This window comes from Nematostella vectensis, chromosome 10 (genome assembly GCF_932526225.1).
Source record: "Nematostella vectensis chromosome 10, jaNemVect1.1, whole genome shotgun sequence".
Lineage (NCBI taxonomy): Eukaryota > Metazoa > Cnidaria > Anthozoa > Actiniaria > Edwardsiidae > Nematostella > Nematostella vectensis.
The window spans coordinates 16,452,537-16,577,938 of record NC_064043.1 but is presented as its reverse complement, the minus strand read 5'-3'; the positions used below and the strand labels follow the sequence as shown (position 1 = coordinate 16,577,938).

Below are 125,402 nucleotides of genomic sequence, written 5' to 3'. Positions count from 1 at the left end.
AAGTTTAACTGTAGGGTTTAAAGGAATTCCCTTGACATATTCACCTTAGAACATATTACGTCACACTCAGATTCATGTAGTACTCTCTCAAAACAAACAATAAAAAACACACACTTCGAATTATTCATTCTGGGAGGTTGTGCAACTGTAACTTATACTTATACCATCGCTTATATAAAGTATGTATACATGGTAAAGATTACTCTCAATGAATACTCTGATAAGTGGGCAACCACTCATGTACATTTATATATGTACATCTCAATTGCCCACATAGGGTTCTCATAAATTACAATAAATAATCTCTTTATCGCTAAATTTATGCAATTGAAAACAAGCCAGTGCATTTCAATATTTGAATCCATTTTCATGTACTTTAAGCAACTAACTCTCTTCTTTGTTACAGGTTTCATTTCCAAGCATACAGTCAGTGCTTCGATATTTTGTGTATGGCCATGTATAGGTGGGCATTATACTGTATGAAGAACATAACACACAATAGCCATACACATAAAGATATCCAAAATCAATTGTAAAGATCAATGTCCTGATTAGATTTTATAGAAAACTAGAAGGATAAGTATAACCAATGCAATAATACCATCAGCCATTCATATGATAATAGTACTATGAAAAACACTGTTCACTACTATACACGAGGAATATATCACTTTAACTGATGTCATTTTAAATACTATTTTTAAAAAGGCGCTTTTCTCTCCGAGCAGTGCCTCATTCCTAGAACCCCTCGGTCAGAAAGTGCACACGATTTGTTGGCACAGATGGTGAATTCGACAGTCGGCGGTAAATAGTGGAAAAAGGTATGAGTGAAATTCGTAAATCGGTGACATGAGACTCGGTTTAATTGAAAGCTAAGGTATTTTTTCAAAGTGTTCTGGCGCTGTATTGGCGGCTTGTCGATTTTTGCGAGTTTTATCGGGCATCGAAGTAGTTGTGTGATAGCCGTAAGCCGATGGAGTTCCCACCCTTTCCTATTTTTATACAGAGTAAGAAACACAATTTGTGGCGGGCTTTAAACTCGCTTTACTGACATTCTATCGGCAAAATTGAAATAAAGGAAGACTCAAACACAATATTACATCGTCTAAAGTTTTATTTTCACGATAAAGTATTTTTTCGCTAACATATAAATTCACCCATACATTTCTTTATAAACCACTGACAGTAGCCTTGAGCCTGTGGGTGAATCCCAATTTTAAGCAAACTGCCAGTTAAAGAGGCATGATGCTAGGGCAGGATGTATTAATTATTACAGCTAAGTAAATAAAAGATAGATAATAGTTACAAATGAAAACTTGTTATAAAAAACTGAACCAGGCTAATAAAATAAAACCACTTGACACCCTGATGCTTCAATATGGGTCCATGGACCTCCTCAAGGAGAGTCAGTGCCTTCCTACGAACCACCATGACAAAGTGTTAATTCAGAGAGTATTAAGCTAAAAAACATAGTAAAGAAGATTGATAAAACTGTTTAGCCAATATTTGTATTTTCTACCAAATAACTTTTATTACCCTTCAACTGAAAGGAAGTAAAAAAAAAACAAAACAAGAAAATCAAGTAGTGCAATGTGAAAGGGAGAAAGGGATTTTGAACAGTGTAGGCAAAGCCAAGTATGGAGCACATTCAATGGCAAAAACAATATGCTTATGTATAGAAATGCGTTGTTTGGTGATATCAGTCTCGTACCTAGACGCCGCGCGATGCATGATGGTCAGGATGCGGTTTCAGGGTCGGAAGTTGAGTAAGTACGCAGCTGCTTTGTCTCCTATTATCTTTGTTCTACAAATGAGTTCTTTTGTCTTTATTCTTTTCGTTCTTTGTGTCGAGGTGCGGATATTGTTCATTTGCCCAATCAAATTGCAGCTTGTAAGAGCTGCGCACTAAGAGCTGCGTACTGACCCCGGAAGTTTTCCGTCTTCGCTTCAGGGTTCCTGTGGATGTCCGTGCAACAGCAAATAACGACTGGGTACGAGTCTGTGCTGATATGGTTTTAAATGTTGAAGAAAATAAATCAAAGGCTCTGTGAGCAAACTCGTGAATGCAAATTTATCTTTCTAGTTATTTTCATGTGTGCATAAAAGATGTACAGTATACTGAACAAAGCAGGAATACATCCCAGATGCAGAGAGTACATAAAAATTTCCTTATACCTGTTTTCTTTTCGGTGTCATGACACACCAAGAACAGTATACTTAATTATTATCATTATAAAAAAAATTAATACTAGCTTACCGATCCGGTATGAGTGTTGTCGTTGTAATATTTGTCACTACGTCAGTGATGAGTAGGCCCGATTTTTCTAGCTGTGGTTTTACGGTCATTTTTCTATTATCAAGTTTATGTATCGTCCTTGTATCTATTTTAATTCTTTTCAATAATTTTATGTTAATCAAGCAATAGCTACTTAGAGGCATTATTTTGAAACATTCTCTCTTTCTTGGAAAAAAATGTTTGTCTGTTATTGTTCCATCAAATGTGCATGTGTGTACCAAATATATTTTCAGCAAGGTTCCCTACCCTTCCCAAGTATTATCAATGTCAGTCAAGAATCGTGCATTAGAAACTGGAGAAAACTGGAGACAGCCGTGTAGCTAGTTTTTTTTCCTCCTTTAGCGGAAGCCGTGCAAGTAGACACAGCGTAATAGCGGAGCCAGCGCGGCCGCAGGCCGCACGCGGAGCTCCATAGGTATAGAAATATGGTAAGCTATGCGACTTGGTTTTGTGGTCATCGCGCGGTTACCCTGTGGTGTCACAAATCAGCCAGTAATCCAGCCGCGAAACTCTCAGGCCCCACTCGGTCTTACGCTTTTATGAGTTTTAGTTCAAAACCCGTATGTTCACAGAAAAAAAGGCAGTATTTAATGAGAAAATATGCGGATTCTAATGGACTGAAGTCTTTTAGGAACCGTTTTGTCTGAAGTACGAGCCGATAGTAAAATCTACCCGAGTGTTCGTGAATCCCGCCCGTCGCAACAGCTAAAAAGAGGACTATAGAGGAGGACTATGGAGGATCTTCACTACCATTGTATATTCATTCACTTCTATATTAATGTAAGGAGATCCTGAGAAGAAAGGGCCTTGATGTCTGTTTTCAGCTATAAAAATCATTCGCTTGTTTCGACGAGTTCCTTGCAAGCAGAAATTCGACAACTTCACAGTTTACAACAAAAGCGAACAACACAACCACAACAGAAAGCGAAAAAAAAAACTGCCAAGGTGAGTTTTAGACGACAATTTGTATTGAGAATATGAAAGTTATTTTTCTTTTATTGTTGTGCTTTTATAATGCTCGTTTGTTCGTTTTTTTTTTCCCATAACCAATCGCTCAGACTAAAACACCGTACCAGCTTTAGTTTGACGTCAAGATGCCATATCAAAGTCATATATCCTTGTTTTGATGTAAATACGTAAATACTTACAAGATCTATAAATTCAGGCGTATATTCCTCACGGTAAGTAAGAACTTAACGACAGAAATACGTATTAGTCTAGTTACTGTATCAATGCCACTTAGCTTGTTGGATTGATATATTTATTTCTAGAGTTTGCTTTGAGAATTCGTGGTCTAATCAATCATGTTGAGCATAACACATCCTGTGATATTCTTCGTTCTCTCTTTACTTTATTGACTGCGTAGTCGCCCCATGACAGGTAATCCGGAATCCGGAATCCATGAAAAAATGAGATATGGGATCCGGAATCCATGAAAAAATGAGATATGGAATCCGGAATCCATGAAAAAATGAGATATGGAATCCGGAATCCATGAAAAAATGAGATATGGAATCCGAAATCCATGCTGCTGGAATCCGGAATCCACGAGAAAAAACCCACATGGAATCCGGAATCCACACACTAGGATCCGGAATCCAGAACCCTATTGGAGAACCTGTCATGGGGCGAGCGTAGAGATATTTGATAAAGGCTGACAAATTTTATCCTGTCATATATTGCTAAAGAAGACCTTTCTTGTCTTTATATTCTGTGTATTTAGTCTTTTCAAAGATACAGCAACATTTTTTCAACATTATCAGAACTACTTTAACTTTACAATTACAAAAGAATTTTCTCTTCGAAAAAAGAAATGCAACCCTTATTACCTATATTGTTTTTGCTTTTATGTTGTCTGCATCTTGCATACTTTCTAATGTGTTTATTTATTTTTATTCTGTAACCGTCGGAACTTGACATTTACCGTGCGGTTACGAAAAATGTAGAAACAAATGCAATACTGAAGGCAAAACTATCAGGTTCTGACACCAGCCAAAAAGTAGGCAAAATTAAATGGAATGAAACGAAAACGATCGAGCGAAAGGCAACGTGAGAACGTTTGCCATTCCGGCAGGCGTTCTGAACTGAAGTCTGTACAAAATAGTAAATATTTTTCATTGTAATGTCTTTATTGACTTCCAGTAACTTCCAAGGATGAACCAAGACAATTAAACAGCATCTGAGATTAGTATACAGCAAGGGTAGAGTTTATTATCTGTGGTTTGTCTCCTGTACAAACAGGTATGTGTATCTAATAAAGACGGCTGTCAAGAAAATCGCTTGTTATTTGAGCTCGACATGGGGTTGCGTTCGGCTTCATTTTAATTCGGGAATTTGATTCCCCCAATTTTTTATTTGCTGAATCGAAAGAAATAACACCAATGTTTGCTCAAAGTGCAAAATTTCTGCGAAAATCCATGTACCACCGGTTTTATAAGCCCCTAATTTAAGCTATTATTCAAGTCGACATTTTTTATTGACATGTTTAGACAGCAATGAAATATACTTTGTTTTGCCGGAAAAAGTAAAGAAACCACTCGATTTATACCTTAACCTTTTCTTTCTAAGGATCTGTATCGCTATTTTTAATTCCGCGTATATTTAAAGAATATTTTGCGATTTTTTACGAAAGGTGAAAAATGCCCCCAAATCGGCGATTTTATAGGCAAAATCGTAAATTCGGAATTTCTCGAAAAATATTTATTAAACTTTTTAACCATGATAAGAGAACCAGGGGCTAACTTTAAACCAATTTTGAGCGATTTTGAAATTTCTTATTTGGAACTCCTCAGTTGAATCTAAAGGACTGGTGCACTTAAAAAAAAAACATTTAAAGACACCTAGAACCCTATCAGTCAACACAAAAAGGTATCAAATGCTGGCTCCGCCTTTAGGCACTGCCTAAATCTATATATTAGTTATACTATCATATTTCTCTATGGAGCTCCGCAGGCCGCGCTGACTCCGCTAAAATAGACCATATATGAAGTACCTTTCCCGTACATCGCTTCTTACCGCTGACCGTTGCACGTGGTGAAAGAAACAAATATGGCGGACGTTGGCACAATTTGCTTATGAGGGTTTTTCTCCTTTCTTAGTAATAAAAATGGGCAAGCATAGAGACAGGAAAGGAAATAATAGGATAAGAAGTGGTAACGCGAAGAGAAGAAATTCACAAAGAAGACAACTGGGGTCAGAATTCATAACTGCTTCTCGTAGCTGTTCACAACAGTTCAGTCTGGAAAACGAAAAAGAAGATTACGAATTTTACCAGAACGTGGATCGAAGTCTTGAGTTTTTAACAAATCTTGATGACGATGCTAGCACGTAAGTATGAATGGCTGTTGTATTGTCTTTAAGGGATCTAGCAATTGCAAGTATAAACTTGGAATGTACTCTTATTGTACGCTTTCAAGTTTGGCTTTGAATTTCTAACTTTTTCAATGGCTTTATCTTACGCATTCTACGCTTGAATTTACACATAACAATTAAAACCTGCCTTTTTGTTTAAGTGGACAGAATATTATCCTACAAGATCTCATATTGATGTTTTTCGAAGGTACGAAGCTAGACTTGTCAAACGGTTACAGCTTTATTTTGGCAAATATTCACTATTTTGCTGCAATATGACTTCGAACTTTTTTTTTGAACTTTACTCCTATAGGTAGCTTTCGCTAATACTAGGAGACCGATTCCTCGGTAAGTAAGCACTGTCACTGGGGGTGGTCACTGCCAGAGGGTTTATTGCGTCCCCAGTGGTTCTTTTACGTCCCTTCGGTTCAGGTTAATGTAGTGCAGCTTGAAGAGACGGGACCTCCGGTTTAGTGTCCTTATCCGAGAAGACTGGAAACACGGCAGAATAACTTCACAACTTGCAATAAAAAGCCCTGGCGATAAGAAGGTTTACTGGGGAAAATCAAACTGACTTCACTTTCAAAACGACCACATGAAACAATTTTTTTTTTCTTAACCCTTTCACGTCCAAATTTTTTTGACTGACGCTCACAAAGTGATGCTAGGTCTTGAGTTGTTATTTTTTTTCCTAAGAGTTTCATGGGCTGACATAGTAAGAACAAATATTGCCTACACAATTATTGATTGGAATAAAGTACTGGTTTTTCAAATATTGTATTGCAACAATTTTCGTAAGCATTCGAAGGCAAACTTTTTTAAATGTAGCGCAATTTACCCCTGTGCTTGTAATTCGTTAGTTCAAGTTTATGCATTTTTCAGTTAAACTACACCAAATTAACATCAAAGATAAAGAGTAAATTCTTTAGGGAAGCATATCCAAGTAATATTCATAGCTATTGTTCAGGTTTAAAGCCGCACTATCGCAAGTTTACATCTGGAGATCTGACAGAAAAATCCACCAACAAAGGAATCTATTAGAATCCACCCCATAAAGCAGGCCATCTGTTCTTAATTATCAGCAGCATCCTCGAATAAACTTCCAATAGATGCATTGCTCTTACAATTTAAAATATTTTTCGCATTTTCCGTTAAAAGTCATAGGAGATTGTTATGTAGTCAAACAAAAGTGAACTGGTGACAATGTGGCTTTAATCAGCATTGTTGATACAAAATACATCATCAAAATGGCGGCAAAAAAAGCATGGCTTGCATGGTCATTTCATTTCTTAATTTTACCTGCTTTATTACATAGATTGAACAAAACTCAATTAACCATTACACTTCGTGATCGTCTAATTGACTCACAAATGGCCATAATCTGTGAAAAATCAAGTATAGTACAGTACAACAACACGAGAATTTGAGAACATCATTGAGGGGAACGTGTGGTTACTATTGAACAAAGTCACGCTGAGATGCGGCCGAAGTAGGATTGCAAGAAAGCATTATTTGCTGTTATTGGTTTTGCAATATCCAACTGGAGGACAAACAAGTCTGTTTCACTCAAATATTGCCAATTGTTGGCAATAGCCCGATGACTACTTAGAAGAATACTGAGATAAGCTCTGGATTTAATCACTGCTAGTCCCCGCATTGCTCGCTGTTAGTTGCTATCAAACCATTCAGGATCTTTCTTTTCATTTCCTTTTTGGCATTTAGAAGTGCCTCATATGAGTTTGTTCGATTGACAAGAAATTCAATCAATTTGGAAGGATGAATATAAAAAATCAATGTTCGAAGTCATTATTTGGATGATTCTTTTGTCCATTGAATGGTGTAGCTTCTTGTTCCTTAATGGGAGTACCAGTTCTGTACTAAAGCTGGTCTTTGGGTAGCAAAATACTGACATTTTCTGCTAGAAATTATGTAACAGCCATTGTTGTTTACCAATTGTGAATCTGTCTCTCCTAGGCCGTAAAACTCTTCTAAATCGCTATCATAATTACCCAAAATATCATAAATCAAGTCCATGATCTAGAGGTAAGGTCTGTGGTCATGGATGTATTGTAACAGAGATTTTGAAGATACCCTACAGAGGATATATTTGAGCTCTTCACTGGGGTAAAGCCCGTAATGTTCTATTTCAAATCTAGCTATACCACAAAACGAGCTAAGTATCAGCCCAAAACTCTACAATAGACAAACCTTAAGGCAGTACCAAAGGCAAACAAGGCAAATATGCGCTGAAATTACCCTAAATTACATTTATGACGCCGCTTTTGCATAAAATTGATCGAAACTTTTACAACAAAAAGATACATTATCCAACTTCATGACAAAATTGTCATTTTAGTCATATCTAAAAAAAAAATTCGAGGAATTCGGCTAATTAGTGCACTCTGTCGATATGCGAAAATGCTTTTTTTCATTCTAGAGCGAATGTGTTTCAATGTAACCCAATATAAATTCTGTATGTAATACCTAAGGATAAAATAAAACTTTTCATCAAAGTGCGCCAAAAAAAATGACAATGCGAGAGATTAGTTGCGAGAAATCAAAATTCAAGTTTCCCTCGAGATTATTCAGTGTTGAAATATAAACCGATGGCGCACTCTGATGAAACGTTTCTTAGAATGTGTCTAGTTTTTGATTGCCAATTTTCAGTTCAATCAAATAAATCCTGATAGAGCGTATCCTGATACAGCGTATTTTGTGAGTCTGTGTGTCTTTGTCCAGAGTTGAATCCAGGCAATTAAGCGCATTTCTTCGCCACGTTCCTCGGGAACTTACTCAAACGCTCGTGGTGTTTACATCTTGTCGAACCTGAGCCTGCTGTATTGGTAAAAGAAGAAAAACATTCAAAATAAACGATTTATAAGGCTAAAATGACCATATATGAAGCCCTATTTTTCCTGCGAAACCAATCACATGTCGTTCTGGAGACGCCGCATAGCAACTGTCACAGAGAACAATAGTCCAGCACTCGGGTCATGACCCAAAAAGCTTTATCACCTCGCAGATTTGTTCGAATGCAGTTTCTGCTAGAATAATGTTTATATTCAACAGCTTTAAAATTAATTTATACTCCCCAGACATAGTAAAGTTCTAAGAGAACATAGAAGGATCAAGAAGAGCGAACGCACTACAGTAGTGTAGTTGTTGTTTTGCGCGAGTGGCACAGCAGTAATATGTGAAATCGAAGAGCTTCTTATGACAAAACTTCAATCATTTCTTGGGAATCATGACTTTGGAAGGGGATTTGGTCAATATGTGTCAAACTACATGCATGGGTCCACTTTGATGGCCATTCTTTTCGAAGCTTGAGTATAAAGTATAAAGTGAGTATTGGTGCGAAACTTTCCTTCGCAAAGCAACTTTAATTTAAAATATCTTGAAAACGAAAAGCACCAATATGCTCAAATTTCGAAAAGCACCAAGAAAAATTATATAATCTTAGCTGTTGAAGCATCGGCAATGATAAATGTACCTTTGTAACATTATTGAGGAGGGTGCCTACAAAGTTACATATGCGTTTTCGATTCTTCGAAATAATAAAATTTTCACACAATTTTAATGTTTTTTTTCCACTCTTATCTCAATAATTTCTTTAATTTTTAAAATATCGGAAAATCCATATGTAGTTTTGTATATGGCAACTAGGTGAATATTTTTTGCTATAAAAATTGTGATTAGTCCACTCTTATAGATTTTAGAGTTGGAAACGCAAGTCGGTAGTAGAATTATCTATGCATGCACAATTGAGTATTGCTATAAAGCCTGGTTACAAACGTTAATGTTCTAAAAGAATTTTGTTATCAAAATATTTACTATTCTCTCGCTTTTTAACATTGAAACATGCATTGAAACAACTGTTTTCTTGCTCAAATCAGCATCATGCTCGCCTATTTTTGTTTTATAGTATTTGCTGTTTTATTAAGTTTTTCTCGCCAGTTGAATTGGTATATTTGGTCAATCCTTCAATTTTTCATGTCTAAATGTGGTTGGGATTATTCACTTGATTCAATCTCCTTTAACACGGCCAGGAAAATTTTCAAATCTCTGTAGAAAATTCAAATTTCAATCAAATTTATTTCCCTTTTCAGAATTTGAAAGTTTATCTATGCTTTCTTTTGGCTAGATTGATATAAGTGAAATGTTTTAAGAATTTTATTGCATTAATCATAAAAAAATTGAAGTATCTGAATCAAGTAAGTTCTTCCTTACCTATTTTTTTAAATTGTTAATGATATGTAACATAGGCGACTTTTACGAAAGTATATTTATTTATGTACTTTTATCCATTTTCTCATCTTACTTTTAGAACAGAATTTATAAGAATAATACTGAAATGCCTATGTGGCTGCTAGACAGATTTCTATGTTCTCTTACAGTATTTCCTGTCAATCAGTTATAACTGGTTAGCACATGTACTTCCTGCTTAAGCAAATGCAACGAGGTGTTGATGTTGGCTGTTAGCCCTGGGTATAGACGTAATTTGACTTTTCAGTTAAATTATATTTTTGTATAAACAAGCAGCAGTGATCAAGAATGTCTGTTTTTTTTTTGCGGGTTCATATATTGGTTTGTACACTTTCTCTAACCAATAATTATTTATCGAATGTTTATACTTGGCCTAAAGCCATATAAATGTTAATTGTATCAATGTCTTATTCCAGGAAGATTTAGTATTGTTACCACATGAAGGTCTAAATCTTTGCTTCTCTAGCAATCAAGTCGAATTATCAACAATTCAGTTATCACCCGTTGAAGTCGAATTATCAACTATCTAAGTCGAATTATCAATTGTTGAAGTCAAATTATCAATGGTCAAGTCAAATTTCAACAAGTTGATTTATCAACAATTACCATTACCATTATACCATTATTATTATCATATTATTATCATTTTTATTTTTATTATTCTACTAGTAACCTTAGTTACCATGTGAATTAATTGAAAACATCTTTTTTTCTTAAATGTATGAAGTAATTGTACCATAACTTTGAATTTTCTTCAAACATATTTGCCCAAGGAGGAGTTTCAAAAAATCCTGTAATCCTAATTACAGAACTTCATAAAAGTTAAAAAAGTTAAAATGTTCTTTCTTGATTATTTTTTAATTAATTTAGTTTAGCCATATCAGAAAACAAAATAAAAAACCCTGAATCTTGATGTTATGTTGTGCCTTTTGCTATGTAGATAGATTGAGCCAATGATACTTTTTTTAATTTAAAAGCATGTCTTGTGTGCCAAAAGTGGTTTTGTGAAGATTTCAGATATTTTAAATGTGGTTTTTTTTTATTTTAAAAAATTAACTTAAGATTGAGATAATAATTATAAAACAACCTTATATATCTTTTTTTGTTTTTTAAGATTACATGCTGCTTTTTTCGGGTTCTGTAACTGAATAATTTAACTTTGATTTAAGACAAACATTCAAAAAAGCTTTGTTATTTTTCCCAATTTTCCACTCCTCAATGTATGTATTTAGTGTAGATTGGGTAACCAAGCATAGTTCGGCTGGATTACAAGCAAAATTTAATTTGTCCGATTGGAATACATGTTTTTGATTGGGAAGCCTCCAAAAGACTGCAAAAAGTTAAAAATGAATCTAAGCAACATCCCTTTTATACGCAAGTGATATGCAGGAATATAAGTAGCAGTTTTTTTCTCTACTTAAATGAGATGCCAAAGAGACGAATGGACATTGTTCATCGTTGCTAAACATCAGCTTATAATGGGGTAGTAGGTATTGAAGAATAACTGAAGCACGTTTACATCAGCTTATAATGGGGTAGTAGGTATTGAAGAATAACTGAAGCACATTTATAATAGTGCGTCGTGTAATGAGCGATCTCACTTATACAGTAGCCATTCATTTAACCATTAAAATCAACAGTACAAAGTTTCTCTAAGTGATTCATCTGAGCAACTCTCAAGTTATGCTTGCTTTAGCAAGCTTTACAGAGGCAAGCTTTATAAGCAACCAATTTTTCTTGCGTTTTGATTTACCTCTTGTACGAAAAGCTGTCTCCACCGTTAGGTTCTTCTATATATTTTCTTCTGATTTATGTCTATTGTATATAGGAATGGAAAACTGGGCAAGAAAAGGAAACATACTCATAACATTGAGGCTGATTATGAGAAAGTCCCTCGAATGTCAACAAATGATAGTTCCCAAGAGATGGTGCCGTCTCTCTTGCCCTTCAAAGGCAAACATGGTTTGATTCAAAGAGCTCCATTTAATGGTAAGAAATGTGTTTTTTTACAGGAATTCATGTATATTGCTCTTTGCATAACAAAATTTGTAAAGAGCTGTCAATTGAGTATACTCCTTGCCTCTCTTTTGAAGCGCCACTGTGAGCGCGTTAGCAATTTGAAACTTTGCACAAAGCGTAAACAGAGCGTGTTATCAATTATAAACTTTGCACAGAACTGTCAATGTTAATGAGATTGCTCTAGATCTCTCACCAAAGACGACCCAATGTATGGCGAGTGCACACATTTAAAAATTGCATTTGTATTAACATGCAATAATCTAGTAGCACATAAAGAGTAAACAAATTTTTTGCACTTATTTGAGACTGATGCAAAATTAAGCATTAGCATTTTGACGACATAACCAGAGTCAGTTCAATATGTGGTGATATGGTCGACATGGGAAGAGCTGCTTCATTTTTTCTTATATCATGATGATTTTGTACCTTTATTTCCTTTGTTGTACTAGAAGGTAGTGTTGGCATTGGCTCTTTCAAACCTCCACCCTTCCCTCCTCTTCCCTCTGGCCGCCATCTTCAATTTTGATCCTAATTCTGTGGCGTAACCGGATGCTTCCAATTGATGCCTCTTCTATACTGCACCTACATGTTTAAGGGAAAAGCAGGGTGGTAGCAGGAGGTCGGGCACTGGGGGCAGGTGCCCCCAAATATGTTAAAAAATTATAAGGAAATGACCATTAGGGGCGTGGCCGTGCCCCTTAATATTTTCTTAATGTTTCTGTATTGTGCCCCCCCAATATTTGGAGGTCTGCACAACACTGAAAAGTTTCACACCCCTGTAACGGCCTTATACCTTACTAGTGTAAGAAGATGCTGCTACCTGTTCTGACCAATGATCAGTAAGTTCCCCCAGCAACCTCAGTACCTGCTCAATTAAAAAAAAAGATATTGTAAGACCAAATCCTAAGAGGAACTCACGTATCTCTCTTAATTTAGGTGAAAATAAACGTCAAGCTCTGCCAACAGACACTGATAGTGAAGAGAAAGCAGCTGATGCGGCACCCTCCCCTCCCCCACAGCTCAGTGTTGTTGATTTATTTGCAAGAAGACAACTGAAACTTATGGAGAAAAAGTCATTGATTGCTGAGCTGAGTAGCAAGATTATGGAGAACCCTGAAGAAAATGTAATAACATGCCATATGTCACCTCCGCATGCCATATTTACCTATATGATATAAGCTAGAGCAAAGCATATATATATCTTTACTGTATGGTATGATAAGTTAGAGCATAGAAACTGCCATACATTGACATTTCCTTTCGATATCTCTGTATATCACAGTATAACAAGTTAGAGTATAGCACATGGCTATATTGTCAGTTTCCAGTGTTAGCACGTCCAATCAGATTTTCTTTCTGTTATTTTTTCGTCTTCATTGCCTTATTGAATTGATTTCTGTAGAAAAATATTTGTTTTCAATTTTTTAAAGAGTTTTGCCCTAGAATGCTTGATAACCTATAAGACCTGTAAATCGTGTAATCTTGTTTGGCCAATCAGAAACATTTTGGCAACACAGGGATTACAGTAGTGTAGATGATAATTAAAATATTCATAATAACAACATTTATTATAGAAATTACAATGATGACCTGTGCTTGAATTAGATAGCAGAGTCCCATGTCCTCTTTATGCATTTCATGTTTGCATTACTTTTTTTGCAGATTGCAATGTTAAAGCAGTTGTGCTTACTATGTGAAGAAAAGGATGTTGATGTTAGAATCACCACCAGAAAATTCGCAATTATTTCCATGCTAGAAGTTATCAAAGACATTGCTCCAGGGTATAGTATCGCTCTTGAACATATGCACACAACGTTCACGAAATTCGCGAACAGATCCAAACAAACATTTTGGCGAACGGGAAGCACGGGTGGCCTAATGTGTTAATGCGTCGGCCTCTCACCGCTGTGGCCCAGGTTCGAATCCTGGCTCAAACTGGGGATTTTTTTCAGGTTCCTGCCTTGATTCGAATTTGTGTCACAAGGGAGTTGAAGTTATTCTCTTGTGTTTTCAGTCTTCTAGGATGAGGACACAAAACCGGAGGTCCTGTCTCTTTAAGCTGCACTACATTAATCTTAATCAAAGAGACGAAAAAGAACCACTGGGGACACAATAAACCTTCTGGCAGTGACCACCCCCAGTGACAGTGCTTACTAACAATACACTCAAGGGGGTACTTGATTTTTTATAAGCGTCGCTTCTAGAAACAAGAATCGGTCCCCTGCTGTTGTTAGTTGTGAACAAGAAATCAACCTTTCTCTGCTATATTTTTATCGTCATTGTTTCTCTGACTTGAACGGTCTTGACTTGATCACCTTCAAACTATGAGCTTGACGCGAACCAGGCTAAATATTGATGTTTTTTTACTATTACCTACTCCCCCGACTCTGAGGTGACGTTTTTAGAAACAACTACTGTATCTGAAATAATGATCAGTTATTGTTCGGTTACGCGTTACGAGGCCGATTTGTCAACCCTTTTGTCCGGGTTGATTTTTCATAGTCTTGGTATTTATAATAATATTACGATCAAAGTAAACTCCCTATCAGCGCTTCAAATTTGTTTAATTAATTGCAGAGTTAAAATATCTTGCAATTAATTAAACAAATTCGAATGTCTTTAGAATATTCTACGAAAGCCCCGAACATGAACTTTATTGACTAAACGTCATCTAAGAACCTATAATATGTGAAGCATCAGCTCGATCGTCTGTTGTAAAAAGCAAATCAGAGTATTTCCAAGACTTGCCCAAACCTTCGTCTAATATGAAGATAGGAAAGGGTAAGCACCACTATTTGAGGGTTAAATTTAGGCGACTAGTTTTTCTACTTGGCCCTCAGTCATAGACATATACAACCATGCTATTACTTGGTTCAGTCGAGATGGCAGAGCGAAATGTTTATTCTTTCTTGAGAAATCGACTTTTGAGTTTTGGTACTACATAATTGAGTTCGTGCATTGCTCGAAAGCCGTCTTTGTTGATAAATGCTAATGCCACGGCGTTGAATTCACTCCTTTGACAGAAGAAAAATTGAATAAGTCTCATCTATTACAGAAGGATAGGTTGTTATGTGTTACAATAGAGTATCTCAAACGTGCGAATTGCGTGAATTACAGCAAAAAGGCAGCTTGGCCTAGAAGCGCTTGGGCTATTTAAGAATTTCTTTTGAATTACCTTAAGCTTGTTATTTGCTGTGTTCCTGTGTGGGCCGTGCAAAGATGTGCTTACATGGCTGCCCACATGAGGCAAAAATGCTTGTGAAGTGTAAGCCATTATTTTTAACTCAATCAATTTGTTTCCATTTGCCTGCATCAGCCAGCACCTCAATCCAACACAGTGCTCATACAGGGCAAGCATTGCTTGGCCAGATTTTCCACAGCACTAGTGCTGTTTTCACATGGCATGCAATACAGTATTTCGTTTTCTCTAAAAAATGGTTGTTCACCTGAGCCCTTAAACGTCACTTGATTTTTTTGTTTACACTTAAGAATATCTCATGCTCATATAAATGTTTATTTTTGTTTATCAGTTATCCCCTGCGATCACTATCAGAGAAAGAAAAGGAGGTCAAGGTGAGAGAAACATATTTAGCTGTCTTCTCCTGTTTAATAATGTGCCATACAATAAAAGGTATGTTGTTTTAACGATGCAAGATGCAAGCATTGTTAGACAGAGCAAAAACAGGCAAGTTTTCCCAAATTAAGGTATGGTTAACTTGGTATGCTTGAATTTTTGCATAGAGGTTCCTTATGTTATGTAAACCAACATATCAAAAAGTATTTTTTTCTAATTGATTCGTCTTCGAGATTTGAGGCTTGAAGTGCAGTTTTCGAATGTTCAAAGTATGAATTCTCGTTGTTTTCAGGGAGAAGTCGGGCTCTGATCAGAAATTAAGCCAACTTTACTTGCTATCTAAATTTCTTTAAAATTTGGAATTGAGCTTTTGGTCAGAGGAACTCCTTGTATGTGGAATCTTAAGCTTATATATTGAGAATTGGAAAAATTCATGCCATTTTTTCCCTCTGTTGCATTGTTATGCATATTGCTCCTCATACAAAAAAATAAGTAAAATAATAGAGGCACCAGCAAACAGATTTTCAGTTAGCTGGAGCAACTGGATATGCCTTTGAATTAGAGAGTAAAGAAATATAAAAGAAGACGCTACTCTATGCAGATGACCTAGTAATCTCCTCAGATTCGCTAGACACTCCTGGAGAAGCTCGCGTTTGTGGAAGCAAGGATTAGGTCTTTGTGTTGACATGAGCAAAACTAATACCCCATTCACACCAAAACGTTTGTTTAGGATTTGAAGCCAAAGTATTTCAAAATTTTCAAACTGTGTTCTGCATGCGTGCTGACGTTGCAGTGGAATGCCACAAGTTTGAGGTTTTGAAGTTTTTGGAAAAAATTGTCTAGTTTTTGTGTGAACGCCATCCGAGTTAAACAAGGTTATTGTGAACTCGGTTTTAGTTAAACCATGTTTAGTTAAACTGGTTTAGTTAGTGTGAATGGGCTATAAGATCATGATGTCTGGCCCAGACTTGAACTATTTGAGAGACTCTGGAAATTTCCCATGGGCTGTATGCAGAAAGGGTGTGGGGAGTAATTCCATCTTCTCCAATGGGTGTTCTTGTTGGATTAAGTGCAACAATATTCCTGGCCAGTGGGTAGCTGATACACTGTTCTGCTGCAGCAGATGGAGGGGCACAGCACACCCAATTTTTGGTAGGCCATGTGATCTTGGAATGATGGATGAGTGGTAGTTTGTTACCTTGGTGATTCCATCTGTGCTGGGTGTGGCTGCGAGGCTGCCGTGAGGAATAATGATGACACCAGTCTAAGCATCATTCAGGGCAAACTTGGGGTTTTAAGCATCCACTGATTTTGACATGATGAGAAGCACAGGCACATGTTCTGTGTCCTCAATCAGGGGCTCAGGGATGAAGAAGGAAGGAAAGACCAAGCAAAACATAGTCCCCAATGTCACATTGACCTCGAAGTTTCAAACCTAACGGATGGCTTGGCAACAGACCACAAAGCCTTTGGTGGGTGAAATTGGCTTTTGCTTCCCGCCATTATGTACCAACCTAAATTTAGGTTGGGTTAATGGGTGTGTCTCATAAACATCCAATTGGAGGGCAAGAAAGATCAACGTAATGGTCACTATTTCGTTGCTCTCAGACTTCTTGCTTCGTGCAGCTCTTTCTTTCTCTATCAACATGAATTTTATTCAACAAGCTATCAAACTCGAATAAACATCAAAAGTCCAAAGACAACTAAATTTTCAATTTTTCCTGGTGACTGTACAGAAAAGAAATAGCGTCTGGAAAGATTTTGAAGCAAAAACGTTTTCAGGTTTCATTATTTCCATGCACACGCCAAAGAATAGCACACCCAGCCCTAATAGAGCGTTGTCTGTTTTTGAATTTTTTTTCAATCACAATGTACTTGAGAGCGTTTATTTATGTTGACTAGTGATGTGTTGAGCTTTCATTTCAGGTGTCTAAAGAAGTCCGCAAGCTAAGAGACTTTGAGGAGGGTGTCCTTACTTCATACCAGAGATATCTACAGATTCTTGAGGCCAGTGCTCAAGGTATGTTCTGTATTTGGTAGATTGTTTAATAATAATTACATACCAGCCTAATAGCTGGATTGTATAATTGCTATATTTCAATCTAAGAACTATTGACAAGAAAATTTTCTACAAGATAATAAAATTGTAAAAGGCCTATTTACTATTTTGTTTACTATCTGGTAATGGGACCTTTCAATTGTTCACATTTTGGTAATGGGACCTTTCGTTTGTTTGCTATTTGGTAATGGGACCTTTCCATTGTTCACTATTTGGTAATGGGACCTTTCCATCGTTCACTATTTGGTAATGAGAAATTTCCATTCTTTACATTTTGGTAATGGAACCTTTCCATTGTTCACTATTTGTTAATGGGACCTTTCCATTTTTTTACTTTTGGTAATGGGACCTTTCCGTTGTTCACTATTTGATAATGGACTTTCCATTTTTCACTATTTGGTAATGTTCCTTTTCCATTGTTCAGTATTTGGAAATGGGATCTTTCCATTGTTCACTATTTGGTAGTTGGACCTTTCCATTGTTTACTATTTGGTAATGGGCTCTTTCCATCGTTCACGATTTGCTAATGGGACCTTTCCATTGTTCACTATTTGGTGATGGGCTCTTTCCATTGTTCACGATTTGGTAATGGGACCTTTCCATTGTTTACTATTTGTTATTGAGACCTTCACATTTTTTCCTATTTGGTAAAGGCACCTTTCCATTGTTCATGATTTGGTAATTGGACCTTTCCATTGTTTACTATTTGGTAATGGGACCTTTCCATTGTTCACTATTTGGTAATTGGACCTTTCCATTGTTTACTATTTGGTAATGGGACCTTCCCATTGTTCACTATTTGATAATGGGACCTTTCCATTGTTTACTATTTGGTATTGGGTTGTTTCCATTGTTCATTATTTGGTTATGGGACCTTACCATTGTTCACTATTTGGTAGTGGGACCTTTCCATTGTTTACTATTTGTTAATGAGACCTTCATATTTTTTCCTATTTGGTAATGGGACCTTTCCATTGTTTACTATTTGTTAATGAGACCTTCATATTTTTTCCTATTAGGTAATGGGCTCTTTCCATCGTTCACTATTTGGTAATGGGCTCTTTCCATTGTTCACTATTTGGAAATGGGACCTTTCCATTGTTCACTATTTGGTAATGGCACCTTTCCATTGTTTACTATTTGGTAATGGGCTCTTTCCATCGTTCACGATTTGCTAATGGGACCTTTCCATTGTTTACTATTTGGTATTGGGTTGTTTCCATTGTTCATTATTTGGTTATGGGACCTTACCATTGTTCACTATTTGGTAGTGGGACCTTTCCATTGTTTACTATTTGTTAATGAGACCTTCATATTTTTTCCTATTTGGTAATGGGACCTTTCCATTGTTTACTATTTGTTAATGAGACCTTCATATTTTTTCCTATTAGGTAATGGGCTCTTTCCATCGTTCACTATTTGGTAATGGGCTCTTTCCATTGTTCACTATTTGGAAATGGGACCTTTCCATTGTTCACTATTTGGTAATGGGACCTTCACATTTTTTCCTATTTGGTAAAGGCACCTTTCCATTGTTTACTATTTGGTAATGGCACCTTTCCATTGTTTACTATTTGGTAATGGGCTCTTTCCATCGTTCACGATTTGCTAATGGGACCTTTCCATTGTTTACTATTTGGTATTGGGTTGTTTCCATTGTTCACGATTTGGTAATCGGACCTTTCCATTGTTCACTATTTGGTAATGGGACCTTTCCATTGTTTACTATTTGGTAATGGGACCTTTCCATTGTTTACTATTTGTTAATGAGACCTTCACATTTTTTCCTATTTGGTAAAGGCACCTTTCCATTGTTCATGATTTGGTAATTGGACCTTTCCATCGTTCACCATTTGGTAATGGGACCTTTCCATTGTTTATTATTTGGTAATGGGCTCTTTCCATCGTTCACGATTTGCTAATGGGACCTTTCCATTGTTTACTATTTGGTAATGGGCTGTTTCCATTGTTCACGAATTGGTAATCGGACCTTTCCATTGTTCACTATTTGGTAATGGGACCTTTCCATTGTTTACTATTTGTTAATGAGACCTTCACATTTTTTCCTATTTGGTAAAGGCACCTTTCCATTGTTCATGATTTGGTAATTGGACCTTTCCAGCGTTCACTATTTGGTAATGGGCTCTTTCCATTGTTTCCGATTTGGTAATTGGACCTTTCCATCGTTCACTATTTGGTAATGGGACCTTTCCATCGTTCACTATTTGGTAATGGGACCTTTCCATTGTTCACTATTTGGTAATGGGCTCTTTCCATTGTTTCCTATTTGGTAATGGGACCTTTCCATTGTTTACTATTTGTGAATGAGACCTTCACATTTTTCCCTATTTGTTAATGGGACCTTTCAGTTGTTCACAATTTGCTAATGGGACCTTTCCATTGTTTACTATTTGGTAATGGGACCTTTCCATTTTTCCCTATTTGTTAATGGGACATTTCCATTTTTCACTATTTGGTAATGGGACCTTTCCATTTTTCACTATTTGGTAATGGGACCTTTCCATTTTTCACTATTTGGTAATGGGACCTTTCCATTGTTTACTATTTGTGAATGATACCTTTACATTTTTCCCTATTTGTTAATGGAACCTTTCCATTGTTCACTATTTGGTAATGGGACCTTTCCATTTTTCACTATTTGGTAATGGGACCTTTCCATCGTTCACTATTTGGTAATGGGACCTTTCCATTGTTTACTATTTGGTAATGGGACCTTTCCATTGTTCACTCTTTGGTAATGCGACAATGCTCTTGTCTATACTTTATGGCTCTGATTCCTTTTATTGTAGGAAAGGGAGTCCAAAAGTTTATTCAAGTCAATGGATCTTCCCAAAAAGACCCTTTAGAGGTATGTCTTGTTTTGGTTTGTAATCAGATGTTGCTGTGCAGTTTAACATCATTTGACATGTTTGGCTGCATATTATTACAGCGTGCATTTAGTAATGATGTTTTTTAATAGCTTTGTATCCTCTATGACTATCCTATCTTATATAATTATCCGGAAAACACCAACATATTCTGCAGAAATGCTCCATCTTAACGAGCTCAAAATCTTTTCAACAAATGCTTTGTTTGTTAAACATAAGTAAATGGTGCTTGTTTTTTTTTTAGTCATAACATGACACAAATTTGTTTGATATATATTTTCAAAGCATTTAAATAATATTTTTCTAATTTGTTAAGCGCAATTCTCGAATGTCATCACCATAGATTCAGAGATTTTTAGATTCAGAGATTCTTAGATTCATAGCCTGTATATTTTATAATGATCTGTTTGCTCTAAGTTTTTCAAATAATCTTGATCAATATGTTATTGATACTGTGTTTTATAGTCTTCGATGTACTTTCTTTATATCTTGTCTTCTATAGGAGTTGATCAAGATGCCTTACCTTGTATCTTGTCTTTTATAGGAGTTAAACAAGATGCCTTACCTTGTATCTTGTCTTCTATAGGAGTTGATCAAGATGCCTTACCTTGTATCTTGTCTTCTATAGGAGTTGATCAAGATGCCTTACCTTGTATCTTGTTTTCTATAGGAGTTGATCAAGATGCCTTACCTTGTATCTTGTCTTCTATAGGATTTGATCAAGATGCTTTACCTTGCATCTTGTCTTCTATAGGAGTTGATCAATATGCCTTACCTTGTATCTTGTCTCCTATAGGAGTTGATAAAGATGCCTTACCTTGTATCTTGTCTTGTATAATAATTAATCTTGACATCTTGTATTGTACATTATAAATTGTTCAAGGAGTCTTACTCTATATCTGACACTAGTCTTTTTGAGTATTCAGCTTGAATTCAACTTTTCTCATTATTCTTTCATTTTTGCAGGGTCTACAATTAATTGCAGTACAATGCCAATGCGATTTACTGATCTCCCTTCAACACTTCAACTACCATAATAATCTGATTGCTGTGATGGTACCTCGCATGGATGATGACTCTCACAACGGACAGGTGATTCTTTCAGCATAAATTTATCTCCAATATCTTTATCATTTATGAACACCAACATCACTGCCACTTGGCTGAAGAACGCATAACATAATTTACAATAATTAGACAACGCTTACAAATGGGAACTCTACTTTTATCTGATTATATTCTATCTGTTATCTACACTTTGTTTTTATCAGATCTCTGCAATGTGCTGTGATGCATTTCACAAGCTATTCCAAGGAGATGTGTCAGGGAATGTCTCATTAGAGGTGAGTAGAGTGGTTGTCAAAATCCGGTTCAACAAAATTTTATTGTTTTAAGTTTCATAGTCAGACATTACAATGTTTAGTAATAAATAAACTAGATAGTATTTCAAAGGTTTTTGAAAACCACTCTATGATGTGTCTAGTACTGTATGTATATATGATGCAAAGGTCATGGTTATTTATCATGTGACTAGTATTATTATGATGTTAATGTCATGGTCATTTATCATGTGGTTAGTATTATTATGATGTAAAGGTCATGGTTAGTTATCATGTGACTAGTATTATTATGATGTTAATGTCATGGTCATTTATCATGTGGTTAGTATTATTATGATGTAAAGGTCATGGTTAGTTATCATGTGACTAGTATTATTATGATGTGAAGGTCATGGTTATTTATCATGTTTTTATTTACTATTTATACTATTTACTAGTCTGTTACAAATATTTTATGGTGGTGGTATATGCCACCTTGTTTAAAGCAATCACAATCATATTTGATAGCTATCAAACAATTAGGAACTCCATCACTTTTTTATCCATTTACAGGCAGTAAAGATGATTACAAAATATGTGAAGGTCAAGGGGCATAGAGTCAAACCAGCGGTAAATGCATAATAAGTGGTCTCTCATATTGTTTCCATGATTAGGAATGCAATGAACTGCACAGTTACCCCAAACAGTTGTCATAGTCAAGTGTTTGTGTAAACCCTATAGCTACTCCAAACAATTGTCATAGTGAAGGGTGGTGTCAACCCTACAGTTACCCCAAACAGTTGTCACAGTGAAGGGTGGTATCAGCCTTACAGTTACCCCAAACAGTTGTCATAGTGAAGAGTGGTATTAACCTTACAGTTGCCATAGTGAAGAGTGGTGTTAACCTTACGGTTGCCATAGCGAAGGGTGGTGTTAACCCTACAGTTACCCCAAACAGTTGTCATAGTGAAGTGTGGTGTTAACTCCACAGTTACCCCAAACAGTTGTCATAGTGAAAGGTGGTGTTAACCCCACAGTTAACCCAAACAGTTGTCATAGTGAAGTGTGGTGTTGACCCTACAGTTACCCCCAAACAGTTGTAGTGAATGAAGGTGTTGACCCAACAGTTACCGAAAACAGTTGTCATTGCAAAGGGTGGTGTTACCCCACAGTTACCCCAAACAGTTGTTGTAGCAAAAGAAGGTGTTACCACACACTTAAATACCCCAAACAGTTGTCATAGCGAAGGGTGGTGTTATCCTACAGTTACCCCAAATAAATGTTGTAGTTAAGGGTGGTGTTGACCCCACAGTTACCCCAAACAATTGTCAGTGAAGTGTGGTACTAATCCCACAGTTAACCCAAACAGTTGTGACAGGGAAGGGTGGTGTTACCCCACAGTTACTCCAAACAATTGTCATAGTGATGGAACATTTCTCTTATCATATGGAGTTTGTTTCAGGTTTTACAAGTTTTGCTATCTTTACGAATAAATGAGATGGATGTTTTGTCATTGCGTGATGACAACAACAACTTGAGACAAGCAAAAGTGAAAGGGCAGAACAAAAGAGAAAAGATGGCAAAAGGGACGCTATCAAAGAGAGACAGAAAGGTATTATTAAACCCAAACCTCACAATTACAGTTCCTTATCATTACGCACATTACACAGTTGTCTGTCAGTTTTGTGATGAGATCTATAACAGATCTACCATGTGCCGCCCCATACCTAAGAAAGTGTGGTATACAAGAAAAATATGGTAACAAATATTTGCAACCCATCGACTAGAGTTTTCGTGATGCGATGTCCGTCCATCCGTGTCATGTATGTGACAAGGGAGGTGCAAAACATGATTTGTGACTAGAAGCAAAAATATGATGACGTCATCAAAATAAAAATTTTTTTATCTTTCACAAGGAAGCATCGTATGGCAACCTGGTGTCATGTAGGTGTGGCATCATCGGTGCTGTCACATAAAGCAAAAAACGTGATTAAAAGCAAAAAAAATCATATCTCTTGACCAAACTTGGCAGGTGTCATGTTTGTGCCAAGAGGGGTGCAAAATATGGTCACATGATTTGTAACGTCAGTGATGACCTCACTAAAAGCAAAACTATTCCGATTTCATTAAGAATAAAAATATCCATATCTCATGATCGAAACATCATATGACAACCAATCTTGGTATGTGTCTTGAAGGTCTCAAGGGGGTGCACCGATATGGTCACGTGATTATGACATCATCAATTACATCACTAGGAAAAAAATATGCTGACGTCATCAAAATAAAAAGTATTTTTTTTCATTAAAAAAACATCGTATGACAACAAAACTTTTTTTATACACGGTTAAAATATCATTTAATACATAAATAAATAAAAAAAATAGTATATGTACTTATTAAATATCAAAGTGAGGAAGTAGCAAGTTTGACTGGAATTTTATCGAGGCTGGTTGCTGTTTTCCAATTAATTTTATCCAGAAGCTTTTTACTTTTGCGGCACTGCAAAACTATCCCGATGTCATATCTAAATTTATATCTCCGAAACGAAATATCATATGATAGCCAAACTTGGTATGTGTCATGTATGTGGCAAGGGGTGTGTAACAATATGGTCGTGTGATTTTTGACGTCATCAATGATGTCACTTATAGCAAAAATATGCTGACGTCAACAAAATGAAAAATATATATTTCATGAAAGAAACGTCGTACGACAACCAAACTCTAGTGACATCATCGATGACGTCACTAGAAGTAAAACTACCCGACGCCGAAACATCTTATGACAACTAAACTTGTAATAGATGTCAAGGGTGGGGGAAGGGGGTTTAAAAAGTTTTTAAACCGTCGTCAAAAATAGAAATATAACAATATTTAATAAAACTTTTGCAAACGGCATTTGCACATGTGATAACCATATTTATGTGTTATAGAGACAGAAAGAAATGAAGAAGTTGGAAAAGGAGTTACAAGAAACAGAAGCTGTTGAAAGTGGTGATAAAAGAGCAAGAACGGTAAATTTCCTGTAAATCATCTGTCTATCTGCTATCATCATCATTGTCCCAGTCATCAGCATGATTACCATCAAAATGATAACCACCTTCACACAGGCCTTATTGCTATCCTTCCCAGCATTCTGAGCTGCTCAAGTTTGTCTTTCTGACATATTTCCGTGTGCTGAAGAGCAACAGTCACGCACCCCTCCTCTCTCCTGCACTCGAGGGTCTGGCAAAATACGCTCATCTCATCAACATAGACTTCTTTGCGGATCTCATGACAGCTTTGAATAATATTGTGGTCCATAAGGTTAGTCTTTTTTAAGATAGATTAACATGTAACTACAACTCTAGTCTTAATGCGATTTGAAAGAAAGTTCAAGCTAGTCAAAGCATGTGAAGCCAAGCAGACTTTTAGCTTTATCTCGCACAAATACGAAAATTCAGATATAATACAGGGAGCACATAACAACATATCCTACTACCTGCCTGTTTCTGTTAGTAGTGAGTGGTAACTAGCAAGGGTGTTTGTGGTGGTAGTGGGTGGTAACTAGCAAGGGTGTGTGGGTGTTAGTAGTGAGTGGTAACTAGCAAGGGAGTGTGTGTTGGTAGTGAGTGGTAACTAGCAAGGATGTGTGGGTGATGGTAGTGAGTGGTAACTAGCAAGGGTGTGTGGGTGATGGTAGTGAGTGGTAACTAGCAAGGGTGTGTGGGTGTTAGTAGTGAGTGGTAACTAGCAAGGGAGTGTGTGTTGGTAGTGAGTGGTAACTAGCAAGGATGTGTGGGTGATGGTAGTGAGTGGTAACTAGCAAGGGTGTGTGGGTGATGGTAGTGAGTGGTAACTAGCAAGGGTGTGTGGGTGATGGTAGTGAGTGGTAACTAGCAAGGGTGTGTGTTTTGGTAGTGAGTGGTAACTAGCAAGGATGTGTGGGTGATGGTAGTGAGTGGTAACTAGCAAGGGTGTTTGTGGTGGTAGTGGGTGGTAACTAGCAAGGGTGTGTGGGTGTTAGTAGTGAGTGGTAACTAGCAAGGGTGTTTGTGGTGGTAGTGAGTGGTAACTAGCAAGGATGTGTGGGTGATGGTAGTGAGTGGTAACTAGCAAGGATGTGTGGGTGATGGTAGTGAGTGGTAACTAGCAAGGGTGTGTGGGTGATGGTAGTGAGTGGTAACTAGCAAGGATGTGTGGGTGATGGTAGTGAGTGGTAACTAGCAAGGGTGTGTGGGTGATGGTAGTGAGTGGTAACTAGCAAGGGTGTGTGGGTGATGGTAGTGAGTGGTAACTAGCAAGGGTGTTTGTGGTGGTAGTGGGTGGTAACTAGCAAGGATGTGTGGGTGATGGTAGTGAGTGGTAACTAGCAAGGATGTGTGGGTGATGGTAGTGAGTGGTAACTAGCAAGGGTGTGTGGGTGATGGTAGTGAGTGGTAACTAGCAAGGGTGTTTGTGGTGGTAGTGGGTGGTAACTAGCAAGGATGTGTGGGTGATGGTAGTGAGTGGTAACTAGCAAGGATGTGTGGGTGATGGTAGTGAGTGGTAACTAGCAAGGGTGTGTGGGTGATGGTAGTGAGTGGTAACTAGCAAGGGTGTTTGTGGTGGTAGTGGGTGGTAACTAGCAAGGATGTGTGGGTGATGGTAGTGAGTGGTAACTAGCAAGGGTGTGTGGGTGATGGTAGTGAGTGGTAACTAGCAAGGGTGTGTGGGTGTTAGTAGTGAGTGGTAACTAGCAAGGGAGTGTGTGTTGGTAGTGAGTGGTAACTAGCAAGGATGTGTGGGTGATGGTAGTGAGTGGTAACTAGCAAGGGTGTGTGGGTGATGGTAGTGAGTGGTAACTAGCAAGGGTGTGTGGGTGTTAGTAGTGGGTGGTAACTAGCAAGGATGTGTGGGTGGTGGTAGTGGGTGGTAACTAGCAAGGATGTGTGGGTGATGGTAGTGAGTGGTAACTAGCAAGGATGTGTGGGTGATGGTAGTGAGTGGTAACTAGCAAGGATGTGTGGGTGATGGTAGTGAGTGGTAACTAGCAAGGGTGTGTGTGTGTGTGTTGGTAGTGAGTGGTAACTATCAAGGGTGTGTGTGTGGTGGTAGTTATGGTAACTAGCAAGGGTGTGTGTTTTGGTAGTGAGTGGTAACTAGCAAGGGTGTTTGTGAGGTGGTAACTAGCAAGAGGGTGTATGTGATGGTAGTGAGTGGTAACTAGCAAGGGTGTGTGTCATGGTGATGAGGGGTTCATGCAAGGGTGTGTGTTTTGGTAGTGAGTGGTAACTAGCAAGAAAGTATGTGGTGGTAGTGAGTGGTAACTAGCAAGGATGTTTTTGTGGTGTTCTGTGGTCAAATGGACAATATAGGAAAGTGTGGTGACTATATGGGATCAAACGTCATGTGAGAAACTGCTTCAGGGATGTTTGATGCTTGATGGAGTGACAGAGTTTTAATATGTTTTGTAATTAGAGCTATAAATCTATAGAAATGACAATTATGTGTTTTTCATTTTTGTGTTTTTTTTTCCAGGACCTGCCACTGAGGGAGACACTTAATTGTGTATTGACAGCATTCAAGATCCTATCCGGCCAAGGTAAAACAATACTGCAACACAAGTGCCTCTTCGTTACCTCTGTTACAACTTTTGCTATGACTGTGCAAATTACAGACAATGATCATCAGTATGCATAAAATCGCCACGACCTATTTCGAGCGAGCATTTATAATTTGTGCTACTTAGCCGTTCTTTAAAATCTAATTTTATATCTCAGGTGTGACTTGAAAATCATTAAGATTTTATTACCGGATTCGTTGTTTTAGCAACCTCGCCGAAACCCAAATCCTTGTCTCAATGTATTTTTCTAGTTTTTAAAACTAGGAAAATTCATTTGCATTGGCTCACAAAGCCTTTGATTAGGTTTTGTAAAACATGCAGTCTACGCACTGAGAGTCCGTTCATTTAATGAGGTCTGGGCCACAAAGCGTAGCGAGCAACGGGTTTACAACGGTTTTAAGGATTTTTTTCATGAAATATCAATCGTTTGGAAAAAAAATATATGATATTTTTGCATTGTGTTCAACCTATATTTTGGTGTAAGAATCATGTGAAAAAGCGGCGCTTTTCACGCCACCAGCTATCAGACCAGTGCACTCGAAAATGGCGCCTAAAACGGAACCATGGACACGTCAAGTGGCAATGGCCAATGAGCTGCTATTTTTAGTTATACTCATTGATTTCCAGGTAAAATGTAAAGTTCATGTCATAAGTGTTACGCCTCAATGGCTGAGGAGGGGTTTCCTACTAAAAAAAGAGTTAAGGAAAATATAATTCTGTGCTTAGTCTCTGCGATCCTTCGCACAGAATTTTTTTATATTGTATATTCTACATGAACAACACACAAGGTGTGAGGAGTGACAAGTGTCCCAAACATGAATGGACACAATAAAGTATAAGACATATGTATTTGGAAAAAGTATTATTTATGAAGCGCTCCGTTAATCCATTCAAGATGAAATGCAATACTCAAAAAAAATGTTTTTTCAATAATTTGTCTATAGACTTATATTTGTCTCCTGATTACAAAAATGTGTTTCTTTTTAAAATCGAACGAATATTAAATATTTTATGGATTTTTCCTTATTTTTCTCGGCTTGACCCCGAAAAACACTACAAAATTTGAACCAAGTATCGCTACCTGCAGCGCGAAAAATAAACAGCGCAGAAACACAACAACACCACAGGAGGCAACCAGGATATATGCTCTCAATATTATTTTAATCTTAGCTTAATCCAGTTAAAAAAGAATATTTGACAGATTTTCTCAAATATAGCCTCGCATCCATCATTTTGCACGATCGTCAAACCGACAAATTGAGGCCTTAAAAGTCGCATCTGGTACATTGCTCTATCAAAAATGGTCATTTTTCCTGAAAAGACAGTCACTTACTTGCCTAGAATCTGAAATAAAATTTTGGGGATAATAAAATCCGGAGCGCTGAGAGCGCCAAGAAGATACAACACTTCACAGGTTATTGACCTTTCAAACTTAGGCTAACTGTGACACCAACATCTGAATTGGCAGGGAAATTTGGCTTTTGCCGACGCTCCCACCTCGAAACAACGCTGAAAACAAATTTGAGGACCATTAAATATGTGTGTTATCACTTGCATTCTTCGTTGTGCGAGATGATTTAGGCAAAACACGTATTTGAATGCGTATTTGAATAGATTATAACTAGCCTTGCGTAATGTTTGTGTCCAAACAATTCGTAACATAGATAAAAACAACAAATTAAGTGGTATCGAATTTTCCTCACCTCAGCTTGGGAAAGTACTTGATAGGCATCGTTTTTTTATCAATGCTTGTTCCTCTACAAACGAATAAAATCCCTTTTAACTCGCTTCGGCTTGCGATCTCGGAATGTTTTTCATGGTGCTTCCACGTGACCGGCAGTGCACACAGGAGTCCCAAAGTTTCTCAAACACAATGCAAAAAAAGAGAGAAAACAGAAAGAGCCCCTCATCAAAAAATCTGATTCCTTATTTTGGAATAGAATAAAATAAATAATGTCCAACCGTAAGGATTGCTTGAAATTGTAAGCCATCGAAGTTATCGAATGATGGATTTTATTTCAATGCGGAGCGGAAGTTACACATCTTGTTTGAAATTGAAAGTTGGTAATAAACAGAAGTTTTTCATACCAGTACCAGGTACGTTCTATGAGTGTTTATACACTGGTTTCTTCTTGCTGTCCGTTTTGCACAGTTTTAGTGAGAATATGGCTTTTTGCTCATACTCTCAGTTCGTAGGCGGGGAGTGTTGCGCTAGTCAAGACAACCCTGGTATAGTGCAGTGCCTGAAAATCACAAACTGCACACAAGACATCAAGAAGCATCTCCGTTCCTTAGGGGTGAGAGATTCACCAAAGCTGGTTCTGGCCGGTACAGGTAAAACATTTTTAACATTGACGCACTATGAATAACCACAAAATATCACAATAGTTTGAAAGCCCCAAAAATTAATGTATATGTCACAGAGGAAATCATTCTGTACAGTACACAATCAGATCTACATGGAAGAATCCAGCGCTCTATGGGGGGATCTGGATTTTGCGCTGTCCACGGGGTATCTGGCTCTAGCGCTTCCCACCGTGATATCTGGCTTTAGCTCTGTCGATAAGGAAATCTGGTTTTGGCGCTGTCCACGGGGGGATCTTGCTCTGGCACTGTCCACGTGGGGATCTTGCTCTGGCGCTCTCCACGTGGGGATTTGGCTCTGGTGCTGTCCACGTGGGGATCTGGCTTTTGCGCTGTCCATGGGGTATCTGGCTCTGGCTCTGTCCACCGTGATATCTGGCTCTGCCTTTGTCAATAAGGAAATCTGGTTCTGGCGCTATCCACGGGGGGTCTTGCTCTGGCGCTGTCCACGGGGGGGGGGAAGTCTTGCTCTGGCGCTGTCCATGGGGGTTTCTTGCTGTGCCGCTGCCCACGGCGCGATCTTGCTCTGGCGCTGTCCACGGGGGGATCTTGCTCTGGCGCTGTCCATGGGGGTTTCTTGCTGTGGCGCTGTGCCACGGGGGATCTGGCTCTGGCGCTGTCCACGGGGGGATCTGGCTCTTGCAATGTCCACGGGGGTATCTGGCTCTGGCGCTGTCCACCGTGGTATCTGGCTCTGGCTCTGTCAACAAGGAAATCTTGATCAGGCGCCGTCCACGGGGGGATCTTGCTCTGGGGCTGTCCATGGGGGGACCGGCTTTGGCGCTATCCACGGGGGTATATGGTTCGGGGGCTGTCCACGGGGGGTATGGTTCGGAGGTTTTCGCTCTGGCGCTGTCCACGGGGGGATCTGACTCTGGCGCTGTAAACAGGAAAATCTGGATCTGGCGCTGTCCACGGGATATCTGGATCTTGCGCTGTCGACGGATATCCCACTTTCCGCTTAGAGCGGCTCCGGTGACTGGCCAAAATACTAGGCAGCAGCAGTTTTTACGATTACTGCGCCATCTGATGCGCCATGTGCATTGCGGTGGCTTGGGCAGATAGGGAGCTTTGTGTATTTTCCTTCAGGGTCAAACAAACCTGGACAGCAAATCAAACTGTATGTTATAAAAAGTGGTTATTCATGAACGTCAATGTTAAAATTGTTTTACCTGCACTGGCCAGAAGCAGCTTTGCTTCGTAATTTAGCGATAAAACGGAGATGCTTCTTGATATCTTGAGTGCAGTTTGTGATATTCACGCACTGCACTATATCAGGGTTGTCTTGACTAGCGAAACACGCCCCGCCTACGAACTGAGAGTATGAGCAAAAAGCCATATTCATTAAAACTGTGCAAAACGGACAGCAAGAAGAAACCACTGTATAAAAACTCATAGAACGTACCTGGTACCTGGTACTGGTATAAAAAAAACTATCTGTTTATTGCCACATGTCAATTTCACACGAATAAAATCCATCATCCGATAACTTCAGTGGCTTACAATTTCAAACAATCCTTACAGTTGGACATTATTTATTTTATTCTATTCCAAAATAAGGAATCAGATTTTTTGATTGGTTGCTATTTCTCTTTTCTCTCTTATTTTTTGCATTGTGTTAGAGAAACTTTGGGATTCCTGTGTGCACTGCCGGTCACGTGGAAGCACCATGAAAAACATTCCGAGATCGCAAGCCGTTTTTATGCGTTTGTAGAGGAACAAGCATTGATAAAAAACGATGCCTATCAAGAACTTTCCCAAGCTGAGGTGAGGAAAATTTAAAACCACTCAGCTTGTTGTTTTGATCTATGTTACGAATTCTTTGGACACAAAGATTACGCAAGACTAGTTATAATCCATTCAAATAATTACTCAAATACGTGTTTTTTTTTAATCATCTCGCACAACGAAGAATGCAAGTAATAACACACATATTTATTGGTCCTCAAATTTGTTTTCAGCGTTGTATCGATGAGGGAGCTTCTGCAAAAGCCAAATTTCCCTGCGAATTCAGCAGTTGGTGTCATAGTTAGCCCAAGTTGAAAGGTCAAATACATGTGAAGTGTTGTATCTTCTTGGCGCTCTCAGCGCTCCCGATTTTATTATCCCCAAAATTTTATTTCAGATTCTAGGCAAGTAAGTGACTATCTTTTCAGGAAAAATGACCATTTTTGATAGAGCAATGTACCAGATGCGACTTTTAAGGCCTCAATTTGTCGGTTTAACGATCGTTCAAAATGATGGATGCGAGGCTATATTTGAGAAAATCTGTCAAATATTCTATTTTAACTGGATTAAGCCGAGATTAAAATAATATTGAGAGCATATATCCTGGTTGCCTCCTGTGATGGTGTTGTGTTTCTGCGCTGTTTATTTTTCGCGCTGCAGGTAGCGATACTTGGTTCAAATTTTGTAGTGTTTTTCGGGGTCAAGCCGAGAAAAATAAGGAAAAATCCATAAAATATTTAATATTTGTTCGATTTATAAAAGAAACACATTTTTGTAATCCGGAGACAAATATAAGTCTATAGACAAATTATTGAAAAATGCATTTCATCTTGAATGGATTAGCGGAGCGCTTCTTAAGACTCCGTGACCTAATTGATATTCACAAACCAAGTTTAAAGCACATGCTGAATAAACAATGCGCTGAGTTGAGTGGGCTCCCTGTGGAGGAACTAATTGAGCCAGACGAATTGTAAATAACATATGGAACAAAAGAATGAATTACATGTATGGTCGCATAAAGAGTAAGGCATACACCTATTTCACAAAAGGTTGTCAGTTCAAATGGCGGATGGCAAATGGTAAATGGCTTATGGTTACTAATTATTCGTAAAGGTGTTAAATAAAGTCCAGTAATGTCAGAGCCAAGCATTGATAACAAGGTTTATCCATATTCTTCGAGATGCATGTTTACTTTCGGTTGTAAAACTGCCATTTGCCATTTGCCATTTGCACTAACAACCTTTATTGAAATAGGTGTATGTATTTGGAAGGAGATTTATTGTAGACTTCGTGACCTAATTGGTAGCGGAGCCAGCGCGGCCATAGGCCGCGCGCGGAGCTCCATAGGTATAGAAATATGGTATTGCTATGCGACTTGGTTTTTGTGGTCATTTCGCGGGTGTGTCACAATTCAGTAAGTCATGAAACGTGTGTCACAATTCAGTAAGTCATGCAACTCTCAGGCCCACTCGGTCTTACGCTTTTACATGTTGTTTTTTAACTTGTCACTTCCAAAGTTCGCATGTTCACAGAAATAAGGCAGCTAGAAAATAGTATTTAATAAGAATATATGCGGATTCAAATGGGCTGTTTGTTGTCGAGGGTCAAACAAGTCTTTGAGGAAGCGTTTGTCGAAACTGAGAAGTTTAGAAGCCTACGTTCAAACCGATAATATATAGATTTAGGCACTGCCTAAAAGCGATGGATGCACTTTTTTTAGCAATACTTGTAGCAAATTTAAGGATATAGGGGATGCAAACTAGCTTTGGAGTAGTTTTTATATTTTATATCCATTTCCAAGTAAATCCTGGTGTCTTGGGTACATTACTAATTTCTGCCATGACCCCACCCCCTGGGGTTTGACTCTCCAAAAAAGTAGATGGGGTGTAGATAATAATCTTTTAGGGTATAAACTTCACCCAACTACTATCCCTCAGGGGGTGTTTAATGGTTATTCTGATACTGCTATCCTTTAGGGGTATCAAATTAAAATGAACTTTTGTATTCAATAACAACTGATATATTTACCTCCCTTCACTCCCCCAGGAAGACTACCCAGGATTATGATGGATGAATGAATTGAATTGAGCACGAGAATGCCAATAAATACTTTTATTAACAAATGTGTGCCTTTTAGAGAATGCTTGTTTTTATTATCATTGTACAAATGCACCATTATTTGACATGAAAAAGTCAAAGCTGAGATCCAGCAGTATGGTGTATACACGTAAGTAGGAAAAATGCATGATGTTAAAAAAGGTGTTATTCTGAATTATTAAGAAATCATGACTTTTAATTTAAAAGCATTTATTTAGGCTGGTGTCTTATCAAGTATAATTTGGTTGTGAAAAATTGTGCAAGCCATAATAGAAATAATATTGTATTGAAACAGGAAATTAAAATGGTTTATTCAAAATTATTCATTTCTAAAGTTAGGCTTGTGTCCTATCCTTTATAATCTGGCTATGAAAAATTGTGCACACCACAATATAAATATTGCAATGACATAAAAAAATAAAATGGTTCATTCAAAAAGTATTCATGTATAAAATTATGCTAGTGTCTTATCATTGATAATTTGGCAATGAAAAATCATGCACAACCTAATAAAATATTGTATTGTCATGAGAACCTATTGGTTATTTAGATCAAGAATAATAAAATATAACGGGTTAGGATATTTTTGAAATATATATTATACACCTATTTCAAACAAGGTATTGCATTGGATGATCAATGTGTGGTAACACTTATTGGTTCATTCAAAAGACACACAGAAAGAAACATGCCGGGTAGGCTTTGATCTATGCTTATTTGTTGGCTCATTTGATATCTTTGAAGCACTGCAGTTTGTGACATTGGTATTGCAACCTCATTTGAAATAGGTGTATTATATAAAATAATATATGTTAAAACATGTATTAATAAAGAGACAACAGTTTGTCTACCACGTAACTAATTAATTTCCATATTAAGAGGAGGCATCAAAAGCACTCCCCTAAATATGTGAATCAATATATGTGGAAGACAAACTGCTTGGATTTCAAAAATACAAACTTACTTTGTGTTAGAATATCTTTCTCCATGTTTATAATCAGCAATGAGTCAAATGTAAAACAGTTTAGAATCTAACCTACAGTGTGTCTACAATTAGTGTATGTAGCATCTACACATTCATCTGGTATCTGCAAATTATATAGTCTGCTATGGCAGAGTCTGCTAATAGGACTTTATGCTTGTACTCCTGGATTTCAAAATAGTACACCTGTCATGTACAGTATCTTTAATTGAAAATTGTTGTGCAAAATTTATATTTTAACTATAAAAGGGGTAACATCAAACTTTGAAACTTTTAGAAATATGACAGATCACCACCTACAATATGTATGTATGTATGTATACGAGATTTAACTAAAACACAACTATAATATTTAAGAAACATCTGAGGTAACAAAAACACAACTAACATAATTATGCATTATTTTATGCAACAAATATAATTATGCATTATATTTTGGGTGCCAAAACTAAACCCAACTATGATATTTATGCAATATTTGAGGTGACAAGAAATAAGACAACTATCATATTCTGAAATATTTAAGTTGACAAAAGCAAACACGTCTATAATATTTCTCTTTCGGATAGGCCTTTTGATTACTGAACACGAAGTTTTCACACAATTATAATGCATAACGAGAATTCAACTCAACAGAATTGGGCTTAAAAGTTTTTGCTTTTTATGCATTTTACACAACCAAGCTAAGTATGCCACATCTGGCATACTTAGCTTGATAAATAAACTAAATGACAAATAAACTAATTCTGCATTACTGATTCTAGTTTGCTTTATTTGAGGTATTTGCTCTTACTCTCAATAGAAAGATAGCCTTAGTCTAAGAAGAAGAAAGAAAACAAATAAGAATATGGATACAATTACAAAAGAATATCGATACAATATAGACAAAAGCGGTAGTAGTGGAGGGCTGCCTTTGTTGTTTTCCCCTGAGTCTAGATGCCCTCATCGCTCACGAGCCCTTTCTCTTTGCCTTTGAGCAAACCTTAAAAAGGCACTCAGTTCAAAACCGTTTGTTTTTTAACATAATACCTACTGGATGTAAACATAAAACTATAATAGTTGTGCACTTACCTCTTTTATCACCACGTGAAAGGTCGTCCATGGTCACAGTGGAAATAAAAAACTTCTCAATATTCAATTTTTTGTTTCGCTTTGCGGTTTTGCGGGTTTGCGTTGTTCATAAAAGAACTTTAAAGCATAAGTACGGAAGTTTGGGGGCGGTGGTAAAAATGTTATTTCCAGTTAGACTGGTTATAAACCGGTTATGTCCAGTTTGGTGATTGAGTTAACGTCATCGTGATTGACGTGTCACTTGACGATGACTCCTTTCTAGTTGGGCCGAGTGGGGCATGGGAGTTGCATGATTTACTGGATTGTGACACACAGGGTACCCGAGCGATGACCACAAAAACCAAGTCGCATAGTTATACCATATTTCTATACCTATGGAGCTCCGCGCGCGGCCTGCGGCCGCGCTGGCTCCGCTATTAAAATCTACCCGTGTGTGAATCCGCAACTAAAAGGAGGACTTATAGAGGCTCTACACTAATATACTCATAAAGATGTCACGAAGCAAAATCAAAGCAGAAAGGTAAAGTTATCATATTATTTAACAAGAGAATTTATCATCAGCAACAAGAAAACACAAACACGAAGGATATTTTGTATTCACAATAATCAGATAATTAAATAGAACATATATAAATTAAATGAGCAGTTTCTGTTTAATTTATTATATTTTTCTTGTTTTTCCCTTCAAAGTTAAGTTGAAAATTGTCACCAAAATAAGACGTTTCTGGCCGTAGCTTCATTGTAGTTGTCATTGATTCAAATCACCCACTTCCACCGTGGTTTGGATTGGCTAAGAAAGCAAATCCTTGAACGCTGATTGGTTGCTGGAAGTTTATTGGCTTGCATGTCGTGAATCGTGAAAGACTTCTCAAAAGTCTCCCTTCTAAAAATAAAGGCTTATTTTGCTTAGGAAAGGAGTAGTTTAACGGCTTAAAATGCTCAGTTGGTTTGGAGAAATGATGTATTGTTTGTAATAATCGATTGAGAACTATATCCGGCTATTTACCTTCTGTAGCAAGCGAATGTTTTCGCAATCAAAGTATACTTAAAGACATTTAAAAAGTACTCTCTAGTTTTGAAGAGCTCTAAAAAAAAATTCTATCTTTTCTCTATAAAAAATCTATATTGAGATTTACTTTGTCTGTTTTCGTTTGATACAAATTAATTTGTTTTTGTTTTCTGTGTCTTTTATACCAAGCTGTTTTATAAGATAAAAAGTGCTTGCCTAGGTACATGCTAAAGAAATGACATGGTATAGCTATGAAATGACTAGCTATTCCTTTTTTTTCAGGTGAATTTAGGTGAATAAAGCAAGGACTAAAGTGTAACCAGACTCATTATATAAGAAAATGGAAAATAGAACAAAGTTTGGCTGATGATTATGTCTTCTTGTATTAAAAATGCGTTCATTCATTACATGGGCCTAGCTACAAACTTAATTTAGCCTCACTGAATGTTATCAAGATACAAGACTTGTTTTCCCTAACCAGTGGTGCTCTAGGCATTCATCATTTTCCATTTTCTAAGAGTCATCCTTAATTGAAATAGGTGTATATGGCAAATTAGAAATATATTTTTGTATCAGTTGTCTATCATAAGTTGTCTACATAAGAGCTCAGATCCCTCTTTATGCAAATAGTATCCTGAGTACTGTCAATAAAAACTACTAATAGCGTCATTGTTCTGAGTATTCTCTAGGGGATTGGGAGGATATAATTTTATTAAAATAGGAAAAGGTCGAAAAGTAAAAGTTATAAGCCATGTATTTTTATGCATTTAAGATAGGGTTGGAAGGTCAAATACCTGATCAAAATCAAATTGTAGAATCCTGTTGTTATGTCCCTGTGTGTGTCCCTCGCTGAAGTTTGGTCTTCGTTGGTAGGTAAGTGGGGATGAGGTCATACACCCAGTTAAGAGTGGAAAAAAATTGCTGGCTCCGCTTTTAGGCAGTGCCTAAATCTATATATTATTCTCAAACGAAGTTCAAAGCACATATGCCAAATAAACAATGCGCTGAGTTGAGTGGGCTCCCTGTGGTTGTAGCTCGGTATTGCGGTCTTTTGGCTCCAAAATCTCCTGACTTCGAGGGGAATGATTATAGAGGCGTCATTTCTTTATTTAGCTTATGGAATAGTTACTTGAATACCTGTGGTAGCCCAGTCATAAAATGCAACCCCAAAAGCTTTGCGCCATTGTCGATACCTTCTGCATAATTTAAAACTGTGTCATGGCCGCCATCTTTGATTTTGAGATTTCAGCTCTCAGATCCATGTTATTTGTGCAGTTAAAGGCCAGATTCACGATTTTGTTACTGCTCATAATATATAGATTTAGGCACTGCCTAAAAGCGGAGCCATCATTGAACACCTTTTGTGTTGACTGATTGAGGTATTTTTGGGGTATCTAGGGGTCTAGGATCCTGCTCTTTACTGAGATTTATTCATCGGACCAACCATATGGATCTAGGCCTTATTCGATAATTTCAATTATGCAGTACATCAAAGTTAACAATTCCTGGTGTGAATATGGCTGTCAAAGTTGTCAAGAGTCTAATGGTAAATTCTTATGTTCCATCATAGAAGTTCCATTATGAGAATATATTTTAATTAAATACTCTAATTAACTAATTAACGATACTCCGACAAGCTTTGCCCTTGTGCAGAATGTCATGGATGTAACAGCATTTCAAAGTTTTCAAGTAATATATTTAGACTGTTTAGATGCCATACTGTAATTTTTATGTATCGATTTAGTGGGGATTGTCTCCTTCATTGGACTGAATATTCAGAAAAAAGTCTGCAAACTGAAATCCACAAATATATCTCCTTTCATGCATTACATATTGGTAAACCCACCCTTTACCATAAAGTTGCCGTGTTGTTGGTGGCCTACTCCAAAATGAATACAATGGAGAAAAAACATTGATTTTGGAAGCAACCCCCCCCCCCCAAAAAAAAAAAAATATCTGAGACATCACTGATATTGCTAAAATGCTAACTTCTAATTTCAAACCAAATCCTTTGATCTATGATCATTGATTTATGTTTGGGGCAGAGAGGAAACAGCAAAGAATATCAATTAACTAAAAAATAGCCGGTAGAGGAGAAATAAAGTAACTTAAATTAATTAAAATTTCCCCTTTCCCATTATCTTAACTCTTTCACCACCACAGGCCTCTAAAGAGATATATTTAGGACATGGTTTTCAATTCTCATGTCTTCCAGTCTTTAGCATTCATCTTGGCCCTCAGGTAGTCCCTGTTTCATAAAAGAGTGAAAACAATTATTTATTATTTCTTTCTAAACAATATTTTCATCAAGCCATTTATAATCTAACTAATTTTCCACAACTATTTAAAAAAAATAAACACATGAGATAAAAGATGCAGACAATAACAACAATACATATTGACAACAGGGGTTGAATTTTTTTTTTATCCTCGGTAAGGAAAACTTATCTTGTAAGTTGAAAAAGTTGCTGTATCTTCTAAGGATATGTATCTTTTTTCGCAATATGTGACAAATGCAACACGATATTGGTCAGCCTTTATAAAATATCTCAACACAATCAAGAATATAGATGGAACGAAGAATGTCAAAACAAAAGGTGTTATGCTCAGATAATTTGATTACTAAGTTAAGTACTTGCATTCTCAAAGCAAACAAAAAGGACAACAATAAGCCCAATAACTGTCATATCCTCAATAGGCAATACAAATCGTCGTCCGAAACTCACCTTGCATTGTTTTTTTTGTCGCTTTCTTGTGGTTGTGTTGGCCTTTCAATGTGAACTGTTACTTACTTAAATTTACTAGATAAAACCAGACATATTCTCACATAAATCTTGGCGTGAATGAATGTTAGTATATCTCCTCTAGTTGACTATATCCTTAAGTCACAAAATTTGAGGCAAAAATAATCGCATAATCGACAAGAACTTTTTCCCTTGCTCCGTGCTTGTTTTTAGTCGCCATTTCGGGACCGAGTGGGGCCTGGGAGTTGCGCGACTGGCTGGCTGGCTGGCGAGTGACACCACAGGGTACCCGCACGATGACCACAAAACCAAGTCGCATAGCTATACCATAATTCTATACCTATGGAACTCCGCGCAAGGCCTACGGCCACGCTGGCTCTGCTATTACCGTAGTCTCAATATCTACCAAGTAATTGTGCAAAATCATCTCAAGCTGGATTGATTTTGCTGTATTTACTCGTGTTTCGATTTGCGACCTGACGAAGAGACCCGAGACACTTGAGGCTTGAGATTAGAATTAATTAAGCTTATCTACTGCCTGCTTTAGACACATACAGTTTACTTCAAGACGTAATTAAATGTGCTCTGGACACTTATGAATGGACTCGGGGTATTTGCCTTTATTGTTTAATCTATTTTGATGTGGAAAAAGTTTGAAACTATTTATATGTATAAATCGTCTCCTATAAATCGCTATAAATTAATCCCAAAGAAGTGACTGCCTTACATCGCGACAATTGGCTACCAGCTACTCATAAGACACTTTTTGTTTTCTTACTATCAAATATATTGATATCTCTCATTGAATGTCATGATGTTTTTATCATGTAGATTTCAAACAAGTAGAGGATTTGTGTAAATTGAGACACGTGCCGACAATATCAAGCAGTTTCCTTCAATAGGCATAAAAAAACTTACTTAACTAACTAAACTAGAAAAGCTTAAAGCCTGCTGCTTTGGTTTTGGTATCTTTTTAGATGTAAACATGTCAGTAGTCTTGTGTAGTGTGAGATTTAAAACTTTGATTAGTCATGTGTAGTGTGAGATTTAAAACTATGAAAATTATGTATATATATTATGTATTATATAATTTCAAGTCTGGATATTCTATAGCCCTCTCATTTGACTTTAAAATATGTTTGTTTAAAAATAAGTAGCATAAATAGATATTGTTATTTTGCACTTACATAAATGAAATAATACATTTCATCTCAATTATATTCTTAATACAATATAGCTCACTTTGGTTGTTTAACTAAATTTACCCCTAAGTGATAGCACATTAAGGGCAGTGAACCAAAGAAATATTAAAAAAATAAAATTTTTCAAACGCATTCTCAGATTTTCTAAATTTTATATCAATGGTAAATCTGCTGTGGGGATAGTATTTGTAAGATTTTTACACTGTTAAAGATAGGTCGATCAACCCCATGGAGCAAGAGCTCAAGAGATGGTGCTTCTTACCTTTTTTGCCCCGATCAGTGTTGTGATATGGCATTTACACTTTAAAACAAAAATTAAAATTATCCAAAGGTGGTGGACAGTAAAATCTTTGTCATACATGTCACAATACAGGGCCCAAACAAATTGCAGATCTCAGGTATCCCAGTCAACCCTTTTTATTGCCCAAAAATTCTAACAAAGCGTCCAAAAATTGGCAGAATACATTACTTTAAAATTGTAATTCACTAATTTAGCTGCCAGAAGCCATTAGAAAAGCGAGCTCAATCAATTTGGGCTTCCAGTGGAACAACTAGCTCCTCAAATAGCCCAAACCCTATCACCTGTTGTAAGGCTTTGTTTACAAATACATTTGAGCGAAAAAACCTTTTATAAAGGACAGACAAGCCATCTAAATTCCTAAAATTGTGGGTACAATAAGCATTAGTAGATCTCTGTGCTATTTGATAAGACGAATTCATATAGAGAAATGTAAAATCACTCTGAATAATCTCATTTGCCTACCCCATACATATCATACATAGTTTTTCAATTCAATGCCTGGTTTGCAGTATTTTATATTTTGGTTTATTTTTTCCACAGCTATGTCCAGTCTAGAACTACTATAAATGCAATTATTGTAATCGTTTTGATTTACTTAGAGTTTTCAATAAATCTCCAGTATTTTTTCCCATCTCTGTCTCCTTTGTGTGTCGAGAAATCCAGAAATAAGACAAAAATGTTTTGCTACATTTTAAACCAAGACAAACACAGCCATTGGAGGAGACACTTCGTGTATCTTTTTCAGAAATCAGAGGGCTCATTTGAATACTGCAGTGTACTTATGTACAAAATCTTTTGCAGGGGCGGATCTAGCTTTCTGCTAAAAGTGTGATTTGGCTCAGTGACAAAGGGGGAGGGGGTAATTTTTTTGTTACATATGGCTTTCTGGCAGCCCAAAGGAGGGTTTAAACCCCCTAAACCCTCCCCCTAGATCCGCTACTGTTTTGTAAGCGAGAAGCAGAGATCTTTAATACTGTATAGTACACTATATTTTAACACATGTACAGTAATAATTTCAATAGTTATTTTAATGTTTACCAAATCGCTTACTGGGTATGCACAGACATACAGCTAGGGGTGGGCACAGGGGTTGTGTCCACTCAACCACCAAAAATCAGTCTTTTTTAGATATGCTTTTTTCAAAATATCTATGACTGCACATCCCCTGTTATTGTCATCAGACCTTCAATTAAATTATTTTGTTTAATAATATAATGCTACAAGCAATTTGTTTTTGTCTTTTTTTCTGATAAAACAAATAGAGAAACCATAAAACAAAGGGTTAGTGATCAGCCAAGACAGTGGCTGCAAAGAAAAGGGCTTATGGGTGGAAAATGTGCCGACTGCCCCAGGCAAATCTATAAGAATATAGATTTTACCCTTGAAATGGAATCACCAGCTAATCTGAGCTCGAGCAATTCACTTCTCTTGTATGATTCTTTCTTGGGGTGGCAACATAATTCGTTGCTTTTCAATTTGCGCTTCGAAACATCTAGGCAGTGGAGGATGACTCAAGACCGATAATCCTGACGTCACCACTTGCAAAAGTCCTTAAAGTTCTTTCACTGGACTCTTTGCTTAGCCAGGTAGAATTTTAATTAGATCATAAACAATTCTCGGTCAATGGTAAATCCACTGTCCACGCATTAATTTTTTTCACACTTAAAATCTCTCGATAGAGGCAAAAATTACGTGCGTATTTTCCTTGCTGATTTTTCTAAGGGCTTTGACCTTGTAGACCACAATGTATTTATTGAAGAGCTTAAGATCTTGGGTGCTAATGAATATCTTATACGCTGGATCGCGTCCTTTCTCACGGCAAGGCCTCAACGTGTTAAAATCAATGGCATATTGTCTACAACTGGTTTCCCAACGGGTGAATTCTGCAGGGCACCAAACTCGGCCTGTTGTTGTTTGCCATTCTAGTCAGTCGTCTTGCGAGTGACTGGCCTTACCGCGAAGTCATCCCTAGGTGTTCTGTAAGTTATCTTTCGTGTGTAACAAATGATATCTACTACTTTGCTACTACCAGTGGGATGCGCCTAAATCTAAATAAATGCAGGGAAATGGTAATTAAATGTTTACAGTATCGCCCACCCCCTGCAATAGCCTTTTTCTCATGGGATCACTTATAAAGCGCGTCGAGAGCTTTAAGATCTTGATGTTCACATCAGCCAAGACTTAACTTGGAAAATTCATATTGATTATCTAGGCGTGTCACAAGTTTTTTCTGTCCGTGCACGAGTCAGAGCCCGTCCGTGCTAAGCGTGCATGGTATCCACCATCATGGGTATTCTCTCAGGTCAGGGAGTACCAATGCTTTTACTCAAAGGCCGCGCACAAACAGACTAAGCGATTTTTGTACTTCTATATTTTTAAAATTTTATATGTAATGCGTAACTTGTTAGTAGAATGTGTTTCTGACCGATACCTCTTATTCAGTTTATTGTAAATGAACTGCCAAAGGTTTTCAATAAACATATCTGTTTTTACATATCTATCTAATATTTCTGAGGAGTTATTTGACTCAAATTTTTTCTCACCATTGTTATTAGGTGAAAGCATCGACCCGTTGCCTAGCAAATCAGCACCTCATTAAATGCATGACCCGGGTCTGATAACTCATTAATTCACTCTCAATCCCCTCTAATGGATTCCATCCCCTCTAAGGGATGGGGGTTTTCTTTACCAAAATACTACATTCACGTTGAATTTGGTCTTTACAATGGACCCTTGGTCTCCATAATTCTCGAGTTGTTTTAGTACATGCTGCTCAGATATTTCATTAAACCTTTTGCAGGAGAGGCGCTCAACATCGACCCTCGGAGCTTCTACTGTACATTATATCATAACCTGCTTCTTCTTCATTCTGGTAAAACCCGTCACGGCCTTGACAACCATGCCATGCACCCTTGACAACCATGCCATGCACCCATTGACACACGGCCTTGACAACCATGCCATGCACCCATTGACACGGCCTTGACAACCATGCCATGCACCCTTGACAACCATGCCATGCACCCTTGACACACGGCCTTGACAACCATGCCATGCACCCATTGACACATGGCCTTGACAACCATGCCATGCACCCTTGACACACGGCCTTGACAACCATGCCATGCACCCATTGACACACGGCCTTGACAACCATGCCATGCACCCATTGACACACGGCCTTGACAACCATGCCATGCACCCATTGACACACGGCCTTGACAACCATGCCATGCACCCTTGACACACGGCCTTGACAACCATGCCATGCACCCATTGACACACGGCCTTGACAACCACGCCATGCACCCATTGACACATGTCCTTGACAAACATGCCATGCACCCATTGACACATGGCCTTGACAACCATGCCATGCACCCATTGACACACGGCCTTGACAACCATGCCATGCACCCATTGACACATGGCCTTGACAACCATGCCATGCACCCTTGACACACGGCCTTGACAACCATGCCATGCACCCATTGACACACGGCCTTGACAACCATGCCATGCACCCATTGACACATGGCCTTGACAACCATGCCATGCACCCATTGACACATGGCCTTGACAACCATGCCATGCACCCTTGACACACGGCCTTGACAAACATGCCATGCACCCATTGACACATGGCCTTGACAACCATGCCATGCACCCATTGACGCAGCCTTGACAACCTGACATGCCCTTGAGGGCATGCCATAATTTGAAGCCCCTAGAAAAAGAACAAATTGTTTGATATATTTAAAGCAATTGATGCAAATGTTTGTTTGATTACAAGAAAAGTACTCGAAAACAAAGAATTTTATCAACACAACCAAATAGATTTAAAGAATTATTCTATACTTGGTTAAATATGCATCGCATTTCTTCAGCGCTTTTGGTCTCCAAACTATGTTTAGTGTTATTACTTTTCGCCTTCCTCAGCTATGCTGTTTTTGTATCCGCTGTATTAGGTGCCAGTAATGATGACGTTGAGATTGCTCTTAAATGTCTAGATGTGATGTTACACAAGAGACGAAAACAGGTACAAGCCCTCATGCACTCATTAGGGTACAAGTCCTCATGCACTCATTAGGGTACAAGTCCTCATGCACTCATTAGGGTACAAGTCCTCATGCACTCATTAGGGTACAAGTCCTCATGCACTCATTAGGGTACAAGTCCTCATTCACTCATTAGGGCACAAGTCCTCATTCACTCATTAGGGTACAAGTCCTCATTCACTCATTAGGGTACAAGTCCTCATTCACTCATTAAGGTACAAGTCCTCATTCACTCATTAGGGTACAAGTCCTCATGCACTCATTAAGGTACAAGTCCTCATGCACTCATTAAAATACAATTCCTTATGCACTCATTAGGGCACAAGTCCTCATGCACTCATTAGGGTACAAGTCCTCATGCGTTCATTAGGGTACAAGTCCTCATTCACTCATTAAGGTACAAGTCCTCATGCACTCATTAAGGTACAAGTCCTCATTCACTCATTAGGGTACAAGTCCTCATGCGCTCATTAGAGTACAAGTCCTCATGCACTCATTAGGGCACAAGTCCTCATGCACTCATTAGGGTCCACTCCTCATGCGTTCATTAGGGCACAAGTCCTTATTCACTCATTAGGGTGCAAATCCTCATACGTTCATTAGGGTACAAGTCCTCATGCACTCATTAGGGTACAAGTCCTCATGCACTCATTAGGGTACAAGTCCTCATGCACTCATTAGGGTACAAGTCCTCATGCGCTCATTAAGGTACAAGTCCTCATTCACTCATTAAGGTACAAGTCCTCATTCACTCATTAGGGTACAAGTCCTCATGCGCTCATTAGGGTACAAGTCCTCATGCACTCATTAAGGTACAAGTCCTCATGCACTCATTAGGGTACAAGTCCTCATGCGCTCATTAAGGTACAAATCCTCATGCACTCATTAGGGTACAAGTCCTCATGCACTCACTAGGGTACAAGTCCTCATGCACTCATTAAGGTACAAGTCCTCATACACTCATTAGGGTACAAGTCCTCATGCGCTCATTAGGGTACAAGTCCTCATGCGCTCATTAAGGTACAAGTCCTCATGCGCTCATTAAGGTACCAGTCCTCATGCACTCATTAGGGTACAAGTCCTCATGCGATCATTAAGGTACAAATCCTCATTCACTCATTAAGGTACAAGTCCTCATGCACCCATTAAGGTACAAGTCCTCATTCACTCATTAGGGTACAAGTCCTCATGCGCTCATTAGGGTACAAGTCCTCATTCACTCATTAGGGTACAAGTCCTCATGCGTTCGTTAGGGCACAAGTCCTCATGGACTCATTAGGGTACAAGTCCTCATGCGTTCATTAGGGCACAAGTCCTCATGCACTCATTAGGGTACAAGTCCTCATTCACTCATTAGGGTACAAGTCCTCATGCACTCATTAGGGTACAAGTCCTCATGCACTCATTAGGGTACAAGTCCTCATGCGCTCATTAAGGTACAAGTCCTCATGCACTCATTAAGGTACAAGTCCTCATGTACTCATTAGGGCACAAGTCCTCATGCGTTCATTAGGGCACAAGTCCTCATGCACTCATTAGGGTACAAGTCCTCATTCACTCATTAGGGTACAAGTCCTCATGCACTCATTAGGGTACAAGTCCTCATGCACTCATTAAGGTACAAGTCCTCATGCGCTCGTTGAGGTACAAGTCCTCATGCACTCATTAAGGTACAAGTCCTCATGTACTCATTAGGGCACAAGTCCTCATGCACTCATTAAGGTACAAGTCCTCATGCACTCATTAGGATACAAGTTCTCATGCGTTCATTAGGGCACAAGTCCTCATGCACTCACTAGGGTACAAGTCCTCATACACTCATTAAGGTACAAGTCCTTGTTCACTCATTAAGGTACAAGTCCTCATTCACTCATTAGGGTACAAGTCCTCATGCACTCATTAAGGTACAAGTCCTCATGCACTCATTAGGGTACAAGTCCTCATGCACTCATTAGGGTACAAGTCCTCATGCGTTCATTAGGGCAAAAGTCCTCATGCACTCACTAGGGTACAAGTCCTCATGCCCTCATTAAGGTACAAGTCTTCATTCACTTATTAGGGTACAAGTCCTCATGCACTCATTAAGGTACAAGTCCTCATGCACTCATTAGGGTACAAGTCCTCATGCACTCATTAAGGTACAATTCCTCATTCACTCATTAGAATACAAGTCCTCATTCACTCATTAGGGCACAAGTCCTCATGCACTCATTAGGGTACAAGTCCTCATGCACTCATTAGGGTACAAGTCCTCATGCGTCCATTAGGGTACAAGTCCTCATACACTCATTAAGGTACAAGTCCTCATGCACTCATTAGGGTACAAGTCCTCATTCACTCATTAGGGTACAAGTCCTCATGCACTCATTATGGTACAAGTCCTCATGCGCTCATTAAGGTACAAGTCCTCATGTGCTAATTAAGGTACAAGTCCTCATGCACTCATTAAGGTACAAGTCCTCATGCACTTATTAGGGTACAAGTCCTCATGCGTTCATTAGGGCACAAGTCCTCATGCACTCATTAGGGTACAAGTCCTCATGCACTCATTAGAGTACAAGTCCTCATGCACTCATTAGGGCACAAGTCCTCATGCACTCATTAGGGTACAAGTCCTCATGCACTCATTAGGGTACAAGTCCTCATGCACTCATTAAGGTACAAGTCCTCATGCACTCATTAGGGTACATGTCCTCATGCGTTCATTAGGGTACAAGTCCTCATGCGTCCATTAGGGTACAAGTCCTCATACACTCATTAAGGTACAAGTCCTCATGCACTCATTAGGGCACAAGTCCTCATGCACTCATTAGGGTACAAGTCCTCATGCACTCATTAGGGTACAAGTCCTCATGCACTCATTAAGGTACAAGTCCTCATGCACTTATTAGGGTACAAGTCCTTATGCGTTCATTAGGGCACAAGTCCTCATGCACTCACTAGGGTACAAGTCCTCATGCCCTCATTAAGGTACAAGTCTTCATTCACTCATTAGGGTACAAGTTCTCATGCACTCGTTAGGGTACAAGTCCTCATGCGCTCATTAGGGTACAAGTCCTCATGCGTTCATTAGGGTACTAGTTCTCATGCACTCATTAGGGTACAAGTCCTCATGCGTTCATTAGGGCACAAGTCCTCATTCACTCATCAGGGTACAAGTCCTCATGCACTCATTAGGGTACAAGTCCTCATGCGCTCATTAAGGTACAAGTCCTCATGCACTCATTAAGGTACAAGTCCTCATGTACTCATTAGGGCACAAGTCCTCATGCACTCATTAAGGTACAAGTCCTCATGCACTTATTAGGGTACAAGTCCTAATGCGTTCATTAGGGCACAAGTCCTCATGCACTCATTAGGGTACAAGTCCTCATGCACTTATAAGGGCACAAGTCCTCATGCACTCACTAGGGTACAAGTCCTCATGCCCTCATTAAGGTACAAGTCTTCATTCACTCATTAGGGTACAAGTCCTCATTCACTCATTAAGGTACAAGTCCTCATGCACTCATTAGGGTACAAGTCCTCATTCACTCATTAAGGTACAAGTCCTCATGCGTTCATTAGTGTACAAGTCCTCATTCACTCATTAGGGTACAAGTCCTCATGCACTCATTAGGGCACAAGTCCTCATTCACTCATTATTGTAAAAGTCCTCATTCACTCATTAGGGTACAAGTCCTCATGCACTCATTAGGGTAAAAGTCCTCATGCACTCATTAGGGTACAAGTCCTCATGCGCTCATTAAGGTACAAGTCCTCATGCGCTCATTAAGGTACAAGTCCTCATGCACTCATTAAGGTACAAGTCCTCATTCACTCATTAGAATACAAGTCCTCATTCACTCATTAGAATACAAGTCCTCATTCACTCATTAGAATACAAGTCCTCATGCACTCATTAGGGTACAAGTCCTCATGCACTTATTAGGGCACAAGTCCTCATGCACTCATTAGGGTACAAGTCCTCATGCGTTCATTAGGGCACAAGTCCTCATGCGCTCATTAAGGTACCAGTCCTCATGCACTCATTAGGGTACAAGTCCTCATGCGCTCATTAAGGTACAAGTCCTCATTCACTCATTAAGGTACAAGTCCTCATGCACCCATTAAGGTACAAGTCCTCATTCACTCATTAGGGTACAAGTCCTCATGTAATTATTAGGGTACAAGTCCTCATGCGCTCATTAGGGCACAAGTTCTCATGCACTCATTAGGGTACAAGTCCTCATGCTCTCATTAGGGCACAAGTCCTCATTCACTCATTAGTGTACAAGTCCTCATGCACTCATTAGGGTACAAGTCCTCATGCACTCATTAGGGTACAAGTCCTCGTACTCATTAGGGCACAAGTCCTCATGCACTCATTAGGGTACAAGTCCTCATGCACTCATTAGGGTACAAGTCCTCATGCACTCATTAAGGTACAAGTCCTCATGTACTCATAAGGGCACAAGTCCTCATGCACTCATTAAGGTACAAGTCCTCATGCGTTCATTAGGGTACAAGTCCTCATGCGTTCATTAGGGTACAAGTCCTCATGCACTCATTAGGGTACAAGTCCTCATGTACTCATTAGGTTACAAGTCCTCATGCGCTTATTAAGGTACAAGTCCTCATGCACTCATTAGGGTACAAGTCCTCATGCACTCATTAGGGTACAAGTCCTCATGCACTCATTAGGGCACAAGTCCTCATGCACTCATTAGGGTACAAGTCCTCATGCACTCACAAGCCCAAGCATCATAAAGCAGTCATGCAGTTTATAAGCTCTACAATATTTCATGACAACAATCGTAAGTAATGGGTAGGTATGTGACCCACGTGTAAGTGATCTATGCAATAGACACATCATGCATTGCAGGTACACACAATCCATTACAGCGCATAAGTGATCTATGCAATCGACACATCATCCATGTTGGTCACCAACTTGTATCATGTTTTTCTCCTGATGCTTTTTGTGCACAAAAAGTCTGGATTTGCACGCATGCTCAGGTAAAATACTATAGCGTACCAGCAGGTTGAAGAGCTTACCCACAGGTGCATGAAGCAAGATTGAGTTTAATCACCTTATAGATATGTTTAATCGCCTTGTACAACGCCAGGTTCCTCTGCAAAGAGTGAGTGCATTCATCAAACGCCTGTCTACCGTGGCCTTAAACGTGATGCCCAACAGTTCCCTAGCCCTTCTTGCATTCGTCCGCTCCTTTCTACAGGTAATGAACTACACCTTTTGCTGTTCAAAAACGGGAAAAGGGCATTCATTTGTGCCAAACGTTGTGTCGATACGAAATAGAAAATTCATTATTGCTATAAACATAAATGAATGGTTTAACAATCATTTGATCGGTTCAAACAAACATTTAAAGAAAAGAAAATATAAGTGCTAGTGCTATTTTCGATTTTTGTAGTTGGCCTTTCGTAATTAGCCTTGGCCTTATAGTGGCTAAGATCTTATAGTGACATACAAATGTATATGCTACAATTTTACAATTTGAAAAATATAAACTACCTAAAATTTGCAAATTAACATCTAAATCTAAATTGCTTTGAGAAGTAAGTGTCTTGCTTGGTCTTTAATCGACCTAAGCGATCGAGATCTTCATTGAGTTTGAAAGGCTGGTTGTTTCTTTTTCGACTCCAAATATGTAACATGCCACAGCAGGCGATACTGAGCATGCGCGGACTTCACTTCCTTTTTCTTGTGGTTGTTTTAAGTTGTTCCCAAGAACTCAAGCATTGCTTGAGAGCGAGACACTGGGAAAGGGTGTGTTCCGACCAGAAATAGAAGACCCGGAAGTCAGTAATACAGAGAGCACGGCCTGCTGGGAGCTGCCCTACTTGGCCTCACAACACTACCATCCGGCAGTCAGATCGCACGCCTGTCACGTGATGACTGAAGCAAGCGGGCCTGGGGCCAAGTTTGCTCGAACGTGAGTTCATTGCACGTGTGAAGGAGTGAATTTATATCTAAAAAATAAAACATGGTTTTCCATGAACCATACTTGATGGCAGCATGGGGGGTAGGTTGGGAGAACAACCAAGGCTGTGATAACACAAATGCTATCATCAGGCTATGGTTCATAAAAAAAGCCATTTCTTTTATAGCACAATGTGCAGGCTTTCGTTAAGCTTGATTTCTGTATTTTACCTAATAATCATTTTATAATATGACTACAATGATTCGCATGCTCTAATTAGATTAGCTGATTATCAGAAAAAAAATTCACTTGAATGATTGCGCAAATGAAGGCGTATTTCCTTGGGATGAACATCAAAATATGTAAAGCACTGTTTACACTACTTGACCACTCCATATCTCAGTGTCCTGTTCATATTACCGGACATCTCATGTCTCAGTGTCCTGTCTGTATTACTAGAACACTCCAGGTCTCAGTGTCCTGTTTATATTATTGGACATCTCAATGTCCCAGTGTCCTGTTTATATTACTGGACATCTCAATGTCTCAGTCTCCTGTTTATATTACTGGACATCTCAATGTCTCAGTCTCCTGTTTATATTACTGGACATCTCAGTATTCTGTTTATATTACTGGACATCTCCATATTTCAGTGTTCTGTTTATATTATTTATATTACTTGACATCTCCATGTCTCAGTGTTCTGTTTATATTACTGGACATCTCCATGTCTCAGTGTCCTCTTTATATTATTGGACATCTCCATATCTTAGTGTATGGTTCACATTTCTGGACATCTCCATGTCTCAATGTCCTGTTTATATTACTGGACATCTCTATGTCTCAGTGTCCTGTTTATATTACTGGACATCTCAATGTCTCAGTGTCCTGTTTATATTACTGGACATCTCAATGTCTCAGTGTCATGTTTATATTACTGGACATCTCCATGTCTCAGCATCCTGTTTATATTACTGGACATCTCCATGTCTCAGTGTTCTGTTTAATATTACTGGACATCTTTATGTCTCAGTGTTCTGTTTATATTACTAGACATCTCCATGTCTCAGTGTTCTGTTTAATATTACTGGACATCTCTATGTCTCAGTGTCCTGTTTATATTACTTAACATCTCCATGTCTCAGTCTCCTGTTTATATTACTGGACATCTCAATGTCTCAGTCTCCTGTTTATATTACTGAACATCTCCATGTCTCAGTTTCCTGTTTATATTACTGGACATCTCAATGTCTCAGCATCCTGTTTATATTACTGGACATCTCCATGTCTCAGTGTTCTGTTTAATATTACTGGACATCTCTATGTCTCAGTGTCCTGTTTATATTACTTAACATCTCCATGTCTCAGTCTCCTGTTTATATTACTGGACATCTCAATGTCTCAGTCTCCTGTTTATATTACTGAACATCTCCATGTCTCAGTCTCCTGTTTATATAACTGGACATCTCAATGTCTCAGTGTCCTGTTTATATTACTGGATATCTCAGTGTCCTGTTTATATTACTGGACATCTCCATATCTCAGTGTCCTGTTTATATTACTTGACTACACCATGTCTCAGTGTCCTGTTTATATTACTGGACATCTCTATATCTCAGTGTCCTGTTTATATTACTTGACTACACCATGTCTCAGTGTCCTGTTTATATTACTGGACATCTCCATGTCTCAGTGTCCTGGTTATATTACTGGACATCTCAATGTCTCAGTGTCATGTTTATATTACTGGACATCTCCATGTCTCAGTGTCCTGTTTATATTACTGGACATCTCTATGTCTCAGTGTCCTGTTTATATTACTTGACTACACCATGTCTCAGTGTCCTGTTTATATTACTGAACATCTCCATGTTTCAGTCTCCTGTTTATATTACTGGACATCTCAATGTCTCAGTCTCCTGTTTATATTACTGGACATCTCCATGTCTGACTGTCCTGTTTATATTACTGGACATCTCCATATCTCAGTGTCCTGTTTATATTACTTGACTACACCATGTCTTAGTGTCCTGTTTATATTACTGGACATCTCTATATCTCAGTGTCCTGTTTATATTACTGGACATCTCCATGTCTCAGTGTCATGTTTATATTACTGGACATCTCAATGTCTCAGTCTCCTGTTTATATTACTGGACATCTCCATGTCTGACTGTCCTGTTTATATTACTGGACATCTCAATGTCTCAGTGTCCTGTTTATATTACTGGATATCTCAGTGTCCTGTTTATATTACTGGACATCTCCATATCTCAGTGTCCTGTTTATATTACTTGACTACACCATGTCTCAGTGTCCTGTTTATATTACTGGACATCTCTATATCTCAGTGTCCTGTTTATATTACTTTACTACACCATGTCTCAGTGTCCTGTTTATATTACTGGACATCTCTATATCTCAGTGTCCTGTTTATATTACTGGACATCTCCATATCTCAGTGTCCTGTTTATATTACTAGACATCTCCATGTCTCAGTGTTCTGTTTAATATTACTGGACATCTCCATGTCTCAGTGTCATGTTTATATTACTGGACATCTCAATGTCTCAGTCTCCTGTTTATATTACTGGATATCTCAGTGTCCTGTTTATATTACTAGACATCTCCATGTCTCTGTGTTCTGTTTAATATTACTGGACATCTCCATGTCTCAGTGTCCTGTTAATATTACTGGACATCTCAATGTCTCAGTGTCATGTTTATTTTACTGGACATCTCCATGTCTCAGTGTCCTGTTTATATTACTGGACATCTCTATGTCTCAGTGTCCTGTTTATATTACTGGACAACTCCATATCTCAGTGTCCTGTTTATACTACTGGACATCTCTATGTCTTAGTGTCCTGTTTATATTACTTGACTACACCATGTCTCAGTGTCCTGTTTATATTACTGGACATCTCTATATCTCAGTGTCCTGTTTATATTACTGGACATCTCCATGTCTCAGTGTCATGTTTATATTACTGGACATCTCAATGTCTCAGTCTCCTGTTTATATTACTGGATATCTCAGTCTCCTGTTTATATTACTGGATATCTCAGTGTTCTGTTTATATTACTAGACATCTCCATGTCTCAGTGTTCTGTTTAATATTACTGGACATCTACATATCTCAGTGTCCTGTTTATATTACTGGACATCTCCGTGTCTCAGTGTTTTGTTTATATTACTGGACATCTTCATGTCTCAGTGTCCTGTTTATATTACTGGACATCTCCATATCTCAGTGTCCTGTTTATATTACTTGACTACACCATGTCTCAGTGTCCTGTTTATATTACTGACATCTCTATATCTCAGTGTCCTGTTTATATTACTTGACTACACCATGTCTCAGTGTCCTGTTTATATTACTGGACATCTCCATGTCTCAGTGTCCTGGTTATATTACTGGACATCTCAATGTCTCAGTGTCCTGTTTATATTACTGGACATCTCAATGTCTCAGTGTCATGTTTATATTACTGGACATCTCCATGTCTCAGTGTCCTGTTTATATTACTGGACATCTCTATGTCTCAGTGTCCTGTTTATATTACTTGACTACACCATGTCTCAGTGTCCTGTTTATATTACTGAACATCTCCATGTCTCAGTCTCCTGTTTATATTACTGGACATCTCAATGTCTCAGTCTCCTGTTTATATTACTGGACATCTCCATGTCTTACTGTCCTGTTTATATTACTGGACATCTCCATATCTCAGTGTCCTGTTTATATTACTTGACTACACCATGTCTCAGTGTCCTGTTTATATTACTGGACATCTCTATATCTCAGTGTCCTGTTTATATTACTGGACATCTCCATGTCTCAGTGTCATGTTTATATTACTGGACATCTCAATGTCTCAGTCTCCTGTTTATATTACTGGACATCTCCATGTCTGACTGTCCTGTTTATATTACTGGACATCTCAATGTCTCAGTGTCCTGTTTATATTACTGGATATCTCAGTTTCCTGTTTATATTACTGGACATCTCCATATCTCAGTGTCCTGTTTATATTACTTGACTACACCATGTCTCAGTGTCCTGTTTATATTACTGGACATCTCTATATCTCAGTGTCCTGTTTATATTACTTTACTACACCATGTCTCAGTGTCCTGTTTATATTACTGGACATCTCTATATCTCAGTGTCCTGTTTATATTACTGGACATCTCCATATCTCAGTGTCCTGTTTATATTACTAGACATCTCCATGTCTCAGTGTTCTGTTTAATATTACTGGACATCTCCATGTCTCCGTGTCATGTTTATATTACTAGACATCTCAATGTCTCAGTCTCCTGTTTATATTACTGGATATCTCAGTGTCCTGTTTATATTACTAGACATCTCCATGTCTCAGTGTTCTGTTTAATATTACTGGACATCTCCATGTCTCAGTGTCCTGTTTATATTACTGGACATCTCAATGTCTCAGTGTCATGTTTATTTTACTGGACATCTCTATGTCTCAGTGTCCTGTTTATATTACTGGACATCTCTATGTCTCAGTGTCCTGTTTATATTACTGGACAACTCCATATCTCAGTGTCCTGTTTATACTACTGGACATCTCTATGTCTTAGTGTCCTGTTTATATTACTTGACTACACCATGTCTCAGTGTCCTGTTTATATTACTGGACATCTCTATATCTCAGTGTCCTGTTTATATTACTGGACATCTCCATGTCTCAGTGTCATGTTTATATTACTGGACATCTCAATGTCTCAGTCTCCTGTTTATATTACTGGATATCTCAGTCTCCTGTTTATATTACTGGATATCTCAGTGTTCTGTTTATATTACTAGACATCTCCATGTCTCAGTGTTCTGTTTAATATTACTGGACATCTACATATCTCAGTGTCCTGTTTATATTACTGGACATCTCCATATCTCAGTGTTTTGTTTATATTACTGGACATCTTCATGTCTCAGTGTCCTGTTTATATTACTGGACATCTCAATGTCTCAGTCTCCTGTTTATATTACTGGACATCTCTATATCTCAGTGTCCTGTTTATATTACTGGACATCTCTATATCTCAGTGTCCTGTTTATATTACTTGACTACACCATGTCTCAGTGTCCTGTTTATATTACTGGACATCTCCATGTCTCAATGTCCTGTTTATATTACTGGACATCTTCATGTCTCAGTGTCCTGTTTATATTACTTGACTACACCATGTCTCAGTGTCCTGTTTATATTACTGGACATCTCAATGTCTCAGTCTCCTGTTTATATTACTGGACATCTCCATGTCTGACTGTCCTGTTTATATTACTGGACATCTCCATGTCTCAGTGTCCTATTTATATTACTGGAAATACTCGAGGTCAAACAGTACTTTAATTCACAAAGTACTAACTTGAGGTCACGCAGTAATTACTAGAGGTCACGCAGTACTTACTCGAAGTCACGCAGTACTTAATTGAGGTCACACAATACTTATTCGAGGTTACGCAGTACTTACTCATACTTACTTGAGGTCACGTAGCACTTACTCGTGGTCACGCAGTACTTACTTGAGGAGGTCACGCACTACTTACTGTGGTCACACAGTACTTACTCCAGGTCACGCACTACTTACTTGAGGTGACACAGTACTTACTTGAGGTCACACAGTACTTACTTGAGGTCACGCACTACCTAATGTGGTCACACAGTACTTACTTCAAGTCACGCACTACTTACTTGAGGTGACACAGTACTTACTTGAGGTCACGCAGTACTTATTTGAGGACAAGCTGTACTTGCCATGCATAGATAGACTGCATTTGTGTCTACAAACTGCAAAAATAGAGGCGTCACCCTTTTCCAATTATTAGTAGAATCTTTTTAATGGGAACTCGACAAACGCGGTTACTTTAGCGTAGACAATTGAATCTTTGTTTGCTTTTTTCCCATACATTGCAGTCGCCCCGACGAGTTTTACAGAAAATACGACTCATCAACCCTGGTCCTTAATCCCGACTTGGACAAAGCTACCGTTATGGGCAAAGCACCCAGCAAACTGAGGTACACAGCTGTGCTAGATGACATTAGCCTCACTAGCATCCCGCTTTTGGCTGACTCTATAACAAAGACACTTGTGAAGGAGAAGGACAAGGTAGTTCGCTTTACTCTACCGTTCACATCAAGACAATAAGATGACGCTAAAGAACCTTATCATTACCCCCCTCCCCCTATAGATATAATATTGTGAAAACTTATAATCCGTAAATCTCGCACGTCTCCCTCGCCAATAAAGAATAATCTTAAAACCTCGTCAGCAAATATTTGGAAATTGTTTAACCACGGGAATTAGGATACTTTGTCAGCGATTTCTTTATAATATAAACAAAAATGAATCCCCAATTTATGTTGAATATTGAAATCAGCGAATAAAGTATTTCTAACCTTATAATCCAAAATGTCTCCTGCCTTCTGTGTTAGCGAAATCCTTTCTTGTTGCCTCTTGTTATATTTCTATTTCTCTTGTCTAAAAACCCTAGCGATCGTTGTTTTCAAGTCTCGAAACATTTGAACGGCACTGTGTAACTCTTTAGTGTTCGTGACAAGCCCGAGCCCTCTCCGAACGTAACTCCGTATTTGACGATCTGGTTAGTCAGCGAGATCGGCCGGATATCCTCATCAACCCTTTTGGGCGGCATCTGCTTGGGCAGGGTGGTCACCACCGCGCGCCTCATGGATAAAAGGAGGATGCCTTGTCTCAAGGAGATATTATACATGTGCGCAACCAGCGATGCGAGTTCAAACGCGAACACTTTCAACACTATGTTTGGAATACCGTCGGGGCCTGGGGCTTTTTCGATTTTGGTGCTCCACAGTGCAACGTAAGCTTCCCGGTCAGACACAAAAAGCTCGGGTGGTATTGATTGCCAATCAACGTAAATATCGGACACGTCAGGGCGGGAGAGAGCACAGAAGCCCGCAGTGAAACCAATAAAGAAGTCGTTTATGTTCTCACATTGCTGTGCGACGGTGTTAACATTGTCAGCATCAAGTAATTGTGAGTACCACCGACTCTCTTTTTTGGACACGCCCGCGAGGGACTTGATCTCTTTCCACGTCTTATTAAGATTTTAAACTTTGTTTTTGTAGAAGACCCGCTGGGAGTTCTTGACCATAAGGAGGACTTTGTTGCGGACTTACTTGAATTTATGGGGGACTGCCATACTGTGCCAAGAATTTTTGTCGCCTTACAATTAGCGCCTTGATTTTACTGGTCACCCAGGCTTTATCAGAACTGTGTGCGCGAGAAGACACGACTGGAAAGAAACTACCAACAGCACCATACAAAGACCTGTAGGAATACTCAAACTTTTCACTGCATGAGTCAAGCGAATAAAGATGATCCCATTCGAACCCTGTTAACCATCCACCGAAATCCCGGATGCAACTGACCACCGTATCACACCGTGACAGGGCAACTTTTGTTGATGGCGAGTATGGGATTGCAGGTGGAACGAGAACTGGAGAGTGATCACGGTCCCAATTTTAAGTAACTATCGGGGATGAAAATAACTTCGGTGAGTAAGTCAAGCACCAATCCAGTACACCATCTCTTGTAAGTACCTTGACAATCTGCGTAAGGCCGCATAATCGCTTGAATACGACGGGTGAAATGTTCGTTGCATTTGGGTTAAAATCGCCAGCAGAACACACAAAACACTCGGGGTGATTGGTCGAGTACGTGTCCACTGTCGCCTGTACATGGTTTTAAGGTCATTGTTTTCCGCAGCAGTGGTGTGTGAGGATGATAAATTACACCCACCAATATTATCGAGACCGACCTCGGCAGTCGGCGGGGCCTGAGCTGTAACCACAAACATTCTGATAATATCGAAGGATCATCGAACTGTGGAAGTGCCTTGCACGGTATCGAAGAGTACACAAAGGCAGCGAGACCACCTCGTGAAAAGGAACGGTCCTTTCGGAATACAATGTAGTCGTTTATATTGATAGCCGAGTCAGGTATGTCGCTAGTGAACCACGACTCAGGTACGCAGACAAAATTAGCTCTGTTTGCCGAACAACGCATTCGAGCTCATCAACTTTATAAGTCAAGGAGCTCACATTCAAGATAATCAAGGATGGGATGGACGCTCTGTGCCTAGACGCGATGTGGGTATCAGGCGCTGGAGAAATGTTACATCTTTATTCAAATTGGGTGGTTCATTCACGCTAGTTAAATTTGAATTTTTCCGCGAATGAAGATGATCTTTAGCAGTTACTAGATGTCGAGTTCCTACGTTCTTTAACTAATTTCCCCGCTCTTTTGCCACGATATCTGAAGATTCCGTTTCGCTTCAAGGTGGATATGAGCGCCTTGTCCTCGAAGATTGTAGAATTCAAGTTTCGCCGATATCTTTAAAGCTGATCCCTAGAGTAATGAGTTAATGGATCTTGAGTTTGGCGGCTATGCAAATTATTGCAAAGAGTAGCATTCCTTGATAAGTAATCTTGACTGAGATTAAATCGGCAGACCTCAGCACCTGGATTCTTTGAAACATCGGCGAACACGGGAATGTCAGTTGGCGGGTCATGACCAGGAATAATTTGAACCAATGCTTGCTCAACCTGGCCACTGAAAGCGTCGATCTCACAAAACCAGCAGCAGGCAATAAACGTTGTTTCAAATGGCCGAGTTACTGTGGTGCTAGCAAAAGCGTTCGTAGACCAGCAAGGCAACCCTCTTATAAAACAAGGCTGACATGTTATGGGATATAAAAACCCATATTAGAGGAAAAGATGGCCAAGAAATGCAATGGTCTTGATATGCAGGGAGACTATGGTCTTGATATGCAGTGTGACTATGGTCTTGATATGCAGGGAGGCTATATGGTCTTGATATGCAGGGAGGCTATGGTCTTGATATGCAGTGTGACTATGGTCTTGATATGCAGTGTGACTATGGTCTTAATATGCAGGGAGACTATGGTCTTGATATGCAGGGAGACTATGGTCTTGATATGCAGTGTGACTGTGGTCTTGTTATGCAGTGTGACTATGGTCTTGATATGCAGTGTGACTATGGTCTTGATATGCAGTGTGACTATGGTCTTGATATGCAGTGTGACTATGGTCTTGATATGCAGGGAGACTATGGTCTTGATATGCAGGGAGGCTATGGTCTTGATATGCAGGGAGACTATGGTCTTGATATGCAGTGTGACTATGGTCTTGATATGCAGGGAGACAATGGTCTTGATATGCAGTGTGACTATGGTCTTGATATGCAGGGAGACAATGGTCTTGATATGCAGGGGGGCTATGGTCTTGATATGCAGGGAGGCTATGGTCACACTGCATATCAAGACCATAATCACACTGCATATCAAGACCATAGCCTCCCTGCATATCAAGACCATAGTCACACTGCATATCAAGACCATAGTCACACTGCATATCAAGACCATAGTCACACTGCATATCAAGACCATAGTCACACTGCATATCAAGACCATAGTCACACTGCATATCAAGACCATAGCCTCCCTGAATATCAAGACCATAGCCTCCCTGCATATCAAGACCATTACGTCCCTGCATATCAAGACCATATAGCCTCCCTGCATATCAAGACCATAGCCTCCCTGCATATCAAGACCATAGTCTCCCTGCATATCAAGACCATATAGCCTCCCTGCATATCAAGACCATAGTCTCCCTGCATATCAAGACCATAGTCTCCCTGCATATCAAGACCATAGTCTCCCTGCATATCAAGACCATAGTCACACTGCATATCAAGACCATAGTCATACTGCATATCAAGACCATAGTCACACTGCATATCAAGACCATAGTCACACTGCATATCAAGACCATAGTCACACTGCATATCAAGACCCTAGTCACACTGCATATCAAGACCATAGTCACACTGCATATCAAGACCATAGTCTCCCTGCATATTAAGACCATAGTCACACTGCATATCAAGACCATAGCCTCCCTGCATATCAAGACCATAGCCTCCCTGCATATCAAGACCATAGTCTCTCTGCATATCAAGACCATATAGCCTCCCTGCATATTAAGACCATAGTCACACTGCATATCAAGACCATAGTCTCCCTGCATATCAAGACCATAGTCTCCCTGCATACCAAGACCATAGTCTCCCTGCATATCAAGACCATATAGCCTCCCTGCATATCAAGACCATTGTCTCCCTGCATATCAAGACCATAGTCTCCCTGCATATCAAGACCATAGTCTCCCTGCATATCAAGACCATAGTCACACTGCATATCAAGACCATAGTCATACTGCATATCAAGACCATAGTCACACTGCATATCAAGACCATAGTCACACTGCATATCAAGACCATAGTCACACTGCATATCAAGACCATAGCCTCCCTGCATATCAAGACCATAGCCTCCCTGCATATCAAGACCATAGCCTCCCTGCATATCAAGACCATAGCCTCCCTGCATATCAAGACCATAGTCTCTCTGCATATCAAGACCATAGTCTCCCTGCATATCAAGACCATAGCCTCCCTGCATATCAAGACCATAGTCTCCCTGCATATCAAGACCATAGCCTCCCTGCATATCAAGACCATAGCCTCCCTGCATATCAAGACCATAGTCTCCCTGCATATCAAGACCATAGTCACACTGCATATCATGACCATAGTCACACTGCATATCAAGACCATAGTCTCCCTGCATATCAAGACCATAGTCTCCCTGCATATCAAGACCATAGCCTCCCTGCATATCAAGACCATAGTCTCCCTGCATATCAAGACCATAGCCTCCCTGCATATCAAGACCATAGCCTCCCTGCATATCAAGACCATAGTCTCACTGCATATCAAGACCATAGTCACACTGCATATCAAGACCATAGTCTCCCTGTATATCAAGACCATAGCCTCCCTGCATATCAAGACCATAGTCTCCCTGCATATCAAGACCATAGTCACACTGCATATCAAGACCATAGCCTCCCTGCATATCAAGACCATAGCCTCCCTGCATATCAAGACAATAGCGTCCCTGCATATCAAGACCATATAGCCTCCCTGCATATTAAGACCATAGTCACACTGCATATCAAGACCATAGTCACACTGCATATCAAGACCATAGCCTCCCTGCATATCAAGACCATATAGCCTCTTTGCATATCAAGACCATATAGCCTCCCTGCATATCAAGACCATAGTCACACTGCATGTCAAGACCATAGTCACACTGCATGTCAAGACAATAGTCACACTGCATATCAAGACCATAGTCACACTGCATATCAAGACCATAGTCACACTGCATATCAAGACCATAGTCACACTGCATATCAAGACCATAGTCACACTGCATATCAAGACCATAGTCACACTGCATATCAAGACCATAGCCTCCCTGAATATCAAGACCATAGCCTCCCTGCATATCAAGACCATTACGTCCCTGCATATCAAGACCATATAGCCTCCCTGCATATCAAGACCATAGCCTCCCTGCATATCAAGACCATAGTCTCCCTGCATATCAAGACCATATAGCCTCCCTGCATATCAAGACCATAGTCTCCCTGCATATCAAGACCATAGTCTCCCTGCATATCAAGACCATAGTCTCCCTGCATATCAAGACCATAGTCACACTGCATATCAAGACCATAGTCATACTGCATATCAAGACCATAGTCACACTGCATATCAAGACCATAGTCACACTGCATATCAAGACCATAGTCACACTGCATATCAAGACCCTAGTCACACTGCATATCAAGACCATAGTCACACTGCATATCAAGACCATAGTCTCCCTGCATATTAAGACCATAGTCACACTGCATATCAAGACCATAGCCTCCCTGCATATCAAGACCATAGCCTCCCTGCATATCAAGACCATAGTCTCTCTGCATATCAAGACCATATAGCCTCCCTGCATATTAAGACCATAGTCACACTGCATATCAAGACCATAGTCTCCCTGCATATCAAGACCATAGTCTCCCTGCATACCAAGACCATAGTCTCCCTGCATATCAAGACCATATAGCCTCCCTGCATATCAAGACCATTGTCTCCCTGCATATCAAGACCATAGTCTCCCTGCATATCAAGACCATAGTCTCCCTGCATATCAAGACCATAGTCACACTGCATATCAAGACCATAGTCATACTGCATATCAAGACCATAGTCACACTGCATATCAAGACCATAGTCACACTGCATATCAAGACCATAGTCACACTGCATATCAAGACCATAGCCTCCCTGCATATCAAGACCATAGCCTCCCTGCATATCAAGACCATAGCCTCCCTGCATATCAAGACCATAGCCTCCCTGCATATCAAGACCATAGTCTCTCTGCATATCAAGACCATAGTCTCCCTGCATATCAAGACCATAGCCTCCCTGCATATCAAGACCATAGTCTCCCTGCATATCAAGACCATAGCCTCCCTGCATATCAAGACCATAGCCTCCCTGCATATCAAGACCATAGTCTCCCTGCATATCAAGACCATAGTCACGCTGCATATCATGACCATAGTCACACTGCATATCAAGACCATAGTCTCCCTGCATATCAAGACCATAGTCTCCCTGCATATCAAGACCATAGCCTCCCTGCATATCAAGACCATAGCCTCCCTGCATATCAAGACCATAGTCTCCCTGCATATCAAGACCATAGCCTCCCTGCATATCAAGACCATAGCCTCCCTGCATATCAAGACCATAGTCTCACTGCATATCAAGACCATAGTCACACTGCATATCAAGACCATAGTCTCCCTGTATATCAAGACCATAGCCTCCCTGCATATCAAGACCATAGTCTCCCTGCATATCAAGACCATAGTCACACTGCATATCAAGACCATAGCCTCCCTGCATATCAAGACCATAGCCTCCCTGCATATCAAGACAATAGCGTCCCTGCATATCAAGACCATATAGCCTCCCTGCATATTAAGACCATAGTCACACTGCATATCAAGACCATAGTCACACTGCATATCAAGACCATAGCCTCCCTGCATATCAAGACCATATAGCCTCTTTGCATATCAAGACCATATAGCCTCCCTGCATATCAAGACCATAGTCACACTGCATGTCAAGACCATAGTCACACTGCATGTCAAGACAATAGTCACACTGCATATCAAGACCATAGTCACACTGCATATCAAGACCATAGCCTCCCTGCATATCAAGACCATATAGCCTCCCTGCATATCAAGACCATAGTCACACTGCATATCAAGACCATAGTCACACTGCATATCAAGACCATAGTCACACTGCATATCAAGACCATAGTCTCCCTGCATATCAAGACCATAGTCTCCCTGCATATCAAGACCATAGTCTCTCTGCATATCAAGACCATAGTCACACTGCATATCAAGACCATAGCGTCCCTGCATATCAAGACCATAGCCTCCCTGCATATCAAGACCATATAGCCTCCCTGCATATCAAGACCAGTCTCCCTGCATATCAAGACCATAGTCACACTGCATATCAAGACCATAGTCATACTGCATATCAAGACCATAGTCACACTGCATATCAAGACCATAGTCACACTGCATATCAAGACCATAGTCACACTGCATATCAAGACCATAGTCACACTGCATATCAAGACCATAGTCTCCCTGCATATCAAGACCATAGCCTCCCTGCATATCAAAACCATATAGCCTCCCTGCATATCAAGACCATAGTCTCACTGACCACAGGAGGCTTAACCAATAGAGTTCAAGCTGTTTTTGAGTAATTTATTCATAAAAGTAAAGGTACAAGCGAATGCGCTAGAACCAAGCCTTTGTTAAATCGCCAGGCGACCAAAAAGTGCTTGGTCCAGGAACATTATAGCTAATAAGACAACTTCGTTACAATTAGCAGAAAGTACAGTCTCAGCCCTCAGTCAGCCCTTAATTTTATTCTTAAAAAAACATTAAGTGGGGAAAAGCATATATTTCCATCGGCTGATTCTGGAAAGCAATTGCGCTATTCTTTTAATTTGGTAAAATTATTTCCTTACTCTGACACAAGTATTGAGTGAGCATTTTTACAAATGCTGCTTATCATACGTGCCTTCATTGTCACACATTGATTGACAAAGACAAGTGTGCACCACTAGGGCTCTGGAATAAATCGAGTTGGTTATATGTATTATCATTAATCGTAGGTGTAACGATATTTCAATAAAGCACCCGAGTTAAATGCCCGTATGATTATATAAACATATACACAATACATAGATACAATAATACGGCCATTTTATTCAGGCGATACATTGAAATATCGTTGCAAACATCTTATTAGCCATCTAATCTAAATATGTCATGCAATGGCACTAAGGCGTGGAAGGTTACTCGACATTTTTCGTACATTTGTACTCTCATACGGGTTAAACAAATTTACAATTGGTTAAGTATGGGAAAAGTACGTCGTTTGGGAAGTGGTGGTACCCTATCGTTACATGCACTTCTTCAACATGATGGTGAGGCGTGCTTTTAGATTTTTACTCTATCAAACCGTACATCTTCCTTCTCTACCAAGTATATCACGGTAAGGAGAATTTGAGTTAGTGAATAATAGAGGTTTGTTACATTACACTAAGAATTTGGCGTATAATAACAAGGTGTCACGACGACTTTATCGAGGTATTGCCTGCAAAAGAAACAAGCGTGAATTGTTGGGGTTGTTTTGTTATGGTCAGCTTCTAATGTGTGCTTCTAACTTGGCTTGGTCAAGTTACAGGTGGAGTTGTTCCGTTGCGTTAAACTTTCAATGTAACTTGGCTTGGTTTATGGGTAAATCTTTGAAGTATGGGTTTAGTTTAATCTTTGTTTCAGTTTAATCTTTGTTTATCGAGGGTAACATATTTAACCGAATATACAGTTTTCTAACATATTGCCCTCGGTTAGTAAGCACTGTCACTGGGGGTGGTCACTGCCAGAGGGTTTATTGCGTCCCCAGTGGTTCTTTTACGTCCCTTCGGTTCAGGTTAGTGAAGTGCAGCTTGAAAAGACGGGACCTCCGGTTTAGTGTCCTTATCCGAGAAGACTGGAAGCACGGGAGAATAACTTCAACTCACTTGTGACACATTCGAATCAAGGCAGGAACCCGGAAAAATCCATAGTTTGAGCCAGGATTCGAACCTGGGCCACAGCGGTGAGAGGCCGACGCGCTAACACACTAGGCCACCCGTGCTTCCACGCTTGGTTTATAAACTATCATCAGTTTGCTTCTCATGGAGGGAAGACGTCATGTCTCCAATAGCAAGAAAAAAACTCAATTCACAAAACATTGCGTAAGACATTTTATAATTCTGTGTAAAACTCTCACCGTTCAATCGAGCTAAAGGACGGTTCTCCTTGGCGTGCTGGAACGCCTCGTTAGGGTTAAATTTCTTGGATGTGTTACCCGCTTTCTCTTCCATTTTCTTCAAAGCGCGCATTTGCTTTTCATTTGTTTCTCGTAGCTTAGCGTTTTCCTGTTGATTACGAAGGGCGTGACTTAGTAACATCTAGAGCCTAAATTAGCCTGCTCGCAGGCCTACTCAGTATTTTATGCCCAAAATTAGTTGACGCCAACAACCTTGTTTCGCCGCGCAACACTGAAATCGCCGATTAAACATCTGCAAGCAAAATTAGTTATGTAGTCCCCATTGCACATAGTGGCTCTCACAATGGATATGGATCCATAGGATACACATAGACAGCGTACCATACGCGAGCCTTGGTCGAGCCAGATGGTTGTTATCTAAGAACCAAGAAAAAGTGAATATTACAAACTCACGGTCTTGAGGCTGATGTTCTCTTGCTTTAACTTGAGCACGTGATGGATCTTCTGCTTGTTGTTCTGGTGACCAAGAAGCTTGGCGTATTGCGCGCTCAACTTATTGACCTGTCAAACACCACACGGTGTGATTAGTGTACGTTCATATGGTTGATTAAGCAAACATTATAGCGATTCTCGATACATCGCGACCCTTCGCCTTGTCATTCTAACAGTGTTATTGGTTAGATCGTGGACGTCAATCATCCGCGTTTCCATAACGATCGCAGTTTCGCAGTCAACTTCATTTGTTTGTGAGATGGAGAATCGAAGCGCGTAGGTCGGTTTGGCTCAAATGATCAGCAGAAATTGCTTCAAAACGTTTGGAACACGGCACGAACAGTGAAGGCAAAAGATTCACAGGAATTAGAGCAAGTGATGATCTAATTAGTAGGTCGCAAAATCAAATATTATCTGTGATAACCGTGGCCGTTTGTTGACTTGCATGACGGCGATCGAATCTTGAAGGAAGAGGTGGCTTTCTTTGTGAGATGACTGGCAAAACTTGAACCTTGAATATTTTGTAATATATTTTTTACCCTTTTATAAGAACTGAACTTTTGCGTTTCTTTACCGTGTTGTCAAATGTGGCTCTCGGGCCCTGAGTAAAGTCGACTACAACTTTCGATACACGAAACAAATGAAGTCTGCCTTGATCGTTATGGAAACGCAGATGATTGACGTCCACGAACTAACCAAAATCACCATTAGAATGTCAAGGTGAAGGGTCGCGATGTATTGAGAATCACTATAATCTCGTCAGGTCTCCCTCCCTTCCCCTGCTCATTGCCACACAGGCTATACAATGCGCCGCGAGAGATATCCATCTGCAGTGGGTCTACTAACCTCGCTTTGTGCTTGGCTGCTCTGACACAACAAGGCTCTCTTCTCTTCCTCAAATGCATCCAGTTGTTCCTGGGTATATAATGGGTTTAATTTATTCCCTACACTAACAGCAAACAATCAATATGAAACGACCCTTAAAATAAAAAGATTAAAACAAACACTGGAGAGTATAACTACTTACTAACCGAGAGTGAGGTCATGCCGGGAAATATCAAACTGAGGCTTTGTCGTATCGACCTCGCATCTTTTGTTCTGGCTTGACTATGACATTTTAACAACTATATTTTGTTGCATAGGATTTTGAAAACCAAAAAATCTAGACTAAATCGTCTATTTAAACGGTAGACACGACGCTCAACAAACTTTGTCTTTTGCTGTGTAAGTATGGCAGTTAGTGACAGTACACTGATTGATAAAAGGGCTTGTATGGCAGTTAGTGACAGTACACTGAATGATAAAAGGGCTTGTACGACAGTTAGTGACAGTACACTGAATGATAAAAGGGCTTGTACGACAGTTAGTGACAGTACACTGAATGATAAAAGGGCTTGTAAGACAGTTAGTGACAGTACACTGAATGATAAAAGGGCTTGTACGACAGTTAGTGACAGTACACTGAATGATGAAAGGGCTTGTACGACAGTTAGTGACAGTACACTGAATGATAAAAGGGCTTGTACGACAGTTAGTGACAGTACACTGATTGATAAAAGGGCTTGTACGACAGTTAGTGACAGTACACTGAATGATAAAAGGGCTTGTACGACAGTTAGTGACAGTACACTGATTGATAAAAGGGCTTGTATGGCAGTTAGTGACAGTACACTGAATGATAAAAGGGCTTGTACGACAGTTAGTGACAGTACACTGATTGATAAAAGGGCTTGTATGGCAGTTAGTGACAGTACACTGAATGATAAAAGGGCTTGTACGACAGTTAGTGACAGTACACTGATTGATAAAAGGGCTTGTAAGACAGTTAGTGACAGTACACTGATTGATAAAAGGGCTTGTATGGCAGTTAGTGACAGTACACTAATTGATAAAAGGGCTTGTACGACAGTTAGTGACAGTACACTGATTGATAAAAGGGCTTGTATGGCAGTTAGTGACAGTACACGGAATGATAAAAGGGCTTGTACGACAGTTAGTGACAGTACACTGAATGATAAAAGGGCTTGTACGACAGTTAGTGACAGTACACTAATTGATAAAAGGGCTTGTACGACAGTTAGTGACAGTACACTGAATGATAAAAGGGCTTGTATGGCAGTTAGTGACAGTACACTGATTGATAAAAGGGCTTGTATGGCAGTTAACGAGTACCTTAAATGGCTCAATCTTTTCCTCTAGCTCATGATACTTAGTCTGCCACCTGCATAGAAAGCCAGTATATCAAGACTTTATTTTATTGTGAAGACTTACTTTACGCACAAGCTAATTCAAAAGTCTTACATGTGAAGTTGCGCCTCCAACTCGTTTTCATCATTTCTGCTTTTGCTATAGATGAAATTTGAAAATTACTTTCATTGTACTTGTATTGCATGAACTTTTTCCACAAATAAAATCCAATCAACTTCTAATCATATTCGTCATTCTACTCGACTCCCTCTTCCACCTCATCACCATCCAACTCCCTACTACAGTCATCGTCATCATCATCATCATCTGAACTATCATCTTTATCACCACCATTATAATCACCATCACCATCACCAGTACCATTATCACCACCATCACCACCATTACTATCACCATCACCACCATTATAATCATCATCACCACCATTATAATCACCATCACCACCATTATAATCACCATCACCACCATTATAATCACCATCACCACCACCACCATCATCATCATCATCACCATCACCATCACCATCATCATCATCACCACCACCACCACCATCATCATCATCACCATCACCACCATTATAATCACCACCACCACCACCACCATCATCATCATTGGGGACCTTAAGCAACGAGAACGGGAACTTGGACGACGACGGCAGAAAACAATGGGATTACATTCAGAATTGAATAGCAGCCCGTGAAAATGCGTTCTATCTGAAAAATTTCAGCCGTTTTACACCAAACTACAACAAATTCCCAATTTCATATTCAATTGAGGATGTGTTTGCACTGTAAACTCGGGAACTTGGACGACGACGGCAGAAAACAATGGGATTACATTCAGAATTGAATAGCAGCCTGTGAAAATGTGTTCTATCTGAAAAATTTCAGCCGTTTTACACCAAACTACAACAAATTCCCAATTTCATATTCAATTGAGGATGTGTTTGCACTGTAAACTCCTCTAACTACGTTCGCTTCAGTAGAAGAGATGTCTTAAGTATATTTTTATCTGTCTCTGATTTTTTTTTTCTAATTTTATTGCAATTAAATTGCAATTGATTGTCAAACGCGAACGCATCTCTTTCGATCTTGTTGTCCCTCCACTACCGTCATCATCCAAATCAACTCTTTTACCTACCTATCAATCATTTCTTGTAGAGACGCATTTTCCCTCTCGATCTCGCTTAGTTTCCTAGAAAAGGGGGAATATAGGTCCAAATTCATAAAAATCTCTTAACTCCTGTGCTTAGACAAAAATGCACTAGAAGGCAAACGGGGTAGGATTCGACACAAAGGACCGCCGCCATAAAATGCACTAGAAGGCAAACGGGGTAGGATTCGACACGGAGGACCGCCGCCATAAAATGCACTAGAAGGCAAACGGGGTAGGATTCGACACGAAGGACCGCCGCCATAAAATGCACTAGAAGGCAAACGGGGTAGGATTCGACACGAAGGACCGCCGCCATAAAATGCACTAGAAGGCAAACGGGGTAGGATTCGACACGAAGGACCGCCGCCATAAAATGCACTAGAAGGCAAACGGGGTAGGATTCGACACGAAGGACCGCCGCCATAAAATGCACTAGAAGGCAAACGGGGTAGGATTCGACACGAAGGACCGCCGCCATAAAATGCACTAGAAGGCAAACGGGGTAGGATTCGACACGAAGGACCGCCGCCATAAAATGCACTAGAAGGCAAACGGGGTAGGATTCGACACGGAGGACCGCCGCCATAAAATGCACTAGAAGGCAAACGGGGTAGGATTCGACACGAAGGACCGCCGCCATAAAATGCACTAGAAGGCAAACGGGGTAGGATTCGACACGGAGGACCGCCGCCATAAAATGCACTAGAAGGCAAACGGGGTAGGATTCGACACGAAGGACCGCCGCCATAAAATCAAAACTTTGTTTCTCACCTCTTGAAGTTAATTTCGGATTGGGTGAACTTCGTCTGTGTGTCAACAAGACGTCTAAATACAGAAGAATACTCTCAGATAACAAATTTTATCTTTGCAATATTGTTCAGAACAGTTACATTATAAAAAGCGAATCATGGTAGTAAATTTCAAAACGTTGATCAATCAAATCCCACTGTCAAGTACCTAGAACTCACTTTTAGTGCTTTTGGTAATTTTACCCTTGCAAAGCAAGAAATCACTTTTAGTTCTTTTGGTAATTTTACCCTCGCAAAGCAAGAACTCACTTTTAGTGCTTTTGGTAATTTTACCCTCGCAAAGCAAGAAATCACTTTTAGTTCTTTTGGTAATTTTACCCTCGCAAAGCAAGAAATCACTTTTAGTGCTTTTGGTAATTTGGTAATTGAAGGATATTGAATACCAAAAATGGCAAGGAAAACTTTTTGATGACCAGCGTAACAGAGGAAATAAAAAAAAAAAAAAAAAAAAAAAAATTAAGAACGTACAGAACCTTTCAAACAAAAAATAGGCTAGAACTGCACCTAACAGTCGTAAAAATATTCAACATAGACAGGGGGTCATAAGTAGGGGCAATCATGTGTAATGTCACAGCGTTTCCGAGAATCAGGCTATTTTTAGACGCACGCGCGCGAACGGGCCAATCAGCTACGTTGACATTGGTCGCGCGCGCGAGTGACGTGAGGCTGCACGTGCAAATTGCAGTTAGGATGTCTATTTTTTTATCCATCATCCGTCGGTTTTGTTTGTTTAACGAAAGAATTGCAAGCTTGAATTCAAAGTCATAGGTAGGGTTTGATTCATATTAAAGAAGAGAGCAACAAAAGTCAAAGTACCGGAGAGAGAACATAGCTTTTTGTCCAAGACTCCGTGTGCAGTTGAGCTCAGCCAAAACTTCAACACAAAGGTCGAATCTGATTGGCTCATCCGCGCGTCTGAAAATAGCCTGATCCTAGGAAACGCCGTGACACCTATATAATACCAGAATGTAGGGAAGTTGATTGCCCCTACTTATGAGCCCCTGACATAGAACAGCATTAACAGCGTCTCCGAATAAGCAACCATCCCTTACATATTGAAATAGGGAGGGATTTGACGCCCTATAAAAGACCAGAAGAGAGAGCTTGTCCATATGCAAGTTGGGTACGGAAGACATGTTGCATTTTGCCGTGACGCGTATAAAGACGTTAGGGACAGTTTCGTCTATAACAAGAACCTTTCCACACACAATATGTTTCTAAAAATAACAACCAATGCTGCGAGAGCTGCAAAGTTCGTGTCTGATTCATTTCGAATAAGACAAAACATAATGCCTTAAGATGACTGTATTATTGTTTACAGGGTACCAATAAACTATGTATGCAATGCAATTCAATGCGTGCATGCATGCATGTACGTACGTACGTACGTTAGGGGTAGGGATATAAGCCTTTACCTTCCAAATTCTTCTTTGACTTTTAGGATTTCTGATACCCGGTCTTCAGCGTCTTTTGCTTTGCTGAGATGACACAGAAAGCTCAATCAACGGCACAAAAAGCCCTTGTCAAACATAACGCAAGTCAACGCAAGCTGTCCGGAGTTTTGCTATTTCTGACAACTTGCGTTGACTTGCTTATAATGTCGAATTTTAAACATTTCCAGTGACTCAGGAGACTTCCTTCTGATACCGGATATTTTCTCTCTATGCATCAAACTTTTTTTCGCTAACATTTTGACTTCTCTTTACTTTACCTTGAGAAAATCTCGAGGTCGACCAAAAGCTGCTTCTCTCTATTTTCCACGACACCGAGCTTATTTAGCATCTTAAATAACAACAATAAGAACACAAATAAGAGTTTTTTTTTTCACAAGGTAACCAATTTCACGGCAAATATGAGTACTGTTGACACAACGGCCTGGTCAATGGAAGATCATGGATAGTGTTGACACAACGGCCTGGTCTATGGAAGATCATGGGTACCGTAGTTTGATACAACGGCTTGGTCTATGGAAGTAACGACTCACGCTCTGCTCTCTTGTCTCTGCAGCGGCCTTCTCCCTGATCGCAGCCTCCTGCATACTCATCATCCCGTACTCAAGGGACTTCACCCTGGCCTGTGAAAGACAAGGGGTTACTGAACTGCACAAAGACAAGGGATTACTGAACTGCACAAATACAAGGGATTACTGAACTGCACAAATACAAGGGATTACTGAACTGCACAAAGACGAGGGGTTACTGAACTGCACAAAGACAAGGGGTTACTGAACTGCACAAAGACAAGGGGTTACTGAAGTGCACAGAGACAAGGGGTTACTGAACTGCACAAAGACAAGGGGTTACTGAAGTGCACAGAGACAAGGGATTACTGAACTGTACAAAGACAAGGGGTTGGTGAACTGTACAAAGACGAGGCCTGTGGCCTTGGGCCGTACATTCAAGACCTCGGTATGATACTTCTCCGTACAGCCTGAGCAATCGAGGTTAATAAAAGTTGTACTATATGGCTTTTAAAAGTTAAAATTACGAGAGAAAAAAATCAACTTTCGCTTTCGCGCGAATATCAATTAGGTTATAGATCGGATTTAACTTTTCGGGCTATTGTCTTCCTATTTTCACCTTTTGGAAGCTAGGCTTCATCCTAAAGGTGTAATGGATCCAAACAATGAGAAAAAAAGCTCAGACATAGTCTTCACGGCATGAATGGACTATTTGGTGTAAAAACTTTACAGTGTGTAGAGAACAAACTTTTGATGTAAAAGAAAACACCAAACACTTTGCACTGCTTTATGGTGATTTGATGAAAATATTGCATTTACAAAGAAGCTGCAGTATCTTAAAGAGACTCTTTTGGGTATTTGCACCCCTTGTTATTTATTGTTTTGTTTGCTTTTCCGATATAAATATAAGCTTTGTATTTCTTGGTTCGTCAGATTGTTTTTCTTCTTGTCAAAATTTTCTTTTACACAATCTTGTCAGGAAAATAAAACTCTGACTCAAAGTGCTTGTCGCCTATTATCAACTTCTAAGACCTGTTTTCTTTCTTTTTGCTTGATTTTGTTTTTTTGGGTCAAAATTCGCCAAGTCACTTGGCTATGTAAAAAGCCCGCAGCGAAAAAATATCTAAATATTGTAGGATTCCAGCCCGCTCAACAGCCAATCAGAGCACGTGTACTATCGTAGCCATATAATAAAAATCAAATATTATATCCATGTATGTAGTAAATAGAGTCCTAATAAGCACCTGGCTGGAGTCGAGTTCGTCCTGGAGTTGGCTCACGGTCTGTTGCTGTTGTTGCATCTGCCCCTTCAATGAGATACTAACAAACTCCGCTTCCTCTGTTTGCTTGTTGCTGTAAACAAAAACAAAAAAACATCAATACCACGTTACCACTCAGACAACTTGGTGGAGGTATAGGCAGCACTCTGGCAGGGTGAGGCATATTGCGTATGGAAAAATGCTGAGAGATCCTTCTGAAGTCCAATGAAACCCATAAGGTTGATAAATCGGCGAACCTTTCCGCTGAATGCATAGAAAGCATTTTGCGACGTGAACACTTGAAGTCAACGAGCAGAAAGGTATCGCTGATGCTGTCCTCTCACCTGTACTGCAGAGACGCTTTTGTAGCCTCAAGCTCAGCATGCACGGTACGAAGTTCACGTTCAAAAGTGGACTTGGCTGAAGCTAAGGCATCAAGAGTGAATAGACATCAGAAATACGTAAATACGGACACAAGCTAAGACTTTATGTTCATGGGTTACTTAGATTTCGCTGAGTGAATAGATATAAAACACGTAAGTACAGTGTACGCCATACTAATCAGACGCGTAAATACAATGTACGCCTTACTAACCAGATACGTAAATACAATGTACGCCTTACTAACCATAAACACGTAAATACAATGTACGCCTTACTAACCATAAACACGTAAATACAATGTACGCCTTACTAACCATAAACACGTAAATACAATGTACGCCTTACTAACCATAAACACGTAAATAAAGTCGTACGCCTTACTAACCAGAGTCTTGCTCCAAGGATTCGAATTTTGCCGTGAGAGACTTCAGGCTGTTCGTCATCATCTCCTCGTTTCTAAAGGAGAAGGAAAAGGGTAAAAAAATGCAGAAGCGACAGCTTATTTCTCTTTTAGAGTGGATATGGAAATAAGCGAGATGGAAAAGGTGATTAAGAAAAAGGCACCGGTCCTTTTTACTTCACCGCACAAAAGATATTGTTGTTCTGGTCGCGATTTCTTATGCGGGAGCATGCATTGATGCGGGCGGCGACCAGAAACGACAATATTGTCTATGTGGCTTTTTTCTTCTGTTATCGAAGAGCACAAAAGTAAAAACTCGCATGATTCTAGAGGTTTAAGGTCTCGGTAAAGGAAAACGACATTGTCGAAAAAACGATATTGTCGCGCCGCAATTTTCACTACATGTACAAACTATATATCAAATAAAAGATTATCTCCTGCAAGTTTTATTATATGCAATAGCTAATTCCGTGTTTAAGTTTTGAGGCCTCAAACTCAAAAGTACGGAGAGTTTAATCTAGGGCGTAATGCACCTTCGCGCTATAGCGCATGAGCTTGCACGTAATGGCATCTCAATGACAGATAGATGATCTACCAAAGTGTGTGAGGACTTTTTGTTATTTGACACTGTCAACAAAATATCACGAATCAAATTTGTAACTCTCATTTCTTGCGAAATTTGGAGACGAAAAGTGCTATAAAAAGCGTCGAAAATTCCTTTATGACATGGCATAATTATCTATCAGATCCCGAAAATTTGAAGGCGATATCTTAAAACCCGTAGCGAGGTTACGCCCGACAAGCCGAGTCCTCGCCTCAAAATAGTACGCAAGAAAAGTCAAAGATTTGGCGTGAATTCACGGTCAACAGGTCACGGGAAACAGCAAAGGCCCATTTCAGCCGTCTTAGTATGCGATTTATGATTTTTTTTTTTTTGCAAAAATAAAGTTTAAGAACTATTGATACAGGTTTTGCAAAAACCACAAAAACAAACAGTGGTGTCAAATTTACCTTTACCAATACCTTAATAGCGAAGAAATACAAATAAAATAAAAAGTTGCATGTGACACAAATTCTGGACGCGGGCGGCGACCAGAAACAATAATATTTTTTATCTAGCCTTATTCTTTTCTACCTCTCTTTCTCTTCGTATACTCTCTCTCTCTCAGCTTTCTTGACAAGTAAAAAAAAAGCAGCAACTTGAAAATTAACAGTCCGATATTGACTATCTGATCAACATCTGATAACCAACGGTCCGATTTTGACTATCTGATCATCAATGATAATCAACAGTACGATATTGACTATGTGATCAACATTTGATAATCAACAGTCTGATTTTGACCAACTGATCAACATTGGATAATCAACAGTCCGATATTGACCAACTGATCATCATTCGATAATCAACAGTCCGATATATACTATCTGATCATTATTTAATAACCAACAGTCCGATGTTGACTATCTGATCAACATTTGATAATCAACAGTCCGATATTGACTATTTGATCATCAATGATAACAGTCCGATATTGACTATCTGATCATCAATGATAACAGTCCGATATTGACTATCTGATCAACATTTGATAACCAACAGTCCGATATTCACTATCTGATCAACATTTGATAATCAACAGTCCGATATTCACTATCTGATCAACATTTGATAACCAACAGTCCGATATTCACTATCTGATCAACATTTGATAATCAAGAGTCCGATATTCACTATCTGATCAACATTTGATAACCAACAGTCCGATATTCACTATCTGATCAACATTTGATAATCAACAGTCCGATATTCACTATCTGATCAACATTTGATAATCAACAGTCCGATATTCACTATCTGATCAACATTTGATAACCAACAGTCCGATATTCACTATCTGATCAACATTTGATAATCAACAGTCCAATATTCACTATCTGATCAACATTTGATAATCAACAGTCTGATATTCACTATCTGATCAACATTTGATAACCAACAGTCCGATATTGACTATCTGATCATCAATGATAACAGTCCGATATTGACTATCTGATCAACAATTGACTATCTGATCAACAATTGATAATCAACAGTCCGATATTGACTATCTGATCATCAATGATAATCAACAGTCCGATATTCACTATCTGATCAACATTTGATAACCAACAGTCCGATATTCACTATCTGACCAACATTTGATAACCAACAGTCCGATATTCACTATCTGATCAACATTTGATAATCAACAGTCCGATATTCACTATCTGATCAACATTTGATAATCAACAGTCCGATATTGACTCTCTGATCATCAATGATAACAGTCCGATATTGACTCTCTGATCATTTAGTAAATAAACCCCTTCTGGCGGCTGGGACACGGCTAGGATATCACAAGGGATCATTGGGATACCACAAGGGATCCCTGGGATATCACAAGGGATCACTGGGATATCACAAGGGATCCCTGGGATACCACAAGGGATCCCTGGGATATCACAAGGGAACCCTGGGATATTACAGAGATCCCTGGGATATCACAAGAGATCCCTGGGATATCGGCGGATAATGTCCAAGGATGACAATGATTGTACGAAAAAAAAAAAAAACAGTTGGCCGAGAAGCGAAGATTCGAGGGCAACTGTGAAATTTTGAAAGTATCACCAGCACAAAGCACTGTGACTTTCACTTGTACACGCAATTTTTGTACCATTTGTTGGGAAACATACAAAGGAAAAACTGCGATAGCGCTACCTCTCCCATTTATGTTGTCTCAAGTGTATTGGAAATATCAGGAATACAACTTTAACCAAGGACATTCTCGAGTAAACGGTCTTGGCTATGCCATAATGTGCCGAAAGCAAATTACATTACGCACGACTTTGTCGTTGTTACCTGTGAATCTCCGCCTGAAGTTGCTCTTCTCTAGTGGCAGACAGCGCATGCTGTCTCTGCAAGTCTGCCTGAGAATGCTCCAGTTGCGTGCTTAGTTCCTGGCACTCGGTTTCCAGGCGCCTACAGCTCTCTTCTGCCTCTTTCTTGCGCAGACCGATCTCAACAAGGTGTTTCTCAGTCTCTGTGATTCTCTTTAGAAGCTCACTGTTATGTGTCGTTTCTTGCTCCAAGCGCGACTCGAGTGACTGGTTCTCGTCCACAAGCCGCTTATAGCTCTCTTCTGCCTCTTTCTTGCGCAGACCAGTTTCGGCAAGTTGGTCTTCAGTCTCCGCAATCTTGCTCAGAAGCTCAAAGTTTTTCGCCTCTAGTTCATCTGCTCTAGCTTGCACTCTCGAAATGTTGTTTGAGCAGGACTGCAAAGCTTCTTGTAGCTTGTGCTCAAGGTTTTTCACTCTCTAAAAATAGAAGTATAACGAATCAAAGGTGGTCTCTTCATGGAAACACCTTGTTGTAAGTTCCCCTACATTTTCTTCATTTTCGTAAGCGGACTGATGTGATTTTCGACATATCCGCATATTTCATAAATCCAGATAATAAAAAAGGGTTTCTTGTACTTATTTAATTACCGCCATTTCTTCGTCAACAGCTTTTCTCAAATCGTTTATTTTCTTCTCTTCTTCGTGTCTAAAAGACTCTATCCCCCTGTTCAAATCCTGACAAAAAAATCAGCCATTTATCAGCTTTTCAAAAGGTCAAAACGTGGCAAGCACAGTGGGAAACCTAACAGTACTGCTATGAGACCCCAACTGGTTAATTCACAGCAATAACAGGCAGCATCTAAATAAATACATATCGTAGCTAACAGATAACTCTGGTTATAGGTTATATCAAAGTATGTAGTGCTATCTATTATTCTATAGATAATTTTTAAATAATTCAGTTCAGTTTTTCTGACTGTTTGGTTACACCCACTTTCCGGCTTCTTTTTAGAATTGTGAAGTCTAGGTTTCACAGTAGCATTGTAATATGAGTGGGGTGGGCGGGGTGTACCTGAAGGAGTTGCTCTTTCTCCATCAGTTCCTCCCTCATCTGTATGTTTTCGATGCCAAGTTCAGATGCCACACCTAAAACAGTCATGGAATAACCACCAAGTTACAGTGGGGGGATCCAGGGGTAACTCAGGTGATATAAAGTACACCAGAGAGGCAAGGGGGGGGGGGGGGGCTATCCATCAGGTGATATGAAGTACACCAGAGAGGCAAGGGGGGGGCTATCCATCAGGTGATATAAAGTACACCAGAGTGGCCAGGGGGGGCTATCCATCAGGTGATATAAAGTACACCAGAGTGGCCAGGGGGGGCTATCCATCAGGTGATATGAAGTACACCAGAGAGGCCAGGGGGGGGGGCTATCCATCAGGTGATATAAAATACACCAGAGTGGCCAGGGGGGGCTATCCATCAGGTGATATGAAGTACACCAGAGTGGCCAGGGGGGGGCTATCCATCAGGTGATATAAAGTACACCAGAGTGGCCAGGGGAGGGGGGGGGGCTATCCATCAGGTGATATAAAGTACACCAGAGTGGCCAGGGGAGGGGGGGGGGCTATCCATCAGGTGATATAAAGTACACCAGAGTGACCAGGGGGGCTATCCATCAGGTGATATAAAGTACACCAGAGTGGCCAGGGGGGGCTATCCATCAGGTGATATAAAGTACACCAGAGTGACCAGGGGGACTATCCATCAGGTGATATAAAGTACACCAGAGTGGCCAGGGGGGGCTATCCATCAGGTGATATAAAGTACACCAGAGTGACCAGGGGGGCTATCCATCAGGTGATATAAAGTACACCAGAGTGGCCAGGGGGGGCTATCCATCAGGTGATATGAAGTACACCAGAGTGGCCAGGGGGGCTATCCATCAGGTGATATAAAGTACACCAGAGTGGCCCTGGGGGCTATCCATCAGGTGGTATAAAGTACACCAGAGTGGCCAGGGGGGCTATCCATCAGGTGATATAAAATACACCAGAGTGGCCAGGATGGCTATCTAGGGTGGCTATCCATCAAGTCCAAAAATACCAATTTCATACTGTACCAACATTTTATAAGGTAGAACTATGCACCTATGCAATGATTCGAAATGTCTATGAGAGAAAAGGAAAACAGGGGAGTCTTGGTCTATGAGAGAAATGGTAAAGGGGGAGCCTTGGTCTATGAGAAAAATGGTAAAGGGGGAGCCTTGGTCTATGAAAGGAATGGTAAAGGGGGAGCCTTGGTCTATGAAAGGAATGGTAAAGGGGGAGCCTTGGTCTATGAAAGGAACGGTAAAGGGGGAGCCTTGGTCTATGAGAGGAATGGTAAAGGGGGAGCCTTGGTCTATGAAAGGAATGGTAAAGGGGGAGCCTTGGTCTATGAGAAGAATGGTAAAGGGGGAGCCTTGGTCTATGAGAAGAATGGTAAAGGGGGAGCCTTGGTCTATGAGAAGAATGGTAAAGGGGGAGCCTTGGTCTATGAGAAGAATGGTAAAGGGGGAGCCTTGGTCTATGAGAAGAATGGTAAAGGGGGAGCCTTGGTCTATGAGAGGAATGATAAAGGGGGAGCCTTGGTCTATGAGAAGAATGGTAAAGGGGGAGCCTTGGTCTATGAGAAGAATGGTAAAGGTGGAGCCTTGGTCTATGAGAAGTATGGTAAAGGGGGACCCTTGGTCTATGAGAGGAATGGTAAAGGGGGAGCCTTGGTCTATGAGAAGAATGGTAAAGGGGGAGCCTTGGTCTATGAGAAGAATGGTAAAGGGGGAGCCTTGGTCTATGAGAAGAATGGTAAAGGGGGAGCCTTGGTCTATGAGAAGAATGGTAAAGGGGGAGCCTTGGTCTATGAGAAGAATGGTAAAGGGGGAGCCTTGGTCTATGAAAGGAATGGTAAAGGGAGAGTCTTGGTCTATGAGAAGAATGGTAAAGGGGGAGCCTTGGTCTATGAGAAGAATGGTAAAGGGGGAGCCTTGGTCTATGAGAAGAATGGTAAAGGGGGAGCCTTGGTCTATGAGAAGAATGGTAAAGGGGGAGCCTTGGTCTATGAGAAAAATGGTAAAGGGGGAGCCTTGGTCTATGAGAGGAATGGTAAAGGGGGAGCCTTGGTCTATGAAAGGAATGGTAAAGGGGGAGCCTTGGTCTATGAAAGGAATGGTAAAGGGGAGAGCTTTGGTCTATGAAAGGAATGGTAAAGGGGGAGCCTTGGTCTATGAAAGGAATGGTAAAGGGGAGAGCTTTGGTCTATGAAAGGAATGGTAAAGGGGGAGCCTTGGTCTATGAAAAGAATGGTAAAGGGAGAGCCTTGGTCTATGAGAAGAATGGTAAAGGGGGAGCCTTGGTCTATGAGAAAAATGGTAAAGGGAGAGCCTTGGTCTATGAAAGGAATGGTAAAGGGGGAGCCTTGGTCTATGAAAGGAATGGTAAAGGGGGAGCCTTGGTGTATTAGAGGAATGGGAGAGGGGAGAGTTATCTTACCATGTAGCTTTCTATTTTCCTCTTCAGCTAGATCACGATCATTGCTTAGATCTTGACTTGTCTTCTCTACAAATATGAAGCAAAATCTAATTAATTCCAAAGCATATCCAAGATTCGTCAGGGCAGACAGTTCTGTATGCATAGTTTGTTATAATCAATAAACCAGAGTGTAGTTTGGAGTTTGGGTTTCTCTAGGGATCTTAGATTAGGATAGCTGAGCAGTAGAGCCAGAAAAGGAAGCAATTCATAACCATCACAGGTTATTGGGGTTCTCCAAGGAATTTGAAGTCAATGCCAGTTATCAGTGAGTTCAGATTATGTTGGGTTCTCTAGGGGACTTGACGTCAATGCCAGTTATCAGGGAGTTCAGATTATGTTGGGTTCTCTAGGGGACTTGACGTCAATGCCAGTTATCAGGGAGTTCAGGTTATTGGGGTTCTCTAGGGGACTTGACGTCAATGCCAGTTATCAGGGAGTTCAGGTTATTGGGTTCTCTAGGGAACTTGAAGTAAATGCAAGTTATGAGGGAGTTCAGATTATTGGGGTTCTCTAGGGAACTTGAAGTCAATGCCAGGAGTTTAGGTTATTTGGTAGCCTACCAGCTGGCTCTCTAGTGGGTTAATACAAAATAACTGTTTTTGGGGTTTCAGGATTCCTCTGCCTGGAAGGCAAGTTATTGGGGTGCTGCTGTTATTCTAAGCATCACTTACCTAATACTGTAAGCCTCTCCCTCAAGGCAATATTCCTACTTCGCTCCATCTCCAGCTCAGCGAGGCTATTCTCCTGTTCACAGTGCAAACGAAACTGTAGGCTTGCCAGCTCTGATTCCTTCTCTTCCACAAGAGCATTCAAATCTTCACATGGGTCTGTATTTATTGAATGGCTTGCAAAGTCTCTTTCCTCTGGCTCTGTATTCATAGATCTATCAAACAATTCTTTGTCAATGTCAGCATCCGTATTCATTGAAAGATCTGCAAATTGTCTATCCATCACTGAAAATTCTACAGAAGTATTCACTGATTCGTCCATTAAGTCATTGGATGCATCTGTGTTAACTGATCTATCTTGAAATTCTTTTAGTTCTCTCTGTAAGAAAAGAAGAATTAAATTTCTGTAAGTAATCTCTAGTTTAGAATGTAGCCATCACCAAAATACTGTTATGTTGTGTTCACCTCCAATGTTTTTTTGGCCTTGAGTTCTCTTATCTCATTTTCAAGATCAGCTATTTCATCTTGTAGTTCACTTATCTTCACCTGTAATTTGGAAAAAAATACCATAAGTATTATGTACCTTGACCTTTTTACTCTATTTTAAAAATCCAAATACTTTTTCAAGGTTTTGCCCTAGAAAGAACATAATCTTAAAAGGAATATGGCATAACTACTAGAAAGACTACAGACAAAATGTAGAAAAACTTGATTGTCTGTGTAGACAAGGTATAACAAAACAACACAAGGTTGAAAAAGGATGTTGAATGCCTCTGTAAAAAAGAGTAGCTGCGCTGACGTTTCAAGTGTTAGTCCTTCGTCAGAGCAAAAGAAACAGTTCTTTTACTCCATATTTTTTGTGTATTATATTATTTAGTTATTAAAACTAATAACATTGTGTCTCTTAGCGATGGTAGAAGAACTACCAACAATAATATAAAAAAAATAAAATACTTCTATTTGCAATTTACTATATGTGATAAAATACTAATATCGATATCAAGGTGTAAAATGCAGTCATTAAGACTGTTAATATGCTTAGTAGACAAGCATCACCGGGTACCCTGGGTACCAGAGGCTACTAGCTTCAGTTCAAGCGGTGACAATGACTGGCGGCTCTTTCACATGAAGCTTGGAGCCTCTGGTATCAGGGTTATCACCTGGTAAAAAGAGAAACTCTGGTTCTTTGGAGGAAAGGGGAGGGGGGATGGGGATGTTGATTATCAATTACTAGTTAAACATTACTGACTAAAGGTCCATTCTCTTTGAAAAAAATAACATGTCTTATGGTTGAAATAATACTTAAATACCTTATCCATTTTCCGGCTTGGTTTTGCAGCACTCAAACTCAGAGTGGAGGAGTTGCTACAAGTACTGAAGTCTGAAAAAGATCAGAAAATAAAATAAAACAAAGTTATATAACAAACTAATTATTATGTACCATATAATAATTATTTTCTGTTTTAAAAATCCAGGATTTGTTGAGGATTTGCACCAACAAAGATCAAAATTTAGTATTTCCTTAATAAGAAAGGACTGTTGGTAGGCAAAGGGAGGGGGCTGCAGATACCTACTGTACTACAAACCTGTGCAGAACATCTTACAGCATAATTAGGTCTTTCATTGCTATGCAGCATATCAAATACAATATACAGTTGGGAATCTTATATTATTATAAATAAATCCTCACCAAGATGGCCTATGCTTGGTGCAGGTGTCACATCTGTTGTTGAAAATAAATAAATAAATTATGGCAACTACCCTTTCAAATTCATTTCTATGTTTTTTCTTCAGGTCCAGATCCATTGGTTGCAGAAGTAAAGTGCATGTTATCTGCTGCCCTTTGTCTCGCAAGATAAAGAAATTTATATACAGTATTATTTGTACCTTTTGGATCAGTAAATCTTTTTCCCTTGGGGAATCTGACTCCACTCTGTTTTTTGCCTTCTTTGGCGACATCATAACTCCCTGGTGCAGGGGTAATGCTCGCTGGAAATCAGTGATATCTTGTTATAGCCAAGACCCATAGCCTGATGGGTTGGCTAGGAGGTCTACTTATTAAATTAATGAAAACTGAGCACCACTGTAAGCTAGGACAAGGTCTACCTAAATGAAAGTGGTACACTGCAGTAAGTAAATTCTTCCACTTGAGACCCTTGACAGCTAGGTCTAGAACGTAATGAAAGGATAACTCTAGCAGGCCCGTACCCAGGATGATTTTTCTTCTTGGGGGGGGGGGGTGCGAAATCCGAAAAAGTGGACCTCCGCAGGGGGGGGGGGGGGGGGGGAGGAGGGAAAGAGTTCTATGATAAAAATGGAACCACCTCCGAAAGAACAAAAATAGATTTTTTATGCCTTTGCAGTGTCTCTACGGGACGTTTTTTGTTGAATTTGGCTAGATACCAGAGCGATCTTGCTTCTGATTTTGAGTTTTGTCTACAAACTACAAATAGCACGTCTATTGAGAACCAAAAGTGGACTATCGGGGGACTATGTGGGGGGTGTGATCGCACACCCTGCACCCCCCTGGGTACGGGCCTGTCTAGGGACCTCAGTCATTGTGACTGGTACACCCAGAGTTTTCCTGGAAGATAGGGACAATACATAAAGTGTGCATGCATTTTGACCCATTTTCTTTTATGTCTATCAACAAGGGACGGCTACCAAGCGTCATTCACCATGGCACTAGAGACAACCTAGCCCCCAAGACAACCCTCTTCATGTGAACAGGCGTTCTCACAACAACGTAAGTTAAAGCGCAGGCGGAAGCATTAGAGTCTTATGTCGCGTGAGAACAGGCTCGACATAAGCGCAAGGTTTTAAGCATGCTCAGCTCGTAGTGTAGTACCCATACCTCAACGAGCTAAAGCTGGATTGTTTAATTTGTGCTTTTGTTCCGCTTATCCTTACATCGATCCGGTTTTCATGCGACATAAGCGTAGCATAGACTCAAATTATCAAAACTTCCCATTCTTCTTGCGTGTATGTTGCGCTTGGGTCGAGCCGGTTCTCACGTGACATAAGACCCTTACGCCTCCGCTTACGTCGCTCGTGAGAACCAGCCTTTACAGTCATGGTCGGGGTACTGTGCAGGACCCGAAATGATCCCAGGACCCGAAACGATCCCCAAAAGTTCCCAAACTGATCCCGGGACCCGAAACAATCCCCAAGAGTCCCCGAAATGAACCCCAAGGAATTACAGTAATGGACAACTAAAGGAATGTGTAAGGATGGGCTTTCAGTTTTAAAAACATATGAAACATTTAGCTTTGTTTGTGTTATTAAAAGGAAACTTACATTAACTAAAACTATAGTATTAAGATTTTAATATACGACTTCTGGGGAAATACAGTGGTTGAGTCAGAAATTGGGGTCAACTAAGAATTCCTGTGATAGTAATTTAAAGAACCCGGCGTGGATAAATCATTTTTACATAACAAGCCATAAAAGAAAGTCTTTACAAGATAGGACATGCTGCTTTTCATAGGAAGCGAAATGTTTTAAAAATATTTTTTGGCATGTTTGTTTTCGGTGAATGAAAGACCTATCATATCACGAGATCATGCCGGGGTGTACACACGATTACATGAGGAAATTCAAAACTCACATAATATTGCTTTCAACAAAAGCCACATCCTCTTAATATTTTGCATCGGTAGTAGAAGGGTTGTTCGAGTGTATTACTCAGTGTGCTTTTGTCATTCCATCTTCTCGGCCAAACCGGCTGCCTAAAATGTTTTGGTAAATATTCGCTCGTGTGAACAAGGATTTCGTGGTAAAATACATGTTTGGTTGTCAAATGAATATTAATTTTTAGGGGAGATGTTTACCGGAAACGAGATTTATAGTGTCAGAGTCATGTGTCGGAACCACAAAATGTTTAGAGTGTGATGGAAGGTCAAAAGTTTGGTTGATCTGAGGAAGCTGTACTATGTTTATGCTGTATTCCTTTCAGTAGCAATTTAAGGTTGTGTATTTGTTTTGGACTCTGTTTATGGGTTTAACGCCGGGCAATGTAATAAATAGAAGTATTGTGTTGGAATTTAATATTTTTAAGTCACGTTGTTTAGAAATCGAGTCGCTGTTAACCCTTTATTATGCTTCAAGAATTGCAAGTATTTCTTCTGCTTTTCCTTTGCCCATTACCGCAATTCCTTGGGGTTGACCTCGGGGACTCCTCGGTATCGTTTCGGGTCCGAGGATCAGTTGGGGTACTTTTGGGGATCATTTCGGGTCCTGGGATCGTTTCGGGCCCTGGGATCATTTCGGGTCCTGTACAGTACTTGTGGGAGAGAGCAAAAAACCATTTACATGAGTGTTATAATCATTAGCATTGATGTGATATATGAACTGAGGTATAAATAAATATTAGCATCGATATGATATACTTATAAGCTTTGGTAAAATTAAGCATGAGTAAACTGCGGCTTTTTTTGCACGTCTTGTAGCTGAGGTCTCTACGAGACGGTGTCAAATACTGGCAACCAGAATATAAGAAGCCTGGGAAACGTCAGAAATGCAATGAAATTGTAAGAAAACGAGACACAAAGACTAGGCAAGAAAACACAAACAAACGGTCAGACAAAATCACACATTAAGTAACTTAAGTAAGTTATATATAATTAACATCCACAAGCAAAAATCACTCGAAGCAGAATGCACAGATCGACGATAAGCATAGTGAAAAGTGCACTGATACATACCAGGTTGAATAAACCGCTTTGCTTTGGGAAACATTTAAAATCCACTAATATCAGGACTAAAATCAAACAGGGTCTGGTAGATTCTTTGAGTTGTATAATGTAGAAAGCTATCGCTTTTGTTCCTGGAGTATAATAATCTTGAAATGGTGTCCGTTGCGCCAAACAACCAATCAGCTTTAGATTCTATAACCACGTGGTTTCGGTCTTAGCTCTAACCTCTAATTTTCTCTCAAAGTATGCTCGGGTGAAGCCCTTTTGTGTTTTTTATTGCTTTCAATTTAACTAAAGGTTACAATTGCCTTGTTTATTTTCTCAAAAATTAGGAAGATATCGAATTTGATTCCTTGATTTTACGCGGCAAAATTTCAAACATTTGTTGTATTGCTGTTAATGGCCAATCAGAAGACGCTGAAGATTCACAGAAGTCACATGACTCGGGTAGAATAATAAGAATCGATTTCTTACGTACGTTCTGATTGGGTAATTATATTTTTTTGAAGATGGCGTCCTTTGGATAAGTTTTGTTGTGTCTGCATCTGGTGTTTTGAGTTACGTTAAACCCTGTAGAATGCTAAATATATTTGCCTATGGCGAGTGTAATAAGGGGTCCGTAATTAGTTAAAAGAGACTTGGATGTGCTAGAAAGATTCTCATTTAGGATGGAGTCAAGTGGAAGCGATTCAAGCTACGTGAACTTTCTGCAAGACCAAGGTTAGGATCAGATCGTTCTTTTAAAAATGGAATTTCACTTTATCATTTGAATGTAATTAGCAATCATTAAAATCAATAGCCTTTTTGATAGTAAAATTATTCAGAAAAGGCTGAATGCCTGTTTGTTTCTGTAACATTAGGGAAGAAATAGAAGAGAGAGTCTAAAAATAGATCTTCGATCTATTGTATTTTACCCATCTATTTGGCTACACCACCGGAGGAGGGGGGGGTGCTCTTCAGTGCTCGGCAGGAAATTATAAAAATAACCCACAAAATACCCCCCCCCCCCTAGAGGCTTGACCAATCTAAAAGACCACTTAGCCAGGAGGGGAAGGACTTGGATAACACCATGTGTCATGAGTGTTTTTTTGGGGGGGTCTTAGAATTAACTTCAAAATTTTTTTTGGTTTGAAAACTTTTGGGTGTTATTTTTTCTTACATCTTGAAAGGAGATATGTGTAGTGTACAAGGGTGCATTTGTCTCTACAGTGATGTGTCGTTTTTGATATATCAGATATTTTAACAAAAAAGACTGTGATCAATACAAAAGATGATCATTCTTTGAAGATGGTTACATTTTAACCATTTAAAGTTCCTACTAAAGGCCCTACCATCATAAATTACCAACCTAAATTGTGCAAATTGCTCAGACTCTACCCATTGTTATTGACACCACAGCACAACGCAGCTTGTTTGCAAAAAGCATGTTGCAAGAATTCATATTTGCCAATTTACATTATATTTTACTAGTGAGGAGGCTTAATGCAGTTCTCAAAGAGTACCAGAAGAAATACCTTCCTGTCAAAGATCCTGAGATTAAGGTACTGTATCACAATTCGTTTTTTTTGTTTAATTTGTAATCTGAAAGTAGTAGCCCTGTTTCCAACACTATGTGTCAACTTGCCTGTCTGTCTTTCTCTTTGCCTAACTGTCAATTTGTCCATCCATTGGCCAATTCAAGCCATATGAGAACAAGGGGACACAGCAGTTTGTGGTGTGTCTAGAAAAGAAGAAGGGTTCAGGATTGCATGCATCATGGGCCGATATGAAATGCATGTTTGTTTTGCAGGGTAATGAGCCACTTCCACCATGGATGACAAATCAAGGGTGCGTTGTGAACTTGATATACTCAAAAATCAATGAGTCCTTTGAACCAGGAAGATAAATCACCACAAGGCTCAAATGGTTTGTTTTAAGCATCTGCGAAAAGAGAGTAGTTTCCCTGATGTTGGAAATTTAGCAAAACTACTCCGTTTTCACAGACTAGAGGCTTAAATCATACAACAGTCTTGTGTGGATTTACCTTCCTGATTTCACCATGCCTACACAGACCTCCCATTTTTTTTACAGCTTGCCTGTAGTTTTTCTAATGTAGTTAATCATACAATGTACCAAATGACGCATTTCTGCAGCTTATCTGTTGTCTCTCTAGTTATAAATCCACTGAGTAACCCTTTTCTTCAGCTTGTCTGTAGTCTTTCTACCGGGGGGGGGGGGGAAGGGTTTCCATGTCAACCTGATAGGGATGCTTGTCATATTTTTAGGGGTCAAAATCAGATCTCAGATCATTTTTAGGGGGTATCGGAGAGAAAATATGCTTTTCAAATACAAATGGTGTTTTTTAGGGCTCACCGAAGGCGCTACATATGAGCCAACGTTTTCTAGATTATTTAATAAACAAAACACACCTTATTCACAGTTCCTTTTTCGTCTGTTTCCTTATTCGCTCAGTTCCTCATTCAAATCCGGGGGGGTACTTACATGATACATTTTAATTCGAGTTGAAACAGTATTAAGACATTACAGTTTACTTAGAATAAGTCCAACAGCATTTTGGTCGGATAATTCTGGTTGTGAACGGACCGGACGTCGGCGGGCCGGGTTTCTTTTATTTTATTTTTTAACACACAAACATATACATAAAATAAAAAATTGTCGTCAAAGAAAAAAGCTTGCTTACATTTTGCGTGGTCCTAGTGCAAGTGTGCCATTGTTGCACCGGGGGGACAGAGTTTTTTTTCATTACAGGCTTTGCGCAAATTTACCAACTCACTCCAGGTGACTGAAGTAGTTTGAAAAATTGGTACCTGGAAAATTGGCAACTACCATGAGAATAGTGACTTTAAATGGGCTGCTTTGCTACTTTGTAGCAAGAGAAAACAAATATCACTCTGTCCAAACACTGACCTGTCAGTTAACTAAATGGAAACTGTTGATTGCCGTTAGAACAGTAACCCTCTCTCTATTGGCTACTTCCCTGCATTGTATTAAGAAAAAAACAAAAGCCGCTCTGCACAAACACAATCGTAGATTGTCGTGAGAACAGTGACTTTTTATTGGCTACTTTGCTTGATATAACAAGACCAACAACTGTGCAATGCCAACAAGAATGCCTGGAAAAGGGTTACAAAATCAGTTGGAGCTTGCGACAGATTGAATGAACACGTCTATGATTCCGATACAGACGATGATCTACTCCCCGTGTTTGAGGGGTAAAATAAAACTCTCGCTAAATGAAAGATATAATGCTAATTGACATTGTTTTGATGCAAGGGATGTTTTAGCCTGCGAGCAAGTCTGTACTTTGCGCAAAGTCTGTAATGAAAATGAAATCTCCGTCACATATCCCCCCCTCCCCCCCACACACAACATCGCCACACACATAAACTAATATAAGGAAAGCAGAGGTGCGTGATAAAGAAGTCGAGTCTACCGAATGGAAGTTGAGTTGAAATAGGGACTCCCCAAAATATGTTCAGAGAACAAGCAAAATGCAGGCCCGTACCCAGGGGGGATGCAGGGGGTGCGAATGCATCCCCCCACAACGGCCGAAGGTCCACTTTCGGTTCCCAGACATGCTATTTGTAGACAAAACTATAAAGCATAAGCTAGATAACTCTGGTATGTAAATAGCCAAATCCGACAATAAAAGTCCCGTGAAGATACTACAAAGGCATAAAAAAATCCCTCTTTGTTCTTTCGGGGGCGGTCAGATTTTCATTAGAGAAATCATTCCCTCCTACCACCCCCCTTCCCCCCCCCTCCCCCAATCTCGTTTTAACTATACTTATTCAAATTTGAATAAGTCGTAAAGTAACTCCTGGATACCATCCCCTTTACTTGTTAAGTATTTACCTGTGTGGCTTTGCTCCCTCCAGGATTCTGTCCCCTTTACTTGTTAAGTATTTACCTGTGTGGCTTTGCTCCCTCCAGGATACCATCCCCTTTACTTGTTAATTATTTACCTGTGTGTGGCTTTGCTCCCTCCAGGATTCTGTCCCCTTTACTTGTTAAGTATTTACCTGTGTGGCTTTGCTCCCTCCAGGATTCTGTCCCCTTTACTTGTTAAGTATTTACCTGTGTGGCTTTGCTCCCTCCAGGATTCTGTCCCCTTTACTTGTTAAGTATTTACCTGTGTGGCTTTGCTCCCTCCAGGATTCTGTCCCCTTTACTTGTTGAGTATTTGCCTGTGTGGCTTTGCTCCCTCCAGGAATCTGTCCCCTTTACTTGTTGAGTATTTACCTGTGTGGCTTTGCTCCCTCCAGGATTCTGTCCCCTTTACTTGTTGAGTATGATGAGACCATCACAGTACTTCAGGACCAGCTCAAGTTCTACAAGGTACAGCAAGAGCATGCTCCGTGTGCGCTAGGATCTTGAGGGCACAAGCCACTGTGGCCAATTTTTTTAAAAAAATAGCCACACTGATGGTGGGGAATTAGCCACAACCGAGAAGCTATTGGACTCTTTAATTTCTCGACATTTAAGCCCTATGAAATCCTATTCCTACTAATTTAAAATCACAAAATTCAATACCCTTTCTGTTTTGTTTCCCTTTTGTTTCGTAAAATATCGCGAAATATGCCTTTTTTCTAAATAAAGTGCCCACAAAATATAATAACAATATGGTGACCAACAGTAACTGGAGATTGTCAAGAATTATTCTCTTAGTGAAGATATTATGCAACCCTGAACTAGGAAACGGCGCAAAATGAGAGAGAGTTCATTCTTCAGCCTGTGTTTTTCCGATTTGCGATTTTTATGAGTATGTTATCTTGATGTATTAGAAATATGATTTCGAGGTGAAAGATCGTGATTCAAAATTCACAAGTATAGGAAACGGGCATTCACTACCATGGCGAACATAGCAATAAGAATATGCTACACAGGCCAAGGAATCCATATTTTGCAAAATGGCAAGCGCTAGCGCGCACGGAGGGGTATGAAATTACACATGATATGGATTAAAGCAACCATAATATCCTCTATATACAACAGTTGTATAACATGGTACATAAAAAAGGCTATTAATAAATTAGTCTCTTGGTTATAAACTGTACAAGATGAAAGAATCATTGCTGTTTGCATATAAATCATACAATTTATAATTTTTCTCAACAACAACAATTATTACCAATTGCCAGCTTCCTCCACTTTGCTATAAAATGCAAACCCCTTTACCTACATTAGTTTTACTTTCTCTTTACTTTACTATAAAATATAGTTCCCTTTTTCCGCTAATTTTTTTTTCTGTCTCTGCAAAGGGGTAAGGCAACTGCTCATCCTAGCTCATCTAACTCATTATTTGATCAAATATTTTGAATCTCAGAATGAACTGTTAACACTGAAACAGAGAACAGACCGGATAGTAGAGGAAAATAAAAGGTAAGCAGAGTAGTGAGCCCTCTCTCCCACCTTTGTCAACATCATAGCACCTAGTGCCCCCCTCCTGGAGGAAACACCCATTGGCCTTTCTTGATTATGTTTTTTTATTAAAACGTACAAACTCTTACATTATTTTACGCTTATATCACCAGCAGGTGATGCTAAATTATTGTTTATTAGTAAAACCAGGGGTCAGAATTCAAACTTTTCCAGCCATCAGCCACTAAACAGGCATATTTAAAGCACTACCATGTGCTGGGTACACACAACCTAGACTAGCACAATTCTGTTCACCTTCTGTTTACACTCTCATGTGAAACATTAAACATTTAAAGTGGCAATTGCAACAGTTTACTTCCATTATGCCGACAAAAACATCAACCGAAAAAAGACAAATCTATTACAATCTGCACCTAACAGGCCTTCTGCTTTAAATTATCAGTCATAACAAGCTTGAAAAAAACTTTCAAAAGACACTGCTTTTACAATTTTGAAATATTTTTCATGTTTCCCATTAAAGATGGACATACAGTGTAAAAGCCACATGGACAAACAGTGTGAGATACACATGACATCCCACCAAACTCCATTTTATTAACGTTCCATTGTTCAGTCTAATTGAATTGTCAATCATCCTGCGTAAACTCGTTTAAGGTTGTTTTCCCCAAAATGCTACACACCCCTTCAATCAAGTTTGTAGGAGACAGCTTGTTTACAGGGAGGATAAATGACTTGCAGATTACATGAAGAGCTTCGGCAGAGTATTGAGAACCACATGGGTTCAGTGAGCCAAAATGATGCATTCGGAGTACCTGATCTCCAGAACAAAATCCTTGAGAATGTCCAGCGGCAGTTGCAGCTTGTCACTCAGGTATTCATTCTTTTGTTTATCGATTTTTGGAGTACAAACTTTGCCTCTTGATATATCCAGGTTTGGATTTCAGGAAAAGGATAGCTATATAGAGATGTGGGAGAATGCTACCTCAGAGCTGGAGAAACTGCAGCAAATAGACAGGGTATGTTGCTGCTAAAATATTACCTGTACTGCCCCTGGACCCAAGAAATGGATAAACACTACCCCGCCCTCTGTACTCCATGTTTGATCACTCACCCCCTCCTCCCCCCTCTGTACCCCATGTTTGATCACTCCCCCCCCTCTGTACTCCATGCTTGATCACCCCCCCCCCCCCCCTCTGTACTCCATGCTTGATCACTACCCCCTCTGTACTCCATGCTTGATCACTCCCCCCCTCTGTACTCCATGCTTGATCACTACCCCCCTCTGTACTCCATGTTTGATCACTACCCCCCCCCCCCTCTGTACTCCATGCTTGATCACTACTACAGTACATGCATTTGTCTAATTTTATCCTTGTTTTGCTTAATTTTTAAATTTTTACTCTAGTTACAGCTGGCTAAGTTCTTACTCGAGTAGAAACAGTGGTTTGTGCATGTTGTCAGAAGATGGCACTATTTAATGTTCAGTCATTTTCAGGAGAGGGCAGCAGAGTTGCGCCACAGATCCACTGATGTTGCAGCATTACAGGTGCTGGATTTCATGTAATGGCTACAGCACTATTGGAAAGTTGTGTTTTAATCCAAGTTTTCCCCCTTTACAAACCAGAGTGACCTTAAAAAAGCCAGACGCTTTGCAGAAGATATTCAAATGCAAAGCAAACGACTGAAGGTGGTGGGTACTTTTAGCTTCCTCTCCTTGATACTGTTTTACATCTGTTTGAATTGTGTGGGAAGTCTTATTAAATTACCTTGACCAATCCTTTACATTTAGGAAAATAATGAACTTCTAAAAGCTGCTCAAACGCAAGATCAAGAGATTGAAAGCCTTCGTGCAGAGTTAAGGTGTGTTCTTTATGAATCGTAAACTGTACAAATAACTCACAGGCAAGTAGATGAATCATAGGCAAGTAGATGACTCACAGGCAAGTAGATGACTCACAGATAAGTAGATAACTCACAGACAAGTAGATGACTCACAGATAAGTAGATAACTCACAGACAAGTAGATGACTCACAGGCAAGTAGATGACTCACAGGCAAGTAGATGACTCACAGATAAGTAGATAACTCACAGACAAGTAGATAACTCACAGACAAGTAGATGACTCACAGATAAGTAGATAACTCACAGACAAGTAGATGACTCACAGGCAAGTAGATGACTCACAGACAAGTAGATGACTCACAGATAAGTAAATGACACACACAGGCAAGTAGATGACTCACAGACAAGTAGATGACTCACAGGCAAGTAGATGACTCACAGGCAAGTAGATGACTCACAGGCAAGTAGATGACTCACAGATAAGTAGATAACTCACAGGCAAGTAGATGACTCACAGACAAGTAGATAACTCACAGGCAAGTAGATGACTCACAGGCAAGTAGATGAATCATAGGCAAGTAGATGACTCACAGTCAAGTAGATGACTCACAGGCAAGTAGATGACTCACAGATAAGTAGATAACTCACAGGCAAGTAGATAACTCACAGACAAGTAGATGACTCACAGGCAAGTAGATGACTCACAGGCAAGTAGATGACTCACAGGCAAGTAGATGACTCACAGATAAGTAGATAACTCACAGATAAGTAGATGACTCACAGGCAAGTAGATGACTCACAGGCAAGTAGATGACTCACAGATAAGTAGATAACTCACAGGCAAGTAGATGACTCACAGGCAAGTAGATGACTCACAGGCAAGTAGATGACTCATAGGCACAAAACTAAAGTTTGCTCTTTTCCAGAAAGAGCAAAGCTGAGCTAAAAGCTGGAAGATCTCAAAATGAAGACTACAAGAAAACATTAGAGCTTTTACAAGACCGAATAAAAGCAAGGGTAAGGTCAGGGTGTAGTATCAACATATAGCCACTCACAGTAGCTCGTAATGCATCTCTGTATACGATGGCGAAACTACAGGTATACCAGGCGAGTGTAGAAAATCCAACATAGTTTGTATAAGCGAACTTAAGAGGCAACGGGAAAAATAAAGAGCGCCTTTTAAGGCTGTTAAAACAGCTTTAAACAACTTTTTGGTAAATTAGGGCAGAAGAAAGGTAAGTGAGATTCTTCAAACTGCTGTTTTATTATGAGGTCAAGGTATTTATGGCAAACTACCTGTTGCAAAACGATGATCCCTGCTTACACCCTTCGCTTTTCGCGCCTGTCAACTGTCATTTAGAAAATGTGGGTGTTCATATGCTAGCACGCTATAGTCCATGAGCTTATGGACTATATTGAGAGTGAGCTTTTGGAATTGAGAGCGAGGCTTTGAAATTGAGAGTGAGCTTTTGGAATTGGAAGTGAGCTTTTGGAATTGAGAGTGAGCTTTTGGAATTGGAAGTGAGGCTTTGGAATTGAGAGTGAGCTTTTGGAATTGGAAGTGAGCTTTTGGAATTGGAAGTGAGGCTTTGGAATTGGAAGCGAGGCTTTAAAATTGAAAGCGAGGCTTTGGAATTGAGAGCAACCTTTGGAATTGGAAGTAAGGCTTTGGAATTGAAAGCGAGGCTTTGGAATTGAAAGCGAGGCTTTGGAATTGAGAGTGAGCTTTCGGAATTGGAAGTATCTTTTGGAATTGGAAGTGAGCTTTTGGAATTGGAAGTAAGGCTTTGGAATTGAGAGCGAGGCTTTGAAATTCGGAGTTTGTATTTTGATTCGGATTGCACTTATGGGCCACCGAACGTAATACTGTAGCCTATCAAATATCATGAACACAGAATGACCGAGTGTTACTCTGATGAGAAACATAATACTGTAGCCTATCTAATATCAACACAGGATGACCGAGTGTTACTCTGATGAGTTACGTAATACTGTAACCTATCTAATATCAACACAGGATGACCGAGTGTTACTCTGATGAGAAACATAATACTGTAGCCTATCTAATATCAACACAGGATGACCGAGTGTTACTCTGATAAGATACATAATACTGTAACCTATCTAATATCAACACAGGATGACCGAGTGTTACTCTGATGAGTTACGTAATACTGTAGCCTATCTAATATCAACACAGGATGACCGAGTGTTACTCTGATAAGATACATAATACTGTAACCTATCTAATATCAACACAGGATGACCGAGTGTTACTCTAATGAGTTACATAATACTGTAGCCTATCTAATATCAACACAGGATGACCGAGTGTTACTCTGATAAGATACATAAACCTTTAGCCTATCCTTTATCATTAACACAGGCTCGTGCTGCTGGCCAGGGCGAGGATGACGCAGAGAGAAGTCTAAAGTCAGACAACTTACAAAAAGAGCAATTGCAGACCCACAATATGGCTCTAGAGACCCGGTGGGTATGATGCAGGGCGGCAATGTTACTGTCACCACACAAGGTCTCGTGGTGATAAATGTATTCCCTGTTTGTTGACACCCTACTTGTTGTCTCCCTACTTATCGTCTCCCTACTTGTTAGCTCGCTACTTGTTGTCTTCCTGCTTGTTGGCTCCCTACTTGTTAGCACGGTACTTGTTGTCTCCCTACTTGTTGGCACCCTACTTGTTAGCACGCTACTTGTTGTCTCCCTACTTGTCGTCTCTTTACTTGTTAGCACGCTACTTGCTGTCTCCCTACTTGTCGTCTCCCTACTTGTTAGCACCCTACTTGTCGTCTCCTTACTTGTTAGCACGCTACTTGTTGTCTCCCTACTTGTTAGCACGCTACTTGTTGTCTCGCTACTTGTTAGCACGCTACTTGTCGTCTCCCTACTTGTTAGCACGCTACTGTTGGCACCCTACTTGTACTTGTTGGCAACCTACTTGTACTTGTTGGTACCCTACTTGTACTTGTTGACACCCTACTTGTACTTGTTGGCACCCTACTTGTACTTGTTGGCACCCTACTTGTACTTGTTGACCCCCTACTTGTACTTGTTGGCACCCTACTTGTACTTGTTGGCAACCTACTTGTACTTGTTGGCTCCCTACTTGTACTTGTTGGCACCCTACTTGTACTTGTTGGCACCCTACTTGTACTTGTTGGCACCCTACTTGTACTTGTTGGCACCCTACTTGTACTTGTTGGCACCCTACTTGTACTTGTTGGCACCCTACTTGTACTTGTTGGCTCCCTACTTGTTGGTACCCTGCCTTGGTCTCTGAAGAGAAACATCTTGCAAACCCTTTAAGGAGACAGGCCGACACCAGACAAACATTTAAAAAAATGGGATTGACAAATCAGTCTTATATTTGACGACCCTTCGATAAGAAACATCCACTTCTTAGGGGGGGATGGGGCTGCGTGCGACCTGTGCACCCCCTAGGAACGCGCATGAACGCTGTCGGCAACCAGCGCTAGCCAAACCATGTGAGTTCTTTGACGCGCAATAGTATGTGTTCGCTCAGCGCCCTAAATGCAATCACATGATTCTCTGATAACTATGATAATAAAGAGGTAACCTCAGTTACGTGACAATGGTGTTTTGATTTTGTTATTTTTAAAACTTTTATCAGTTAAGAAATATTACCCTTTGTTATATTACTCCCTCTGATGTTTTATACTTCAGAAATACATTTTGAGTTTTTATTGAATTTTACCGTGATAAGAGCGGATTTGGCTGCGCTATTAAAAGGCGCATCCCATGTAAAGCCTACAAAATCATGTCGTCCCGCCTTTCCTTGAAAACACCCTGCATCTCCTATAACAAACCTTTTTTTTTTAGCCTGGCAGCGTTAATAAAGGAACTAGGCAAGCTTCGCTCCGAAAAATCAGATTTGGAAGAACGATTGCAGTCAATGCAAAAAAGAAAGTAAGTTTTGATGTGCGTCATCTGTGCCGGTTTTGTTTTTCTTTTTGGTTGTTTTTGTTACTTTATTTACTTTTTTTATTGTTGGACACATTTTGTTTATTGTTAGAGATATTATGTTTATTGCTTGGACACATTTTGTTTATTTTTGGACACATTTTGTTTCTTGTTGGACACATTGTTTTTTTCTGGACACATTTTGTTTTTTGCTGGACACATTTTGTTTATTGTTGGACACATTTTGTTTATTGCTGGACACATTTTGTTTATTATGAGACACATTTTGTTTATTGTTGGACACATTTTGTTTATTATTAGACACATTTTGTTTATTGTTGGACATTTTGTTTGTAGCGCGGACCAGGAGGAGCGTGAATTAGAGGCCATTGCGCATGTGCGAGACAGTGTACAGATGGTCGAGAATGCCGTTCTGGAGCGAGACCAGGTGCGATGTGACTGAGTGCCCACCCCTACTCTCACCACTAGAAAAAGCTTGTAAAAGTATTGATTTGGGGCTAATCAAAGGGGGGGCTCTCATGTCTTTTTTTATATTCCAATTTGAGGCGGTGATCCGCGAAAAACAGAAGACGCAGGAGGCTAATAGGTTACAAGAGGTCGTCAACCGCTTGCTCAGAGAAGCTGGCAAACGCACCAGGGAAGAGGTGAGAACTTTGCTCTGAGCTCGCCTTTAAATCTCATTGCAGTTCACAAAAGAGTAAAATGGGAACCAGGATCCGGGAGCCAGGATACTGGAGCAAAATTTGTGGTAGACAGGAAACTGGGAGACCAGACTTAAGCCCCCCCGTAAAGACCGTGTCTTAGATATGCCTTGCCTCGCCATACCGCCCCCAGCCCCTCCCCCTTAAAATAAAACTAGTCCCTCGGATCTCCATCCGACGTGCGATCGAGCAAGTGCTCCTGATCGCGGGCTCATACGAATGAATCGGGCCTCGCGTCCTGATCGGGTTTCCTATGGTGGGGAAGAGATCTGACGTCACCGAAAAATCTCATCTGACGTCACAGAAAACCCGCATCTGACGTCACAGAAAACCCTCATCTGACGTCGCAGAAAACTCTCATCTGACGTCACAAAAAGACCCTCATCTGACGTCACAGAATACTCCCATCTGACGTCGCCGAAAACTCTCATCTGACGTCACAGAAAGCCCTCTTCTGACGTCACAGAAAACCCTCATCTGACGTCACAGAAAACTCTCATCTGACGTCACAGAAAACCATCATCTGACGTCACAGAAAACTCTCATCTGACGTCACAAAAAGACCCTCATCTGACGTCACAGAATACTCTCATCTGACGTCGCCGAAAACTCTCATCTGACGTCACAGAAAGCCCTCTTCTGACGTCACAGAAAACCCTCATCTGACGTCACAGAAAACTATCATCTGACGTCACAGAAAACCCTCATCTGACGTCACCGAAAACTCTCATCTGACGTCACAGAAAGCCCTCTTCTGACGTCACAGAAAACCCTCATCTAACGTCACAGAAAACTCTCATCTGACGTCACAGAAAACCATCATCTGACGTCACAGAAAACTCTCATCTGACGTCACCGAAAACTCTCATCTGACGTCACAGAAAACTCACTTCCACCCCCGGCCTGTGGGTCAGCTAGTCCAAGTCCACCTTCTCGTTCGTCTTTCCAACCTGGTAAAAACAACGCCAGTGGCCAGACTAAAATGTGTGTTTTCCTTCGAGGTTGACGCGGTGCGGAACCAGTGCAACAAAAACATGCAGAAGTTAATGGAGGAGATGCATTATCTTGAGATGGTGAGTCAGACTAGTAACCAGTCGCTAATGATGCAAAGAGAGCGAGCCTAGCAAAGAACTATGGACAGGTCTTGAGCTTGTCTAACACGTAGGTATTGTTAACCAATTTTGGGATATTATGCGGCCAAAGAAGCAGCCTTTTTCTCCCTGTAACAAAATTTTGGGACTTTGAAAAGCAAGGACGACAGCGCCAACGGCAACGGCAAACAACTGATTGAAATTCAAAGACCAGACGTGAAATGCTCTTGACAGATGCTAGGGGATACGTTCTTCCATCCGTCACCCAGCCCACCTGTAGGCTTTAATAGCTTTTCGTATACCACGGCCGCCATCTTGGAAAAGCGTGCGCATGGGGAGGGGCATTGTTCCTCCCCCTCCCCATCCCCTCACCTTGCGCAGCGCATTATCCAAGATGGCGGCCGGGGTATGCGAATTCCGCGTTTTAGGGTCCGTCTTCGTGCCGGAAAAGCTATCAAATCCTACAGGTAGGCTATCCATCACCATAGTTCCCTATTATTCGGGCGATTGCGTTTTTTTATGAAAAATGTCCACGATTGAAGTTTTTTTTCAGTTGCTTTTAAAGAAAGCGCATGTTATTATTTTTGACTTTCCAAAGCTCCAGGGAGGAGGGGGGTGCCATGAGGCTATACGTGTTTCCGTGCTCAAAGATCCAGCGCTTTTTTCGACCGAGAAGGTCAGAACTTTGTGTACTGCTGCATGCGGGCTATCCGCGGAACAGCTTGAAGGTGGACTATTACGGCTTGAAGGTTGACTATTACCGCTTGAAGGTTGACTATTTCTCTTTCGTAGTCGTTTAGTGCGTGCAGATGATGTACTAAAAAGGCCTAAATGGTGTCATGCTATAGGTGTCTTTTTCTCAATATATTTATTGAGAATTCTACTTTTTTTTCTTTTTTGCTTCATATGAATAGTAGTATTTTAAAGTACTCAACTACTTTTAAATTCTAGTCATGTTATTATCTTCCCCGGTTCCTCAAAAGCAGGTTAGCGCTTATCCACGGTTAAATATGGTTATCGAGACATTTGATTGGATAACAACCTTATTTATCTCTGGGTTAGCCTCAACCTGCTTTCTAGGGGCCCTTTTCTTGGAATACACTCCTTTAGTTATCAGTTGAGGCTGGGCCGTTCTTATTTTTGGGACATTTTAAGGCTGAATATGTTCTTAACGATGTTCTTAAATTTAAGTGTATATAAGAATATAATACCCAATAAATCATCAGGAAGAGAATTACACTAATGATCAATAGAAATGAAAAGGTTATTGGTACTATGAGCTTAATTTGATTCTGCATTTTAGAACGCTCAGGACTAGAAAAGAAAGAAAAATTCATTCTGAGCATCGGCATGTTCTTAGCATTCGATGAAATCTCAGGCTGGTCATTCTGATAAAAAGGTTCTTATAAAAAAAAGAGTGAGTAACCTTTAATCCTAGTCTCCTTCGCAGCCGTTCTGGACTCGTCACGCAAGGTTGCGCTGGAGCTCCAGTAAGGTAGCGTGACGAGTCTAGAACGGATGCAAGGGAGACCATGAAATCCAGGCTGGGGGTTTTCGCGCGAAAAGAAACCCTATACTCCTCAAACATCATTTGCATGTCAAAATATCAACTTGGAATTGACGAATTGACAAAGAGCCAGGTCATTGGTTTGTTTACATTTTCGACCCAAAGGACGCGCTGTGCCGTTGCCGGCCTATCCTTAGCCTGTGAGGTTTAGTTTGGAATGCTCGACCAAGAAGAAGCGCCATTTTATGTGAGGGACAAGCGATGGATTTTCGAGTTCTATCCGGTTAGTTTTGTGTTATGTTCTTTACTCTTGATGTATTATTCTTTTTCGGATATTGCTAACTAAGCATTCAATTTGGGGTCTCAAATTTGTATGTAGTGATAGAAACATTGCTGTGATTAGAATATATGAAAACTTCCCTCACAAGCGTATCATACTAGAGGGAAATAGCATCTAAATTAAAAATAATGAATGCCAGCGAGAGGTAGAATATAACATAATGAAAGTCAGAACTTGTATCTCGCGGTTTTAGCCGACAATACCCTAGTTTATGATAATTCAAAATTGTCGATGCTTCATGGCATTACGTAGCCACAGTCAGAGTATCATTGTTTCGTGGTTAAATTTCTGTGCATGCATCTTCGTTACCTTCTTCGTAACGTTGTGTAGTGAACACGCTGCTAAGATTGTAATCCTCAGATCATATTACGAACATCTTCTCAGACATGATAGGTTTAGATTATTATCTAAAGAAATCCTTCTTTCGATTTAAACAAAAAAAAAACTCATGTTTCTATTCCGGGGAAATAAAATTTGCACTGGACACAGCTTATGATCACGCGAACTGTCTTGCGTGACAACAAACACAGGAAAATGTTATAGACTGGATTCCATATACAGTTTTATACAGTGAAACATGAATTATACCAAGGGCGGTAGGAACAGTGATTGTTATGCTCTATTCTGATAATAAACCACTATTTTGCCTAAATTGTTTGCGACGAGCTCTCCGTGTTTGATTAGAAAACCCAGCCAAGTTACATTTCGTTATCCCAGCTACCATCCCGTGGCGAGCGTCTGTCCTCGACGAGCTAGCCTAAACGACTAATAAAACTTATTAAAATAGCATATGGTTTTTTTTATATGTCGTGCACGTTTCGGCTAGCGCGTCGAGGACAGTTCGCACGCCACGAGGTAGTAGCTCGGATTACAGTAATCACCAGTTCCGTATCACTTCATATAAAAAATTGCTCTATCTTTTTTGCGGAGGGCCCGATGCTCATGATTTTTTCTAAGACGACTACAAATTTACTTATGCATATAATATGCACAGAAAAGACTACACATTTTCAAATTTTATTGATTTATATGGTATTTTCTGTTTGCACATAGTGGGAGTAGTTCCGTAGCAGGAGGGGAATAGTTCCGTATCACTCAAAAATTCTGTCGTCTGGTACGAGTTTTTTTCATTTGAGAATCAATAAAAACATACTGAAAACCATATCACATCCCTTCCTTTTTACTTAAAATTAATGTATAAAAATGATTTTAACTTTGCAATGCAGCCGGTTAACAAACCAACAATCGTCAATGGGCTTTCGCTCGCGTGTCCCTAACAAATCCATATTGCGAGAAACAACGGTCTAATATAATTCTTCCAAAATAAATGCCACAACCCACAAAAATACTAAAATGGCAAAATAAAAATCTAGAGGATAACAGGATAAGGTGAGACCTAGAATTTGGTGATTTATTTTGTTAATTTTGGTGCACGAGAGCTAAAAAAGCTGTTTTTAATTATAAGAACAAAATGTGAATGCTACGGACGCCAATGCGTTGTTGTCGTGTCGTTAAGAGTTCCGCAATAACAATCCCATATCGCTTTTTATTAGCCAGCTAACGATTTAACTATGGTTAATCTTGGCCGTTTTATGTAATCATCCTAGGATATTGATATATCAATCATAGTTTCAGTAATTATTTTAATATAGAATAATATTTTATCGAGCGCTAAATAATATCAAGGAGGAAGTTCTATATTCAGCCGAATGACTGAAATAAAAGGCCCACATAATAAAAATTAACCGTTTAGAATTAACATTACTGGGAATAAAATGATAAATTGAGAACGGGATAATCAAATCAATCCTTTTTGCGGCTTTATATCTGCAGTCAAACCAAAACCCATACACATAAGCAGACATTCTTTCTTCTAAGCATTCGTATTAAAATTAGGACATTTTTGTTAAAGGAGGTATTGTTTTCCCATGACTTTCTAGACGCGGGTCAGTTCACTGTGCATTAAACGCCGCTCATTTTAGCAGCAATTATGAAAACCGCCTCGAAATAACGATACTTTCTGAACAAACCATTGGATGAAATAAGCTGGATTTATATCTCAGGAAAGGTAAATAGTTTTGTATCATTTAAGTAGTTTTGGGGGCGAGTACCATTTCTCTTTACCTATGGCCGCGCTGGCTCCGCTATGTAGGTATTCGCCGGAGCCATGGAAATGCCTTGCGTTGACATTTTTTTAGCACACACATTAAGCTTAATTATAACTTCGATCTTTCTTATATTTGAACTCGCCATCTAACAGATTGATTTATCCAATTAAACATTATGTCCAACACTCTCGTGAATTAGAGAAGATAAGCTCAAATAATGCTAAGAGTTACTCCAGCTTTCGTTTGATATTGAGAAGAACATTTTTAATTTATAATGACTGAGATATTTATCGTCATCAGAGAGACAAGGTGCATGTACAAGGGGTCTGAGGGGGGACTGGGACCTTGAGAGATCTGTTATAATGCCTATATTTTACAATAAATTAAGTCTTTCATTTCTATAACGTCCTGAGACGCCCGTAAAATATAGGCCCAACTATGCAAACTAAACATCACCAGACCGGGATACTCATGGATTCATCCAAGGCATAGACGACCTTCAAAAGCGCAACGAAGCAATGTAATGGAATTGACTCCATTTCAAAATATCAACCTTGATTTCTGACCAATTCGTAAACAAATGCTTAAATTCAGAAACATTCCGTACCAAAAAAAAACATGAAATTTCGAATTACAAGTAAAGACAAGCAAACATAGGTCAAGTCACAATGGATACCTTTATTGTGTTCCGTCAGGTCCCATTTTGAAGCCATCAGCCACAATAATCAATGCTAGAACCTCCATTAGACGCGAGTCTCCATGTTTAGACTAAATTGCATGCCTGCACTGCATCATGGGAGTCTTGGAAACACATTCACAGAGAGGCGGGCAATCTCCTCCCCATAATAATCAAACGGTTTTTTTAATCTCTTAGCCCCAAAGCCAAAAAAAAAACATTTCCAAATCCAAGGAACCCAGAATAAGCCTGAAAACAATTTTTGAATAAGGTTGGTTAGCAAAGATGTATGAGGCCATTCACCAGAAAATTCCTTTCTTACTCGGTGAAACCCGAGGGGGTTTCAGCTCCTGTTTGACATTGGTGTTGAGCTGAGTGCTGCGCACCTATTGGTGCGTAGTCTTGCCCTTCTCATTTAGAGCAACACCACTAACAAGGGTAGCGCCAAGACTGAAAAATATGATAGAACACTTGACCATGCACATAGCTAAATATATGGTAGAACACTTGATCATATCGACAAAAATAATTATTGTGCACAAACTGAGTACCTACGAGTGCCTTGTCTGTCCTTATAGCCTGTCATGTGATGTCGCGCCAATGACGCAGCAATTTGAAACTTGCACTATTCTAAGATAGCACACTAGCCTGAGTAGTTCCCTTATGAATGTCCACTCTACACCCAACAACTTATTTATATTAAAAACCTAGCTTTGAAAAAACACAGCTGAGTTGGCAACAATCACTAATATTATAAGAAGCATTTGTTCACATTTTTGTTGTTTTTCAAAAATTACTTTGCAAAATAACCAGCTCTCAGCACATTTTTTATTACCCCAGATAAGAGCCAGCACATTTCATGATTACCCCGGATAAGAGCCAGCACATTTCTTGATTACCCCGGATGAGAACCAGCACATTTCTCGATTACCTCGGATGAGAACCAGCACATTTCGTGATTACCCCGGATAAGAGCCAGCACATTTCATGATTACCCCGGATGACAACTAGCACATTTTGTGATTACCCCGGATAAGAGCCAGCACATTTTATGATTACTCCGGATGAGAGCCAGCACATTTCATGATTACCCCGCATGACAACCAGCACATTTCTTGATTACCCTGGATGAGAACCAGCTCATTTCGTGATTACCCCGCATGACAACCAGCACATTTCTTGATTACCCCGCATGACAACCAGCACATTTCTTGATTACCCCGCATGACAACCAGCACATTTCGTGATTACCCTGGATGAGAGCCAGACTAGACATGCCTACTTCACATAGCTTTCTTTATTTATTATCTGTCAGTGAGAACATTGTATAACTTTGTGTTTTTACTTCCATCCTTCTGCTTCTAACATGCCAAGAAAACATTCCAAAATACAAATCTTGGCTTAAAAAGCTACATGCAGTCAGACAGTCAGACACTAAGTTGTTCCGGTGTGTAGCACGAACATCCGCTACACCCTGGCTCATTCACAGCAGTTAAAACCAGTTTTCGACAATATCACTTAGTGTTGAGAAAAACAATTATGTTAACATGACTATGGTTGACTCTAATGCAGGAGGGTGCAGAGAAGCAAGCACAGCTGGAGCGAGTGTACCGAGAGAAAGACGCTGTCGAGAAAGAGCTGGAAAAGGTACATATTAATTTCGTGCTTGCGACCCAGACTTAAATAGAGGAGGTGGAAGGAAGATCTGTTTGAGAAGATGAGTCACTGCACATGCAACCCTGAGTTAGAGGTTTAGGGCTAGGGAGGAAGGATAGATGTAAAAGGCACTGCACATGTTAGAGGGGGAGAGGGTGGGGGGGCAGCTTAGACAGACTGAAGGAGAGGGGAGCACTAGTGTGTTTTTTTGTGAATCCTTTATTTCAGAATAATACAGCAAGTTCCTGGGAAAAAAACATACTCAATACGCACTTCAGAGGGCATGCAATTTCTTGGTTTTCGTCCCTGAAATAGAGGGGGGTCTGTTAGAGTTTCCGTCTAAATTAGAACGGATATTCCCGTAATTGTTCTCCTAAATTAGAGGGGGTGTCCCCGGAAGGATTTGCGTGAAAGACAGGATGTCTCCAAAAGTGTTCACCTAACAAAAAATCCTTGACTCTGTCGCAGGTTTACCAAGAGGGTCCCTGTGAGATAGAGCGCGTGGGAATGACGTTTGAGGAGTTACAGAAGCGAGTAAGCATAGCCGAGATGGCCCGGGATGAGGCCTCAGTCAAGACTGACACACTTAACTCGGTTGTCAAACGACAGGAACACAGGTATATTGTCACTGGTGAACATAAAATGGATGTTACTTACAGGACTGGTGGCTAACATATCGGCATCTCTCCTCATTTGTAGATTTGAACAAGAGAAAGCCCAGATAATGTCAGAAAATGAACAGCTTCGCCGAAGACTTAAGTCTATAGAAACTGAGTGTGAAGAAATGTCGGAAAACTCTCTAAATCTGACAGGTAAGAGTTGTGAGATCGCCCCACCCAGCTTGTGTGACAAACATCAGCATGACACAGGCAGCTTGCGTGACAAACGTCAGCATGACTGGCAGCTTGTGTGATAAACATCAGCATGACACAGGCAGCTTGCATGACAAACATCAGCGTAACACAGGCAGCTTGCGTGACAAACATCAGCATGACTCAAGCAGCTTGTGTGACAAACATCAGCATGACAGGCAGCTTGCATGACAAACTTCAGCATGACACAGGCAGCTTGCGTGACAAACATCAGCATGACTCAGGCAGCTTGCGTGACAAACATCAGCATGACACAGGCAGCTTGCGTGACAGATACAGCATGACTCAGGCAGCTTGCGTGACAAACATCAGCATGACTCAGGCAGCTTGCGTGACAAACATCAGCATGACACAAGCAGCTTATGTGACAAACATCAGCATGACACAAGAAGCTTGTGTGACAAACATCAGCATGACACAGGCAGCTTGCGTGACAAACATCAGCATGACACAGGCAGCTTGCGTGACAAACATCAGCATGACACAGGCAGCTTGCGTGACAAACATCAGCATGACAGGCAGCTTGCATGACAAACATCAGCATAACAGGCAGCTTGCATGACAAACATCAGCATGACTCAGGCAGTTGTGTGACAAACATCAGCATGACATAGGCAGCTTGCGTGACAAACATCAGCATGACTCAGGCAGCTTGCATGACAGATACAGCATGACTCAGGCAGCTTGCATGACAAATACAGCATGACATAGGCAGCTTGCGTGACAAACATCAGCATTACTCAGGCAGCTTGCATGACAAATACAGCATGACATAGGCAGCTTGCGTGACAAACATCAGCATGACTCAGGCAGTTTGCATGACAGATACAGCATGACTCAGGCAGCTTGCATGACAAATACAGCATGACATAGGCAGCTTGCGTGACAAACATCAGCATTACTCAGGCAGCTTGCATGACAAATACAGCATGACATAGGCAGCTTGCGTGACAAACATCAGCATGACTCAGGCAGTTTGCATGACAGATACAGCATGACTCAGGCAGCTTGCATGACAAATACAGCATGACATAGGCAGCTTGCGTGACAAACATCAGCTCTACTCAGGCAGCCTGCATGACAAATACAGCATGACATAGGCAGCTTGCATGACAAACATCAGAATGACACAGGCAGCTTGCATGACAAATACAGCATGACATAGGCAGCTTGCATGACAAACATCAGCGTGACATAGGCAGATTGCGTGACAAACATCAGCATGACTGAGGCAGCTTGCGTGACAAACATCAGCATGACTCAGGCATCTTGCATGACAAACATCAGCATGACACAGGCAGCTTGCGTGACAAACATCAGCATGATACAAGAAGCTTGCGTGATAAACATCAGCATGACACAGGCAACTTGCGTGACAAACATCAGCATGATACAAGAAGCTTGCGTGATAAACATCAGCATGACACAGGCAGCTTGCTTGACAAACATCAGCATGACTTAGGCAGCTTGCTTGCGAAGATAGTCAAATAGATTTTGACCACACTCAAAATCCATTTGACTAACTGCTAAACGGGACACAGAGTTTTGTGGTAATTGCGATGTAATTTATGACGGAACCTTGAAAGTAACAATCTCTCTTACAAAGATGAAATCTTGGAAAAGTTTAGCCGCGATTTTTTTGTCCCTCAGATGAAATCGACAAGCTAAAGCGGGAACTCCTTGCTGCCAAGCAAGCCCAAGAAAGCGCAGAGCACGAGATGGCCACCGAGGTAGAGCAGAATACTCATCATTCCTACCTCTCTACGATTCCGAGAAATGGCGTCATTGACTTTTGTGAACTTGTTTCTCTCAAGGTCGCAGCGTTAAAACAAAAGAATGAATATGCACAGAAAGACTTCGAGATCAAACTTCGCAGCGTTGAGGAGATGAACCGCCAGTCTGTGAATGAACTCAGAGAGCTGCTCAGTACACAGCAACGCGTCGGTGTCCAGTAAGTTATCTCACCACACATAAGCCCTCCCCCCTCAGTACTCCGCACACGTCGGTGTCCAGTAAGTGAACCCACCACACATAAGCCCCCCCCCTCAGTACTCCGCAACGCGTCAGTGTCCTGTAAGTGAACCCACCACACATAAGCCCCTCCCCCCTCAGTACTCTGCACACGTCGGTGTCCAGTAAGTGAACCCACCACACATAAGCCCCTCCCCCCTCAGTACTCCGCACACGTCGGTGTCCTGTAAGTGAACCCACCACACATAAGCCCCTTCCCCCTCAGTACTCTGCACACGTCGGTGTCCAGTAAGTGAACCCACCACACATAAGCCCCTCCCCCCTCAGTACTCCGCACACGTCGGTGTCCTGTAAGTGAACCCACCACACATAAGCCCCTCCCCCCTCAGTACTCCGCACACGTCGGTGTCCAGTAAGTGAACCCACCACACATAAGCCCCCCCCCCTCAGTACTCCGCAACGCGTCAGTGTCCTGCAAGTGAACCCACCACACATAAGCCCCTCCCCCCTCAGTTATCTGCAACACGTCGATGTCCAGTAATTTATCCCACCACACATAAGCCCTCCCCCTCGGTACTCCGCACACGTCGGTGTCCAGTAAGTGAACCCACCACACATAAGCCCCCCCCTCAGTACTCCGCAACGCGTCAGTGTCCTGCAAGTGAACCCACCACACATAAGCCCCTCCCCCCTCAGTTATCTGCAACACGTCGATGTCCAGTAATTTATCCCACCACACATAAGCCCTCCCCCTCAGTACTCCGCACACGTCGGTGTCCAGTAAGTGAACCCACCACACATAAGCCCCCCCCCCCTCAGTACTCCGTAATGCGTCAGTGTCCTGTAAGTGAACCCACCACACATAAGCCCTCCCCCCTCAGTACTCCGCACACGTCGGTGTCCAGTAAGTTATCCCACCACACATAAGCCCTCCCCCCCTCAGTACTCCGCACACGTCGGTGTCCAGTAAGTGAACCCACCACACATAAGCCCCCCCCCCCTCAGTACTCCGCAATGCGTCAGTGTCCTGTAAGTGAACCCACCACACATAAGCCCTCCCCCCTCAGTACTCCGCACACGTCGGTGTCCAGTAAGTGAACCCACCACACATAAGCCCCCCCCCTCAGTACTCCGCAACGCGTCAGTGTCCTGCAAGTGAACCCACCACACATAAGCCCCTCCCCCCTCAGTTATCTGCAACACGTCGATGTCCAGTAATTTATCCCACCACACATAAGCCCTCCCCCTCAGTACTCCGCACACGTCGGTGTCCAGTAAGTGAACCCACCACACATAAGCCCCCCCCCCCCTCAGTACTCCGCAACGCGTCAGTGTCCTGTAAGTGAACCCACCACACATAAGCCCCTCCCCCCTCAGTTCTCTGCAACACGTCGGTGTCCAGTAAGTTATCCCACACACATAAGCCCTTCCCCCCTCAGTACTCCGCAATGCGTCGGTGTCCAGTAAGTGAACCCACCACACATAAGCCCCTCCCCCTCAGTACTCCGCAACACGTCGGTGTCCAGTAAGTAAACCCACCGCACATAAGCCCCTCCCCCCTCAGTTCTCTGCAACACGTCGGTGTCCAGTAAGTGAACCCACCACACATAAGCCCCTCCCCCCTCAGTACTCCACACACGTTGGTGTCCAGTAAGTGAACGCACCACACATAAGCCCCTCCCCCCCAGTTCTTTGCAACACGTCGGTGTCCAGTAAGTGAACCCACCACACATAAGCCCCTCCCCCCTCAGTTCTCTGCAACACGTCGGTGTCCAGTAAGTTATCCCACCACACATAAGCCCCTCCCCCTTCAGTACTCCGCACACGTCGGTGCCCAGTAAATTATCCCACCACACATAAGCCCCTCCCCCCTCAGTACTCCGCACACGTCGGTGTCCAGTAAGTGAACCCACCACACATAAGCCCCTCCCCCCTCAGTTCTCTGCAACACGTCGGTGTCCAGTAAGTTATCCCACCACACATAAGCCCTCCCCCCCTCAGTACTCCGCACACGTCGGTGTCCAGTAAGTTATCCCACCACACATAAGCCCCTCCCCCCCTCAGTACTCCGCACACGTCGGTGTCCAGTAAGTTATCCCACCACACATAAGCCCTCCCCCCCTCAGTACTCCGCACACGTCGGTGTCTAGTAAGTGAACCCACCACACATAAGCCTCTCCCCCCTCAGTACTCCGCAACGCGTCGGTGACCAGTAAGTGAACCCACCACACATAAGCCTCTCCCCCCTCAGTACTCAGCAAAGCGTCGGTGTCCAGGGTCTTGTGTCCACGTAATGTACTTTTAGCCCGCTGATCAGCGTTGCTATGGCCACTCTCTACTCCCCTCCCCTTTCGAACTAGAGCATCATGTTCTTGATTGAGTTCTTGTTTCCAACACCCCTGTTCTTGAGGAATGAATAACATTCTGGCGCTTTTCAGGTGGAAAGAGGAATCAAAGGCGGTAACTCAACGCTTCGAGCAGACGGTAGTAGAATTAAGGTAAAAAGTAGTCCACGACTAAGGTATTATACAAAACGATCGCGAACATACTTGAAGTGGCCAGCGTAGTGGAAAATGGTGAAAATGTAGAAACCACAGAGACCCTCGCCAAATAGAGGTGGCTCCATTCTCGGAATTGAAAAGTAAAATAAAACAAAAGAATGTGAGGAAATCCACGGAAGAAAAACAAATCTGCCCTTTCAATTATAAATGACCAGAATATTATATCTTCATTATTCGCCGCTGCTTGATTTCCCCTTGTTAGTCTTGTATGCTTTTCAGATTTATGACAATTATCTTATAAAGAGCATATCGTGTAAATTGGGCTTTGTTTAGGTTCGATCAATTTTAGTCAATTTAATGACTTAATACATGAAATATCTGATATTTCGTATCTAGATTATAGTTTATCATTATATTCAGGGAAAAGATATGCCTGAGATAATTTCAATATATCATTTTTTTTTCGCCAGACAAGAAATCAATAAACAGCGCAAGCGAAACGACGAGTTGAACAGCCATCTTGTTGACGAACGACAAAGGGCAGACCAGGTGGGGATTAGAGCTGGTGCATATCACCCTTATTTGAACCAATTACAGCATTTTAAACAATCAGCCAACCAGCTTTCCTTTACGCTAGCTCCTGTCAAAATATGCGAGATGTAGCTATCATCTCTCAAAAACATGTAAAAAAAAAAACTTTGCAAATTTACATGAAGTTTTAAAATGCGACTTTATTTGCTTGATGTTTGTCTTTAAAAAATGGGTTAATTATACAGCCAATCTTGCCCGTAAATAACCAGGGCGTCATTGGAGACCTCGGCCGGTAAGTTGACTAACCCGGTTACAACTGGGAATCTCGGCCGGTGAGCTAACTGTCCCGGTTACTACTGGGAATCTCGGCCGGTGAGCTAAATGTCCCGGTTACTACTGGGAATCTCGGCTTGTGAGCTAACTGTCCCGGTTACAACTGGGAATCTCGGCCGGAAAGATAACTGTCCCGGTTACTACCGGGAATCTCAGCCGGTGAGCTAACTGTCCCGGTTACTACCGGGAATCTCGGCCGGTGAGCTAACTGTCCCTGTTACTACTGGAAATCTCGGCCGGTGAGCTAACTGTCCCGGTTACTACTGGGAATCTCGGCCAGTGAGCTAACTGTCCAGGTTACTACCGGGAATCTTGGCCGGTGAGCTAACTGTCCCGGTTACTACCGGGAATCTCGGCCGGTGAGCTAACTGTCCCGGTTACTACTGGGAATCTCGGCCAGTGAGCTAACTGTCCAGGTTACTACTGGGAATCTCGGCCGGATACTAACCGGCTAACTGTCCCGGTTACTACCGGGGGATTAGAAATAACTCAACCCCAGATATGGCCACTTATTTGTAAGCAGAACTCCTCAGGGTTGGGCTGCAGCTATAACATATTCGTTTTGTCTTGTTTCTCAGCTCGAGTCAAAACTAGAGACTTCGAAGCAGGCCATTTCTAAGTTGCAGAAGATGGCTTCAGACGCAGAAACCCGAGCAGACGCAGCAAGCGTGCAGGCAAGTAACAAAATTAGATAAAAAAGTGACCTCCCGACTTACGAAAAACAGTACCCGTACAACACAAACCTGTACAACACAAAGCCTTACAACACAAACCTGTACAACACGAACCTGTACAACACGAACCTGTGCAACACAAACCTGTACAACACGGACCTGTACAACACAAACCTGTACAACACGAACCTGTACAATACGAACCTGTACAACACGAACCCTTACAACACAAACCTGTACAACACAACCCCGTACAACACGAACCTGTACAACACGAACCCGTACAACACGAACCCGTACAACACAAACCCGTACAACACGAACCTGTACAACACAAACCTGTACAACACGAACATGTACAACACGAACCCGTACAACACAAAGCCTTACAACACAAACCCGTACAACACGAACCTGCACAACACGAACCCGTACAACACGAACATGTACAACACGAACCTGCACAACACAAACCTGTACAACACAAACCTGTACAACACGAACTTGTACAACACAAACCCGTACAACACAAACCGGTACAACACAAACCTGTACAACACGAGCCTGTACAACACAAACCTGTACAACACAAACCCTTACAACACGAACCTGTACAACACGAACCCTTACAACACAAACCCGTACAACACGAACCGGCACAACACGAACCCGCACAACACGAAAATGTACAACACGAACCTGCACAACACAAACCTGTACAACACAAACCTGTACAACACGAACTTGTACAACAAAAACCCGTACAACACAAACCTGTACAACACAAACCCGTACAACACAAACCTGTACAACACGAACCTGTACAACACAAACATGTACAACACAAACCTGAACAATTTGGCATTTTACAGCGCAACCAGTAAAACCGTGAACACCTTAAATATGTGTGGAAAGTTTATTGTCTTCTGAAGAATCAGACGCGAGAATTCAGACACTAAGACTTGTTGAGACATGTTTCTAGTTGACTGTTTGAATATCTCGCAAGTGATTGGTCGGAACAAACATTCCACACATATTTCCGGTGTTCACGTTTTCTTGGTCGCGCTGTAAGCACCCTATTTCTAAGAACTTAATTAGCCTGGTGTGGAAAATAGGGGCTTACTTGAAAGATCACTCAAAACTTTTGTCAAAATTCTGATTTACAGTTGATAATGCACTCTTAATTTTAAACTCCCACCCCCACCCCCATGGTCCCGGGGAAGTGTGGGGTTACCGTGGGGGTTTAGAGCAGTTTTCAACGAGAATCTGTCCCGAGGGGGGTGGAAATGATGGTTTTTGACTCTTAGACACGTCCTCACCCTAGGGGAGTGGGGACGAACAAAAAAAAAACCTTAGGGTACTGGCTCATCTTGTTGCTTGTTGTCTAAAATTTCATGTAGTTGTACCGTTTGCACCCAGAAGGGTAAGGGCATTTGACTGCAGTTTTGTGTCGAGAGGGTGGTTTCAGTTTTGTTTAGGATTAAAATTTCCCTGCTAGCAGAGGCCTCTTTTCTCTGTATTCCGCTGGGCTGGAGTTCGCGAACGCTAGCCCAAATCCTTCACACTTCCGCGGGACAATGGGGGTGAGTGTGCATAACAAGAAAGAAAATATACTTTTCATAAATGTTTGGTGCATTTTTGTAGTTAAATACAACATTGGCTTACATATATGTGGTGTTTAGCTTGTATGCTGTAGTTCAATACAACATGGGCTTATATTTTGTGTATAGCTTGTAAGCTGTAGTTATAAATACAACATGGGCTTATATGTTGTGTTCAGCTTGTATGCTGTAGTTAAATACAACAGGGGCTTATATGTTGTGTTTAGCAAGCATTCTGACTAGACACTGTTATTGTTCAGTGTATATGAAAAAAATGTCCAATTAAGAACCTACACATGGTATAACTAGAAAGACTACATTCAAGCTGTAGAAAAACTAGATGGTCTGCGTAGACGTGGTGTAGACAAAGTACGAATCAACACAAGGTTGAAAAGGTATGTTAAACGCCTCCGTGAAACAGACGTCCGTCCGACGAAGGGCTAACGCTCGAAACGTTAGCGCAACCACTCTGTTTCACAGAGGCGTTAAACATACCTTTTCAACCTTGTGTTGATTCATACCTTAAGAACCTACACAGCCTGATTTGTCAAAAGGTAAATTAATTTATTAGAACCTTAATTTTAGGTTTTTATGCGCAGGTGTTTACTGTATGCACGACAAAGACAGCAACTCAGTCGATACCGGTCAATACGATACGAGAGTATCGACAATAGAATAATAGACGTGACTATCGACAAAAGAATAGTACACGCGACTATCGACAATAAACTAGCAACCATTACGAGGTCCCCGAGATAATGGGTGACACGAAAACTAAGTGGATGCTAATGCCTTCCTCAGGTATCAACTCTGTTAGATCGCGAACGGCAACTCCTGCACGAGCGAAAGCTTTTAAACCGCGAGCTTGAGAAACTAAAACTCGAGAAGAGTAGGCCTGGGAACAACAGAAACCGGGAACCACCACAGCGCCTTTCGGATCTGCAGAACAACCCAAACGTGGGCTCAGCAAATGGTTATGAGCCGTCAGTTCGCCTCGACTTGATGTCTCCGCGAGACGAAAGGCTCATTGGGGATTTGGATGGTTTCGGACGTAGACCACATTCTGGTGAATATGGCGCTTCAAGAAATAGGGTGATTCTTTAGATACCGCTCATCGCGTGTACAATTGGATGAACATGATTCTTTGACCAACTCAACATAAGCATATCAACATCGTCAATATTACGTGTGAAGATACTGAACTATTGCTCAATGTACATTTTATTTCTATCCATAATAAAAGTGGGAAGAATTTAAACACCATGAGTTGATTTGCCGCTTATTATTGCCAAAATGTTTGTCCAAATTACAATATCCTCCGATACATGCTCCGACCAAGCACTTTTTGCGTGCCCGAAGAGAGAAAGAGCTGAATATTCGATGTTGTACTCTTGATCCTACTCTTGTTATGTGCCATGTAGGGTAACGCAACGAACGAATTCAAATAGGCACCATCTTGGGTGGCCAATAGGCACCATCTTGGGTACATCTATATATATTTGATAAATCTAATTACGCAAATCCACTCCGACCGAAAACACCCCCCGTATTGGTTAGGGTCCTTGGTCGTCGCATCATGCCCCAACCCCGTCTTGGTTAGGGTCCTTGGTCGTCGCACCATGCCCCCCCCCCCCCCCCCGTCTTGGTTAGGGTCCTTGGTCGTCGCACCATGCCCCCCCCCGTCTTGGTCAGGGTCCTTGGTCGTCGCACCATGCCCCCCCCGTCTTGGTTAGGGTCCTTGGTCGTCGCACCATGCCCCCCCCCGTCTTGGTTAGGGTCCTTGGTCGTCGCACCATGCCCCCCCGTCTTGGTCAGGGTCCTTGGTCGTCGCACCATGCCCCCCCCCGTCTTGGTCAGGGTCCTTGGTCGTCGCACCATGCCCCCCCGTCTTGGTCAGGGTCCTTGGTCGTCGCACCATGCCCCCCGTCTTGGTTAGGGTCCTTGGTCGTCGCACCATGTCCCCCGTCTTGGTTAGGGTCCTTGGTCGTCGCACCATGCCCCCCCCCCCGTCTTGGTTAGGGTCCTTGGTCGTCGCACCATGCCCCCCCGTCTTGGTCAGGGTCCTTGGTCGTCGCACCATGCCCCCCCCGTCTTGGTCAGGGTCCTTGGTCGTCGCACCATGCCCCCCCGTCTTGGTCAGGGTCCTTGGTCGTCGCACCATGCCCCCCGTCTTGGTTAGGGTCCTTGGTCGTCGCACCATGTCCCCCGTCTTGGTTAGGGTCCTTGGTCGTCGCACCATGCCCCCCCCGTCTTGGTTAGGGTCCTTGGTCGTCGCACCATGCCCCCCCGTCTTGGTTAGGGTCCTTGGTCGTCGCATCGTGCCCCCAACTTGTACAGTCAATATTCCGGTCGGATCAAGTTACTCAGAGACAGAGATAGAGCCTGGGGTACAGAGCCTGGGCTACCTGTTGACAGAGCCTGGGCTACCTGTGGGGGCATTCGCATATACAATTCGTACTACAGCAACCTCCTGATATAGGGCATATAATCGTACTAAAGCGTCCTCCTGATATATTAGGGGCATACACACACAATTCGTACTACTGCACCCTCCCACCCGCACCACCCCCCCTCCCTCGCAAAAACGAAATATTCAATAGGAGTTATAGGCTTTACGAAGATTGGACATATTAAGGACGATCGCGCCTAAAAAGGCGCGAATCGTAATATGACGTATGCGAAGTTACATCTACTGCATAACTCTTATTTCGAGAGAAAAACGCAAACTGAAATGATATATTGGTTCAGGCCGTGAACAGAACGAGTAAAACAAAAGATATACGAGCGTGGAGAATGTAGGGAGTGGGATATCGCAGCAGAAATTGTGAAAAAAATTATTAGGCAATTCTAGTTGCAGGGCCGCATACAGGGGGGTGGATTGGGTGGATATCCACCCCCCTTCTTGAGCCAAAAAAAATTGAAAAGTCACTTTGTTTGAAGAAACTACGGAGAAGGCACTGTTCATGTGCAACCGCCTGCTTGACTTTGCTGACGCGACAAATTCAACTCAGCTTGAATTATTGCTAAATCTATTTAGTGACCTACCAAGAACCGCTGGATCAGTTATAAGCCGTCTCTCCAGCCATTTTGAAATCCTGGATGCGCCCCTGGGTTGTGAGGAAAGACTACCCTTTGGCGGTCGACTGACTCGACGCGTGCGTATCCTCCATGCCCAACTAAGGAGTGCTCCAAAGGCAGAATATGATTTATGATAGGAAATGATAGGAAATGATGGTAGTTTACTGTGACGCAATACCATATTTACATACATATGGTGAAGAAAATTCTGCTATAAAGTACCATGCGATTCTCTATGGCCGCTGAGAGCGCCTTGTTGAAAGCGCTCTAAAATCTTTGTCGAGTTCTTGTGAATGGCGAACTTTGACGCCATTTTTGACGAAAACATTGAAGGCGTCGAGGAATCTCGCATTTCTGAGGACTATGTTCCTAATCAACCGGAGCCCGTGGTCGTTCGAGGAGTCGGACACATGACCCTGTAAGTTTGAATGTTTACAGCCCTCAAATCCAACACTCGGTCAGTCAAAATATCCCATAAACTTACCCAAATCATGGGCTTGTTTTCGAAGTTATCATTATTGTTAACTATTTTATACTTTATTTGTTTACAGGTTTGGTTTAAACAGTAAATTTGACCCGGATTTTCCTCAAGGACTCAACGCGAAGGCAAGTCAAGTCATGATGCTACATTCGTGATCGCAATGTTGTGTTTTTGTTGTCAGATAATTTAGCTTTACGGCATGTTCAAGTCAGTTTTTACCACCGTTGATCAATGATCAGCAATTTTTATACGCTTAGCGTTTAGCAAATCTAGTTATTCTCACTGTCTCCCTATTTAGGTGTAATTTTATTGAATTCGTTCGAACCTTTCCCCTCTACGTTCGAAAGTATTATCGTATTGTTTTTGTTCTGTTTTGTCATTGTGGCATTGTGTACCTAAACTTCTAAGATATGATTTTGTTTTAGTCTACTTGTTTCTAGATATGATCTAGTTCTAGTTAAGATCTGAAATAACATTGTAATGTTAAACTGTGGCCACGCATTCACAAGGACATTTTTTTATTTCCTGAAAATGTTTAACTCTGTTGTAAAAAAAATATTAATTCTTAATGGTTCAAAATACAAATAAGACTTTGTTTATTATCATGTTATTTTTTACAGTTAATCGATTGACAGAAACAACTTTTTTTCTTAGCAAAATGTGGTTATCACAGTGAAAAGAACTAGTATTCCCTTAATTCGTTATTATAAAACCATGTTAGAGTGATCCCCCACTGAAAACACAATCCGTCACACATTATGTGAGCAAACAAACTCTAAAGCAATTCTGGGGTGTTTTGTGATGCAAGAAAGACCATAAAAACTACCTTTAATAGTCATGTCAGCAAGCTATGATACATATCCATGTAATCACGCCATGAAATCATGTAAAAATATCTCAGTTGGGCTGGAAAACAATACACAATCCAATTTCATCCCGGGTTGAATAGACCTCAGCCCAGGCTAGATTTGAGGCACATAATCGGTAAGCAGCTACCCAGGCTGAAGTTTCAGCCCTGGCTAGATTTGAGGCACATAATCGGTAAACAGCTACCCAGGCTGAAGTTTCAGCCCTGGCTAAAATTCGTCATGCAACCGGCCCCTTAGAAATTTTTTTCAATGAAAAATGACTTTCAAAGTTGAAAAGCGCCCAATACACAGGGCCTTTTTTCACATCATGGACCCCTGTTTTGTTTCAACATAGGTTGCCCCAGAAGAATATAAAGCAACCATAAATCGTGTGAATCGAGTGTTAAACAAGACAATGCCTGTCAGTGTCCGCTGGTTGCTTTGTGGCTGTATCTGTTGTTGTTGCACACTTGGTATGTCTCTATGGCCTGTCGTCTGCCTTAACAAAAGGGTAAGTGTTTTATTGATCTTCAGATCAATTCTACATACAGTACCAAATGGCCATCTGAGGCCTCATTTTCTCAAACACATTATGGAGCATGCTTCAGTAGATCAGGGGTTTCAATAACTTTTGAGGTAGCAGGCTGTGCTTGGGAAGTAGGCGGCTGGGACTTTGATGCATAGGATAACGGCTCAAGGTCCCCAGATTGGATAGGGCATCTCACCAGTTGATAAAAATTGGTCAAATAAAATCAATGGAAATGGTGCAATTCTTCATCAGTACATCAATGTTTTAAGTCGCCGGTGGTGAGTATGGAAGTAGCCTGTAGTTCACCGCCAGGAACCGCCTTATAATAAACCCTTGGTAGATCAATTCTACATAATAGGCATCAATTGTCTCATTTTCACAAACACATAAATGTACTGTAACCAGTAAAATATTGTGAAATTTTCAATTTTCTGCTGACAAATCTCAATTGAGAATTCAGGCCTTGTGACTTGTTCCACTATTGGATTGCTTGAATCATTAGAGAATAAAAATGTCATAAATATTTCCACTGTTCACATTTAACACAAATCTGCATTTATTGATGTGTCCAGGCAACCTCTAAAAGGCTACATGCACTGTACATACACCTATTCCAAATAAGTGTGAATAAAATTGTATATTCATTGGTTTTGTCACTTGTCTATTTTGCCATGTTAGCTTATATTTAACCTTCCTTCAGTAGCATGATTTAGGTTAATTACACCATTTTTATTTCATTTTAAGTTGGTTGATCAATCCACAAGCCCTGGGAAGTCAACTATTTTATTGGGCAATTGCATGACATACTTTTCACGAAGCTTTTTTTCTAGTGCATTATTGGAATTTGCTCTTTTAATCGCTTTTCATGTTTCATTGTTTTTGTTTCAAATTCCAGACCAAGCATTCTTTAAACAAAATCTTAGATGCAGAAAATTGCCATCTTTACCATAAGGTACTGTAACTGTCAACTTGTTAGACAACTCTCATTTATTGGTTTAGCTTTTATACCGTAACTTTTGCATCATGAGCCTTGGGATAATCTTGACAATGGCATAAAATTTAAGTAAAGATATCATTTGTATATACATCATTTTCCACAAAAGTTAAAACATACTAATTCAATCTTGTGTTGATTTATTTCCCCAATTGTTCACCAGCCCTGTGTGCGTTTGTAAGCATTTTCCTGTATTAAATTATTGGTTTCTTTATTCTGTTATGCTTATTGTTTTTCTGACAGCTTGGATTACATTGGAAACTCAGCAAACAGAAGTGTAACTCTAGTAATATGATGGAATATGTGAGTACTCCATGCAACACAAGCTTAGTTAAGGGAGGAGTAGATCAATCAAAAGACATAGTTGTTGCTGGTCCAGAATACAAAATATTCACTACAGGCATACAGGGGGGAAGTGGGGCCTCCAGTACCTTCCTAAGCTAGGGCACATTAATGACCCTATGTTGCCTCCAGTACCATCTACCTTCCTAAGCTAGGGCGCATTAATGACCCTATGTTGCCTCCAGTACAATCTACCTTCCTAAGCTACTATCTACATACCTTCCTAAGCTAGGGCGCTTTAATGACCCTATGTTGCCTCCAGTACAATCTACCTTCCTAAGCTACTATCTACATACATTCCTAAGCTACTGCGCTTTAATGACCCTATGTTGCCTCCAGTACAATCTACCTTTCTAAGCTCGGGCGCATTAATGACCCTGTGTGGCCTACTGTACATAATCTAACTTCCTAAGCTAGGGCACATAAAAGACCCTGTGTGGCCTCCAGTAGCTACTGTACATAATCTACCTGCCTAAGCTAAGGCACATTAATGACCCTGTGTGGCCTCCAGTAGCTACTGTACATAATCTACCTGCCTAAGCTAGGGCACATTAATGACCCTGTGTGGCCTCCAGTAGCTACTGTACATAATCTACCTTCCTAAGCTAGGGCACATTAATGACCCTGTGTGGCCTCCAGTAGCTACTGTACATAATCTACCTTCCTAAGCTAGGGCACATTAATGACCCTGTGTGGCCTCCAGTAGCTACTGTACATAATCTACCTTCCTAAGCTAGGGCACATTAATGACCCTGTGTGGCCTCCAGTAGCTACTACAATAATCTACCTGTCTTAGGTGTTCATCTCAGTCGTGAATTTCATCTGATTGTATAATGGAGAATTTCAATTTATCTTTTACTATAAAACTGCTCTATTCTATTGAAATTTGTATTTTTAAAAATAGAGAGTTTTGAGTATCACAAAAACTAAGCGACATTATGATGCAATTGGAGTCCACAGTACATGTTTAGTCCACCATCTTCCCAAGCCTTCTGTGCCTATGATGCTTATCAGTAGAGATGACTCACTGGTCAGCTTGGATGTTTATTCTTTTTCATGTTTTTATATTTATAAATATCATTGAAATCAATTTTTTTTCTATTTCCAGGTACTGTTGATAGAGTTTTTACCAAAAGCTCAAATTCTTCGGCCGGACTAGTTATTAATTTGTTGGTGAGGTACTACTAGCGAAGTATTTTGCTGAACTGAAGATTATAATAGATGAGTTTAAGAACTGTTAGGAGTTTGGCAGTCTATGCTCAGAGTACAGTGATGGAAGATGATATGGAATGTTGGGTTATTAGTTCTAAGACATGCATGTCTTATGGTTAAGATTCTATGTACTTTACAGCGGAACCCGGATATCCCAAACTCTTACTTAAACTAACTCTGATTTGCCTTCATTGTATTAACATCATGCGAATGCACCGGGGAGATATTCATTGTGACTGTCAAAATTTATGATTTCTCTCTTATTTTGATATTTCTGTTGAGTTTTTGTCACTATTTCTAATGCTCCATACTTGCAAATCAGCAAAGAATACACTATACCACTGGTGTGTGTGAGGTTGAGACAATGATGAAGTTTGAATTACCAGAGTTTCACGGTATGAAAAAAGTTCTTAATTAGTTTTTTTTTCATCAGGAGTGTTTTTACTTTGCCGTACAGTATATGCTGTGCAATTATGATACATGGGGCATGTGTAAAAAATGTACATAATAATATCTTATTTTTTTTAATTATATTGGACACTGATTACCTCTCCCCTAGTAATTCTAAGAAATACAGGGCAGCAAGCTCCTGCAAATAAGGCAAACATTCCCCATTGCTGGCGGATTCTTCCTTGGGTGACCACAGACAAAGTTGGCATCTTCATCTTTGACGTGGAGTACCAGTAGTAGATCTTGACGTGGAGTACCAGTAGTAGATCTTGACGTGGAGTACCAGTAGTAGATCTTGACGTGGAGTACCAGTAGTAGATCTTGACGTGGAGTACCAGTAGTAGATCTTGACGTGGAGTACCAGTAGTAGATCTTGACGTGGAGTACCAGTAGTAGATCTTGACGTGGAGTACCAGTAGTAGATCTTGACGTGGAGTACCAGTAGTAGATCTTGACGTGGAGTACCAGTAGTAGATCTTGACGTGGAGTACCAGTAGTAGATCTTGACGTGGAGTACCAGTAGTAGATCTTGACGTGGAGTACCAGTAGTAGATCTTGACGTGGAGTACCAGTAGTAGATCTTGACGTGGAGTACCAGTAGTAGATCTTGACGTGGAGTACCAGTAGTAGATCTTGACGTGGAGTACCAGTAGTAGATCTTGACGTGGAGTACCAGTAGTAGATCTTGACGTGGAGTACCAGTAGTAGATCTTGACGTGGAGTACCAGTAGTAGATCTAGGGGAGGGGTTGTAGGGGCTGAACATCCTCTCCCATAAGAGGGAGACACAGTAGGGGAATATACTGTAGTGATAGGTAGCCCATTGCAGGTGTTGGGATGCTGACGGTGTTTGTATGTGGCTTTAAGGGTTATACTGCTAGACCAATGGTTGCTTATAGTGCAGGGTCGCTGGTGGGTAATCTCTTGTGATGGTGGGGGAGGAGGTGTCGCTACCTACAGTATCATGCATTAGGAGAAAAAAGAATTATCAAAAATTGGGATCTACTGTTGAAGTTGAATCAAGTTAAATCTTGAAAACCACAAAAAAATAACAGACCCACTTTCAGGCTTTGCAGTTCTTTTCACTTTTAAGGGTATTATATGATAATAGCCATATTAAGCTTAATGGGAGGGTGGTTACTACAGATAGTTTGTTGATGGTTTGTTTTGAGAGGATGGTTCTGTTGCAAAGGATGCTTGTTGTGGGTTCCAGCGAGTGTTACTAAGGGAGTGGTTACTTGGTGTAGTTGTTTAGGTGTGTTTTCTCTAGTTGTGTTCTTATTTAAGAGCCCTAGTAAGCCACAACTTTTGTATTGTTTTCAACCCAAACTGGAACACAAATTATGAGAAAATTACAAGAAAAAGTCTCTAAATCTCTAAAATTGAATTTAATGAAGAAAATCGCCACAGCCTTCCCAAACCAGGTGTAGGACATGGTTAACAATATTGCAGTTGGCTCTACAGGTTTGTTTACTTGGTGATGGTTACTACAAAAGTGATGACTAAATAGCCATCACCATGACGCTGTTACTAGCTGACATTTTCTTCATATATGTTATTGCCTTGTGATTCTGAAAAGATCTCTATTTTCAAGTAAAGTATTGGTGTATTATGTGTTATGTTATAAGAAAGGCTTATCCTGGATAGTTCCTCCATCTTGTGGTGCCAGCCGCGTGTTGTCCATTGTTTGTAGGGAAGAGAGACTTCAGCCTTGATATTCATACTAGACGCGGCTCCTAGTGTAGATGGCCCGTTTTATGTTCTTCTATCTCTTAATTTGCTTACTGTAAGCCCTGGTCAGATGTACATACTATCATAGTTATTTATAATTGTTTCAAATAAAAACTAAATACCACTATATACATTGTTCCCTTTTGTCTTTAAGCCGTCCCTTGTCGATGACTTCAGCAAATAGACCGTTTATCTGTTTATTTTTGTTTACTTTTTCAATGAATGATGATAAAACATAATGCAACCATCCTAGCCTACATTGGTAATGTAATTTCAAGCTGAACCTTCCCGGCCATTCTGTAGACCATTTATCTATTCTCACGAGACTCAGGGGTTGTCCCTGTATATATGAAATACACTGTACATATTCACCCATAGAAAAGGGTGTATATACTGTATAGGGCATGTACATGCCTTGAGATTTGTATATGGTTGTAGTTTGAACCTATGCTCTTGGTACATTTCCTAGTTTGAACCTATGCTCTTGGTACATTTCCTAGTTTGAACCTATGCTCTTGGTACATTTCCTAGTTTATTCCTATGCTCTTGGTACATTTCCTAGTTTATTCCTATGCTCTTGGTACATTTCCTAGTTTGAACCTATGCTCTTGGTACATTTCCTAGTTTGAACCTATGCTCTTGGTACATTTCCTAGTTTGAACCTATGCTCTTGGTACATTTCCTAGTTTATTCCTATGCTCTTGGTACATTTCCTAGTTTATTCCTATGCTCTTGGTACATTTCCTAGTTTATTCCTATGCTCTTGGTACATTTCCTAGTTTGAACCTATGCTCTTGGTACATTTCCTAGTTTGAGCCTATGCTCTTGGTACATTTCCTAGTTTGAACCTATGCTCTTGGTACATTTCCTAGTTTGAACCTATGCTCTTGGTACATTTCCTAGTTTGAACCTATGCTCTTGGTACATTTCCTAGTTTGAACCTATGCTCTTGGTACATTTCCTAGTTTGAACCTATGCTCTTGGTACATTTCCTAGTTTATTCCTACGCTCTTGGTACATTTCCTACTTTGAACCTATGCTCTTGGTACATTTCCTACTTTGAACCTATGCTCTTGGTACATTTCCTAGTTTATTCCTATGCTCTTGGTACATTTCCTACTTTGAACCTATGCTCTTGGTACATTTCCTAGTTTGAGCCTATGCTCCTGGTACATTTCCTAGTTTGAACCTATGCTCTTGGTACATTTCCTAGTTTATTCCTATACTCTTGGTACATTTCCTAGTTTGAACCTATGCTCTTGGTACATTTCCTAGTTTGAACCTATGCTC

The 125,402-nt window shown here is 40.5% G+C and overlaps 4 protein-coding genes and 1 long non-coding RNA gene across 9 annotated transcripts; 3 read left to right on the top strand and 2 right to left on the bottom strand.

Annotated features, from left to right (window-relative positions):
• Positions 1 to 5,291: 5,291 nt before the first annotated feature.
• On the top strand, positions 5,292 to 57,268 carry LOC5505527 (nucleolar complex protein 3 homolog). Of its 3 annotated transcripts, XM_048733778.1 has the most exons (21): positions 5,482 to 5,623; positions 5,809 to 5,855; positions 5,961 to 5,995; positions 11,739 to 11,899; positions 12,866 to 13,053; positions 13,592 to 13,710; positions 15,460 to 15,502; positions 17,430 to 17,523; positions 20,373 to 20,431; positions 21,417 to 21,542; positions 21,722 to 21,793; positions 22,343 to 22,399; positions 23,232 to 23,381; positions 24,705 to 24,785; positions 24,904 to 25,077; positions 27,271 to 27,334; positions 43,654 to 43,725; positions 44,822 to 44,892; positions 50,020 to 50,130; positions 50,633 to 50,847; positions 56,782 to 57,268. In XM_048733778.1, the coding sequence occupies exons 4-21, from the start codon at positions 11,809 to 11,811 to the stop codon at positions 57,011 to 57,013; spliced, it is 2,019 nt and encodes a 672-aa protein (XP_048589735.1). In that variant the 5' UTR covers positions 5,482 to 5,623; positions 5,809 to 5,855; positions 5,961 to 5,995; positions 11,739 to 11,808; the 3' UTR covers positions 57,014 to 57,268. The 3 variants fall into 3 exon arrangements, with proteins under 3 accessions (XP_032229780.1, XP_048589735.1, XP_048589736.1); XM_048733779.1 differs by lacking the exon at positions 5,809 to 5,855 and having other exon boundaries at positions 5,505 to 5,623; XM_032373889.2 differs by lacking the exons at positions 5,809 to 5,855; positions 5,961 to 5,995 and having other exon boundaries at positions 5,292 to 5,623.
• LOC125573273 lies at positions 28,498 to 31,124 on the bottom strand. Its single transcript, XR_007314032.1, has 3 exons — positions 30,892 to 31,124; positions 29,059 to 30,820; positions 28,498 to 28,864 (listed from the first exon to the last, which is right to left on the bottom strand). It is a non-coding gene; the product is annotated as an uncharacterized LOC125573273 (long non-coding RNA).
• Positions 57,269 to 64,633: 7,365 nt separating the features above from the next.
• On the bottom strand, positions 64,634 to 86,868 carry LOC5505533 (hyaluronan-mediated motility receptor). 2 transcript variants are annotated; one of them, XM_032373890.2, is made up of 24 exons: positions 86,711 to 86,868; positions 83,895 to 83,996; positions 83,698 to 83,730; positions 83,318 to 83,388; positions 82,473 to 82,553; positions 82,011 to 82,386; positions 81,301 to 81,366; positions 78,843 to 78,916; positions 78,419 to 78,505; positions 77,793 to 78,247; positions 74,876 to 74,946; positions 74,451 to 74,532; positions 74,092 to 74,200; positions 72,872 to 72,961; positions 72,599 to 72,669; positions 72,303 to 72,365; positions 70,850 to 70,903; positions 70,064 to 70,117; positions 69,017 to 69,061; positions 68,888 to 68,936; positions 67,562 to 67,630; positions 66,677 to 66,784; positions 66,224 to 66,371; positions 64,634 to 65,545 (listed from the first exon to the last, which is right to left on the bottom strand). In XM_032373890.2, exons 1-24 carry the CDS (start codon positions 86,742 to 86,744, stop codon positions 65,520 to 65,522), a joined length of 2,418 nt encoding a protein of 805 aa, XP_032229781.2. In that variant the 5' UTR covers positions 86,745 to 86,868; the 3' UTR covers positions 64,634 to 65,519. The 2 variants fall into 2 exon arrangements, with proteins under 2 accessions (XP_032229781.2, XP_032229783.2); XM_032373892.2 differs by lacking the exon at positions 78,419 to 78,505.
• Positions 86,869 to 87,186: 318 nt separating this feature from the next.
• Positions 87,187 to 115,706, top strand: LOC116613230 (sodium channel and clathrin linker 1). Of its 2 annotated transcripts, none has more exons than XM_032373888.2 (25): positions 87,187 to 87,421; positions 88,172 to 88,242; positions 88,491 to 88,528; positions 90,967 to 91,039; positions 92,028 to 92,083; positions 92,822 to 92,954; positions 93,028 to 93,099; positions 93,579 to 93,629; positions 93,708 to 93,773; positions 93,873 to 93,943; positions 94,853 to 94,943; positions 96,313 to 96,416; positions 97,785 to 97,871; positions 98,223 to 98,313; positions 98,432 to 98,530; positions 99,589 to 99,660; positions 105,882 to 105,956; positions 106,434 to 106,582; positions 106,665 to 106,777; positions 108,488 to 108,567; positions 108,652 to 108,788; positions 111,247 to 111,306; positions 111,780 to 111,858; positions 112,752 to 112,847; positions 115,048 to 115,231. In XM_032373888.2, exons 1-25 carry the CDS (start codon positions 87,370 to 87,372, stop codon positions 115,120 to 115,122), a joined length of 2,091 nt encoding a protein of 696 aa, XP_032229779.2. In that variant the 5' UTR covers positions 87,187 to 87,369; the 3' UTR covers positions 115,123 to 115,231. The 2 variants fall into 2 exon arrangements, with proteins under 2 accessions (XP_032229779.2, XP_032229778.2); XM_032373887.2 differs by lacking the exon at positions 115,048 to 115,231 and adding an exon at positions 115,250 to 115,706 and having other exon boundaries at positions 87,189 to 87,421.
• Positions 115,707 to 117,605: 1,899 nt separating this feature from the next.
• Positions 117,606 to 122,476, top strand: LOC5505537 (cysteine-rich hydrophobic domain-containing protein 2). Its single transcript, XM_001626270.3, has 6 exons — positions 117,606 to 117,944; positions 118,078 to 118,132; positions 119,211 to 119,366; positions 120,280 to 120,336; positions 120,622 to 120,681; positions 121,829 to 122,476. Exons 1-6 carry the CDS (start codon positions 117,820 to 117,822, stop codon positions 121,877 to 121,879), a joined length of 504 nt encoding a protein of 167 aa, XP_001626320.2. The 5' UTR covers positions 117,606 to 117,819; the 3' UTR covers positions 121,880 to 122,476.
• The last annotated feature ends 2,926 nt before the right edge of the window (positions 122,477 to 125,402 follow it).

What these genes read in the sequence shown, in the direction of transcription:
- LOC5505533 (XM_032373890.2), bottom strand. Translation starts at nt 86,744, where the DNA reads ATGTTTCCCAAAGCAAAGCGGTTTATTCAACCTG. An exon ending in AAAGCGTCTCTGCAGTACAG is followed by an intron (nt 74,201 to 74,450) that starts GTGAGAGGACAG and finishes TTTTGTTTACAG; the next exon opens with CAACAAGCAAACAGAGGAAG. An exon ending in GTCAAAGAAGAATTTGGAAG is followed by an intron (nt 70,904 to 72,302) that starts GTAAAGGCTTAT and finishes TTCTGTATTTAG; the next exon opens with ACGTCTTGTTGACACACAGA.
- LOC5505537 (XM_001626270.3), top strand. Translation starts at nt 117,820, where the DNA reads ATGGCGAACTTTGACGCCATTTTTGACGAAAACATTGAAGGCGTCGAG. An exon ending in ATTGCCATCTTTACCATAAG is followed by an intron (nt 120,337 to 120,621) that starts GTACTGTAACTG and finishes TTTTTCTGACAG; the next exon opens with CTTGGATTACATTGGAAACT. An exon ending in CTAGTAATATGATGGAATAT is followed by an intron (nt 120,682 to 121,828) that starts GTGAGTACTCCA and finishes TTCTATTTCCAG; the next exon opens with GTACTGTTGATAGAGTTTTT.
- LOC5505527 (XM_032373889.2), top strand. Translation starts at nt 5,403, where the DNA reads ATGGGCAAGCATAGAGACAGGAAAGGAAATAATAGGATAAGAAGTGGT. An exon ending in CAGGGAATGTCTCATTAGAG is followed by an intron (nt 21,794 to 22,342) that starts GTGAGTAGAGTG and finishes ATCCATTTACAG; the next exon opens with GCAGTAAAGATGATTACAAA. An exon ending in GGGGCCAAGTTTGCTCGAAC is followed by an intron (nt 50,848 to 56,781) that starts GTGAGTTCATTG and finishes CATACATTGCAG; the next exon opens with TCGCCCCGACGAGTTTTACA.
- LOC116613230 (XM_032373887.2), top strand. Translation starts at nt 87,370, where the DNA reads ATGGAGTCAAGTGGAAGCGATTCAAGCTACGTGAACTTTCTGCAAGAC. An exon ending in CAGTCAATGCAAAAAAGAAA is followed by an intron (nt 97,872 to 98,222) that starts GTAAGTTTTGAT and finishes TTTTGTTTGTAG; the next exon opens with CGCGGACCAGGAGGAGCGTG. An exon ending in CAGACGGTAGTAGAATTAAG is followed by an intron (nt 111,307 to 111,779) that starts GTAAAAAGTAGT and finishes TTTTTTCGCCAG; the next exon opens with ACAAGAAATCAATAAACAGC.